Source organism: Pezoporus flaviventris, unplaced genomic scaffold, assembly GCF_033815535.1.
Source record: "Pezoporus flaviventris isolate CSIRO_AGI_PZ_B2104156 unplaced genomic scaffold, CSIRO_AGI_Pfla_v1 ptg000002l, whole genome shotgun sequence".
NCBI lineage: Eukaryota > Metazoa > Chordata > Aves > Psittaciformes > Psittacidae > Pezoporus > Pezoporus flaviventris.
In genome coordinates, this window is record NW_026892550.1 from 5,207,227 (window position 1) to 5,326,283 (window position 119,057).

The 119,057-nt window shown below is 45.9% G+C and overlaps 1 protein-coding gene across 7 annotated transcripts; it reads left to right on the plus strand.

The window, feature by feature from the left end:
* Positions 1-40,175: 40,175 nt before the first annotated feature.
* Positions 40,176-96,707, plus strand: FGFR3 (fibroblast growth factor receptor 3). Of its 7 annotated transcripts, none has more exons than XM_061467083.1 (17): positions 40,176-40,378; positions 61,837-62,100; positions 66,426-66,479; positions 72,325-72,494; positions 77,186-77,309; positions 77,731-77,921; positions 81,181-81,331; positions 85,138-85,331; positions 86,200-86,345; positions 86,438-86,559; positions 87,768-87,878; positions 88,029-88,219; positions 89,646-89,768; positions 91,187-91,257; positions 92,678-92,815; positions 93,272-93,377; positions 93,463-96,707. In XM_061467083.1, exons 1-17 carry the CDS (start codon positions 40,216-40,218, stop codon positions 93,625-93,627), a joined length of 2,484 nt encoding a protein of 827 aa, XP_061323067.1. In that variant the 5' UTR covers positions 40,176-40,215; the 3' UTR covers positions 93,628-96,707. The 7 variants fall into 7 exon arrangements, with proteins under 7 accessions (XP_061323067.1, XP_061323070.1, XP_061323097.1 ...); XM_061467086.1 differs by having other exon boundaries at positions 85,138-85,325; positions 86,197-86,345; XM_061467089.1 differs by having other exon boundaries at positions 40,177-40,378; positions 85,138-85,325.
* Positions 96,708-119,057: the final 22,350 nt, after the last annotated feature.

The window sequence follows — 119,057 nt, forward strand, 5'->3', positions numbered from 1 at the left end:
AGAGCCTCACCTGAACCCAAAACCAAAGCAAAACTGGGGTTCAAAGTGAGAGATCCTGCACTAGGTAAACCCCAATTTACAGTAAGGCAGCCCCCCATCCCCTTCAGCATGTTTCTCAAGGGCTGGGGACCATTGTTAGAGAACAATGCAGCATTTTTATAAAAGAGGAGAGCACAGTTAATAAGTTCACTAACTGAGAAAAACACAGCCTTTTAATATCTCTCTTTGTGACTCATAGTGTGAGAGGCAGCTGTTACTACTGGAGTGAAATTCCTTGTTGATTAGTCTTTTAAAGGGCTTCCCAGATAATTAAATAATGATTTCTCTCCCCATTCATTCTAAGTGACAGGAGAGCCTGGCAAACCCACTAAGCATGGAAGGGCAGCATGTTTTCCCAAGCCTTATAGGAGCTTAGCTATTCTGTGGCTAATCCGGTGCTCAAACCCAGCCGCAGATCCCTGCATCAAGGGACAGGCTGTCCCAGTCCACGATGCTCCAGGGGTGACTTGGGTTTTGCTGCCTGAAACATAGAAACAAGGCTTTAGGCCAGGGTTTTGAAATATGACAGGAAGGATGGCCTTACCTGAGTGAACAAATAAAGGTTTTTTCCTGAGCTTCCAAAGAAACTAAGTTTGTCCTGAGGTCTGCATGAGCTGAGCAACACCAATTAATGACTCTGTCTTTCCTGGGCTGTGTTCAGGGCCACAGCTAGAAAGGACAAGGGATATGGGGCCATTTGGGGGTATTTCTGGGATAATCTGGTCTTCAGCACATCTGATGTTTCCACCACATTTCCAAGTCATGGTATGATTCACAATGATTTGTTCAGGCAAGCGTTTCAACCATATTATTTTGTGGCCTCTCTAGGTACATCTCTGTGGTCTGATGGAGTTATTCTCTATTATTTCCACCAAAGCATAAAAGGTAAAGGACAACCTGTGTATTCACTAGGTGCAACACTGTGGTATAGCCAATGAATGCAGGATTCCGGAGCAGAGTAACCGCATCCCCACTTAGTTTCACTTGTTTGCCTTTTAGATAGGCTTCTTATCTCATACCTTACTAAATCAGCAGGAAATTTCAGGACTCAATAACCTGAAAAAAAAACATAAGGTCAGAAATTTGTTATTTTCACCACCAACATATAAAAGGATTCACACGTATCTTACCAAGGAACAAGACTGGTTTGTAGCTTCATTTATAGTGAAACATTTTTCCAGGGAGCAGATGCTTTTATTTAATTGAAAACCAATCAGAAATATCATCTGAGACAGAAAAACATTGACCAGCCACATAAATATGTGAAAATGAGCTTGCGAGGTTTGCCCATTCCTAATTGAGAATCTGTTTCCATGGTTAATTGCGAATCTGTTTAGGGGCAAGGCAGGGGTAGGGTAGATAGAAGGGAGAAAAATATTTAAGAAGCAAGTGCTTTATCAGCAACATACTGTAATGAGAGTCTAGCAAAGAAAACATGGATTCATATTATTTTTTAACTAAGAGCCATCTGGCCATCTTGGCAAGAAGAAAAGATGCACTATTAGCAAGAGAGTCTGAAGAAGTTATTCCAGCCTAAGTGTAACCCACAAGGCACGTTCGGGCACTTGGAAATGCTTGTGTTTGTAATGTCTCCCCAATAGCAGCACTGTTTAACCATTGCATTGACAGGTAAACTGGAGTAGAAGGTGGTTAGGTGGCACTGATGTAGGAGAAAATCAGTCAGTGGTAGAAGCAGAAGTGTTTCTCCTCCCTTTGCTCGGATGCTGAAGGAAGCATCCCCAACTATAGTGCAACCTGGAGATGGACTGAACTTTCTGAGGCAGATTTTGGATGAACTGTCCCCAAACCTGCAGCAATGAAAGCAATGGGCACTGCAAAACTTTCCATGAAAGCCCGGCCGGGGGGAGGATTTACTTATAGAAAACTTGCATTTAAATAGCATTGAGCACTTAGCCTGACAAAAGGCAGGAAATTCAAAGCAAAGGGTGACACTCTGTCTTCAACTTACATTTTTATGCCTTTTATTCCTTTCTTCCCCACAGTGCAAATCAAGGACAAGGGGTCAAATTGACCCCCCTGCATTCAGTGCTGTTCCACCAGAAATGTTTGGTGGCTCAAACCATCAGACTAAACGACTTTTCCTAGGAAAAGGAAGTCTAGGTACGATTCTCTGATTCACAGTGCAGAAGGCTTCCATAGCCACCCTTGTCACTGGGGGTGCAGCATTGCCCAGAAGCATGGGTCCCAAACCCTTGCCCCTGGAGAAAAGGTTAGTGAGACAGAAAGAAATGGGGATGCTTTGTAAACCGGTAACATTCCCTTTGATCTGAGAGGAGTGAAGTAAGGCAGAACCTTTTTCAGATAAACCATGGAAAGAGAGCAGTCCAGGGCATGAAGGCTGAGCTTCTGCAGAGGCTGGAAGAAAGAGGGATGGCTTGTTAAAAGATAAAAGCTTCAAAACCCCAAAGCTGGGCTTCTTGGGCAGGATATATCTTCTCTACTGTCATCTTTAATTCAGTAAGGTGTGTTTTTTACATATGTTCAAAACATTACAAGAAAATGCTAAAAAAAAAAGCAAACAGGAAAACTAACCCGAATTCAAGGAATCTCAAACATTGGGAAGAAGTTCAAACTTAAGGTCAAAATGCTACCACCCCCTAATTCCTTTTTATTAGCTGTGTCCTTGTAAAAAAAAAACAAAACCAAACCTTTTAAGCATCACTACATCATTTGCCACATGAAAGGTCCCTGTTGTGGTTTCTCAGACCTCTCAGAGTGGGGGCACAATGGAGGACTCTACTGCCCATCTCACCAGAGCAGTTTAGGATGCTCTTGCCCTCAGCTCCCTGTCCCTGCATCACAGCCCTGATTCCTGTGAGCTGAAGGGGAGGGAAAGTGTAAGCGCTCATTAGACTGCTCCTGTGCAAAGGCAGCCTCAGACCACCTTCCCTGATGGATCAGGAGGGAACCGAACCTTGCTGGCAGGTTTGTTGGGTGGGAGAACCAGCAGTAGATGCGGTAGCCAACATCTGGCAATAAGGCTGGCTTTTAAACTCTCTGCTGTCTGCAGATATCTCATGCCCTTAGAGTCCCCTGTGGGCAGGCTTAAAAACCAGGTGAGGTGAGCCATTGCTTTACTTGAAATAAAAGACTTGAAATGGGAAAACTGATTTCCCCCCACGGCCTTCAGCACACACAGGAGCCTCCTTCTTGAGGGAGCTGTGCCAGGAATCACAGGGCAGATGTTGTGGTGTAGAAGAGGGGTAAAAGAAGGTCATAAGATTAAATACATGCAGCACATTAGGGGCAAATTTAGGGACTTTGAGAGAGACAGAGAGGCTGGGGCTGCAGTGCCTCTTCATTCCCCACACTAATAAGGAAAACTGAGATAACTGCAAACTGCCCCAGCCTGTGATCAGCCAGCACCCTGAATAACACTACAGAAGGATGGATTTAGCAATAGTAGTTTTGCTGCCATAAGTGCTACACAAGCTGAGGGTGTAACACAGCCCTCTGGGCACAGGCTTGGCTCCTGCTCTGAAAGAACCACCATCAGTTAGCCAAGGGGCTTTCAACCCTCCAAAGGATGCATTGGTTTCTTGAAGAGACCCTCCGGGTGAATAATTATCCTGGGTTGAATCTCGGCCTTCCCCATCCTGATGGTCCCTTTTTAACTGCACCGGGCAGGCAGCAGCAGTGCCACAATGAAGCTGTTCATGGTTTCAGGGGGAGCTGCACGTCCAGATAACTCCTCTTCTGTTCACCCACCAAACACAGCCCTGGCGTTGTGGCTGACACTAAAAGGCTGATTTATGGTGCCTTATGACTGCTTGTAGCAATCTCAGCTGGTAACGTATTGATAAAGTAGTGAAATCCCAGATGCAAGGAACAGTTTCTTCTTCTGCCCAGGAATCTGGGGTAGGTTGAGCTTTGGTTTTGTCTTTTATTAACTACTAGGGGGGAGAAGATAACCAGATCTTTTCTGCCACTCTTAATTAGCAAAGGGAAAAGCAGTGCAAGGTATCATTAGCAGAGGCAAGTTTCTCTTAATATGAGACTGCAGTCAGCCACCCCAGGCGTTCCAAACACATCTGACGGTGCAGGGGCGTTCAAAGTCAGCTCCAAAAGCAGAGGAACTCCTCCACATCCAAACGTTACTGCTCTCCTTATATTGCACTATAAAACCGGGGTGTCAAAAAGGCTAGAGATTTTACACTTAGTGTCAGTGTTTTATAGTCATTAGACTAATTATGCTGGTGGTTTTACCACCTTTATTCTACTAATTGGCCTAAAAGCCAAACAGGGACATCATTACTTTACACAAACAAGCAATTATTGGGCTATAAACACACCCTGGTTTGTGTTCCCTGGGTGAGGAGGGAGCTCCTAATGCTCTCTCTGTGGTGTCTGCCACAATAACAGGCATTACAGATGCACTTGACTTTAGCTCTGCTTACAAAGAGGCCTCAAAGCTGCTGATACAAGAGAGAAACTGGATATTTGTTACCTCTCTACAAATAGATTAAGGAAAATGGCACAGCTCCAGGTTCAGCCCATGCATCGCTCTTTCAGTGCCAGGGTAGCTTGGCTTCAGTTTTGGTTGGGATTTGTCGTATATTTGCTTTCCTAGAAAGGGACTGCTCACTAAATGTGGCCAGAATAGTTTGTTTATGAGACACCCATGGGAAATGTTTTATTTCCAAGAAATTGGGTCTCCTTGCATGCTACTGGGTGAAACATTAGCTACAACTTTCCAAGACTTGTCATTGCCTAGAGACCTGCAAACTACATCTGCTTTGTCCAAAAGGGCAGCGTCTTCCCAGGTTACACTCCCTGGCGGCTCCTCACCAGCTATTGCTCTCCCAGCTGGGCTGTTTCAGCAAATGCTTCCAAAAAACAGTGACTGCTCTTCATTCCTCCTTGCATTCCTGGGAAGGCCATACCTGCTGGCTACAGCTTTTTGCTCTAGGGCTTGATGCACTACATGCATGCAAGCACTGCTTGTGTTTGAAATTAGACTTACTGGAGAGCAAATGTTTAGAAGAGCTGGATTGTGTGTCAACTGGTGACAGGACTGGGGTCTTCATCACTCACAGCAAAGCTTTCGGTACTGTAACTCCTCAGAAATCCTATCACACCTACCTCCAGCAGCAGCATGTGCAAGGGATGCTTTGGAAAGGTATGAAAAAAACAAATGTGAAATCTACCTCAGTATTACCACACTGGCAATATCAATGGTCTAATATCAATATCATAGTCTAATACCTCATTTTATTTTACCACCAGGGAGATAGCTCCCCTTCAAATGAGGTTATAAATTGAATTCCTCTTCGAGTAGACCGAATGTTGACCATTCATTGTTTTAAAGAGGCCACAGTGATTTTCTGTAAGCACCGGGATATCAGGGAAAGATTAGGGGAGTTTGGAAAGGGAACTTTTATCTCAGGCAAAGCAAGGAATGACCTTGCACCTCCCAAAATTCCCTCCCCGGTTTTCCCAGGGTGTGTTAGTCCTCAGCTGAATAGTAAATTGAAATGCAGGGTTGTTGTGAACCCTTAAATAATGGATGTGCCTCCTAGGAAGGAGATCTGTTTTTAAATGTTGGTTAAAACAATTTGTGTGATTAGTCTGAGTTCTGATGCTGAAACCATCTGTGTTTTGCCTAAATAAAGTGCTCGGGACTGAGGTCTTTTTACATTGCTGAAGGGCTTTGAAATCCTTGTGTCCTTACAAGTGTCACTGTTTTCTTAAATGCTTTCCCTGAAGACTTCATCAAGGACCCGCACTTCAAAACTGATGATACAACAAGGTCCATTAGAGGTAAATTACATATGAAGTAAAAGTCAAATGCTCAGTGTTTTGTGTTTTCTGCAGCCTGACTCTGTCTGCTGCATTTACCCAACACATCAGATCTTTGACTCTACAGTTTCTTAAACAAGCCAAGTTTTTGTTTTGTTTATGCTCCATAAATCCATTTAAACCGAGCTAGAATGGTTATTTTTAAGCTATCTCTCAAAGGTTCCTAAGGGACTTCTGCAATATCCAACAGAGCTGGCTCCTCTCCTTTGGAAATAAGAAACTGCAGCTTCAGTGAGAAATGCTATCTGAACAATGTCTTCCTTAAACAGCTCCCAGAAGCACTGCATTTCCAACTCTAAAGGGAATTTGCATGTGTTTCAGCATCAAAGGTTGATATGACCCTATCACCTAGGGACTGTCATGTTATCTAAGTGCCCGCATATCAGGAGCACGATAACATTGTGTGGTTCACAGCTGCTGCAGAAACGACATATTTTCTGAATTAACCTAGGCTCGGATTTATATAAACTGTCCCTGATAACATCTGCCCAGGGCTCTCCTTTGAAAATGTGCCGAGATCCTGCCCAAGCGGGTGCGCTCCTGCAGCTGGGAGCAGAACAAAAACCAAATCAAAGCACCTCACCCCCTGGAAAAGCCGCGCTTGGTTTCGTGGTGCTCACCCCAAGAAGGTAGAACAATGAAGATGTCAAGCGGCTCCTTGGGAGCGAGCCGCTGTGTCTTGTCATGCTTGGACATGAACGGGATGAAAAATGTCTTTATTACCCAGAATGGTAACCTTGAAGTGCACTGGCTGCTTGATCCTATAACTTTCCCATTAGAAGAGAGCGCCCGCAATCCTAATGAGGCACAATAAGTAGATTATGAGACTCCTTTTGTTTTGCTAAGCAGCAGCTTTTTCTGGAAGGAGTCTCACAAAGGTGTGCGGGGCCCTGGTGCGTGGGGCCCGGGGACTGATACGCTGATTTGTTCGGTAGGGCTGAGGAGAAGAATTGGAGAAGACAGCACTAATGTGCACTAGAGCCATGGGGGGCGGGTGCCAGGGCTGCCTAAATTAGACTCATCAGTATAGAGGCTCTGCCCATTGTATCTGGGCTATAAAGCTGTCAGAGAGGAGCCCGATTGAATGTTCCCTCATTCCTACCCTGGCGCTTCCTCGCTCTCAGCAGAGAGCTAAGCCCTGGGATCTTTTGTTTGCATGAGAAACCACTGGCATCTTACATTTATAAGGACTTTTAAGGCTTTGCTACGAAAAACGACTTTGTCTCAAAAATACAGGGAGGTTTGTTGTTGGGTATCTTTTAACTGCATGAAACCAGCCAGTGAGCTTGTGTGCTCCTCTGAGAAGTTATTTTTACAGAGAGATCAGTGGTCATTTAAGATGCAAAGGAGAGCACAGCTTTTTGCCAGGCTGCAATCTTTCCATCTTGCATATTCATTTCGATGTCTGGAGGAGGAGACAGCTCCAGGGGAAAAAAAGCAGGGATGGATTCGTACCTCTGTGAAGGGTCTGGATCTGATGGAAAGATAAGAGGGAATGACAAGTGGGGCAACCACCCCTGAAATGGGCTTCTCAGCAATGTACCTGAAACCATTCCTGTGCTGGATGGATGTGAAGAAGGCACTAGGAGTGGTCAAACCAACTTGCAGGCTGAGATGAAGTGTGCAAAATTGCATTCGTTTTCTGTTGGTTTTAATTAGGCTGCCCAACCTTGGAGGATTGAGGTTGTGGAGTTGCAGGTCAAATAAGGACCCTGTAGCATGGCTGTTGTAAAAGGAGAAAGACTGCATAGCCAAGCAGGAAGTTTCATCACAGCCCACTCAGATATTAGTTGGCTGCTTGTCATCACTCTGGTTGAACTGGAGATATATGGAGAAGATTCTCTCCTATTCTACTTTGGCCTCTCCATGTGAATCTGGCAGCAGACAAAGTATAAATCTTGGGAAAAAAAATAAAGTAAAAGTAGCTGGGGTTTTGGGTGCTTGGGAGCTCTGCTTTCTGTTAGAAATGAAATCCTGGTGCACCTTCAAGGGGACAAGGTTGCCCTGGCCTTTGCACCTACCTGCCCACAAGGACCTGATGTGCACATCTGTGCAAATCCTCATTTCACCAGTACTTGAGTGTCTGCACACAAGGCATATGCAAGGATTTTCACAAACTAGAAGGAAACTTTCACACATTAATTTCTTTTGATGGATCTGGAATTACTTGCTGGGGAGTTTCACTTCCAGTCCTTGGTCTGGGATTGCATCGGAAATGTTGCTTTTCTGTGGATTTGGTAGGTTTTGAGTTTTGTAATCTCCCAGAACCAGTGTAAACGTTTCCACTGAGCTGGGACAACAGGAGGGAGAGGACACTATTCAGTTTGTCACTGCGAGCTCCTTCTTGAGTATGTTTACTGCTTACTGCTTTAATACTGGTGTGTACAAGGGCATATGGACCTTGGACAACCAGCTCCTTTCCCAGAAAGGCTGACCCAAGGCACCAGTAGCCAAACATGAAGCCACATTTTCATACCTAGGCATTTCCCCCAACCCAGGAAAGAAGACTCAGTTACATGATCACAATAGTCTACACTTGAATCAATGGCTGGGATCATCTCAGTCAGCTGAAATAAAGTGCAGCATAAATGTGATGGAACGGGTTAAAGTTACACCAAAAATGATGCACACAGAGACGAATTTTAGATGACAGATATTTCAAAACTTCTCCGTATTTCAAAAATATCCACAAACCAATCCTCTCTTTCAGTTCTTTCAATTCTTTCTTTCAAACCAATCTGATACAAGCTGCTAGTGATGCTTTTTACCAACAATAAGACATGTTACAGGTGTGTTGTTGGGACTTACAGGTCCTACATTCATTTTCTGAATGTAGCGTTGGTTTGGGCCCAAGCTGTAATGATTGACTGAAAAAGCCTTTCTGGATTCATGTTTTCTGACTGTACCAATAAAGTCTGGAGAATTTTTCCCCAAGATTTTCTCTTTGATCTCCCAAATCCCCACCTGATTTTACTTCCCTGCCCCCCATCACTGTCCCCTACTTGCTCTGCCTCCTTCCAGTTCTTGGATGAGGACTCTGCTCACAGTCACTGCAAGCCTCTACAACTTGGCAAACATACCACAGAGCACCACAGTACATGCAACAGTACTTTAAAAGCCACTCTTTCCATGGGATCCAAAGACAAAAACCATTGCAGCCAGATTTCTGAGAAGCCAGAAGACCTCTGCAAAGCTGGGCTGTGAGGTGGATCAGAGTGGGGTACCCAAAATATCAGCATGAGTGAAGGCATCTTCACCACCCTGCTGTCAGGGGTGTACATCCTTTGCAAACCACTCCTGAGAGCCCACCCTGGATGGTGGGGACAGCAACAGTTGTTGGGAAGCAGCTGGGGATGTTGCAGCACCAGCATCTTCCAACTTACAAAACGCAGCCTCAGGCTGCCCGGTCGCACCCTGGATTTCTCCATGGAGCATCCAGGGATGCGCTTAGATAAAAGATATTATTGAAAATAAATCCTGCTTTGCAACCAGTTCTTGGCAGCGTGTGGGCCATTGGAAAAGGGACTGTTAGAAAACAAATCTGAATCTGTATTGCTGGCCAAAGCATTAAACGATTGTCCAAAATAAAGCATAAAACTTGTTAACAAGCAAAGCACACTATTGGATTCAATAGCAACAGGAGCAGGCAAAGAAATATGAAAACCTGCTCCAGGCACTCTGAATGCATCCCTTATGGACTAAACCCATTTCAAAGATGTCGTTTTATTTTTCTCCCTTTTTTTTTTTTTTTAAAGGGCCTTGTTTTATTTTTAGCAGCAATTCTGTTTTTTCCCCTTTTGCTGGTATTTTTCTGTAAATAATAATTGGCTTCTTTGTGGCAGCATTTCCACATTGGCAGTGGCGTGTAGTGCTTCCTTGGAGGTGGCAAGAAAAAAGGGAGTGATTTGTTTCAATGGGTTATTGTTGAGTGAATGCAAATATCTGCAGCCACTGGAGCAAATAGGAGCAGGGGATTAGGTGCAGGAAGCTGGCTGAGTGGCATAGGCCATCTGTCCTGGTCCTGAGAAAAGAGGAATCTCGTTTGCAGTGTATGTTAATTAGTTAGCTGATTGGCTCAGCTGTCACCTCTGCAGAGTGAAAGCGCACGGGCACAATTAAATTCATGTCTATATATGTTTATCAAAGCGCATGCTTTTAGACGGCCTTGTTTTTTAGGTGTAATTTTGTCTTCCCAGAGACCAAGAGGATTCTTTGCTCTTGTGCTCGCGAATGGAAGGGAAGAAAAAAAGGAAGAAAGGAAAAAGAAAGAAGAAGAAAGAAAATACCTTAATTAAAACATGATCTGGATTGTTTGCTGAAGCGTCTCTGCCCGCATTCTTTAATGCACTTGAAATTGCCCATTTGCATCAATAAGCGTTAGCTGAATTTATTTCCATTCAAATGTGTTCCCTTGATGTTTCTACAGAAGGTGGTAGGTTTGGAAATACATGTATGGCAAGTTTGGGCTCCTACGGTGCCCCCATTCAAACACAATGTCAATTTCCTACACTTAAAAGGGACCCGTTAGTTAAAGTAAAACACTCCCTGGTTTGGGGTGGGTTTTGTTTTGTTTTCGTTACACTGACATCTCCAAGGCAGCATCCCCACTAACTTTCTTTGGGAAGGAGCTGTCTACTTGCAGGCCCCAGGGAGTTATTTCCCATGGTGTCATTTCAATTATTTTTGATTTATTTGTTTACTGTCTTCCAGTCCTTGTCAATGCACAATGGGCCACGTCTCCCCCTCCGCAGGCACACAGGGCCCTGCCTGCAGGGATTTGGGATGCTGTGGAGCATTGCAGGAGCCATGAACATCTGCCTGGTCACTCATACAACTTTAGGAGCTTACAGAGAGAGGGCAGGAGAGAGGAGAGGCCAGGTCAGGGGCGAGGGACCCTCCCTGGTTGGGGACACCGATATTGACCTTCACACAGAGACATGAAAGAGCTGCAGAGGCCCCCTGTCCCAGGCTGGAGGAGCAGCCAGGGAGCCACTGTCCTGAGGTTACTTTGCAGCAATGGAAGATGTTTGTCCCTACTGCCCTCGGAGGAGAAACCCGTCACTCAGCCCACTTGGCTCAGGCAAGTCCTGGGGAGAGGAGCTGCCTCCAAAGGCTCCAGCCTGGTGCCACCCGCCTGCTTTCACAGCCACAGCTCCCTGGAGATAAACCTGTCCTGTCCTTCCCTTCCTCTGGCTGCAAAACCAGCCAAGGACCATGCCTTCATGCTCCTGGTGAGATGCTGTGCCTCTCGCCTGCCTGTGTCTTCCTGCAGGGACTCCCCAGAAACCAGCAAGTTGATTCACACGGCAGGGAGGGAAAATAAAATGCCAGGAACTCCCTTTATTGCAAAAACAAACCCAAGTGCAAATGCATTCCAAGCTCCGGTGACCAGAAGCAGAAGAGGAAATGTTTATATCCAATAATTGCAGCTCCTAGTTGTGAGCCATGTAAAAGAAATATGCATCTCTGTGCTAAAGGCTCGCATCCTGCTTCCAACTGATGGGCTGTTTTAAAACCTATCATGTTCAAATGCTCATCTCTGCAGATTGATAAAACATGTAGCAAGCCCTAGGAAAATGTAGGTAATACCTTCTTTTCCTGTTTCATAGGGCTCCTTCCTTTCTTTCTTCCTTCCCTTCCTTCCCTTCCTTCCATGCTTCTTTCCCTCCATCTTTTTCTTCTTTTCATCCTTTCTTTTTTCTATCCTTCCTTTCCTTTCATCCTTTCTTTCCTTCTTTCCACCTGCCATCCTTCCTTTTTCACCTTTCCTTCCTCTCTTTTTGCCTTTTCTCCTGGTATTTTTTGATGCAAAACTCCAGCTCTGTGGTACCTCTGTCCCACTGGAAAGATGAAAACTACATTGGGTGAAACCACTCTCAGAGGTGCTCAATCCCACCAGGAGAAAGACCTAAGCAATGTCACCAGTATGGCCTTTGATGGGTAACATGGGTTGTCTTGGAAGTATGTTCAGCCCCTGGCAGAGTAAATTAAACACACACACATATCTAGCCACATTACTCTTCTACGTGATTCATGGGTCCTGGCCAACTATGATATTTCCTAATACCTTTCATAGGCATCACACCCTTATGGGTTGTGTGTGTAAATGTGTGTTGTCTTCCTTTTCAAGACAAAGCACTATATCAGCTATATTTATAGAGGATCAGCAGATGGCCAGCAAGCTGTGAAAAAAAATTATATTTGTCAGGCTTCTACATCTGAAAGGGGAATTTAAGCACAGCTCCACAGCATGCGATGCAATTAATTCCTAGAATGGTGTTTTGATTCTGCAAAATCATCCCAGGCCTTCAGTGCACAGAGGGTGCAAAGGGTTACATGGTGCCGTCATGATAACATCTCAGTGCTCCTAGGGTGTCCTCGCAGCCCACAAGGCAGGCACAGCACTGCTGGCCTCATGAAATAGAGGGACAACTGGACTGCTCAAGCCTGTGCTGAGGATCCTGCAACAGAATGGAGCTGAAGAGAACCTGCAGGGTGCTGGAGAGGGACACTTCATCAGGGACTGTAATGATAGGACAAGTGGTAATGGGTTCAAACTGAAACAGGGGAAGTTCAGGTTAGATATAAGGAAGAAGTTCTTTACTGTGAGGGTGGTGAGGCACTGGCACAGGTCGCCCAAAGAAGCTGTGAATGCTCCATCCCTGGCAATGTTCAAGGCCAGGCTGGACAGAGCCTTGGGTGACATGGTTTGGTGGGAGGTGCCTCTGTCTACGGCAGGGGGTTGGAATTGGATGATCTTAAGGTCCTTTCCAACCCAAACCATTCTGTGAAATGAACATGGGTTCAGGGCGAGATGGGAGGCATGGGATGAATACAGCCCTTTACATGCACCCTACCCCAGGTGCTCACGTCTGGAGCAGTGTTTCCATGGTGGCTCTATGGTGTTTCATGCACTGACTCTTCTGGATATTAATGAATATCCCATGCCTTTACATGGGCTTCAGGGAATCCTGTGAGAAGCCCCAGCGTGAAAGCTGGTGAGGCTCAGGAGGGTAGAGACAACCTACGACTATGGTCCATCAGAAGGAAAAATGGTCTTAGAATGGCGCAGATAATGCAAGACCAGAGTTACCCTTTTTTCTTCAACTACATTGCAAAATATATCCAGAAATTCATGTCACAGCACTACAGCAGGTAGTTCTCTCATTTTCTAGCTAACCTATGACCAGTTTTATTCCCCTTCACTACTGGGGACATAGGGCCTGCCTAAACAGGGTTTAAAAATGCATATAATGTATTAGCAATGACTGCAAAACTCCTAATTAAGACAGGTAAAACCTATGCATTAACATCAGCTTACAACCCCTCGAGTTTCCCTTCAGTAACACAGCAGGTGTGAAAACGTAACTTGTCCCCTTTAAGGGAGGCTTTAGGATGCATTAGCTGAGATGTTTTAAAAATACACTTTTCCTTCTAATTTAAACCAGCTTTCTGCATCAAGTTGCTTTGGAGTCATCGTTTTTAGGGGCAGAGGGTCCAAGATGCTGTTTTCTAAAGGGAATTAATTCACAGCAGAACATGGGATGATGAATCTGATCAGCCATTGGAGGTGGGAGAGCACCGCTGTGCTGAGGAGATGCACTGTGTCAACACACACTGAGCACTCCTTCCTCACAACAATTACCTATCCACTGAGGAGGAACAGTAAGTGCATGTACAAAAAAGACAGTCCTCCATGGTCATTACTCCTAATTACACCATTACTTGACTCAGGACTACCACAAAATTATCCTGATTTGCCACTGCCTTATGTAGGCTTTTATACTGGCACAAATTGAGTGCTAAGTGGGTGCAAATCAATACCAACTCCTGAGCAGAGATTTCTGAGGAGCAGTGTTTTACATTCAGTTTCTGTGTAGCAGTAAAAGTTACCATACACAACAGTGGAAAATCAGCTCCTCCCTCCCTCTAAGACAGGGAGCAGCACCCACTTGCCAAACCATTCCCAGCAGTGAACCTTCTATTCCCACACACGATTTTCCTTTCAAATCCATTCTACTCCACTTTTATAATCCTCAGCCCTCACATTTCCAAGTGTGAGTGATAGCTCTGCATCTCCCAGGTCGTTTGTCTCCCTCAGGGACAGGCAATACTCCATGTTTCATTTAAAAGCTGTCTTGCAACAGCCAGAGTTTTCCTCTGAAAACCTCTCCCCACTCCTTGGAAAAATCCCTCCCCAAAACCCAGCAAGAATCAAAGCTAAACTGTCCAGGAAACCCTGCTCCCTAAAAAGGAGCAGACAAGTTATTTTGGAAGACAACTGTGGGGACATTGATATCCAAAGCTATCCTAATATTTGACTCTCAGAAAATAGGAATGTCCATTCCTTGGGTCAACTGGGATGACATTAAATGAGGAGAGGGAAAGAAAATGCTTGTTGTCTTTTGGAAGAGAGACATGGGGCTGCAGCAGCACTCCTCAGCCAAGCGCGCAGGCAACACAGGAATCAAAAGCTGAGCTTCAAGTGCTTCCAGTCAGCAGCCTTTCGTCTGCAGCTCTGAAAGCGTTTAGAGATGAAAGTCCTAGAGTTTCACTGGGAGTGACGAAAAACTTTCCTTAAGACCTCGTTTGATAGCATGGCTGTCTGCTGAATGGACTTCTGTTTGGGGTTTGTGCCCTTTCCCTTTCTTTTTCTCCCATCCCTAGGACTTAAATTATACATATTGGGCCAAATGCGGAGGCAGACCGATTGCATGAGTCTGCCCCATCAGCTGAAGGCTACAATCCCAGCCCCTTCAACTGGATATGTGCAGGTAGAGTGGTCTTGTCCCCCCCAAGAAGAGGGGCTTGGATGTAGTCTTCCCCCTCCACTGCACACCTACAGAGCCATGTGGCTGTCTCCAGGAAAGCAGACGGAGAAGGAGGCGACCAGATATGGCTGCTGTGGAAAGCATCGGGTATATGCAACTATTCAGCAAATTCTTGCTAGTGACGGCTCTGTTCTCAGAAATCAGGATCACTCAGCATATGCTTCACAAACAGAGGGGAAAAAAAGGCAGGAGGGGGATAAATTCATGGGATAATTTATTCACGATGAATAATTCAACCAGCAGAAGTGACTACTCCAAAGATCGGGTCAAAAGTTGAGCCCTTGAATAAATGAATTGCCCTTTCACAAATCTAAAAAGCAGAAATCTCAATATTTATCATTTGCCGACACACAAGTATTCCAGAACAACATTTTCTAATGAAGTGGGGAGGGGTGTTAATAATAAATTCTATTGATAACAGGAGTTAGAAAACCAAATAATAACTGACTGGAACATGTTTATATATGAAAAGCGACTTTTCAAACAAACTGTCAACAGTGGGCTGCATTATAAGACTATTAGGAAATAGGAACTCTGTAAATAACTTGCCTACCCCGGCAACTAGTGAACCTACTGCCAGTAAATAAGCGTTACCCTGGAGCACGAACCAAGCTGTCGCAAGCTCGGAGACATATGGCGAAAGCGCAAGCAAAGAGGCTGGAGATCCACAGCTGAGACCAGACAGGAGAGAAACGGGAACCATTGGAGACCTGGAGGAGTCACATCCCCTCCCTGGCTGGGTGCAAGATGGGTTTTGCCTAATGACCCTATTGTGCAGCCCAGGCAGTGTGCCTGCATAGCCCACTGCAGGGCAACCAAAGACACTGACCTCCAACCCATGCAGTGTGGCCACTGCATCCTTTTCACCAGGAGCAGCCACCTAGGTCTAGGCTGCTTCTAGTTGGGGCAAAGGCATGTGAAGTGCTCAGATATAATGTGCCTGTGGTAAAATACCCATGGAAGCTCACTGTGTTGCCTTGAAAATATGTTATAGAGTCATAGAACAGTTAGGGTTGGAAAGGACCTTAAGATCATCTAGTTCCAAACCCCCTGCCATGGGCAGGGACACCTCACACTAAACCATGTCACCCAAGGCTCTGTTCAACCTGGCCTTGAACACCACCAGGGATGGAGCATTCACAACTTCCTTGGGCAACCCATTCCAGTGTCTCACCACCCTTACAGTAAAGAACTTCTCCCTTATATCCAATCTAAACTTCCCCTGTTAAAGTTTTAACCCGTTACTCCTTGTCCTACACTACAGTCCCCAGTGAAGAGTTCCTCTCCAGCATCTTTATAGCCCCCCTTCAGATACTGGAAGGCTGCTATGAGGTCTCCATGCAGCCTTCTCCAGGCTGAACAGCCCCAACTTCCTCAGCCTGTCTTCATACAGGAGGTGCTCCAGCCCCCTGATCATCCTCGTGGCCTCCTCTGGACTTGTTCCAACAGTTCCATGTCCTTTTTGTGTTGAGGACACCAGAACTGCACACAATACTCCAGGTGAGGTCTCACGAGAGCAGAGTAGAGGGGCAGGATCCCCAGTGCCTTCAGGATTTAAGCCCATGGAGTCCAGACTGGCTTTGCTATACGCTGTCGTAACATGAGCAGATGCTGAGGACCCCCAGCATGCTCTGAGTCTGCCTTCATGGAGTTTCATTATTGGCCCATCTGCTATGTTACTGTGTCAAACCTATTCTTTTGCAGTAATTATAGGGGCAGATCAATATAGAGGTAGGAGCTCATTTGGGCTCATCAAGTCATTTCACACACGTTACTGCCAGTCATGCTTGCTCATGGTTGATTGAAGCAATGGATGGAGTTCATCAGACCTGGGGATTCCTCTGCCCCCTTGCTGATAGCAGTAACTGAACTTCAGCCAAAACAAGGGCAATGTGGGTCAGTGCAGTTTGGACTGATCAGAGTTCAGGTCCTGCAGGCTGGCTTAACCCAGTCTTGAAGCCATGCCTTGAGATCACATTTAGAAACACAGAGGCACTGTGTTTCCACTGGAGAGTGGAATTCTATTTCTCCTTATACTGTGCATAGCTGCAGTGAGCAGAGCTCCCAGCAGAGATCAGTCTGGCACATGGGGCACAGGAAAAATGACTTGAGGCACCAACAGCCTGAAAAGGTGGAAGGAGGTTGATGAGGTACAGCCACATGGCTAGCTGGGGTGCTGCTTTCCTTTTCCCATGGGGATTCAGGATAAAAACATCCCAAATACTGCCTTCCTATGACATCCTTCACCTGTGCTGAAAAGCAGACATCTCCAACTACCCCTGAAAAACAGCTTGGTGTTCCTGAACTACAAAGAACTGTGAAACACTGCCCAGATGGTTTGACAACCAGCCTTTATGGGCTGGAGCAGGGCAGAGAAGCAGCTTTGCTGGGATGGGGAGCCTAGGAAGGTCAGTGTGCCAAGCATCATTGCTCTGCAGCAATGAGCCACATAGCAACTTGGTGGCCAAGGTAGGAATCTCACCCCACTGCTTTTGGAGTCCCCATTTTCTCCCTGCAACCAGAGCACAACCTCTCTATCAGACTTCAGAAAGTTGTCTTGATTTAATTTTTTTAGATTTTATTTTATTTCTGGAGAAAAATAAAAAAAGAAAAAGAAAAGGAAAAAGGAAAAAGAAAAAGAAAAAGAAAAAGAAAAAGAAAAAGAAAAAGAAAAAGAAAAAGAAAAAGAAAAAGAAAAAGAAAAAGAAAAAGAAAAAGAAAAAGAAAAAGAAAAAGAAAGAAAAGGTCATTTTCAACTTGGCAACAGGAATAAAAAAAGCATAAATATGGGAGCCGACAGCCTTAATTTGTGGTTACATTTCTACATTTCATTTCAACAAGGATTCTGGATGCAGGGGAGGCAAAGAGTGCTCCTGCCCTATAAAAGAGGTACAGGGGGGAAGAATGTAGTGAAGTAAATTATAGAAATGGTCTGGAGTCAGAAGGACTGCACTACAAGCAATTAAAAGGAAAATTAACTGTAAGGAAAGTTTTCTTTCGGTTTTATAGCTAAACCCACAAATAGAAGAAATACTGTACAGCTGAACTCCAACAAACAACCATGCCTGATTTTAATGAGCAAAATGAAGGGCTTGTTTTATGGGATATGTAACATAATAGTCCCATGGTAATGGAGCCTATTTCTCCACTGCTCTGCCCTGCATGCAGTTATTCCAAGTGGTGAGAAGTGGGTGTAAAATGCTACCGAAACTGAGTTCCTTCCTCGTATCTTCCTTCAGTCACATCCTACACCCCTTGAATGCACTGTGCTGTGTGTGAATCAACAGATTAAAGAAAAGGGGCTAGTACCATGGTTAGAAAGGAAGAGAAGGTAAGGAGGGAGGTTCTGGGCTCACCCCCTTGCCACAGACTTCCTTCATTATCCTGGTTGAGTCACTTAATTTTGGCAGAAGGTGGGATGGCAGTGCTCTAGCACGAATCCAAACCACTGGTGAAGGCAGGATGCACTGAAGCATGATTCATGCAATGCAATGGAATGCATTGACCATGAAGCACCAATGCTGTGGCTTAGCCATGCATCTTCCACTTGCTGCCCCTTAAATAGCCCTTTGGAGCTGCAACTCTGCTCTCAGGGATGAAATACCATTCCCTGTCCTCATGGTCATATGTGCCTACAGCCATTACATACCCTGTACAGAACCCATACAGTCAAATACCCCTACAGTAGGGTGCACCAGAGTTTGCATGCAAACGTTGGTGTTATTGTGGGAAAAGATACCTGTGAATATTGAGACAAAAAGTAAAAATCTGGCAGCAACAAGAACACAGCTTCAGTGGTGCTGCAGATGGTCGGGGTGTTCCTGCACACCAGCAAGGATGATGGACATCTCATTTTCCATGGGAGAGGCATGCAGCACCATAACACAGAACCCAACCCCATCCCTCCCCTCACACATCCCCTGCATTCACTGAGCAGGGTGAAAAACCCCACAACTAATTACACTTATACCCCCCAACCACTGCCATCGCCCTTTGCCCCACAGACTAATCTGTTCTTACTTGCCCGAACTTACTGAAATGAAAAGGCAACTTGGTGTTTATAAATGCAAAAGAAAATATGAGTTGTTTGCCAGGGAAAAGGTCTTAAGGCTATATAGCAAAAATTATTTCCAGTTCACTCCTTCCACCCCATCAGTTTCAAAGAACCAATTTGTTGGCCACTTTGTTGCTTTATTCAAAGAAAAAAGAACCTTTTTTTAAAATTTTTTATTCTTGCTCTCATATTTCATGTCATTCTTCTTGTGGGCAAGAACAGAGCAGGGCATTACCAGCACAGAGGAGAAGAGAGAAAGGTCTTGCCAGCAGCTGGGTATGAGTGAAAGAAGTAATCTTCAAAGCTGGCTTTCGTCTCTCCTAGCCCATCTGGTGTAAGACAGTGATCTTACTGAGGGTCATGCTCCCTCTCCTTCTCCTCCTTCTTCTTTTCTCTCTATTTTGGGTGTTGCCAGGAGAGGCTGCCTTGTTTAGGGACATATAACCTAGGGCTGCACCCCTCAGGGCATAACACATAGCGAAGCTTGCTGTGATGCTCATGAGCATCCTGGACCGCGCTTCCCAAGCTGGTGACATCCCAGGGCCTTTTACCCAAAAGATGCATTTGGACACACAGCAAGGCCAAATGGCTGGGATCAGCTCCAAACAGATTGCACCGCAGGGTCTGAGGGCCACGAGGCTTGTGGAAATAGGTTACACATGATTATCATCTCACTCCTCTTACAGCTGCCACCAGCGGCACGCTTCTTGTGATTAATATTGAACCACAAATACCTCCCACCTGTGTCTGGGGCCATGGCTGGTGTTGGTGAAGCACATGTGTGGGGTTGCAAACCACATGCCACCTTCTGCCAACCAGCAGCTGGCTCTGCTGGAATGATCCCGTCTTCTGCACACAGCCAACAAATCTCACAGAGTAAATGCATCACACCAACAAACCTGCTGGAGTTGCTGCTCCTCTAGAGTTTCTCAGTGATATCAAGCAACAATCCCACCAACTCCATCACCCGTTCCTCGCTTTGAGCTAGTCGCCTTCCACACCTGCCTTGCTGGAGGCTTGGTCTCTGAGCAGGGGGCAAGAGGCAACATCAGTTTGGAGCTCACCTCTCAAAACAGAGAAAAAACTATTTTGATGTAATGGTTGTAACAGAGGTTTTAAAGGCAGAGCTATTTACTGCCCATATCCTAGGCTGACAGAGTCCATCTCAGAGGTACCCGCTGCTCTTCCCTCCCTCATCCATATCATGACAGCATCCACAACTGGTTCTTACAGGTACCACAGAGCATTTGTTTCTATTTGTTGGGGGGGTGTGTGACTAACAGCAAGTACTCCAGAAATCAAACTTTTTGGAAGATTAAATTCCTTGCAAATTCCTTGCAAATTCAGGGTGAGCAGAGCTAATAGTTTCAGCCAGAGGGGGACTGGAAAAAAAAGGAAAGAAAAAGAAAAGAGTGGGAGGGAAATTGTGAAAAAATTTCGAAAGACATTGTTTCAACATCTTCTAAACAAAATGGGTTGGGTTTTTTCTGAAATACCAAAATGTTTCATTTCAAAATTTTCACATTTGTGTCTCCAAACAGTCTTTTTGTTTTACAAACCAATGCAAGTTGAAAGAAAACAAAGTTAAGTGAAAAGGTTAATAAATAAAACAAAACATGTTGGGGTTGGATTAAGAAACTATTTGGGGTTGACCCTACAGGAATCTTCGTTTTTTTTTCCAGTTTACCAAGAAAATGCAAATAATTTGTTTTGGTTTGACCTGAAGCAATGTATTTATCATTCTTGGAACCTGCAATGCCATTGTTTACCTAGATCAACTCACCAGCTCCCTAGCACTCTTTTCTTGGGGGAATTAGGGATATCAAAGGGATTAAGAGAGACCACATTGAGTTGGCTAGGAGGAGGGTTGCTGTGGGGTCTGGGCTTTTTGATCCCAGTCAGGGTAGTTAGGTGCTGTGGTACCCACAGTGCCCTCAGGACGTGAATCAGATGTGGGGAGATGTGAGATCTTTCATTAGGCCAAAATAAAAGTACTATAGAAGGTATTATCTGCACCCACAGGATTCACCTTGCCTGGAGGATGAGGCACAGTCACTGCTAAGGCACAGTTCTGTCCTGAAGGGTGCAGTGGCATCCTGACTGATAGATTTATGGGTTTTGGAAAGAAATCAGGAGAGCCAGGGTTTTTTTATTTAGGAGAAAAGGCAGAAATAAACATCCCTATCCACACATATGAAATATGCAGGCAGGCAGAGGGACAATGTTGAGGCCTCAGAAATGGGACTGGCCCCAGGTTGCACTCCTCGCTGAGCTATGCCAGGGGCTCCTGCATATAAGCTATTGATTTTGGTTGCGTAATGCTGAGCTGTAAGACCTCATCAGCTGCTACTCATTACACAGGCAGAGCCCTTCTTGAATAGAAACCATAGCAGAAAATAGATCTCGGGATGCAAAACCTGACATCTTGAATTCATAAACGGAGCGACAGCATTCTTGTTTAGAGTCTGAGGGTGGCCTGTTCTGAACTCGCCTTTCTTTTATACCAGATGAGTCTAACCTCAGAGCCAGGATGACTCCAGTGAGTATCATTACCCTAAAGCAAAGAACATGACTCAAGTCTAGCAGTGCTAGAGTCACTACAAAGAGCCCAAGCAGGGGACACCAAGTCTGATGCTACCATCTGTCCAGACCTATTGACTCTCTGATGATGCCCTCAGTCCCAATAGCAGCAACAACAAAGGGTGTGACAGTCAGACCTTCTTCTCACATGTGATATCCTAACTGGAAGTGCCTCAGAAAGCCCCAGCCACTGGAAAAAGACAGAAAATGAACCAAGAAACCACCCTCCTCCACTTACCCCCCTGCCAAATCAGATTCACTTCTGAAAGCAGGATGGACTTATCCCACAGCACGCTCCCCTCTCTGTTAACGTGAGGGTAAAGGAAGGCATGGGCTAAAGTGGATTTGACCCAAAAGAACACAAGACCCTTTGAAGCACCCGCATCTCACTGTGAGGCTGTGCCAAAACACCAGCTCCACCTCAGAAGTTGCATCTTTGGGTGCTGCTTTGACTCAGTTAAAGAAGAGAAATACTTTGTCCACAGCTAGGTAGATGCCCAGCCACAGCTTTCAGAGCATACCTGGCACACTGAAAGACTGTGGGAGTTAACAACCATCATCTCCCTGACCCAGAGCCACATAAAGCAGAGTGGCAATGGAGGGGCTGGGGGAAGGATTCACTGACCCCTCAAAGGTCTTTTGCAACCCAATTTTTTTACAGTTTCACATACCTAATTCATTAAGGTGTGGGTTTGAGGATATTGAAGCTTTATGCCAGATCTCCCGCATGAGCCAGGCAGGACATCTGACCTTTTCCCATCTTTCAAAAACCATTTTCCAAACTCATTGTGCTGGTTTTGGCTGTGAGAGTTCATTTTCTTCATAGAAGCTAATACAGGGCTATGTTTTGCATTTGTGCTGGAAACAGTGCTGATAACACAGGGATGGTTTCATTACTGCTGAGCAGTTCTTACACAGAGCCAAGGCCTGTTCTGCTCCTCACTGCAATCCACCAGCAAGTAGACTGGGGATGCACAAGGAGCTGGAAGGGGACACAGCCGGGACAGCTGACCCCAACTGACCCCAGGGGTATCCCATGCCGTATGACATCATGTTCAGCATACAAAGCTAGGGGAGGAAGAAGGAAAGGGAGGATGTTTGGAGTGATAGGATTTGCTTTCCCAAGTCACTGTTACACATGGTGAAGCCCTGCTGTCCTGGAAGTGGCTGAACACCTGCTTGACCATGGGAAGCAGTGAGTCAATGCTTTGTTTTGCTTTGTTGGATGCACATCTTTGCTTTACCTATTAAACTGTCTTTGTCTTAACCCACAAGTTTTCTGACTTTTACTCTTCTCATTCTCTCCCCCATCCCACCAGGGTGGAGTGAGAGAATGCTTGTGTGGGGCTTAGTTGCTGTCTGGGATTAAACCACAACAGTCCTTTTTGGCACCCAACATGGTTCTCAAAGAGTTGAGATAACGACAGATTTGATTGGAATGTGCTAGATAGAAATTATAGCTGTTGCGGTTTAGCTATTAATTGGCAGGCTTCTGTGCTTGCCATGGGGTTCCTTGCATTAATGTCGATTAGTGTCTAGTGCTTGTTAGTGGCTGCTCTTTGCTTTCACTGCTTGCTGTAGTGCTGTGCTGCTTATCACCTTACTGTGGTGTGCCTGGGAACGTTCTGATAACAGCAACAGTGATGTGCCTGGGTTGGCAGATGGCCATGGCATCACTAATGTTTCTGCACTGGGCAAGCTGGAACACCAGTGTGAACTCGAATTGAAGGGACTATGACCTGAGGATGGTCCATGTGGGAGCAGGGCACCCCGACTGTCTGTGGCTGTGAATAAGTACACACCAAAGCAGGTACATCTCAGAGCGCCTGTGGCCTTGGTTATGTCTGTGCTGCAGCAGATATACCTCTGAAGGGTTTGTGGCTCAAGGATAAATTCAAGCTGGAAAAGGTACACCTCAAAGCATCTGTGGCTGTGGATAAGCCCGTGCTGCAGCGTATACATCTTGAAGCATCAGTAGCTGTGTATGACTCATGCTAGAGCACCTCAAAGTGTGCGGCAGTGGATAAGCCAGCAACAAAGCATGTACACCCCTGAAAGGACTGCAGCCATGGGTTGCAGCCATAAAAGCTGGTTGTCAAACCACCTGCAGCAGGCTGTGTTGGAGCAGGTTCACTTCTGAAGGGCTGTGAGTAAGGCCATCCTGGAACAGGTATATCTCTGAAGGGCCATGGGCAAGACCACTTTGGAACAGGTTCATCTCAAAGCAATTGGCTCTGGGTAAGTCTATGCTGCAGCAGGTATACCCTTGAAGAGACTGTGGCTCATAGATAAGGCTCAGCCCTAAGGGGCTGCAGCTTGTGAATAAATCCAAGCCCAAGCAAGGGGAAGGGAGTTCATTGTAATGCTAAGCCCTATGGCCTGGACCCTACTGTAATGGAAATACCTTTAAACTGTTGTAACCCATGATCTGAGTTGTCTGCAAGGCCAGGTTGGACAGGGCCTTGGGCGACATAGTCGAGGGTGAGACATCCCTGCCCATGGCTGGGGGCTGGAACTAGATGATCTTAAGGTCCTTTCCAACCCAAACCATTCTGTGATTTTATGATTAAATGCTATAGGAATTCCTATAGCAGGAACCACCTGAACCAACGGAGAACAAACTTTACAAGAAGCAGCAATGACCCAGCCCAAGCTGGCTTTGGTGTCCACTAACTCCACACAACACACCACCTCTCCTGCCTGAGTAATGACCATAACAGATGTGGTCATTTGAGCCCAAAGTCACGGACTAAATGAACTTACGGGACATTGTAGACATTTATGGACATTCAGAGACATTTTGTAAGGGTGGTCCATAGACTAGGGGAATGATATCTGTGTATTGTATTAAACAATGGGAAGGGGGGGGGGGGAGTGAGAACGTATTGGATGATGTGGGATCTGGGCATGATGTAAATGGTATGGAATAAGGGGTGGAGAATGTTTATCCACAGCTTTTGCTTTTCTTATTAAACTGTCTTTATCTCAACCTTTTTCTTTTTTGACTCTCTCCGCCATCCCACTGAGGAGTGGGGGGAAGTGAGCAAATGGCTTAGTGTGGAGCTTAGCTGCTGGCTGGGGTTAAAACACAACATCCATTCACGTTAGTGAGATGCTTAAGATAATGGTGCTGGAGACACTGAAGCATCTGTCTGACCTGCAAGTATGGACGACTTGCAGGTGTAACCTCAGAAGGCATACACCTCCACTGCCCACCAGGGCATCCACTAATAACAACAAGGTCTTCTCCTGCAGCTCCTTTTGCAGCTCTCCATGCTCTGCATCATGCCAGCAACAGCCTTTCACAGACTATTTCTGAGGTGGATGCAGTGCAAATCCCTTTCTTACCTGCTCAGTAGGAGGCAAGAAATCAAATACACAAGATAAAAACATCCCATATGCAGCAGCCTGGCTTAAGCATGCTGTCACCAGGTTCTGCCAATTTATCCTTTGTCAGCTCTTTCTACTTGCTCCATCTTTCCGCACATATTTCAAATCTGCATCTAATTCAAGTACTACAGCCATTTATTTTCTTAATACTTTTATTCCCCTGAACTGTGTTTTCATGGTGGGCAGCCGTTGTTGCAAGCACAGTGCTGAAATAAGGCACTTACTGGCTGCAGCTCCAGGGATTTTAACCGGATATCTGCCTTTGTTTAAAGTAAGTAAATCAGGATGTTTCCTAAACACCATAAGGACAGAAGTTTAGACTTCTACTGATGCAGTTTTTTGACCTGAAGCCAGCAATGTTTCAGTCAAGGACATTCCCTGGATATATCCAAGGAGTCTGAAAATCCCTTTCATCAGGTCCAGGAGCTCTGTGACTCACCCTTTCAGGGATGCTCCCTTTGGAGGGGATGCCTACTATAAAGCAATCACTTGAAGACAATCTTGTAGTCACTTAAAATTGAGTCAGATACATCCCACTCTTCAAATGAGTTTTTTGATACAAGTCTATGTTTATATCTTTAGAGACATACTCACCCATACTCCCTGATGAAAACAAACCTATAGCCATGATGGGATATGGCTTTAGTCTTGGCTCTAGACAGAGCTTTGACACAGGGCTTGACACAGGAAGGGCTCATGGCTGTTGTGTTCCTGAGTATCTATTCTTATAGAAATGGTTTACCTTCAGTTTTTATTAGGTGAGGAGTTTCCAAAGTGCTCAGAACGGGACACGACAGTGAACTCGAAATAAAAGAGAGACTTCAGTTCCATTTCTTACACTGATGTCTTTCTGGAAACCCACAAGTTAAGGATACAGCTTCCATAAGCAAGAACAAATGGCCAAATCTTCCAAGCAGATCCATGGCTTCTGAAGACTGCAGAATCCCAAAAGCCTTCAAAGGATCTGTGCACCCTGGGACTTGCATTTTTATTTTCTTCTGAAGAAGCAAACCATGGTTTCCAAGATGTAGCCCATGGGCTCCCAAATGAACTTGGAAAGTACCAGAATACACAAAGGAAACAGGCTGCTGCAAATATCGATTGCTGGGAAGAGGGAGGGTGAGTAATTCCTGCCATAAATTGGTCCAATTATTGGAAATGCTGACAAAAGCTAAAGGCACAAAAAACTACAGTGGTTCCCAGCACTGAGATGCTCTGAGACAAAGGGAGCTTTGCTATCCTTCAGCCACAGGACACCAACAAAGAAAACAGAAACTGCTGATGAAATTAATCATTAATTGTCTTAATTAAACAACTGAGAAAAAGCTTCCTAGTCAAATATCCACCTTCCTTTTGTTAAGTAAGCGTAACATGTTTGCAGCACAGGGTTTGGAGAACAATCTCTCAAGGTCAGATTTATATTGCTTAAACTGATTCCCATTTGAGGCTTTGAGGTGCTTGGCTTGGTTGTTCCCATGTGAAAGAGCTTCACCCTCAAACTGTTTACCTGTGCTTCATGCTTCCAGCCTCTTTCCCTGAAGTCAGCTGTTCTATTTAAGGAAAGAGATGCTTCTCTATGAACAATGCTAGTAAAAAATGACCAGGTCCTGACTGTGGTGTGCCTACAGAGGTCACTGGCTTTGAAGGCCTTGTTAAATAACACTTTATTTGTCTCAGCTAATGTCATTACGGTGATTCACTCTGTTTCTCTATGCCAGCAAAATGAATGAGCACCATTAACACGATGCAGAGTGCACAGTTAAATGCCTTCTCATGGGCACTGACATCACAGAAGGGTGTTTTCCCTCACCTCTCCTCCCTGGCATTGCCCAGGATTTCAGCAGGAGAAAAAGCATATATAGATGCAACGTAGGCTTTATACGGTACAGCAGCAATACCCTGCACTACTTAGATTTTCCTGGCAGTGCAGTTTTTTAGATGAAAGCTGTACTGATATATAAGCAGAGCTCAAGATGTTGTCCAGATCAGCAAAAAAAAAAAAGGTTAAATAATTAGCTATAAAAAAAGCAGACTTAATGAGAAGCCAGGTAATGCCTAACCCAATGTGATATTAGAAAGCAAAGGAATCTGAGGCAATTTACATATCTTGGCAGCAATGTGCAGCTCAGTAAGAATGTCTGGAAGGAAATCACATCTGCAGTCAGCACAGCAGTGTTAACCGAGATTTGAGCCTCAAAAGTCTACAGCTTAAAGTCCCATCACCCAGGCTTCAATTCCTACGTCATTTCCATGTTAACAAATGGGAAGCAAACCAAAAAAAAAGCCCTCTGAAGTTCCAAAGAGCCAACAAAATTACTTTGGATGCAAACTCCTTGGGAAGAATGAGGTATCTAAATAAATTAAGTTATTGCAGACAGTGCAAAACTTGATCAAAGGCTCCTCTATAGTGGAGATAACCTGTAGACATAACTTGAAGCAGCTTTAAGCATTGTAATCAACAGCATCTAACCCAACAGCACAGTGGAATAACTACTCACATACTTACCTGTTGTTTGGGTGTGTTTTGCTGGTATTTGAACCTGCACCTGCTGGTAAAGACATGGTTTGGATCAATCTGCTCTGCATTACGGCCACAATAGTGATGGCGGAGTGGACTCAGAGTTCACCAGATCTGAATCTCCAGCAGCACCCAGTAAGGGAGAGGCACACAACAGATACGTGCTAAAAATGAAAGCAGAGCATCTGCAGGGGCCATCCTGCCATCAGGCAACTGGAAGAAAACACAGGTGGGGATGGATGCAAGCTACTCATCAAAGAAAGCCTGGAGTGAACATTTGAGGGGGTTTAAGCAACTCCAAGGACATGCAAAGAGCAGCTCAAGCTAGACAGGGATGACCAAGAAATTGCCTTAAGCCGCTGATGGTGAGGGAAACATCCAAATTCAGACTCTTCAAAGTCTTGTGAGTGAGTAAGCAGAAGTGCTGAAGACAAAAGGAAATTATTCATTTTTCAGCTTGTTTCCACTGCTGGCCTTCAGTGTCTTCAGAGCTAAAACTGACTGCAGTTCAGCTGGGTAAACACAAGCCAAACCAGAAACCATCTTGCTTGTGAAAATATCACTATTAGCTGCCCACCTGCAACCAGTTTGATGCTGGAGCCTATGCTGTGTGAGTTTAAAACCTGCTGGACCCCCAAGGACATGTCTGCATGGATGCAGCCGTACTCCCTGCTGCTCGAGCAACCTGTCTGGTCCTGCTCACCATACACTTTGACATGGACACAGCTACCCAGGTGCAGATACAAGAGCTTCCCCAGCACTGATGGCCCTTGAGCAAACAGGCTTTCAAGGGCAAATGTGGTATCTTTTCTTTCACCTCTTTAATCTTATCAGTGCTGCCTAAACCTGGTCTAACAGGCCATCCAAGGGACAGCGATTGCCTCAGGGATGGACATGCAACTGGAGAGAGACTGCCAAGTATGCAGATGGTTGTTATCTGCAACAGCATTGCTGTGCAACAGGCTGAGCCAGGACTCTCCAGCCATCTCCTAAAGAAGAGCATGCCCCAAGAGCATGGGGTTTCTGTCCTTCAGCCTTTTGAATTTGTTCTGTGCAGAGGCTGCCTTTGATCAGAGCACCACCAGTGCCTTGCCAGATTAAATTCCACCGAGCGGATCCTCAGCTGTGGTAAATCAGCACGGCTCCCTCAGGGTGGATGGAGTTATGGCGCAACCCCCCTGCAGAGGATCCAGCCGTCTTTCATCCAGCTCGAGCATTAGTGATAAATGCAGCTAGTTTCAAATGCCTTTGTCCATCTTGCTGGAAGAATGCTGATTGTGAAACAGGAATTTGCAATGCTAACAAAATCCTGAGGACTGGCTGCAGAGAAAAATAGCTGCAAACACACAAGACCAAAACCTCTCTCCTCATGTAGAAGATTCACAACGTCCCAAGGAGTCATAGCTGAGAGGCAAAGACCAACAGTGTTTGAACCCTTCTCTGTGCTTCATGGGGAAGATCTGTGGGCAAAGGGCTGATGCTACAGAAGCAGCTGCTTTGCGAGACCCCAGTGCATCAAACACTGATGCTGGCTCCATCATGCTGCACAGTAGGGGTTTGCTGCTTGCTCGGTTTTCTCTTCACTTTTGACTCTGGACACAATCATTATGTTTCTGCTAAGCTCTGATACCCCCTTGTCACGTTGCACTGCCAGGGTACAGAGCTGGTGGGTGGAAATGAACCCTGGTAAGGAATATGTAAACAGAGACCCTGACTCCATCTGCCCACTCAGTGTCTCCCTGTTTGCTTGCACCTTCTCTCATTTCTGAGAAGCTCACCCTTGGCTCAGTTCCTCTGCCTGCAATGTCTTTCATCTGGAATTAGAAATAGAGTTGGTGCAGGAGATTTCTAAACTCACTGTGAGCGTGAAGAGATGAGAAGTGAAAACTGACTTGCCACCAATTCTGGCCCAGATTGCCTGGAACCCACTTATATTTTCTGCCCAAGTTGGCTTTCATCACCATTTCACAGAGCTGCAGCCCTCAGGCTTTCTCTTTAAGGTTTTAGCATCCTCAGGAAGTAAAAATTACAATATAGACCAAGCTGGGAAACACAGAAAACAGCAAGTACCAAAGCAAGTACCCAAAAAGTGATACCAGGTGATTTTGGCAAGGCAAAACCTCTCTTCTGCAGACCTCAGGATGGATCTCCCATCCTTTTATTCCAGATCCTCTCTCATACCAGTCCTTAAGATGCCCCTGTACTCCACACTGTCATGAGGCAAGTAATGCCCACCAGCAAACAACCTCATGTCTTCTAACTTGGATTTGCCAGTGGTGACCTGTGGTGTCAGAGCACAGCCAACTCCCAACATACAGAAGCTTTATATCAATAAAGTTAAGTCTGCAGGTGTGACAATGACACAACCTTTTTATTCCCTTTCATATAAGTCATTGCAAACACGTAGGTGAGTTTGAGGCTTTCAAATACAGCCTAGGAAAAAGACTGAGTGCAACAGAAAAAAAGATGCCAGAATATGGACAAGTGGTTATTGCATACATCGGCCAAAGGAAAAATCACATATTTCAGTCTTCCTCCATCAAGTACCTTTGACAAGGAAACAGTTAAGTCCAAACCTTTCTCTTCTTTTTCCTGCATAAGTGTCACAGTCTCTTGGCAGAATTAATTTTGCCCTGAAAAATCTCACTGACCCCATCCAGTGAAATTCACAGATCTTTTAAGGTTTTCCAACATCATCAAGCAGAAAAAATAAACACTTGTGATGTTAAAAGCGCTGCAAGAGCCTGTTTGATTTGGAGAATTTTCCTTATTCACTCTCAGGCCCAAGCATATGGTTAGTATTTTGGGAACCGACTGGAGGTGGGATCTCCCCAGCTCTGCCCAGTGGGCACCATTGGCTATGGCCAAGGGTCCCGAGATACAAAAACCAAGCAGCCATTTCTCAAGTCGAAAAGCCTTCAACTGCATGTGAAACACACAGCGTGACACCAGCATAAGACTTCTAAAGGAAACAGCCTTGGGAAAGGAAGTCAGAGAATTGGAAGAAAAGGAGGAGAAAGACCAAGTAATCCAGATGGCAAATTATTAGTCTCCTTCTAGATCAGTGTTGGACTGAATAATGGCCCTGCACTGCTGTTTCCGACTAGATGAGCCATTGGCAATGTGGCCATGCTGTTTGCTTGGTGTAATTCATGTATTTAGGGTAGTTCCCCCCACAGGGTGCTCCCAGGACAGCATCCAGACAGCTTTCCTCCCCGGCACAGCAGAGCAGGTGCACCCAGCTGCAGAGACAGCTGTTTGTGGAGAGAAATGATGCTCCAGAGTTGAAGCATCCCCAGATGAGACACCATTTCCTTTAGGTATATCCTGTATTTTCAGTTGTAGGTAGGCTACCCTTTTGCTTTCAGCTGGGTGGTTCATGATGATAAGCCACAACACCTTATTTCTAGTTGCGTTTATTACCAGTTTGACACATTACGCTAATGTTTATTTCTCAAGTCATTCCATGAAATATTTTTCTGACACAATCAAAATTACTATTAACTTCATGTTTGGCCTTATCAGGACCAATACTCACCAGGTTTCTTAGATCTGTCCAAGCCTGCTCACAAAAGGAATATTTTTCAAAGCAAATACAAAATACTTCATGCAATTTAAAGTTAGTACATGAGCGCATCTCCTAACATCAAACTCACCAATGCTCTTCTGGTTTCTCTGAGCACGATATTCCTCCTGCAAAATGATCCATAGCCCGCCATTTGTCAGACTTCAGACCTTCCAGTAATGCTTACAATTTCCTGAACAGTCAACATTCATTTTCAAGTGGCTGAGTCAAGCCAATTTATTGGCTGCAATCAAAATATGAAGTGAGGCATTTTGAAAGCTAGTGGGTAACTCTGGAGGAAATCCATGGTGCCATGATGGGTTTTAGATAGCAGTCATATTTATGACCGATGATTGTCAACGTTATTTGTGTTTATGCCTCGATTGCTGTGCTATGTCATACAGTCCTGCATAGCCAAAATCAGTCTCTTAACTTTAGAATCATCTCACAGCATACTGTGAAAAATGGTATGAAACATAAGTAGCATACTTTAGTCATCGAGCATGTCTCTCCATCAACCTTATCTTTCTTATCTTTAAAGAAAACTATAATTGGATAATCTTTACTTAATGTAAACTTCTAAAAGCTGGAAGCCATTTCAAGATTACACAGATTAACTGTGGCTACCTGTGAGAACATGCTTCAACATTTCTATGAATTCAGGGTGGATAAAAATCAAATGTCTCCAGTATTTATGAAACTATTTTGGCAAAGAAATGACTGGAAATTTGTCACACATCCTTCAAGCAAAAATGCTAACTTTTCTGTGGTGTCCTTGTCTCTCTTATTACCCTATGAGCCAGGCGGTTGGCTGGGAGCAAGTAGTGGTTTTAGCTTTCTGTCGGTTTGCTGCCTGGCTCCCAGGTTAACTTGAGCAGTCAGCTGCAGAGAGGAATGTATTTTTAAAGCCCAAGTTGTTTGATTTTGCTGCACTTTTTACATGTACAGATATTCCTTGTTACACAGCTGCACAGCTCTCTGCAGAGAAATCAGCCTGACACTGTATTACCCACCCCCACACACACACTGTGTAGTAAGATACAAACTATTGCAAATATTTTGATACTTCTATGGTTTGAGGCATCAACAGCCACAGAGAAAATATGCCCTTTTCAACCAAGTTCCTACTTGTGTTCCCAATTGAAAAAGGAGATAATATATTCCTGGCAATCTGCACCCCTTTTGTCTTACCATGACATATGATTAATACTATGCCTGAGTTTTGGAGAGGGACACAAATTTTGCTGCCACAATCAAGTGACTTGTACGAACCAGAGCGGGTACTGCAGCCGCCTGCTTGTTGCTGGTTCTGAAGTGCCCAGCTTTGTACACTTTTCCACCCAGGAAATGAGGCTTGCTCTCCAGAAGTAGGACAGAGAGATGTGCAAGATCTGCACTGTTTGCACGATGCCTCCCATGAGCCCACCATGAGCAATTAAGAAGCAATTTCTAAGTAAACTCCATTAAGCCTTTTGGCAATTATTGCTGGTTTTCTGATTCACTTAAACTCTTTTCTTCCTTTGTTGCATCAAGTTCAGAGACTAATGAGTAAGAGGAGTGACTTGATTTTGTCCCTTAATGTTAGTTTCCAGTTACTGTCATAGTTACACTCCCATAATGATACTAGTATGTGTAGTTACACATACTAGTATCACTAAATGATTGAAAATACCTACCTAATATTTAGATTCAGCCCTGAAGCAAACCTCTGTCCCCCCTAACTAGCAGGTCCACAGATTCCAGACACTGTAGAGACTGAAGTAGACAGTCTGCATAAATACATGGGGGGAAAAAAAGATATTTAGTTACAGAAAAATAAGTATATAGTAGTTTTCAATTGGTTTCACTGTAGTCTGTGGGTCTCCAGGGTCCACTGACTTCTTCTGAATGGTCTACAAAACTTAACAAGAAAAATAAGCCTATTGTCAGTAGGCTTCAATTTAACTATACAAGGGGCTGAAGCTGTGCTGGGAAAAAAATGTGGATGTCTGAAAATGAAGAAGATTGGAAACCACTGACTGAAAGCCACTGGCTATTCTGGCTGTGGGTTTTTTTGATGAAGACTGGAGTTACGCTCTAAAAAATGCCTTTAGAAGTATCTATTTACCTTTCACTAGTATTGAAGGCATATTTGAGTGGGATTTGTAAAGAAATTGCAATCTTTTGGATTTAATGGTGATGCACAAATGGGAAATGGTGTCGTATGAAACGGAGGGCACAGACCCTAACCTTGGGCAAGATGGTGGTTCAGAGAATTGAAGCCATCAGACTCCATGGTTCTCCCACATTGGACAACCTCTGTCACTTCCAGCCAGTTCCTGCAGGCTTTGGGAGATCCTCTTTCTCTTTAGATCCCTACAGTGAAGCCTTAAAGCCCCCCCTTCACCCACTGAGGCCGCTAAAATGGGGTGAAAATTACCCCTATTCAGCCACTGAGCATCCAGGATCCCTCCATTATCAGCAGATACTGGCACCATTAGAAGCAAGCCAAGTTCAAAAAGTCGTATTTTGGAGACATCCAGTCCTCTCCCTTGAGCACAGGGATAACCCATATCCACCAGGTTCCTAACCCCGGTGCTAACTTCACTTAAAGCTATGTGGGTTTTAAAACCAAAGCAGACGTGGGTGACAAGGTGTTGCAGAGTCAGGAGATGCTCAGAGGGTGGAGAGTTTCCAGAGTCACACAGTTAATGGCAAATCTGGGGGTAAACCATGGGTCTTCTCCATAAATAAAAACCTTTGACCCATGGGTGAATCTTTTACAAGGTGCTCAAGATCAGGGGTACCTGGCATCCAGTGTTTCCAAATGCTTATTAATGATTCATCTGATCCATTGACCTACAGCAAAATTAGCTGTGAACAGCATGGCAGGGCTGATTCTCAACAATACAGCTGTCCCCCAGCACTTTTCTGGTCACATTTTAAATGACTCAGGGTTTCCTTTCAGAACAGACAGAGCTGACCTGTGCTAAAAGTATACACAAACTCCCCCCAAAACTTGGGGCAAAATGCAAGAGGGGAGGGGGCCATCGCCAAAATGTATCTTGAGCAATTTCTTCATATAAAAGGGTAATACAAAAGGGAATTTCTATCCCAGGAAGTGCCCAGCGTTGAGCTCACTTCACAGAAGCCTGCAGGATGTTTGTCCAGTTTAGGAAGAAAGTGTTTTCCTTTAGGCAAAGTATTGACTTGCACATGTCCCCCGGTGCCACCAGGACCACTATCCATCCCCTGCCCACCGCAACACCACAGGCGCTGGCAAGGCTGTTTGTGCACTATAACCTGAGCAATCAATTCCTCCCCCTAGGAAAGAGGCTGCCCGAGCATCGCAGTGTTCCTGGAATGTTTGGAAATACTTGTCAAAACACGACTCCGGTTTCATTGTTAGTTCTATTAACATTCAAACATTTCCCTTGTTGATTAAAGGCACTGGCTCTATGCAATGCCTTAAAGTCAATACCTACCTGCCTCCTATCCAATTTCTTATGTAACTGCTGTTTCCCACACCACAAACGTCCTTCTCTTAATGACGAATGAAATGATTTATGCCACAATTACTACGCAGAGGCCTTTCAGGGCAGACGGAGGCCAAACCTCCCTGACCACAGGTTGCATTCTTCATGGTGTTTGATCTGGACATCCAGCATGCTGCGTGAGGGGAATCACATTTCTGCAACAGCACAACGTCCCTGAGGTAGTTATCACTTTATTACAACAGAGCTGGACAAGGTCCCGCGAGCCAAGCTGCACATCAGGAGTTGGTATTTGGGAAGGCAGTTCACCTTCCTCAGCTTTTTGGAGTGGCCAATTGTACCATGGGGATAATAACACTTAACTATCCCCTGTAGAGCTATCTGTTTATAAAGTATCCTGAGATCCTCAATTGCTTTTCCACTGCAAAGCTGCTGGATGTGCACAGAGGATCTGGAATGCATGTGTACATTGCTTCTTATTTCAAAGGCCAGTAAAAGCTATAAAGCCACCCAATTCTGTAACACGTCCTGTGTATTTAATACACTGATACATGCACCCACCCTATCTCTGCAGCAGTATACCCAGAGCAGAGCTTGCAGCATGCTCTTTAGAAAAATAACACTACCACAGGAATGGCAAGGAGATAGCCATACAGATCTGGCTCTAGGTTTGTGGCTGGGCTGCTGTCAGACTCAGGACTGTGTCAGCCCTGGCTTGCAGGAGCACACAGGCTGTATTAAAGCAGAATGAAGAATGGCTGATTTGTCCCCATATTTGAGCCTTCCCCTGAAGCAAGACAACATGCCACTGAGAAAGAGCTTGCCCAAATTCGTAGCATGGGTGCCCTGATGTTGACTAAAATTCTGCCATCCCCAATACCTGAAAGATCTTAGCTCACATTTATTTTAGGATGTGGCTGCTTATTCTGAAAGCTCTCATGCTGCTCAATACACAACCCTTCCCCTGCCTTAGAGTGGGGCAGAGCAAGGAAAAAGCCCCTGGAGAATATGGCTACTAGGCTATACAGCAGAGGCAGGACTTGGGGAAGAGCCCAGTGTGTGATATTTCCAAAGGTTTGGATACAAGGGGTGTTTCCATACCCCTGCTGCAGGTGGGCAGCCAGGGTGGGCAGGCAGTGATAGGCAGCCAGTGTCCTGTGGTGGCCTGCGCTTGTATCCAGGAGAGAGGACTTCAAGTACCGTCATTGGGCTCCCAGAAGCTCATTTTGGCAGTGCGTGGTTTCTCCTCCCAGGCACCAGTCTGCACAGGCTGCTGGGGGATTAAACATGTTGTGGCTTCGTTTCAAACAGCCCCCCAAAGTAAAGTGTCCTTCTACACCCACAAGTGCAATGCTCCAGCTCGCTTGAAACGTCCTAGTGGTGATGGCATGGGTAGTTCTGGCAGGCAGAAGCGATTTCTTGCCTTTTCCTCTCCATGCCCTGGAGCATTGTCTTGTTTCACTCCAGAGACAGGGCACACCCAGCCTGCACTGGTGGTCAATGGCACCTTGGGGAGTCACTGTGACCCCAGTGCAGTCCCCACATGCAGCAGCTGTGCTGAGTCAGCATTAGTTCGAGCTCTGATTTTAAATCTTTGCTTCTCACACCCTCCACAGGCTTGTTGTTTTGCTTTGGGTTTGTTTTTTTTCTCTGCACTTTCTCCCACCATTTGCTTTGCTCTTCAAGTTGATGACTTATTTTACCTCTACCAGCACCTCCCCATGCACAGCTCCTGCAGAACAGGCTCGCTGTATGTCTCTCCAGCGCACTCATTCCCTCTCTTTTCCCTGCAAATCAAACAACTTACCCTTCCAGAGCCCTCTATTCCTCATATGTCCGTGCTGTTCGGTGGGAAACAAATCCCATAGGATGAGGTTGTGTTGCAATCAGCTCACAGAGGGTGCAGGCATAGAGAGAGCCTTCACAGGGTGGCTTAACCTCTCACAGTGTTTCCCCTGACAATCATTTGGATCCTTAATCTTAGCAACAACGACTTTTCAGCTTGAAATTCAATAAACCTGCCTGGAATCACAGTCCTTTGGGCTGGCTAGCTAATAAAAAACGGTTTAGCCATTCCCATGCACCTTATTGATATAAATGGATGGTGACATGAGCTCTGGAAAACATACCCCAGCGTCTGCATCTACTGATGCTATTTAACCCTTGGATGCGAAGGGTGGGCAGCTTGGGCTCCTACTCCTGCACACTGACATTGGTCTCTGAGCCAGTGTTTCAGTTCAGTCTCATGTAATGGTCTGTTGGGTTGGAGGGACAGCTCAATACAGCACTGTGGGGCTGCAGCACTTGCTCTGGCATGCAGGTCAGTTAACAAGCCTTAGTGCTGATACGGAATATTTGGCCATATTTATTGTGTGTACCTAATCTGATACGATTCACACATGTGACCACATCTCTGATCAAACTTGACAGCATATTAAAACTTAAATGAAAGTTTTAAGTACTTCATTGCTTTGCTTCAACTCAGTATTGATTTAGGAATAGATTTCTGCCTGCTAAGGAAGAAAGTTTTGGGAGTGTGGGGGTACCAGTCCCCAGTATCACTTTTGCAAGGTCCTTCTTGAGTCCATCACAGGGTTAGCTCAGGGTGGTCCCTCTGCTCTGCTGTCTGCCTTGCTAAATATGACAGCACAAACTGCAGGGGAGCACCTTGCAACAGTGCACTGGAGATTTGGCAGGGGAAGGGAAGTGGCTTGTGCCACTGCATCCTGTCTCACGTCTCATCACACTCTCTCCTCCAGCAATATCATCAAAGGTGACTCACAAGAAGCCTCATCCCAGAGGGCATTTGGACAGGCATCTCACAGCCTGTTCCATCCCCATCTTCTGGATGGAAAGGTAAAGGGACTGCTCAAACCATTCAGATCTGGAGCTGATTTTGCTGAGCATCCTGTTTAACTTATTTCGAGACTATCAGAAGGTTGCACTTCCACAGAGAGAGATCAGGAGCTTCTCCTAGGCAGGGCTTTGAAGAAGCATGAAAGGAAAGAGAGGGTTTAGCCATGCCAATGCCAACAGGGCCTACAAGGACCCCCCCCCCCAAACCTCCCCAGGACAGCTGCCCTTGGTGGCCAACCCCTCAGTGCGGTCCGGGCTTATGGAGGAGCTGTGGGAACATGACAGGGACAGGCTTGGACATCAAGTACACTGCTGGCCACATCGTATTTCAGCCCGTAGCTCAGAAAAAGGCAGCAAGTCACCATCCGTGAGTTGCCGAAAGGGGTTTGATTTTCATCACTGACAGCTCTGGATATTAAAGGGATAAACAAATACAAAGTTCTGGGAAGAGAATGTTTATAAAGGGTAGAAAAGAAGAACAAACACGTTGGCAGAGTATCCCTGTGTGAAGGCGAGGGCATGTTCCTAGCTTGAGGGGGGAAGGAAAACTTAAGGGGCTAACATGCGGCTTATGGCATAACAGTCCTAAAATATATGCAATTGTGTTGTGCAGGCTTTACTAGGCTTCAAACATGGATTTTTTCTTTTTTTTTATGGCAAGAAAGTGGCTGAGACACAGTCCAGAGCCGTAGTTTTTGCTGCACAGCCTACATCCCAGGCTCTGCCTCGGTGGCCACTGCAATGACGAAGCAGCTTCAGCAAACGTGTGCTTAATCGGGTCTGTGCTCCCCAGCCTCAAGTGAGTGTGCTGCACTAGAGGTTAATAAATGGGAAACCTAAAAATATCCCACTCTAGGGAAAACTGCGAACCTTGAAGTCCTTCACACAGGACTATCTCAATACCCCTTTGATTTCCTGTTGCAAAGGGCTTCCAAATGTTATAAGCTTTTAGTTTTCCTCCAAATGAAAACCAGTTCTAAACCATTAAAGGGCTGAGCTGACTTGATCTGAGATGCAGACTTTTACATCTCCCAGCAACCTTAAAGCTCCCTGGGTTGGGATCAGCTGTTTCCATCCTATTACCCCACTCCAGGAGCACCATGAAGGCATTTGCCTTCACTTGACATGGAGGAACAGTCATTGCAGCGCTTCTGAAATGCAGTCACAATGTGAGAAACCACCCTGAATTCTCACTTTGGTTTGTATTTTTAGGGCTTAGGGAAGCTCCTGATCCTCCTTTGGTGCTCTCCTTTTGGAGAATGGGGCTCAGAATAGTAACAATAATGGGTGTTGCTCTTACCCTGCTGACTTTACATGAGATCAGAATTTGGCCCTGCTTTTGCCAAAAGTCAACGACGGCAGCGGCTCCTCACACAGTGTTCTAATGATGCTGCTGTTGTTTTTATTTGTATCGATTTGCTGGCACCTCCAGCGCAGCAGTTGTGAGAGCAAACATCTCGCAGCCTGACACGCTGCCAAGCCGTCTCTGCGACGGTGAAATAACCACATTTTATTTCTCCGTCTGCTTCTCCCCCCATTGTTTTCATTTAAACCGATGGTGTCACTGGCGAGGGTCTCTGCTGACATGTAGGATTTCCTCGCCGCAGCCCCGTCTCAATGCTAACCCACACAATGCGACAGTATTGAGATGTCAGAGCCTCTGTGCCTGATAAAGGTATCAAGACAGATCCCGGTCCCAGCGACAACAGCACAAACTGAGCCCTCCCCAGCGGCCACCAGCGGTCCCCGCTGTATCCCTCACTTATGCCAAACCTCCGCAGTGCCCTGGCTTTTCCTCTGACCCGAACAACCTCAGCTTGGCTCTTACGCAGGTTGGGGTTTTGGGGCCCCCTGTGCAGAGCATTTTCAGCTCTGCTAATATTTGCATCTATTTTCGGCGAAAGAGCTGTTGCGTCAAGGGGGATTAAAGCGGAGCTGTGACTTCTTGCGAAGCCGCTCGGATCGCCTGTCAGCAGGAACTGAGTCATGTCACTTAGGCAGCTCGGCTGTGTCAGGGGGTCTCTGAGATGACCACACTATCCCAAAGCATAGCTGTGATCCCAAACCATAACTAGATCATTGTAATCCTAACTAAATGCAAGTGACATATAATTAGGTTTTATTAAAGCAAGAAACATGCAGAGTCTGCAGAGGCTGTGATTATTCCCATCAATAAAACACAGCGATTCTGGGGTTTGTTGCTTGAACCCGGGGGGGGGGGGGGGGGGGGGGGGCTTTTATCAGGTTGCAGGTGGCTTCGTGTCGGGGTACAGGATGGCAACCATGCAGGGGGGAGGATGCGTTGCCTGTTGGCTCTGCAAGTCCTCAGACTGAGCCGAAGCGCTGCTCATCGTTTTTGGTCCACGGACCCCTTCCAGCCCCTTCCCACCGCCTCTTCTCAGAAAGCGCGCACTTCTAGGGCCGGAGGAAGGACTCGCACGGGTGCCACCACGGGAGCGCTGCCGGGAGGCTGAGCCAACTTCAACTCACGTCTATGGGAAAAGGGCGCCTGCCTCCCCCCGAGCGCTTGGCGGGAGAACCCAGGGGCCCGGCTGCCTCCTTCCCCCTCCCATCGGAGCCCCGTTCATCCCCCCCCGCAGCCCCGGGGGCCGGGCGCGGAGCGGAGCGGGCGGCGGGCGCGGCCCCCCGCGGCGGCGGCTGCGGCGGGGCGGGGCGGGACAGGGCGGTGGGGCGGGCGGCCCGGCCCGGCGGGCGGAGACATCGCGGCCGCCCCGCTCCGCGCCCGCGCCGCTCTGAGCAGACGCAGGAGAGCCGCGGCTGCGGGTGGACGGGCGGGCGGCGGACGGGGCTCCTACGGCCGGGCGCGCTCGCTCCGTCCATGCGCGGTGCCTGCGCAGGTAGGCGCCCGCACTCAGCGCGTCCCCCCCGCGCGTTTTTACTCCATCCACCACTTTTTTCCCCTCCCTTTTTACTACTATTTTTACTTTTTACTCTTATTTTTCCTCCTTCTCCGTGTCGGCACCGGGGGCGGGGCGGTTCGTCCTCCCCTCCCCTAAGCGCCTCTTTCCCTCTCCTGGCAGCGCGGCGGCGGAGCGGAGCGGTGAGCGGCGGCAGCATGCGGCCGCGGGATGTCTGAGGCGGGCGGTGCGCTGCCCCGGCGCCGCGCCGGAGGCATGCGGGCGGGCTGGGGCTCCGTCTGGTGCCTGTGCCTGGCGGCGGCAGTCGCAGGGATGCCGGCGGGGCGGCGGGCCGGCGGAGCGGCGGCGGAGAGGAGCGGCGGGCAGCCGGCAGGTAAGGCAGCCTGCGCGGCCGCGCACACGTGCTCCGCGCTGCGGATCGGGTCGGGAAGGGGGGATCGGTCCCTGTGGGGATCGGTTTAACTCTACGAACCTCCTTATCGGAGTGCGGAGCGGGGCGGATGCGGACCGCCAGAGCCGTCTTGAGAGCGGGAGTTCGGAGCGCGGGAGGCGGCAGCCGGGCGGGCCGGGTTCTCCTCCTCTCCCCGCGGCTCGGGCAAGCCGCAGAGGTGCCCAGGAGGGAAGAACTGCTTTTAAGCCGCTGCTTGTCTCCCTTGAGCCCTCTCCCCGCCGTGGCAGCGCATGCAGCACCCCCGGTGGGATCCGTGGCTGTGGTTGGGGAAGGAAGGATGCCTCCCTAGCGCGCATCTTCAGCGCACATCCGAAGTGCTCCGGGAGTGTGTGTGCTTGTGTGGGAAAAGTGAGGAAGGGTCGTTTATAGCTAAGTTTTAGGAGCAACACGATTTGCGCCGGCTCCAGGTAGGCACACGCTGGATCGCAGCTTAGTAACTGCGGCTGTGCTGAGGAGGGAACAGCATTTCAGGGGAGCCAGCGAAGGTCCCCCCTCGAGTGGCAGTGCTGAGGTTGCAAGTGAAAGAAAGTTGACACGTCGGACAAAAGCTGTTTAGTTTGCTGTTGGGGCTTTCTTAATGATACACGGCGGGTTTGAAACGTGTCTCTGATACGCCTCAGCTGCTACCTGAGTCCCTGTTTATTTTTCAAAGCTCTTTAATGGAAGGGAGCCCCTCCGCAGTCCCCCGTTTCGGGGTTGCATGTACCCGGCAGAAAGTTTCCATTGTTCAGGAAAGGGTTTGAAGCCTGTTTGCCAAAAAAGTGACAGGGGAATAAATGGGCTTCGTGGAGGCTGGGGGGTGGGGGCATTACTTTCATACCCCTTTTGGTTAAAGCTATAAATCACACCGGGGGTTGGTTTTGTTTTCAAGAAAGTCCTAATAAAACACCAGATTCTTAGTGTAACTCGTTTGGCTCATTTTTCACAGCCAAAGGAATTGATTTATGGGGCAACATCTCGGCGACTTGGTCAGAGCAGTTAAGGTCGGTGTGCGGGAGGAAGGGCGCAGCCTGGGCTGGTTGTAGGGGTGGGAAGTGCCAGAAACGAAGTGTCCCCACTTCTCCCTGGGTTAGGCTTAAGTACGTATTGGCACTGGCACTTTAGGCAGGGTTGAAGCAATCGGGTAGGGAGCAACCTCGGTGGTCCCCTGGGTTTCCCCCCACACCTTCAGCCTGTAGCTGGGGGTTGATAATGTGTTCAAGTGGTGCTCAACCCTCCTCGTGCTCTTAAGACACCTTTGCAAGTCAAGGCTTTAGGATGCTGTTGGAAATGTAACAAGTGGCACACTCATAGTTCACACTGAGGGAAACATCATCGGATGTCTGTGAGCTGAGCGACGGGTTGGGATTTCTAGGGGCTCCGGTAGAAATCCTCAGGACAGGCTCTCTTACCGCTGTCAGCTTTCCCTAAGGCAGAGTTGTCACTGTCAACCCCTTCTGTGCTCTCTAGGAGCAGGGTTCAGCTCTGTGCAGAGGGCTTCCATTAACTCCAGCACCCAGCGGTGTCTCCAAGGGTCACCCCATCACTATGAACAGGCTGGGGGCTGCATAGGGATGCTGGTAGCTCTCCCACCGCCACCAACCACGTGTGCTGCGGGAAGCGTGAAGCTGGTGCTGCTCGCCCAGCTCCATGCTGAAGCCAGCAGCCCCGCAAGCACAGGGGCACCCGCTGCCCGTCCGATTTGGGGGGGGGAAGGTTGTGCAAAAGAAACTGTAAAGAATATAAACCTTCAGAGCCAAGTAAAAACACATCTTACTTTTTCAGTCTTTTTGAATTGAATGGTAAAAAGCAAATTCTTTCTCCTAGTCAAATGGGCCATGGGGTATTGGCTCATTACTGAGGGTTGTTGTTCGCTGGGCTTTGCATTTACAGTCTAAGGCCTTATTTTCCATAAAGGGGCTTGGAAGGATTTTTCCCCAGTGATCTAATTCTCCACACGGGGCTGTGAAGGCTATAACAGCTACTGCTTTGTGCCTATACTCAGCTACATAAAACACACATTGAAGGGAGGCATTCTGAAGGTATGTGTATGTTTGCTAATATGAATACTCGCTATTAGCGGAGGTGGAGGGGGTGCAGGTTTTAACATCTCCGCAGGGAGGTGTTCGGCTGTTGGCAGGAAGGAGGCAGATGGCGGGGCTGTTGCTGAATAGAAGCTAAACTAAAAACACCAGGGGCCTCATCTGGGCTGAGTTTCTCTTCTCTCCCTTTCTCGGGGCTGCTGCAGGAAGAACAATGTCAAATTTCCCCCCCACCCCCCTTTTTTCTCTTTTTTATGAATGAAAGTAGAGAGGCGAGGCAGGATTGAATGTGTATGTCATTCAGGGGCTATGACAGAGATGATTAGGGAGGTCAGTGAACTCCTTTGCAGCCTTGAGCATGCGGTCACTCTATTCAGCAGCCACAGAATAGACATCAATATAAAAAAGCCCGTCCAATTTGCATTAGTATTCAGATAAAGATATTACTTGGTACGATTTGTGCATGTCAAGTAACGCTGGCTGTTTTCTTAGAGAGCAGACCAACTGAAACAGGAGAGTTTTGCTTTTAAAAACTTCAGATAACCGGCGTGTCTCCTGTGGCTGGTTTGTGTGTGTCTGTCTGCATACAGTGTACGTGGAAAAGGGGAATTTCTGGGCTTCTTAGGATTCGTAGCGCACTAGTTAGCTGCTAAAGCTGTCTGCGTGCATTGAAAGAGTTGTATAGAGAGCCCCTAAGGTTTGTGAGGAAAGGGGAGAGCTCTCCCAGTCTGTCAGGAGCAGGAACTGACGTTCCCTTGTGCAGCACTGGAGTCAAATTGTCACTCAAGAGTTACTGCTCAGGCAGATTTCAAGCCAAAAGAACGGAAGAGGGTTTCTTTCGGGATTTTGCTTAAGTTGAATGGGAGGGCATGTACCGATTCCTATGACCTTTGTGCTTAGGAAGAACTGGTGATGTGCTGGTTGAGGTGTTACTCTTCATGAAGCTGGTGGCAGCCAGGATCTCATAGCCTTTTGGCACACACCCAGCAATGGGTCCAAGGTGTAGGGTATGATGATCTGCGTCGCTTTGCTTTGTGTGTTTCAGATTTCACCTTGAAATTAAAGGGGTATTGCAATGAGTCCCAAATGGCACCAACCATTCCTGGAGCTGTCCTTGGCATTTATGTGTTAAAACCCTCTGAAAAGAGTCTCTGATATATTGATCGTGCTTCTTACTTTTGCTTGAGACCGGAAACGTTTTAGATTCAGTGGGCAGGTATGAGTGATGCAGTTCTGAGGTTAAAAGTTGATCTATTTGTTCTCATTAGCAGCTAAAAATTAAGTCTTTAATGTTCAGACTAATATATTTTACTGAGCGATAAGAGGACATAAGTAAAGGATGATAAAATATGGCTTCTATAAAAATCTATTTCTTAACTAGCAAATAGTGAACTACAAAGTCCATTCCAGTGCAGAGACAGATTCATTAATATATTAGATACTGGCTGTATAGCATCAGGTCTTCTGCATGTATAGACAAGGGTGGCTCCAATTAAATCTGAGGGTTTCTTTTTCCTTTTAATTAAGACTTTATTAACAATCACTGAGTAGGGAACGTGATGAAAGTAAATCTGAAAATGGTATAGTGAAGTGTTGATCTGCTAATTAAATCACACAATTAAGGCAAGCCATTCTGACCAGCACAGTGACTGTTATGACTCCCTCCAACAAATCTTCAGTGCTGTTTGGGAAAGTGTACCTATCCCAAAGCCGCCTGAGCGTGGGTTTGGAAGTTTGGCAAACACTAAAGAAGTCTTGATGGCTGCATCACCACTGCATCTGGACCATTTCCATCCAGTGGGACCCGGTCTGCTGCCTGGACAAAGCTGAAATTTTGTGTGAAGCTGGAGGAGGACTTTCCCCCCTTTATAAGGCTGGGAAACAAAATATTTCTTCTTAAAATATAGTCAATAAAAGTGAACTTTGACACCCAGCTCTGTGCTTAGAAAGCTGTCCTCCCTGAAAATTTACTGTGTACATCTGCTGTTTCACCTGGAGACCCTAAAAGACAGGGAATCAGCCCAGTTTCTGAGCAGTTATTAAAGCTCCAGTTTACAAAAGCATTTGACCAAGCTGTTTCTGACAGTGATCTGTAGCTGGCACACAGAGCTGTGGCTGAAGGCATTAGCTGAACTGTAATTTCAGCTAAGGTTTTAGGGCATGGCCTGCTGGTGGGTTATTCTGGCTGGTCTTTCAAGTGTGTAGGGTCCAGTGCAGGAGCCTGGGCATGGGCCCTTGGACTTCAGAATAGGTGGACAAGTGGCTGTGTGGTTCTCATAGAATCAACTAGATTGGAAAAGACCTTTAAGATCATCCAACCGTTACCCCAGGAATGCCATAGTTTAGCTTTTGGCAATTTTTGGTCCATGTGGGGTAGACCCAGCAGGAATATTGCAAATTCAGATATTTCTACTAAAAATAGCAGGGAAATTTGCTCCCCAGTTTGGTGACTTTCTCCCAGCTAGGCTGAACCTGATACACAATCAATTAAACAGACTTTAATCTGTTCCCCGTTTGAGTAGCTTTTTCTCCTTTTTCCTAGTGTGCTACATACTTGTAACTTCTCCTGTGTCTTGGGAGCTTGTTTGGCTCTCCATACCTGTTTGTTTTTTCTGATCCTTCAGAACCCAACTAAAACCCAAACGCAAACCCTAGCTTGAAATTGCCTGCTGACTCAGCACCCTCCAAGCCATTTGATAGCATGATTTGATGTTTCGGTGTTTGCCATTTCATCTCTTTTTAATACTGGTTAGTTAATAAACTTTATTCTCTTTCATGTACTAGGCTGGATGCCAGAGAGAGGATGGTGGCTTGGTAAAAATTAGCCTCACATCCTTTTCTTTGCAGCAGATGGGACTGTAGTTCAGCAAAGCCAGTCACCGTACGTGGAAGCGGGCAGTCCCTGCTCTTAGGGGGGTGTAAATCTGGTAGCACCCCCACTGCAAACACTGGGCTAAACCCATGTCTGAAGACACGTACAATACCAAAGGCACCTTAAATACCTTGTTACACCCTGACTTCTTTTTCTTGGCCTCCTACAGAGCTTATCAGCTTACTGTTTGCTGCTCTTTTGGCTGTTTATCTGGGGATCTTGTTAAGAAATATGTACTTTTTCTCTGACTGTCCCGGTGCCCCCTTTCTGATACGCTCACAGCTCAGGTTGCCAAGTGCCACAGATATGGTTTAAAGCCCTGAATGTGTGAGGAAGGGCTTTTATTCCCGCGGTGAATGTGGTCTTGCTGGTGTGCTTACCCCTGAAGTATCTGCTCCTTGGCTTGAATGACCAGGAAGTTTCTGTAATATCAAAAGCAAACAAGAACTGTGAGATACGAGCTGAGTAAAACCTTTGGTAAACTTAGTAGTTAAAATGTGAAAGGTAATCAGATGTAAACCTGCCCTGTTATTCTGATAGGGGGGTTTTGTTGCATTCAGGTGGATAGGGACTAGCCAGGAAGTTAACTTCTTGTTTATTCGTGTAACACTCAGCTTATGCAATGTAGGAAAGCTTTTTATTTGATGAAGAATATAGCAGCACAGTTGAGCAAGAAAACCTTTCTCCAGTAACTGCTTCAGTTTCAGATGTGCTCATCTAAAAAAGGTGTGGTATTCATTGCAGAGGAGGAGGTAGGTCTCGTGTGCTGACCTTGCTTTGTCAAATCTAGAAAGCAGAGGAAGATAAAGAGTTGGTTAAATAAGGAGGTGATATTAAAACTTGGAAGGAGATTTCTTTATCACACAGAACTGTATGCAAAACAATTACCATGTGCTTACACGCTTAGCATCTGTGAGATATTGGGGCTGTGCCATTTCTGCAGGTTGCGAGGGGTTAAAGGTGCTAATGACTCAGAAGTCAGAAGGGTTCCAAGTTTTCGTGTGAGGAGAGGATGAAGTCTGGGATCACTCTCTGCAAGCAAGGGAAGTTCTGCAGGATGTGGTGTGTGCTGAAAGCACTCTTTCCTAGGAAAGCCACAGCATGAGGACCCCAGCATCTGTATTTGCACACAGGGATTGTACTGTGCACTATTGAACTACCTGAAAATGTCAAGCTGACACATGGCAGTGTGTTGGTTGGGTTTTCTTTCCCTCTTTTCCTTTTACCTAAGGAGCCAAGCGTCCTTTATTTGTTCGTTTAAGTACAAGGCATTTAGGGAAAGGAAATAACAGGCGACCATGGTGCACTATGGCATGCCAGAGACCCACAAGGCTGGCTTCCCAACTCCTGCTGTTTGATAACTGATGAAAGTATTTATCAGCTTGTTTTCATTTAATGTAGAAAATGGAGTGTTTTATAGTTGTGTCTTTATTGCACCGAACTACCTTGTGCTGTTCACAAGGAATCTCGCTAAACTATTTCAGCTGATGTAGTTAAATCAGTGAAGCTTTGGAGAGCAGATCACTGCTAGGTGATCTCTTGGCCTTTGTGGAGGTGGGGTGCAGACACGGTCCCCGTAGCAGGACCCATATCCTGGAGCTGTCTGGTCACCTTGTGTTGCTGATGGTGGCTCTACAGAGGGACTGGTGGGGTTTCATCATGGCCGTGGGGCAGAAATGATGTGAAGTCTTGAGGCTGTTTCTGTTCAGGGTTCCATGGAGTGTGCAGGGTAACTGCGACGCCCTGGACTGACTACTTCTCTCCTCTTACTCCCCTCTGGGGAAGGCAAAATAAGCATCTGTGAAGGCTTTTCTTTTGAGGAAGGGTGAGCTATGGGAGAAGTTCCTAGATCCAAATGATGAGACCAGCTTTTATCGACCTTATGCATTCCCTGTCAAAAAAACCCTGAGAAGCTCCCAAGAATTGGATTTTTAATTTTACTTTGATGCTTGGCAGAGCTTGTAAAGATCCTTCATGGCAAGCTTGGCCATGGGTTGTTGCTTTGTTTAGGGGTTTTGCCATTCTCTGCTGCTTGTAGTCCCGTAAAAATAATAATGAGGTCGTGATCTTGCGCCTATTGAATCCAAAGCAAAAAGCCCCCATTGATTTCCAAGGGAGCAGGCTGAAGCCCTTCACAGATCGTGGTGGGAGCAGCTATTTAGCATAAGCAGGGATTGTTTGGGAAGTTTTCTAATGACCCAAACATTTTAACAAGCAGAAGAAACTCAGCGAGTAAAAGGGCTCCCCGCTTTGGGGGTGGGGAGATGCCTGGTGCTGCTTCATGGGGGCAATCCCTGGAGCCGGCTCTCTGACCTCCCGTTCCTCTCACCCTGCTACAAAGCAGACCTTCGCTTCCAATCTTGGCTTTTATAACTGCGGCTTTGGCGCAAACCGATGGCAGCATCACAGCCCAAACGCGACGGTGACGACCTGAGGCAACGGTGATGGTCACTGCCCGGCCCCCCCATCACTCTGGCTCAAGTCCTGCGTGGAGCCGAGCTGCAGTGCCGGCCGCCGTGCGCTCATGCCCCATCCTTATTGCCATTGTATCAGTGTCGGCCGGCGTTAGCCCCATGTGCTGTGATCTGTGGGCCGCACAATGCGCCGGGGAAAGTGTTAATAATCCCCTGCGGGGGTCCGCAGCGAGCCGGGGCCGAGCCGGCTTTCCCTGCACCGAGACCCTTGCACCGGCGTAGGCGCCGGTGAGGAGCTTTCCCGGCACTTTATGGGCTGTCAAAGCAGGGGAGAAAAGAGTTTTCTCAGAGGATTGGGGGTTTGGTTTTTTCATACCCTCCTCTTTCATGTGCAAGACTCAAGCAGAAGAAATTCCCTCCCAGCAAAATACTTGAGCAGCTTGTTTGGAGGCTGTAGGTCTTGAGCTAACTGATGATTTGATCTTCGTTTAGGTTTTTATAACTTGTCTATATAGATTCCCCCAGGCAAGAGTTTTGTTCCTAGCCAGTAGCAGGATCTGTGCAAGATGAGCCTGTTGATTCCCCAAGGTGTGCTTTGGGAGATGGGGGGTATCGGAGCTAAAAGTGAAGGGGAAAAACCAGTTGCAATGAGAAGATTATGAGTGTGCCCTGACAACCAGCATGTGCAACCAAAGATAAATCCTCTGTGAGCCTGTCTTTAATTAAAAGAATGACTGGAATTAGGCAGAGAACCATCTCTCCTGATCTGTATCATGTGTATCTGCACGAATTAAGCATTTTTGGGGAGGGAAAAGAGAAAAACACCAGATTTTAATCTTCCTCTGGTAGCCGATACATCTGCCTTTTGAAAGGGCATATTTCTCCCTGTCTTAGAGTACCCAGGCTTGTTGACAGTAAACAACTGTCACTTGGCAGTTTATGAAAGAAGATTGTTTGAGAAAACATGTCCAGTTTAAATCGTTATGTTAATAGGCTGGGGATTCAAGTAGGGGGGCTGGTAAATGGAGGTGCATAAATTAGTTGGTATTTACAGCGTTAGAGATGAGCTATGAGTTAATGCTGGGGAGGGAGAAAGAAAAACCACATGGATTTTTTACAGCCGGTGTGTTATGCATGCTTTCTGTGAAAGCATTATTATTTATTCCAGGGAAAACTCAAAAAGCCTCTTTTTTTTTTGCTGTATGTGGTGGGAGGCCCCTGGGTGGGATGCGCCACGGGGCTGGGAGCCGAGCACTCCCACTGACCGGCCCTAATGCTGCTTCACGCTCCACAGGCAGCATTTAGACCTTGCAGCAACCCTGATGCGTCCTTAGCCTTTGCTTCGCAGGGGTGATGGGAAGAGGAGGCTGCAGGAAAAGTCTGCCCTCCCAATTTGTGCTTTGATTAATTACAGAAAGGAAGGAAAAAAGCAGCAGTAAGGAACAGCAGATGGTGTCCTCTCTGCATCCCTGCCTCAAGTTGCTACAAATCCATCACCCACCTTCTTCAGAGTTACAACACTCGTGAACGTAGTGAGTGATGAGCGAGTGCAAAGCGTTGGTTCCAGCTCAGCATCGGTGTCAAAAGCATAATGAGTGAGAGCCTGATGTCAGGCACTTGAGATCTGTAATTAAGCATAAAAAACAAGTTTCAGGCTTTCCATTCTCCTGATCTCCCTCTCTTGGGAACAAGGGTATATGCGGCTATTGGGGAATGCTGGCATTAGTCCTGAGGATACTGGGTAAAGCCACCCTCCTGCGCTCTCAGCTCACATTCTAGCTGGGTTACAGTATAAATGCAATAGATACTGTGGCGTTTAAGTAAATACAGTGTTACAGATGCTCAACTTTACTTTCGGCCTTGGGTATCTTAAGAGGGGGCACCTTGAAAGCAGCACGTTCTCTTCCCTTCATTCCAGGTAGAGCGCAGAGAAAGCTGCAGGAGCAAATGGGCACATTGTCCATACTCTGGGAGCATGGATGAACGGGTCACAGTTTTCTTTTGGCCAGTGGCTCAACTAGTATTGCAGTTATTTGGACAAGGAGGCAAAAGAAACCCAAACCTGAAGCCTCCACCACAGAAATGCTTTGCAATATGCTCAGACAAAAAGGAAAATAACTCCTAGAAAGTGTTTATGAGTTGTACTGGGACTCCAACCTGTGTTATTATTTAGTGAAGGAATGAGATTTCTGCTTCATTTTTATCTGTAGGCTGTTGGCGTCAGGGGGTTTGGGGGGAAAAGTTTTCATGGAGGGATGAGAACAACACAGAGGCAGACAGCAGGGGGTTCTCCTACGCCCCATCTCCCTTGGTGCAGGGACAAAAAGGGGCAGGTTTGTACCTTCCACTGGTTCCTACAATGGGTCGAGAAACTGAGCTGTCTGCCTGGGTCTGGTGACCGCACAATGTTAAATCCTTCCTGTGAGGAGCTCTCAACAACCCGAACAACGTCATCTTGTGGGTGGAATGTGTTAGTCCTGGCAAAAAAAAGGGCCTGAAACCTCCTCAGGTGCTTTGAAAATAAGTGTAAATGTTTGAAGTGGAGATTTTCTTCCCCTCTGTCCCCCTCCTTCCAGTGCATAGGAAATGAAGTGGGGACAAACAGGGCAGTCTTTGCAGGAATAACATCACCCACTGCTTGAGCCCAGCCGTTTTAGGGATGAAAAAGAACAGTTGGAGGAACAGCACATGGTGTCTTGGGGCAGCTGGCCCTGCATTAGTCACCCACCCTCAGAAAGGGAGTGGAGGGGCTGGAATGCTGTGGGCAGCTCTTGTTCCATTTGTGGGTATATACATCAATGTGAATAGGTACAAATACATGAGGAGGTTGACCAACCTCCTTTGGCGCCTGACTTTCAGACAAACCCAGCCCTTGAGTGGCTGCTGGGCTCATTTTTTGTCGTACATATATTCTATCTGCCATAGAGAAGTGGCTGTTTTATTCCCCTTGGCTTGCCTGTTGCAATGACCATCCCTGCTGTCACAACAGCATCCATCTCGGACACTTGGATGCTTGTTCTCAGAGAGAAGAAAGTGTTCCGGGGCAGGGGGGGGGAAGGAAAGAAAAAGCAGAGAAAGTCAGATTGTAGAGGACAGAGCAGGTACAAAAGTGGAAGGTCTCTGGTGCAGGTAGGACCAGCCATGTCCTGCTGCAGGACACTGGAGAGGGTCCTCTGCAGAGGGTCTACGTTTCCTTACGGCAGCATTAAGATAACTGTGTGTAGGGGCATCTAACCTGCTTCTGGTAATACAGGAGCCTAACGTAGTAGTTTGTAGATGATTATTTGGGGGGCATTAAAACCGCTTGAAGGCAGCGGGAACCAAGACACGCATGACTTCCTTGAACTCTCTCTGAATTTATTACGTGCAGTCCAAACCCCACCGTAATAGATATGGTTGCAGGAGACCATTAAAAGGTCCGTTCTGGTGAACCTGATGCCCTGCTGTTGCTGCTGGAAATGATAAACCGCTGTGTTTGGGTCGGATGGTATGTGATGCCCTGTGTGTGTGCGCGCGTATGCATGGAAGCTGGTAAGTCCTGCTAATTTAGGGATTGTTTTCCAAGTCTGTTTTCCATAACTCCAAGTAGACTTAATACAAATAAAGAACTGACCAAGTTTCCTGTGAGAAGCACAGAACAAATGCTAAGTGTGGGATTTGAATGAAGAAAGGTGAAAACACAAATGTGTACAGGAACAGCAAGTCAAACAAGCTGAAAAAATATTGTAAGGTTGATTTAACAGAGCAGTGAACTCAAAGCTGTCTAATCCCTTTAGCAGCCTTCTTTAAAGAGGAGAAATAAAGGAATTCTCCACATCTACTTTTCTTTCCCTATCTCTCCCAACTCCTAATAATAATAAGGATAAGACTTGGGTTTAGCACAAGGACAAAGTGTTGCAGCTTCAGTTAGATGTGCTTTCTAAATAACAAAACCCATTTGTCATTCGCGACTTTAGATTAAAGTGGATCAGGCTTCCCGAAAGGAGATTACTGTTAAACGTCTCCCAGCTTGGGTACCTGGCACCTAAATCTTGCTTGAGGCACTGAAATAACAGGCTTGGTTTTGAAAGATGCTGAGCCAGGTCAGGCTCTGCATTTAAATCGCTTCAGCACTCTCAAAATCTGGCTATTCATTTTGATGCCTAGATATGGATTTCTGGGCTTAATCACCGACCTTTGCATTTCAAATGTTTGACCTTTGTTTTCTTTACTAAGTACGCAGACAGAGCGGCCCCCAAATTGTTTTGTTTTTCCTTTGACACAGCTGGAAAGGGCCGGCAGAGAAGACTTGGAAGTTCTGTGTCTTATTACTGAGAAACGGGGATCTTTGAAAAATACCATTTTACGTTACTCAAGGGAAACTTGCAAAAGGGGCAATATTTACTCCTTTTCATTCACGTGAACATGATCCACCATATATCCAAACCCCACAATCAGTTGGAAATAAAGCCACCCAAACTACCCTAAACCTTTGCCCTCTCTTAATCCTTGTACAAGAGGGTGGGTTTTTACTTTTTGAGATGTGCTTCCCCCTCCTGAAATAGAGGCAATTGATAGGCTCATAAACAAATACCAAACATTAAGTCCTAATCTCCATATAGAGGAGCCTGACCCTTTTTATGGCGAGAGAGGGTAGAGGGAGGAAACGGGGCCAGGAGTTTGAGGTTTAATGCTTATTAAAGTTTTAGTGGGTGGGAAAATGCAATCAATAAATTCTGTTTAATGCCTCGACACTGGTGTTAGTTTTCACGAGCTGCATTGGAGGGCAGTTTTCATTTTGAAACTAGGACACTCGTAGTTGGAATGACAATTAATGGGGAGTGAATATGGTCCCGGTTGGAAGCCGGTTTTGTGAATAGCAAGAAAACTCCCCCCATCTCCCGCCTTGGCTCTGGAGTGGGGTAGCTTCCGTTTTTAATTAGCAAACCAGGCAAAATTTAGCTCATTGTGTCTTTCTGCTCCTTTGGCCCAGTGGATAACTTGGATTTCTCCATCTTGCTGTCATGAGGCTGTTCTTTTCATTTTTCCCCTTCAGTTTTGGTGCAGGGAGGAAGGGGGGACTTCAGGATACTTAGGATTAAAGTCATTGTTCGAGGGTATTTGCAGCCAGCTGCCTGCATTAAATGAAGATTAGAGGAGCTCGCATTAAAAGTGCAAGGGAAATGCAGAGGAGCTGGGATTTGGGAGCTGCATAGCTGTGAACCGAAGGGGAAAGGTTGGGGCTTTATGGTGGATTTCTTCTGATGCCATGTGATCTCAAAGCCCACTTCAGAAAAGCATCACAAGTACCAGAAAAGCATCACAAGTAACTACCACGGCCAGGCCTGCCTGGGAATTGTGAAGGGACCTTTGTAAATGTCTTGACATCCCTTTAAAGTTCATATGATGTAAAGGTAAATTTACGGCCTTATGTATTGCTTAAAAAATCACCTACAAGAGCACTGAAGAGGTGGTGAACGTTCTGCCAGAATTCACTGAATAGCCGAAAACCCACCCTGGAGGTCAAACCCCCCAAAACAATGAATTTTTGAAGGATTTTAGGAAAGAAATGTGGGTGTAGAGGAAGAGCCCAGAAGAAGTAACTCAAAGGAATTACTCAGCAATGCATGCTGATTCTTTTAAGGATTTATTAGGAAATTTTAAAGTATTTCCAAAATTTCAGTTTCTTTTTGCTTTGTGGAACACTCACTGATGTAATCCATCATTCTTGGTGCTAACTGCTTGGTACGCATTACCTACAAAGACCTGCTGGGTAACCTGGTCCAGCAAAGCAGGAGGGGGTGGCATGGTGTGCTGAAGCTGAAGAGCATAGGCTTGGTCATAGGACTCAGTCCGGCTCCAGTGGAGGCTGGGAGCAAGCTTTGCCCAGTTCACTGGGGTGCTGGAAAGCCCTCAGTTTCCATAGCTGTTTCCACTGGCTTTGGAAAGGGGTTGTGGCAGCTGCTTGCTTGCTGCAATGCTGAGGTTTCTTGGACACCCTCAGGCATGAGGAGCAGGAATATAAAACATCAGCCACTTTGTGGTGGGATCCATGTGTTGAGATCAAGCTGAGATGCCCTTCTGAGCTGTGCAAAAGCTGGGGCCAAGTTGGCCACTGTTCTTCAGAGGCAGACACTAAAAGGATGGTAACCAAGCTGCACAGTGTCTTGTGCTCCACCTAGGTTCAGCCCAACGAGTGTGCTGTCACTCTGCCTTGAGTAGGGAGCTGTCTGGGTTGACCACTGTGATTGGGTGAGGAGGGCTGTGTGACATGTGGCTGCAAGGATGTGTTTGCCCGTGTGCCAGGCTGGGACTGGTGTCATCCCCACTGCAAGCCTGGGCTGCCGAGATGTGATAACAGCTCATCGGTGGCCCCCTCTGGAGTAAAGCACAAAGGCTTCAGCGCGGGGACAGCAGGAACCATCTGCATGGTGGGAATCCTTGAGGTGATTCAGCATGAACCGGGAGCTCTTGCAGGACGCATGGAGCAGCACAGCATGGGGACCTCAGCATCCCCGCACTGCCTGGCGTCTCCTCCACTGCTCCCTGTCCTTGGGGACCATTGATGAAGTAGAGGATATTTCGTATCAGTTCTTCTGTTTCTGTGGAGGGAATGCAGAGCTGTGAGATAGGTAGATAGATACAGGTGGTGGTTGCCTTCCCTCTGGTGTTTTGAGTGGGGAACTAAGGAAAATACTTGATTGCAGTCTTGCCAGATTTTAAGGAGACCTCCTCATCACTGCCTGTTCCCTTAAGCCAACAAAGCCCCAGCCAAAGGCTGTCCTTGGGACAAGCCCTGGGCTCTCAGCAGCAACCAAGGCTTTGTGTCTCCTGGGTTTTTACATTCCCATTTTTGTTGGGTGTAGCCAGGAGACCCTTTTGATTTGCTCCCTGTTGTGTTTCCTTTCTCTCCTCAGGGCTTTCCAAGTGCCACAGGGAAATCCTCCTGGCCAAAGTGTTTCTGTAACTGTTTTAGCTTTGTGATGATTTATTTCTTCTTCTAACTCCCAGCATCTGAATTGGGTGATCTGAGAAAACAGTCCATTAAAAGGAGGATACTGTAGAGTCCTCATGAATCCTGTTTTCTACTTGGCTGGTGGAACAGAAAGCTAATTGCCAGTAGTAAATCCATTCAGAGGGCTGGAGGGAGGGAGAAAAGCTAATATTCCTCCTTGAATGCCATTTAATCTCTGAAACCTTTCATGCAGATGTAAATTAGGATTTGCACAACAGAGTCAACAGTTGCTCCCTAGATAAGGCAGATTTGCAACATCTGCTTTTTCCATTCTAGAGGCTCTTCCAAAGTCGCAGTTGGGGATAGCCAAGCTAAACACTAGAGATTTCTTTTCCTCTCCTTTCCATAATCTCTTGTTTATGGAGCAAACTGCATATGATAGAACTAAACCTGGTTATTGTTCTGCTAATTCGCTAGGAAAGAAGTTTGCTTTCCTCCTAATACAGACCTAAAGTAAAAACCCTGCTGGGTGGTAATAGAGTGCAGCACATTTGTTACATCTTTGGAAGCAGCGTTGTCTGGTAACAATTACATAGGCCACTGCTGTGGTAATAAGCAGTTTACCTTGCATTATTATTAGAAAAGCTACTTTTAAGTTTTTCCAGAACCAGCCCTCCTCTGCCAAGGGAGCATGCATCCAGTGAAAGATAAAGTGGCATCTTCAAACGATGGAGGCAAACCCTTTTCAGGGGTGGTTTCCTGAAGACACATTGCCTGATCATGCTTTAGGGTTTTACAGAGGCAACCGGATAGTTTTATTCTTGCTGTGGTACGAGCCCCATTGAGGAGGACGGTTTAGTGGTGGAATTGGCAGCCCTGGGGTAGCGGTTGGATGTGATGATCTTAAAAGTCTTTTCCAACCTAGCTGATTCTATGATTCAGGGGAGATAACCCAGCTGAACACCATTTCAGGGAATGATACTGCTTTGGCAAAGCATCCCATGCTGCTGTGATTGCCAGAGAGAGCCCCTTTGTCCCAGGATGGCTGCAGCCTGATGCTGGGAAATGTTCTCCGAGAGGGGGCTTGACCTTGGAGGGGGAGAAAAGAGTAGGAAAAGCGAAGACAGGATATAGCTATTTCATATAATAGTTATATATCTAAAATATAGACATTATCATAAGCATAAAATACTATATATAACATTATGTATGTATTATGTATTACATTTTGCTGTGCCAGGCTGGTGATGTGCTTTGGGGGCAGCAGAACCATAGCCAGGCAGGGATGCTGCAGAAAGGAGAGGAGGCTTTGCATAAAGCACCACCAAATATCCACATATCAAAACTACCCCGTCAGCTCCCACAGTGCAGTGAGGGTATGTGGTGACTGTAGGTGAGCTCGCTTTGCTGTGGGGGCCGCTCCCTTGATCTTATCTGCCCTGAGAAGGCAGGTACTTGGATAAACAGGCAATCCCATGATTTTATCATGCCCACCTCTCACCGGGCTGTTGCTCAGTGCAGAGCCTGGGGCTGGTTTGGTGGTTTCCAATATGCCCCCGGGGTCTGTCTGCCTGTAGGGAGATAGAAGGAACAGAGGCATGGCAGGGTGCTTGCAGGGAGGTGGCACCGGGGCTGCTTGTCATCCCTCCTGGCTGCTTTTAAAGTAAGGCATGTCCCAGTGAATAGCGTTCAGCAAGAGAAGTGTTTTATTTGCCTTCTGGGCAATGGGGTTTGCTCTTCCCGGTGCAGAAATCCTGAGGCAAGTTGGGAGAGCAGCCCCATTCCATAAGGAGCCACACAGGTGTTGGGAAGAACAGTGTTGTAGGGGGTGAATAATACTGTAGGCTCCTATTAATGCAGGTGGGATACTTACTTAGACTAAACCAGGATTATGCATGCATAGAGGACATGGTGCTGGTCTATGTGCTGTTTGCCATCATGGCCTTGTTCACTGATGCTGGAGGTTTCTGTATCCCTCCAGCAATTAGCCACCAACTCAGTGGCTGTGACTATGGTCCCCTTGGGACCGGGATACCAGACACAACAGGAGAAAGCTCTGGCATGGTTGTTTCCCTGTGATCCTGTAATATATCCTGTCACACTGGATTTGGTGCAATAAAATGCATAGAACAAGAAACAGTTTTGAATTAACCTGAAGAGAGAAATACATGGAGTGCTGCTATCTTGCTGCTTGTTAACATGCCAACTGCAGCTTGTCCAGCTTGAAAAGGGGGAAAATATGATCCTCTTAGGAATGAGACTCTTATTCCATTCCAGCACTGGGCTCTGAAGCAATCCTGAAAAGCCTCTCTGGGATTGCCAGAGTTCAGGGTGGGGTGAGGAATATCTTGCTGATAGTTGACTGAGGGTTGTGTGCCTTGAGCCCTTTGTAATGGGATGTGTTTGGTTGTGTGGTGGACGTGCCGCAGCTGCGGGATGCTCACTGAAGGAGGAGGATGATGATGATGCTCCCACCTGAGCAGACCCTCGGGAGCCTCTCAAGTACTTTGATGTCTGGAAAAGTGGAATCGTGGAAAGCTATTCCAGGAAGAAAAACACAGATGAAGGGAAACAACTGGATAGAATGTCATGGATCCAGGACTCAGCACCCTCCAACATGGTGTGGGGCCTTGGGGTCCTCCATCTCATAGAGCCTCTCATAGGCAGGATGGGCCTTCGCTGCCCAGTAACAGCCCCCATGGTTTTTGACACAGGACCTGGAAATAGTCTCTGACACCAAGGAGGGCACCAGCCAGGCTCTAGGTTGGCTTGGAGTTTTGGGGGGGGGGGAGGCCCTAAGCAGCCCAAGAATATCCATCACCCTCCACCACTCTGTCCTTTTGTGCCTAAAATGTATATAACTGCGTATATCCCCCCCCAGTTCTTGAGAGCTGCTGCGTTACAACCAAAGTAAAACATTTCTAGGCTCAGCCAGAAACAAGTATTGATGTCTGAGAGGAGCAGACATCTGATGGAAATACTGACACACTTAAGCACTTGGAGCTGTGAACCACACAGAAAGTGAATTTTCACTGGGATGAGCCAAGCAGCTAGAGAGATGAAGTATCTTATCCTTATAAGTGAATACATACAAAAGCATTTTAACATTGCTGGGCCAGCTGCTTCTCATTGTAGAAGGTGCTTCCTGACTAGTTGCTGCCTTTTTGCTCTTCTGAACAGCTTAAAATGTGTCTCTCTCTGTAGCATGTTTGCTGTGAGCAGCAGTTGATAATGCTGCAAGTGCTGATCTCCATTAGAAGCGCCTCTTGGTGATTTTCAGCTCATGCTGCTTGGATTGAACTAATAAATGGTTGAATTTTAGTCATATTTTGGGAGTCCACAACCTTAATTGTCTACTCCTTTCTAAGAACCTGCTAAAGCAGCAAATGCATTAATCCCTGCCTTGCTGTCAAGTGATGGAGTGGGTTCCTGTAATCCCTATGTGAGTTTACTCCCAGTAATTTATCCCCATGTGTTGTGGTTTAACCCCAGCCAGCAGCTCAGCCCCACACAGCCGCTTGCTCACTCCCCCTGCAGTGGGACTGGGGAGAGGAGCAGAGGAATTAAAGTGAGAAAACTCGTGGGTTGAGATAAAGACAGTTTAATAGGTAAAGCAAAAGCTGCGCACACAAGCAAAGCAGAACAAGGAATTGACTCGTCACTTCCTATGTTCAGCCATCTCCAGGACAGCAGGGCTCCACCATGCATAACAGTGACTTGGGAAGGCAAACACCGTGACTCCAAATGTCCCCCTTCTCGACCCAGCTTTGCATGCTGAGCATGACACCATACCCTATGGGATATCCCTTTGGTCAGCTGGGGTCATCTATCTTGGCTGTGTCCCCTGCCAGCATCTTGCACACCCCCAGCCTGCTCACTGGTGGGGTAAGGAGCAGAAAAGGCCTTGATGCTGTGTAATCACTGTTCATCAGTAACTAAAACACCCATGACTTCTGCAAGGCAGTCTGATGGCTGGATGCTTGGCCTCAGAGGGGGCAACTTCATGTCTTGGTGCCTCTTGTTGAGAAGTTGTTGGAAACACCAGCCATGTGCAGCTGGAAGGCAGGAAGGAGGTGGTGGGCTCTGGGCACCCAGTAGGAGATGTGAGTTCTGGTTCACTGCTTTAAACTCCAGCTGTTCTCACAGTATCACAGTATCACAGTATGCTAGAGATTGGAAGGGACCTTGAAAGATCATCTAGTCCAATCCCCCTGCCGGAGCAGGAACACCTAGATAAGGTTACACAGGAATGTGTCCAGGCGGGTTTTGAATGTCTCCAGGGAAGGAGACTCCACAACCTCCCTGGGCAGCCTGTTCCAGTGTTCCATCACCCTCACTGAGAAGAAGCCAGCAAGGAGATGAGACTGTGCCCACTTTTGGATTTATCACCATATTTAAAAGCTATGTGAGGAATAAGAGTAAAATTTCTTTCTCCAAGTCACAGTTGGGCAAAGTACTCAAGCACCTCGATGTACATTTAAGTGCTTTGTGGAGGTCTCAGGTTTGGATCCCGTTTAATTTTTAAGCCGTAAGCATATAAACTTAAATTTGAACAGCTGTTTAAAGAAGTGACATTAAAATCACTAGTAACATTCTCATTTTAATTCACCACTCTGTCTTTCTAGATACTACTCCCAGTGAGTAGGAGTAAAGTCACTAGGACTGGACTTTACATTTAAGTATCTTGAGGGCTGAACTTTGTATCACGCTATCTGCTGGAAGGACTGAGAGCAGAGATGCTGAAATAAAGTTGTCAGAAACAAGAGACGATGCTCCTTCCCACAGAAGAAGCTTCAGACCCCAGTCATTCTGCTCTGAGCCTAAATTGAATTTCCTCTTTATTTCAGCATGCCCTAATAATGTTTTATAAAATAAGTCTGTCACTTTGTCATTAACCCGCGTTCAATATGGCTTTCAGAAAAGAGTGATTTCCTTTTAAATGGCTGAACAGTGCACTTGGGTTTGTACTTAGTCTGGGCTTGTTCCTGTTTGGTAGGTTTGTGATAGAAAAGCCAAAATACACAAGTCTTGATCATTTGGCAAACATCTTGAGCAGACCTGTGTATTTTGTATGGAGGGGTTGTGCAGCTGCATGGGGTTTGTTTTCCAGTAGATGAAAGTAGCAAGAGCTTCCATCAGAGTCAACAAGCAAAGCAAGATCAGTACCCATCGTGCTAACACAGAGGTGTATACAGGGCTTTTTAACTGGTAGCCAAAGTTGGTACCATTGAAAGAAATCCTTATAGTCTAGAAGAAGAAAGGAAAAAACCTGAAAGGAACAGTTAAACCACAATGTTTCTCAGCCATATTTTCCCCAAGGATATAGTCTGGTTGGGAAGAGACCATGGGTAAACACTCAGTGTCTCAACAAGTGCTGGTCTGATAAGGAGATGCTGGGGCTTCATCTTCTTTTTCTTTTTACTAAAAGTGTATGCTTTCAGGGAAAATCTGTTCATTACAAGGAAAAAAAACCAACACCCTCAACCTTTGACTGCAGGAATACCACAACATTCTGGCCAAACCCGAAAATATTTCAGTTGGAAATGCTGCCAGGGTATCAGAGCAAAAGTTCTTTGAAACCCCAATGAGTGTGGGCTTTGCCTCCTGTGAGACGATACCTCCCATGAAATACCACATTTTGGGGCCCCTGGGATTCTTCATTTCTACCCTGCAAGGCTACTGACTGAAACAGTTTGATATTTATAACTTTTACATTTCCACAAGAATGAAAACCTGCTCGACAAGAAAAGCAATGCATTTTTCTCTTAAAAATGCTCCAACTCTTCCAGTTAATGGCAGAAGAGCAGCTTGAAGCCAACACCACATCCTCAGGTATTCAGAGCTGCTGTAATTACATCGGTTTCACAGTCAAATTGTAGTTTATGAATATGCTTAAGCTGCAAAATTAGGATCTCTATCTATATTGCATTACTATCAGAGTATCAGAGATCAACTCAGGCCACCTGGATTGTAGGATTAGCTTCAGACTTACCTGTCTTGAATTACTTTTTACTTGCTAATCATGTAATCATAGCATCAAAGTGCCTTCATTGTGGAGTAGGATTCCACATGATACATATTGTACAAAACCAAGACTCCTCTGCCTAGTGGAGCATAGAGCCTCAGAGCTGGTGTAAGCCAGAAGATAGAGATGGGGCAATGCCAAGTGAAAATGTTGGTTAGCAAATACAAGGTGGGGAGAACAGCAGTCTTGCTGTTGATCTAGTTGGGTTGAGGGTAGCTGTAGAGAGCTAATTCTTCCTTATTAAACTGGTAGAAAGGATAAATAAACCATTCAATGTCAAGAATGAGTTTACATGTCACTAAAATGAGCCTGAGGACCATTGGACACAAAAACCAGACTTTCAGCATGCCCCACATTCCTCCATGAGGAAACTTTTGAGCCTGAACCTTTCCTTGTGTCTTTATCCTATGGTAAAACAGACTTCACCATGTGGCAGGGTTCACTGTCATCACTCTGGAACATCAGGAACAAACTGCTGCAGCTGGTAGATAGACCAAAGAAATGGGGATTTAACCTTTCATGCTCAAGTCTTTGGGTTTGCACTTCTTTGTTGTACAGGGGGTGCAGCAGGGAGCTAGTGGTGGGTTCATTTATTTCAGCCATTCCAGCCTGCATCTTCTGTCCAGCCTTCCTTGATTCCTTCATCCCATAGAGTTTGCCTTTAGGCCACCCAGAGCCACTTGAGAAATGGGTTTATCCCCGTTTCTCCTCCTTGTATCCCCTCCGTCGTGGGTCTTGCAGGGGTTGTGCACAGACTCAATAGGAATAAAGAGATCCAGAGACTGAACTGTGAACTTTGCAGCACACACTTAACATCTACCAGATCACCCCCCCATGCAACATTGGGTGTTGCAATGACCTTGCATAGAGGTCTGTTCTGTTTGTTGTGATGCACCTGGTGGGGTGATGGCCGTGTTTTGGTTACTACAGGGTTGAAGCCATCCTTGTAGGTCAGCTACTTGATTATGGTGTGCACATCTGTCTTTGGAAGAGCTCTGGGCACGTGGAAGCATCAGTAGGACAAACATAAGATATACATTTCTTTTTTAACAGCTTTTCTGTTTTCTGACATCTGCTCTTATTGACTCATTCCCATTTCTTTCTCCTTTTGCAGAATACTTGAGGAGCGAGACCGCCTTTCTAGAAGAGTTGGTGTTTGGAAGTGGAGATACCATTGAACTTTCCTGTAACACCCAAGGCTCTTCCGTGTCCGTTTTCTGGTTTAAAGATGGTATCGGGATTGCACCTACCAACAGAACTCATATTGGACAAAAACTGTTGAAGATAATCAATGTGTCATATGATGACTCGGGGCTGTACAGTTGCAAGCCAAGGCATTCCAACGAGGTCCTGGGAAACTTTACAGTCAGAGTTACAGGTACGAGCAGAAATACAGCTCTCTCGGTGACTTATCCTTACTTTTGTGCCTCCACATGTTCAACAGAGCTGGTGCCTCGTGGTGTTTGTCCATACTCGGTAGGTCTCTACCTCCCTGGTAACTCCTGGCACTGATTAGGCTCACAAAACAAACCAATGAAAGAATGCTTGTGTGTCCATACCAAATGTTAAAGCTTGATGTACTGAGAGAGACTTAGAAACGGTGCTAGTCAGATTAAATCCCAAATCCCCCTTTAACACTCAAATAGATGCAATGCTACATGTGCCTTTGAAGTCTTTTGTGGGTGAGCGAACTGTGGCTCAGGGAGGTTAAGTGACTTTTCCCACTTTATGTGACAAATCAGTGGCAAAATTGCATGTAAAAGCTGGAGGTTCCTGAAAACTGTTTCTCTACCATAGCTGCTAAATCTCTTCCCTTCATTCCAGTTATCACAAATTACTAGTCTGTTTCTGAATTAGTTCATCTGTAAGCTGTATATGTCTCAAGTATGTGGTTCATCAAAGGTACTTGCTGGAATTCGTATATTGCAAACAAGTGCTGTGTTAGGAAAGCACATGCTGTCATTTGCTGGGTTGTGTTTTCCGTGATTAGGAGAGGACAGCTACAAGCTGTGCAAGCCTGGATCACTTAACAGAATGTGCCAGAAAAATCTGTTGTTCTCAGATAGCTAATGGCTAGCACTAAGATTGTCTCTGTGATTCCAGGCTGCTGCATTGGTAAATGGGTTCTCATCACTGAGCAGATAGAAAACCTCCTGATCACACCGATTAAAAGCCTGAATTTTCAGAAGAACTAACCCCTTAGATCTAAGGTTTTGAAAACTTTCTTTTGCCCTTGAACTGCTGGAGCTTCTTCAAGCATCCCAGAACAGTAGGTCCTTGCCTTCAAAAGTTTAGTTCCCTCAGAAAGTGAGGGGCTCTGTCTGAAAACCAAACACAGAGATATTTGTGATTGTAAATCACATCCACTCCATAAAGGGTTTTCTCGTGCCAGAAATAGGATTTTGTGTGTGAGAATCAAACCATCATGAGAATAAAAGCTCGTTTCAGTGAGCCTCCACCAACATCTGCTTTTCATTGCATGTTACTGGAGATTGCTGTGAATGCTTCAAGGTCATATCAATTAAATGGTTAAAGGAGTATTTGGCCCTTGAAAGGCTTCCTTTAACTAGGTATGATTATTGGAACTATCCAAGGAACTACAGGTTGTTAGAAACGTTACTCTCTCTTCTTTTTTTAAGTGACATTTAAATGCTTTTGAGTTCAAGGGGCAGCACGGAGGCAGAAGAGGGCAGCTGGTTACACACTCAAATGAAACAGCTGCCAGCCCCAAAAGTTTGTAAAGTGAGAAATTGTTTTTAATAGTGGAAGGGCTGATAATCCTCTGCTTTTAAGCCCCTGTGTTTTTTCTCTTCGCTAATAATAGCTAATAACAGCTTAAGAACAAGCGAGTAACCTGAACCTGCTTTCTGACAGCATTATGAGTCTTTGATTCTATTAGCCCACTGTCATTACCACCAAAGTGCTGGTAATGTGGGAATCTCCGTTTTAGCTGTCAGCAGCACTTGTTTTAAACTTTGAAGCCCTGCTTTATGTGGCAATAGTGGCGCCTCTTGTATGTGCAGATATTTCTTCATAATTAGTATTGATTGCACTGAGGAGATGAGATTGTTATCAGAGGTTTGTGGTTTGTTCCCAATTCTTAAAGGTAATGCCAGCGATTAGCTCAGGTATCTGGTTGGGTGTTTATGTGAGTATCTGATGTTTGGGGCTGGCGTTGTTCTCTGCATTAAACTGGTTTAAATCTGCACTAACAATCTGGAATTGCTCTGATGTGTATTCTTATGTGAGCAAAACTAGGCTGGGTGTATTCAGAATTAGCTGGTACACACATAAGTCCCATTTTGAGATGTGCTTCCAGATTCTAGGAGCGGATCAGGATTTTCCTATGTGGAGCTCTGAGATTTGAGTCTGCAACAAATTGCCTCTTCCACAGCGACACTCAGTGTGTACAGTGATATGCTTGATGCTGAAGGTAGAGCAACGAGATGTCGAAGCTCACATTTTAGGGTTGAAAACCAGTCTGATTAATAGCAGGGCTTAATCTCTTTAAAATGCCTCCCTTGACAGACAGGGGCTTGCGTGTTTTGCTAACTTACAGAAAGAAACATACTGTCCTCTTAATACCTGAGCGCTTGAAGAGGATCAGAAATAGAGGCTGCATGGACAAACTGATCTCCAGCCCTGTTGGCAGAAGCTCCATTTCTGCAACCATTTCATGTACAGAACAGCCTTTGGATTTAGTGGCTGAGCAGCACGCCTGTGATGAGCATGACCCGCAGGCTGGTACCAGCAGAAAAGGCCTTCAAAATATCCAAGATTGAGCTATTCAAAACAGCTGACTAAGAAAATGAAGCCTTTTTCCATTCATAATTAAAGGGCTTTTGAGAATAGCATCTAGCAGCACTTGTTGATGCCAATACTTGTCGATGTCTGACAATAGGTTTACTATTTTAGTAAATGGTTCATGAATAGCTTAGAAATTTTCAGTCACCTTCTGCAAAACGTGATGTTTTAGTAACCTGAACAGGACAGTAGCTCTAAACATGGGATATTTGGTCTTAAATCCTAAGCTGCACCTCTCACCTGAAACATGAACAGGGTCAAAGTCTCTTCCCTCAGCCTTGTGGAAATGTATTTGAATTGGCATAAAAATTGATTCAGCTCTTCTGGTCATGATTGGTTCATTGAAAAGCAGAAGTAAATGATAATCACATGTTAATATATGGATAACCAAATCTGAGAGTGCAGGGCTGAGAATGTGCTGGTTTCTCCGTTGATGCTGGTGGGGATTTGGCTGGGTTTCTGCCTTCGCCAGGACTTGAGTAAACCTGCTGGTTCAGCTAAAACTCCTAAACATCCACTTCACTTTCAGCAAGCCCCGTGGCATTTCCCTCGTTCTGCTGCCAGCAGGACCTCAGCTGGGGTTTGCAGTTAGATACGTGCTGCAAGTCTTCCTTGAGACTTTGCCAAGGAGAAGGTGCAAAGCCCAATGCACCGCTACAGCCTACAGAGATGGTTCCTGTGTTACTTCCTCCTGTAGATGGTGGGTATGTCTGGAAAGTCCTTTCAGATTCTGCAGAGAAATAGCATTTGTTGTTACCTTTCCCTTACCTTTTGGTTTTTCTCTATGCCTTCCCCCTTTCCACCTTCCTCTCATTTTTACCTCCACTGAGCTGGTCAGAGACCAGCAGAAAACTCAAGTGCAACTTGAAATGAAGGAGGTTCTGCCTGGCATGGTCTGAAGTAGTGCATTTCTGGCCACATGTTGAAGACTCAGAGTTTCCTGTTTTCTGGTGTTTAAGGCCAAGTTCTTTCACCCCTGTCTCAGCATATAAAGGCTGCTGGATTGCTAGCATTTTACTTTTATTTTAAAAAGACATTCCTGGAGATTATATGAAGTCAGTGGTGCTAAATCTTCCAGACACTGAATTGTACTAAATCGTGTAAACTAAATCAAACACTAAGCTGCTATTTGATAATGGGATTTACATTTACAGTAGTCATTTGTTTGGGGGGGGGGAGAGGAACTGAGACTTCATTGTAGACAGCGTGGAGAAGGTGAGATGTTAGACCACATTAAGAGAAACAGATCAGGATGTTAGATGTTAACCTGTAATCAGTTACTGCCTTGAGGTGTTTGTGGAGGAGGAATATAACGGGATGGAACTGCTCATGGAGCAGCCATCAAAACATCGATTGAGGGAGGTTTGGTTGCAAGGGGAGGTTTTAAAAGCTTTAGTCTGAATGGTTGAGCAAGGAGTTAATAAAGGGAGACGTGGCAGGGGTGTATTGAGGTAAAAAAAAAATGCAGGGAAAGTGAATTAGAAATGCTGACCTGTCATTTTGAGACTTGGTGGAATAAAATGTTTTCAGAGTGAATGCTCGAGGGGAAAAAAAGTGGGGGAGAGCTTGTTCTGCAAAAAGAAACTTCCCCTCTTGGAATTGTTGTGTTTATGAGAAGAGTGCTTGACACAGGGAGAAGTGTTTGGCATTGGACCCTGGTCTCTGGTGGCAGAACACTGATAAACTCATGACACCTCTCTCCCAGTTCAGAAAGCTCCTGGCCAATTGACCTCCCAGCAGCATGGGAGGGACGGGCTGGTGGAGCTGCAAAAAAGGCTGACCCATCACTGGAATGTCCTCCCTCGCTGGAGCCCACCATGGCACCAACAGCCTTGTCGAGCATGGTGTCCCTGCATGCCATCCTCTTTCTGCTTCACTTCTTTCTCCTTCTCTTCCTAGATTCCCCGTCATCAGGTGATGATGAAGATGATGATGACGAGTCAGAAGATACAGGTAATTTGATTTTCTGGCATACAGAGGCCTTTTCTTTCAAGGCAGAGTGGCTCCCAAGTGGAGAGGCTCATCCAGATGTTCACCTGGTCAGACAGACACTCTTTCTGTGTTGATATCAGTGACCGTAGGATGGTACCATGATGATGCTTACCTAAAAAGTTAGAAATAGCAGCCAGAGTGGTACTGCTGCTATAACATCCAACAGCAACAGTAGTGTGATTTGTTTTGAGGCCTGATTCTGCTAATCTGCCTCGATGAGCAGATGACTTTATGAATTCTCCTTGAATGTAAATCCAGACAAACCTGCTTACCTTTCTTATCTTCACTGACTTTACACCAGTTTTACACCATTGCAAACCTTCACCTGCTTCATTTTTAGCTGGTTTGATTCTGGTCCTTACCAGCATCTTGGCTGGAGTCAGAGCATAAAATTTACACTACCCAAGAGCCAGATTAACTGATTATGTAGGCGGGAACAACCCCTTTGACTTTACTGCCTTTTTCTTTCGCTCACATAGGAAAGGGAGCCCCAGGACGGAGCCTCTCAGTGCTTTTACTCTGAATCTCTTTCAGTCCCAGTGCTTGTTTCTTTAAGCGCAATAGCATTAATCAGGATCATTACATGCTTCAGAGGCGTTAGTGTGGTATTTTATTATGCTCTTTATATTTCTGCAAAGTGAGCTGCCTGTGTGTATGTGTTTTCAATAAATAAATGTCTTGCATTTGAACTCCCAATCAGCTATGTACATTGGCAGAAGTTCAACATGACTGGAAAATTTCTGCTGCCCATAGCATTGGACATGCAGAACTCTTTAAAACAGGTCTCCTACTGTAATAAATTCATAGCACATAGCTGTGTTGTCCAGTATGTGAACAGCAGTGGTGAGTTACGGTGCCAGGCGACCCATCAGCAGCAGTTAGTGGTTTTCTGATAGCTTCTAATTAAGGGCTGGATTCTGTAAGGTGATGGGCACCTTTGCAGAGGCTCTCAGTGCTCCTGATGCTGCTGAAGCCTGGTAGAGGTGTAGGGAAGGTCAGGTTTGGTCCTGCAGGATTTGTTCCTCCTGCAGAACAGGTTTTGATGAGCACAATTAATTGTTCTGTACTTTTTATTATGTGGTTTGTAGTAAACTCTATCTCTTAGCAACAGATATCAAAAGCCATCAGCTGGTTTACGGTACAGAGAGACATGGTTTTCTCCACTGAAAAGGAAAACACAGGTTTCACCACATGTATTTATAGCCTGTATTCTGGGTCTTCTTGACTTTGAGGCTGTCTCTTTTTTTAGACCTGAAGGTAACAGCTTGTCTTTGCTTAAAGGTCTTGTTATAAAAAGTTGGATTCTCTTCTGCTTTAAAAATGGTTCATCATCTTAACGTGCCAGCATGGTGAGGCCTCATGGCATGTCATGACATGGACGTGCTTTATGTTGGTTTGTTTGACATCAGACCCTCCACTTAAACTTCTTCTCTTGAGTCTGGGGAGCTGTGTTATTAACCCTGGCACCACCACTGTGGGACAGTCCACAGGGGCTGCAGGACCATCCTGGGTACATGGGTATAGCCAGTGCCATGTCATATGGACAGCCCAAAGATCTGTGTCCTCCATCTCTTGTGGCAAAAAGATACCCTAATAATGGGGTGTATGGGCCTCTGCTTGGCCATCAGACATAGCCATGGTCAGTAGTTAGAGGAGTGAAGGCAATAAACATGCTTTTATGCAAAAGAAAAATGTAACCAAGAGTTGTTCGTATTTAGGGGGGGACTAATCCATCCGGGACTGGCTCACTGCCTTTTGCCATATTGCATGTCACTGAATAAAAACTTTGTCTCCTGGCCTCTTGTGATGATAAGTTAATTTTCTGCTTTAATTGTGTTGTTCAAGAATGTTTCTTATCCTCATATCTATAGAGAAGAGCTTGCAGAGCTGACTCCAATAGCACCATGAGTTTAAAGCTAATCTTGTTAATCTGGGGGGGCTTGACCCAAAAGTGTTTATTAACTTGAGCTGGAAATAACGAAGCAAGAGAATTAGAGGAAATCTGTCTTAAAAGAAATCAATATTTGGTGCAAAACCTCTTGGAGAGCACATAGGCCCTCCACGTGGAGTGCCCTGCTCTGCTCAGCCCCCTTCAAGCATCTTCCCTGAAGGGCCGCATAGAAACGGGGCATCCCTTAGGGGTGGGCAGCAGAAAAGAAGAAAGAGGAACTTGAGCAGCTTCAAATCATTGGTCCGTTTGTTGCAGCCTTGTCACAAACTGCGTTCTGCCTTTGCAGAAAGAGGCTTTCCAGTACCTCTGTTCTCTACAGCTGTATTTCCTGGCCCTGAAACAAAAACAAAACACCCTTTTCACACACTGCTCTTCTGCCCCAGTGCTCCCTACCCGCCTGTATCTGTTTGTTTGGAGCCCCCGCTGCGTAGCCCCAGCACCTTCAAAGAGTCCCTATAATCTCCAATTAAATCTGGCTGTGTACTTGGAGGCGTCAGCTGGGGAAATTACACAATTAGGGTTGATTCTGTCTGCCACAGAATTTTGTGGCAGCTCCTAATTGCTAAATGAGTGCTCGGCTGTATTAATTATTCCAAGTATCCCTCTCATTTTTTTTAATTGGTCATTCCAGTGGGATGGGTGGCCGCTGTCTTTACCAAACAAAACGGACTGTGTCGGGTTTGGTGTTTGATGATGGGAAAGAGCCGGTGATAATGTTTTTCAGGTCCCTTTTCTTTTCACACCTGCACATGCAAAATCGCTGCTTGTAATTAATTTAGAGAGAGCGGGTCTGGAAATCTTTCCTGTCTTTCATCCTTCCTCCTTTCTCGCTGCCGAAACTCTCTGGAGCTTTGCAAGCATTCCTTGAAAAGAAGTTAGCAACATTTTCACCCCCTTAAAAAGTGGTAATGAAAGGACTCTGGGGGCACAGCAAACCGAAAGCAGTGATGTTTTGTTCACTGCTCCTGCAAGTGAGAACAAAGGCACTGTTTTCAATGAACAGACACTTTCTTCCAGTTCCAGTTTGACTTGAGTGATGCTCTGATTGTTTGAAGCTTGGCACATCAATGCAGGGGTGCCCAGCTCTGGCAAGCCCTGAGTTGCATGGAAGAGCACCCAAACGAAGGGAAAGCACTTGGGGAAGAAGCAGTGTCTAATTGGAGGAGGGAGGAGTGGATCCTGCCTTTGCTCCATATGGAGAATATCCCCAGCTGGAAACTTTCCTGCTCCTCTCTGATGCCTGATGGCAAAATCCCTCTTGGCTTCAATGACAACGTTTGCAGCCAGTGGGTTGATGGGACTCCTGTGAGATTCAAGCTCATCTTTTGAGTGAGAAAACGTAGTGAAACCTCACCCTGCAGCACACGCAGCCAGTGTGGAAAGGGGAAGACTCCCCAAAAGCACAGCACAAGGAGGAGAACAGTCCTGGTGGGGTGGCTGCGTGATCTAGTTAGATCCCTGTGCCCGGGTGAGTGTCACTGACACCATAAAATGGGATTTATTATAGGCAGATACGTTAATCAAACAACAAACAGCAGGTTATTTGGCTGCCCTTAGCAGCAGAGAAGAGGGACTTCTCCATCCATGCCTGGCCTTTCCCTGAACTCTACCCTGTTTAGCCCTGTTAACCTCCTGTAAAGTCTCTGGGAAATCGGGGTGCGTTGCCAAAAGGAACCATTGGGCTAGGCAATAGCCCATGCTTCAGAAACCTAGGACCAGATGTCTCCCAACATGGTTTCTGCAGCTCCCTCCTTTTCAGGCTTCCCAACACCACCCCACCTCCTCCAGATTCACCCCCCCGCTGCTGCCTGGGCTTTCACCCAACCTTTGCTTGGTTTCTTTTCTTTTTCTTGGTTTCTTGCTCCTTTTCCCAATGTGTGTGATAGCAGCACCTTCCTTTGCCATCAAGACCTGCTCTTCCTTTATGGTTTGCACGCACTCTTCTAGCATTTTTTGGAATGTTCCCCATTCTTGTGCAGTTCTACCGACATTTTAAGCTCAGACGTTGGAAGGTAGATAGCAACATGATGTCCAGCTTTATTTAGCCCACATTACTGTGTAGCATTTGAGGGCCCTCCCGGATGTGCTGTGTGTTCACAGCAAAGTTTGTAGAGGGATTTTGCAGGAGCATGGGAATTGCAGGGATTCCTCATTCTGACTGTTTGTGCCAGCCGTACTCCTGTTTCAGTGCCACCCTGGCAAGAAGACTTGTGAAAGAGATGAGACATGAGAACCGTGTTCCCAGCAGGGCCATCTCCAGCAAATGGAGGGCCTCCTGAATGTAGCTGTTGACATTCCTCATGAATAGGTGGGCTTTACAAGGAGCCATGGGAAGACAGGGCCATGTAGAGGTGCTAAAAATCAGTGGGTGCATGGATTGCTTTGACTGAGCTTTGTGACCTTGCCTGCAAAATCCTTGGAGCTGAAATGCAGCAGGAGCCTGCATGGGGGACACAGAGTACTTAGACCAAAGTGGGGTCATCACTGACTTACCTGAATGGCAAAGGGATGGGGCTTGTGGAGCCAGACACATTGGGGCTAAGTTAATCAGGGAGCGTTGGAGAAAGAGAACAGCTCCGGTGCATCTCAGAAGGATGTAGAAAGAAGGAAAGCTTTGTACACCCCTGTCATCAGGGGGGAGGGGGTTGCAGAGGCTTCAGAGCAGCACTGAGGCGGGTCTGTGATGCTGGGTGGTGAGCATCTCCTGAGCATCGTCACCGCTGCAGGAGAAGCCAGCACCGATGCTTTCCCAGCAGCTTTGGTGGCCATTATTATGGCCATAGCAGCTACTGAAGGACCAGCACCTTTAGTTTGTCTTGGCCAGAAGCACACAGGTGTCTCTGACTGGTAGGTTTGGGTACTCTTATGTCTGTGTGTGCTCCCTTCCCACCCGGAGGAGATAGCCAGTTACGATCCTTGGCTTCCTCTTTGCTGTTTTGCAGCCCAAATGCTGTTTGCCCCCATCTCCCTTTCGCCTTGGTGTGGAGCACAGAGCTGGGGGGGCTGGATGTGACCTTCTGTATGAGAGGGGAAGCACCCCACATGCAGCTCTGCAGTGTTTCCTTAAGCAGAAATGAAAGCTTGGGAGGCTGTTAAAAAAACTTTCTTCCTTCCCAGTATAATGAGTTTGCTGCTGCCTTAATTTGGAGTGAATATGTAATGTTTGTAAGGTAGCCAAGAAACATCACTGTTCTTGAGGCAGATTATAAAAAGTATCTCATGCTAACACTGGTGTTTTAGAACAACTTATCCCTGTTCAAGGGTAACATGAATCTTTAAAACTAAAATCACTTGTACTTATAGAACATAAACATGATAAACCAGTTTGGCACTGGCTGGTTTTCTTCTTTCCTTCCCTTAAGGAGGCTACGTCTGTGCTCACTGAGAGGCAGAGTTTTCCAGTGCACTCAACTGCACGCAACCCCTGCTCCCTTGCTGGCCCATCAATGTGTTTTTGCAGTTCCAACATCTTTCTGCTGTTTGTGCTTCTTGGCTACCATTATCCCTGAAGGTACATCTGTATCTTTTTAAACGCTGAGGCTAAAATCTCATCCTGATCTGGGATAATTCTACCTGTTGATTTAAAAGCAGCTACTCTAGATTTACACTGGCATTACCAAGACAAAAACCTGGTCATGAACCTTTCATCACAAACCTTAAATGCAAACACCCCTGTCTACGTCTATGAGAGTCATTTAGCTGGAAAGCATTTCTGTGTCATTTATCTTAACTGCAGCAGGTAGCAATTTAACTGTCACTCTGCACATGCCAAAGCCTCCTCAAATGCATCTGCTCACCAGCTGATATCCTCTGTGGCAGAAACGGGTCTGTTCAACTTGGTTTTTCCTTCCTCAGGTGTCCCCTTCTGGACCAGGCCAGATAAGATGGAGAAGAAGCTGCTGGCAGTTCCTGCCGCCAACACCGTTCGCTTCCGATGTCCGGCGGGTGGAAACCCAACCCCTTCCATCTACTGGCTGAAAAATGGCAAGGAGTTCAAAGGAGAGCATAGGATTGGGGGCATCAAGGTAAGGCCTTGGCTTGGATCTCTTTCATCAGCAGTTTCCTACCAGTAGAAAATTGTATTTCACAGGAGTTAACGTTGGTACATATGAGAACACGTGTGTGGGGATGGAGCGGGGGTGTTTCTTGCAGCCTTAGCAATTGCTCGACACAAAGGGTTAAAAAGGGCTGCTGTCTCTTGGGATTGAAGACTAATTCCCTCTGGGTTTGTGACTGTTCAATGAATAGGTAAAAAAGAGGCTGGGTTTATGATTGCATTGTGAGCAATGATGAGAAAGCAGGAGCACAAACTCCTGTCCTAACTTCTGGAGATCAGCCCAGTGTGTTGAGACATAGCTGCTCCCGGCTTCCCAGGCTTTCGACGAAAACTGACACAGCATCCTTTGAAGGTGTAGGAGGACCTCACCAAAGAGCTGGGCCATCGTGCTGGTGGTCATTAACATTCTTGTGGTATAAATCACTGACCCTTGGTCAAGTGTTGGAATCCCTTGTAGCCAGAGTAATAGCATCTGCTCCTTGGCTGCTTTTTTTCTCCCTCCTTGCTTTCTACCAGGAGATGTTCTGGAAAATGCTCTGGCTCATGTTTATAGATAGAGCTAAGGGATACAAAACCCCACAGCACTCAAATGATTTGGTTAGCCAGAAGTTTCTGTGCTACTGGATATGACAAATTGTGGCAGGATTCTAACAGGAAAATCAATTCTTTGATTTTGTTATTGTTGTTAATACTTTGTCCCTTGAGGTCACAGTCAGGCTCCTTTATGGATTTATTTGGGAAGAATAACACTGGCAGCAGCTGATTGTAACAAAGATCAGTACAGAAAGAAGGACTCCTGAGCAGTGATTTTTGCCTGCACTCGGCCAGCCCTGGCATATCCCTGGGCTACTAATAAGGAAGGAAGGTGATTTTTAGCAAGACACCTTCATCAGTACTCTGAATAGCTGTGTGCTGATGCCTACCACATCTGTAGCATTTTGGAAGGCAGCTAGGCATGCAAAGTGTGCTGGGCTCCAGAAACCAGAGCAGGATTCAGAAAGTCTTCCTTCCCCACAGTTGTGGGCTGTTTCTTTCCTGTTAGCTCAGACCCGTTCCTGAAAGAGCCTTTTGTGATTTCTTCAGTGAAGCCTTTGAAGCTCCCTCTTCAGTCCTTTCCCTGTCCCAGCCTGGATGAGGCTGAGGACACGCTCAGGTTTGGATCTTCTGGAAAGTTAAGGATGGAAAAGAAGTGGGGAAGCAACTCCTGTGGGTAAACAGCCTTTCAGCAGATAGCATTCACAAAGCACAGGCATCTTTTACTAATTGCAGGCAGTAAGGATCATCATGAAGTGTTTTCAGGCTTGCGTGCACCAATCAAATGGCTTTTTACAAAACTATGTAACATCAGCTGCACTAAATTATGCTTGCAGAATCAAATCTAAAGCTGAAAGCAATTCCCCATCCCACTTCCCAGTGGTTTTAATCTATCGTTGCGTTTAAGTTGACACATTTCATCCTCTGCAACACGGTAGTGAGTCTTTGGCATCGCTGTGCTTTGTTTCTCTAGGGGCACCTTCAGCAACAAGCCAATGCTTAAAAGAGCTATTGAAGGCAATGTCAGGCCAATTACAGCAAGATTGGTTTAAGCTCTCTATCTGCCTAGGTGTAGTTCTTTGTCCTTTTCTTAATATAAAGACATCTTTCTCTCTCTGTAAATTTCCTTCCCTTACTTGCTTGTTTTTACTCTTGAGCCGGGGTTAGATGTAAGTAGTCTGATGTAAATCTCATCCAGTATAAATATACTGATAGATATCAGCTGAGATTTGAATCAGAAAAAGAAATTGAAAACCTGCTCAGTATCTCATGCATTTAAGGTTTAAATTCCCCATTACACCTTATCTTCATAACAGGATTAGGCAGCTTGAAAAGAATGGGCAATATCCAGATTTGGCAGAGTTTGGTTGGCTTACTTCATCTCGAGGTCTGGTCTTAACCCAGAAATCCTTGAGCTGAGATTGTTCTCATTTGTTTTCAGTGTGTGGAAGAGTTTCAGTGTTGATTGTGAAAGGTCTGTGGTCACCAGATGAAAGCTGACCACTCTTCCACTTCTGCCTCTTTCAAACTGGATTTAGATCTGTGTGACTGCCCGATGTAAAGCCGGCAAGAGGGAAGGGCGAGTGTTGAAAACAGAAAGTGCAGGCTAACCCAGTTCTGTTACAGTGCATCCTTAACTGATAAAGACAAGAAATTCATATGACTTATCATATGAAATTTCCCAAAGAGCATTAATGGTTAAATCCTTGTTGGAATCTCTAATATCGTAAGCCTGTGTGTGTTAAATGACCCTAGAAGGGAAGACTGAGGGGGAGGGGAGATGGAGGATTATCCCTTCCCCAGACCATTGCACTGACTTGCATACCAGTCTGGCAAACACAGGCTGAGGTTCCAAGTGTGTCTGCAAGCGTTAGTTTCACAGGAGCCAAGAATGACACCACCAAATAAACCAGAGGGATTTCCAGTGTCTCACCCAATTGATTAATGCCTGCACAAAGTCACTTCGTGTTTCTAATGTTCTGTCGAGTGTGTTGACTGTCCTAACTTGTGAATGCCCCTTTTTATTATCCTTTAACTCTAGATGCCAGTCTCAAACTTAAACCAACAAATAAAATAATCTTCTTGCTTCTGTAAGAGTTTCAAACAGGTTCTGCCCCATAGGCCTGTGCCCCCCAGGGTCTCTTCTCTGTTCAAAGTCCAAAGTCCTCATCACAAACTTGGCAATGAGAAAGGCTTTGAATGTGTTATAGAAGCATCTTTGAAAATGCATCCTAAGTAAAACAGCGAATTTGGACCTGATTTTGTAATACTGGTCAGACTAGGGAGTCATCCATGTACCTGGAGCCCCAGCTCTTTGGAGTAGCTCCTGGGGCTTCCAGACGCAAGTGCTTTGCAATGCTGAAAAGTGGGTTAGAAAAAGGCTTTTAGGCACAACTATGAGACAAGCCAGTATGGAAATAAGCCACGGAGCAGCCACAAATTTGCATTGAAACTTCCTTGACAGTCTGGTATGTTCAGTTGTGAACTCAGGGTCCAGGTTCTCTGTTCTCAGAGCTCCTTTTACCCTGTAATTGCCATGCTGTTACAGAGGGATGTTGCATTATGAAAAGTGGAATGTTGGTTCTGCATTGAGCTCCATCTGTGCTGTCCTGGGTGGGCAAAGGGTGCAGTCAGACCTGACCAGACATCTGCAATAACCAAGATTTCTGTACAGACTTTGCCACAGCCTCCTATTTCCTATAACCTGAAATTAAATGCTGTATTCAGCGGTCTCTGAAAAGTGGGGTGCTGAGCAGTGCTGTTCTCAGGAAAGCAGAGATTTACAAAACTTTGTTAAAATGACTTCTGCTTGCCTATCTTGCAACTAAGCTGCCTACTCATAGACTCACAGAATGGTTTGGGTTCAAAAAGACCTTAAGATCATCTAGTTCCAACCCCCCTGCCATGGGCAGGGACGCCTCACCTAGTTCTGTGACTTTTAAACATTCTCTTTGTAAAATCCTGGCTTTAACTGTGACTTGGCCCCTTAAGGGAAAGCATGTGGATGCAATTTATGTGTAGCTAAAGAGGTTAAATGACTTCATATTAGAGTTCACCTGCTGCAGCAAGAAAACTCCAGGAGCAATTACGCCCTTGTTTTTCCATCAGCCCTTGACATTCTGTAGCACAGCACTATTGTAATCTCCTGCTTCTGTGTCCTTGGAGTCATCTTCAAAATGTTTAGTGAAGTTAGGTGTTCTGCTCTGGGCAGCCAAAGGCGTTAAATTAATATCCAGAGATTTGGAGAGCTTTTGTATGCTATGCATCCTAAAATCATCTTTGTCACTGTTGGTTGCTTTCTGTATTAATTCAAGATTTGCTTTCCATATCTGTTATATCCTATATATTCATTAGAAACAAATGTTCTAGCTGGCATCACAGGGCACCCGGTCAGAGTGGAGGCATGGGCTGTGCTTTCCTTCCTGCTACTGAGCAGCTAACATCTCTGGACCTGAGCCACACAGAAAACCAAGCAGTATAAAACTTGGTGCCGAAATAGAAGGGCCGACCAAGCATCCTAGGGACCATACTTGAGGCTGGGCATGTTTTCTCCTGTTCTTTACAGGGATTTTAGGGGACTAACTCAGTTGTAGACATTCATTTCTGCTCAGACAGATGCCATGACCTGTTGCTTCCATAGCACACATCTTTAAAATATATTATAGGTGCAGTAGTATGATTTTTGTTTGTAGTCATCTTATGGGTTATATGTAGCGGTTGGTAAAGATCTGCAGATGAGAGTACAATATTTTGAGCTGACAAAGTCTCTGGACCAGAGTGGTCTGGCAGAGGGGACCAGCAGATGAGTTAGCTGATGCTTTCTACATTCTAATGAGAGGTGCCACATTCAGCTGGTTTCAGTATTGTTATTGTGGAAGCATCAACAAGTCACCTTGCAATCTCAGTGTGTTTTGCTGTGTTGCCCTGTTCCTGCCTTGTTCTTAATTCCTTTTCACATTAAGCCTTTAATGACCCTTGAGATGGGTCCTTGTGATGTTCGGGCCTATTCTGGGGTCCATTCATGCTGGCCAAGTATGTAGAAGCTCACTGATTGTTCCCTGATTTGAATAGTCCGGTGGTGATGGTACTTGACCGCAAGCTTGATGGTTTAATTTCTTCTTCTAGTTGCGACACCAGCAGTGGAGCTTGGTGATGGAGAGTGTTGTGCCATCAGATCGAGGAAATTACACCTGTGTTGTGGAGAACAAATACGGCAACATTAGGCACACGTACCAGCTTGATGTGTTAGGTGAGATTTCACTGTTCTCCTTCAACAGCTGATCTGTGGTGTGTGACTGGATATGGGAAACAGGAGCTTGGTTTCTTTCCCAAAATGCTGGATCATGTGTCTTCTAAAACCAACAACAAGCTTCCTTTGGGCCAACAATTCAGCCTCAGATATGTGATCAATAAATTACTTAGCTGGTCTACAAAGGAACCAGAGAAGGAATGGCAGGGCTGAGATGCCTCCTCCATTCCTGGATGGTTCTTCCCTGTTTGGCTTGAGAAGCACTGAGTAAAGTGGTGGCCAGAACACCTTTGGGGGTCAGTCCCAGTCTTCACCCTCTCTGCTGAAAGGGCAGGAGATGAAGGGTTCAGAGAATAATCCATGCTGCAAAAAAGGACAAGTGAATTCATTAGGATTTCCCTCTATTTTCTGTTTTTTTCAGAGAGGTCACCCCACCGACCAATCCTGCAAGCAGGGCTCCCTGCCAACCAGACCGTGGTGGTAGGGAGCAATGTGGAGTTTCACTGCAAGGTTTACAGCGATGCCCAGCCTCACATCCAATGGCTGAAGCATGTGGAAGTCAATGGCAGCAAATACGGCCCTGATGGGACGCCCTATGTCACGGTGCTGAAGGTTGGTACACGCTCTTCTCACCCTCAGGGCAGTCCTTCTTTAAGCCCACACAGTGGAATATTCTGCTTTTTGGAGGGGGTACAGCAAAAATGTCCTAAAGTCAGTGTTCCAGACTCTTCTATTTGCCAGAGATAACACAACTACTGTAGTGGCATAGATAAGCAAAGTAGTTGTAACAGCTGAGACAACCGGGAGAAATGAAGCATAATGAAAGAGCCGTCAGATTGAGTTTGACCTGAAATTGTAAAAATAACCTTTTTTTACAGCTTCAATATTTTCAGCACTTACTAAAATAAAAGGCTCCCAACTAAAACACATTCTTTCGTTTTCATGTAAACACACTGTAGCGTGCACATACTAAATAATGCTGAGCTACCAGCACCTGAGAGCCAAGATAGCCTTGTTCCAGCCACTAACATTTGTGAACATTGCTATTATCCGTGCTCAGGAAAACCTTTATTGAGCAAAAACTCTCTTAGTAAGACTTGACTTTGCTAAAATGCTGTCAGGAAAAGGAATTTCCAGGTTACAGCCAGAACAAAGCCAGTGGGTCTGGTTTCCCCTCAACCTAGGTAAATATAAAAAGTAGAGAATGGAGAGTGAAAAGCACAGTTGATGTCTAAAATTTCTTTTTTTTCTTTAAGCATTTCAAGGCATTCTGTGTTGGTGTTTATTAAAATGTATAGGGCCAAATGGAGTTTTTCTGGCTCTGTAGTTATAGTTGAAAGGAGACTTTGTCCCTACAGCTGAGGTTGTCCTGCGCATGGACATACCCCACACACATCCTGCTGCACACACCCTCTGTCTCTTTGAATGAAGCTTAAAAAGCACCCCACTTATCAGACATCATCTACAAAACTGTAACTCAGCCAGATACATGATAATAAAAGCCAGAGACCCTGGAAATAATTACACAGATTGAAATAACAGATTGGTTGGAAGAAATGGTTGGAGACCGTTCTTCAGGATTGGCAACACGTGCTTCTCGCGAGTCGATAGAACTTTTTCTTTCCTCGCTGTCTCTCCAAATGTGTTTGAATTATGCATATTTGAATTTCCCCCCTGGTTTCACAGCCCAGTACCAAGCTCTGAATAGCTGCCTGTGTCACATGCCATCTAGTATAGTCTCCGGGCTCCGTGTGTGGTCCCCGTGGGATAAAGTGCTACCTTTTGGAAGTTTGCAGAGCCGCTGTGAACAGTGCCTTGTGTCACAAGCACAAGCTCCCATTTTGCTGTGGCAAAGAACATATAAATAGTCCGCATAAATAGTGTTTTAAAATGTTGGAGCGGCACCGGGGTGGCTAGGTAATTAGAATTGCCAAATACCTTCTCTTCTGTGAACGGCAAAGGCTCTGCATTCCTCGAAGGGGAGCACAGGCAGGCGTTTGAATGCACAAGTTTTGTTTGGTTTTATTTTTTTGCTGAATAGGACCAGCACACGTCTATTTACTACTTCTGGTTAATCAGGAATGCTTTGAATTGTATTAATGCCGGCATCAGCGCTGGGGCATGGAGCATTTCCATTTTGGGATGCATCTATTGTGTGCTAGTACTGGGCCTCCGTGGAGCTGTGTCAGGCCCAGCTTTGCAGGGATTTTGTTTTTATGTGTGTGTGCTTGTATTTTAAAACTAAAGATCTGATAAAGTGATCTCACTGTCCTCTTGAGGCCAGCCTGTGGGCTTTATGGATTCGTTCCCCTTGTGCCACACACTGCTGTTGCTTTGACCCAGCATCCTGGCCATGCTGCTGGAGGCAGGTGCTGTTAACAGCCCTTCCGTGCCTACAGCTGCTTTAGAAAAGGCTCCCTCCTGCCCACTACTGTGGTGCCTGCAGGGAGATAAGGCTTTTTTACCAGCCTGCCCTTCCCTCCTGCTTTCAGGAGATTTTGTGGAGTGTAGGAGCCGCTATGGGGCAGTTTATATACAGGGAGTATCCTGGTCTCCATTGCAGCAAGAGTGACAGAGGGGTGCCCAGCACATGCAGTTCCCACCCTTACTTCTAAACAGGGGGGGAGCAAAAACCAACCCAGTCCAGCTGGATAAACTGAATGCTGTACTTTCAAGCTATTTCTTAACAGCCTGACAAAACCAAGCCATCACCTGCATCAGTTCTTGAAAGCTTGGGCTAATTTGTGATCAAAGGAAACCCCTTTTTCTTTGCAGAAGAGCACTAAATGCATTCCAGTTACAGAGAGTGGGCTGGCAGCACTGTGCCCAAGCTTTGTTAAGGCTAAATTGTATGTTCTGCATTGAAACATGCCCAGTTTAATTATAAACAAGGCAGCAACAGCAGGCAGGCACGTTTCCCTGCTAGAACACACAGACTTGCCAGCACATAAGCCTTAGAGATGAGATCAGGTCAAAACTGGTGGTGTTTGTCATCAACCGTGGACACTGGGGCTTCCTTTTGATGCCACCTGTGGGTTCAGTTCTTAATAACCTATCAGATCTGGCAGCCCGGTTGATTTTAGAGGGCTGCAAGTCATATTGGCAGGATCAGACCTTGAAGGCACCGAGACTGGGCTGGAGAGACCAAAAATAAGAAGAGCAATTGGCTTATTTTCATTTCCAGAGCTGCAGTTGGTAGTTTTCCTAGACTTTCCCTAGGCTCCTTCTGAGGCCACCCAAAATGGTTGTGCATTTTCAACCAAAATAAAAGCAACTGTTTGGTGTTTAGGGAAAAAACCTGATGTGCTGTTGTGGCAGTGTGGAAGAAGAGAAATGAAATCCTTGCTTAAGAGTCTGAAGTTTGTTTGATTTATGTGCACCACTTTATTTAGTAAAGAAGAGGCTCCTATAAGCAGTGGAAAAAATTACAGCTAATTTCTGAAAGGCAAAGTCAGCAGCGAGTTTTCAGACCGCCACTGCTTATATTTTGTTTCCAAATTCTATTTTGGAATCTGATAATTGAAACAGTATTTGCTGAGCCGGGTTGCAAACACAATTCTCTGCTTAAGCCCTTTCTCTGGTGCTCCTGTCTGCTGAGTTACAGAGAAACGGTAGGGCCTCTGCTGTCTGATGGAGAAGTGGGGAATTGGTCTGTCTGAAGGGAAGGGAGTTCACCCGCACATGGTTTGGGGGCCAAATGCAACTCCTCTTCCTCACCCAGGTCCTGGGTTAGGTCTCTCACCATAGGGTGAGCAGGGGATGTTGCCGCAGCCGAAAAGAAAATAGCTGTGCATAGTCAATCCTAGCTGATATAGGTGTGATGAGGTATTGCTTGGTTTACTGAAGTTCAGGTTTCTGTCTATTCCTGCAGTCTTGGATCAGTAAAAACGCTGAAGCCGATGCTAACCTAAATCTGTTCAATGTGACAGAACAAGATGAAGGAGAATATCTGTGTAGAGCCAACAATTTCGTAGGCATAGCCGAAAAACCATTTTGGCTCCACATTCGCAAACCAAAACCAGGTAAACCACAGACTCTGTCCCAAGGCCCTGGCAACTGCGAGAATGAGCTATAACAATTTTAAGAAGCTAGTGATTAAAATTCCTATTCATTTTGTATTATACCCTGTCAACTGATGCTGAATGGCTTGATCTTATTTTCTTGCTAATTTTTTTTTAAACAAGAATGTGACGCCTATACAGCAATTGCCATGGAAAAATTCCCACAATAAAATGACTGTCAGATTTTGCTATCAACTCTTCACGCTTTTATTCCTTTCCCTTCTTTCCAATTGAGTGCTGATAACAGAATTGCATGTTAATGACCTGTGACGTTCAAAGCTCTGGAAACCCAAGCTGTTTGGAGATTTTCACCTGTAAAACTGATACAAACACTTCTGTCCCTTGGAGAAGTAATGGAGAAATAAATGTCAACATTGGCTCGTGCGAGCAAACATCATGTTAAATAGAGCGAGCAGCAGCAGTCTCGTGGGCTCTGGGGTTTGACTCCCGCCTGGAGTGTTGGGCTGCTGTGTTGCTCAGTGCCACTGCAGGAAAGTTCCTCTACAGGCACCTTCTTGCTCTTGGCCAGAGTTACGGTGCAGTATCAAGGGCTGTATACTCAATGTATGCTTTGAGATGCCCACTCTGAAAAATTTGTAAAAAACCCCCAAATTTCACTGGTTTTTTTTGGATGAAATGAACCAAAATGTTTGTATATTCCTCTGATCAGCACTTGAGTCTTTCCCCACTACATCTCCCCTCTATCCTCCTTTCTTTCTGTCTTTCCTTTTCTCTTTTACCACCCTCCTTTCCCCACCCTTGTACTCACCCTACTAACCTGAAGTCAGTCATATTGTGGGGGCAATTTTTCATTTGGATGCCTTTGCTTGCATGCTTCTTTAGTGGGACAGAGTAAGAACCTGGTGAAGGGAACCTTTTTTGCTTTTGACTACAGGTTGCAGAGGGGAATGAATAAATGAATGTGGAAGATGGGCCATTGGAAAATAATACAAACCAAACCACCTTAATCTGCTTTTGAGATTTGCCTGTGGTGTCCTCACACTTGCTGGGAATGTGGCTTATTCTCTGTTTTCCCTCTTTTCTATACGTGTGTGTTTTTTTTCCCCTGTAGACGGCAGGTGTTAACACAACGGATAAGGAGCTAGAGATCCTGTACTTGCGAAATGTTACTTTTGAGGATGCTGGGGAATATACTTGTCTCGCAGGGAATTCTATTGGGTTCTCACATCACTCTGCTTGGCTGACGGTGCTACCAGGTATTTTCTTCTCTGCTGGCCTCTCCTTTTCTTTCCAGGGTGCCTTGATGTTTTGCTTTAGAAATGCCAAGTTCCTTCACACCGCCCCTTGCTTGGAAAGAGGGGGTGTTCTTTGGGAGCAAATCCCTTGGGATTTGCTGCAGGCTCCTGTTGCATACTCACAGCTGACACTTTTTGCATTGCAGCTCAACAGTTGCATTATTATTGCAGTAATGACATAGAATGCCCAGTGTCTTTTTTGATCTAGATAACAGGGAAGTGTTCACAGTCTCCCTGTTAGAAGACTGTTAAGCCAAATTTAGGAGCTTTATCTTTCTACACTGACAGTGGGAGAAGGAAACCTCCCCATCAGGTGATCTGGGGCACCTAAATTGGACATGGGCTGTGGATCATCTTAGGGAGGAACCTTTCTGTCTAATCTCATATCTTAACCTGAAATGAGATGCATAAGTGCTTGGTGTGAGTACACCCTTCCCTGCATGTAGCATTATTTCCACTTCACGGATGAGCAGGTCAAGACAGCGATCTCAAACAGAAGGTCGAGGAGGCTCATCTGTAGGCAGAACCCAGGAGTCCCGGCTCCCAGGGGCATTGCATGCTGCCTGCTCCAGCTGGGATCAATGAAAGCTGCAGCAGGCTTAAAACCCAAGGCCAGGGTGACCTTTTGTGGTCCTTTCATGTGCAAAAGCTCTCATTGATGATAAAGCCGGCGCAGAATATGCAACAGACAGGTCTGCTCTTCAAAAGAGGGGAATGAGACTGTGCTGTCCCTTCACCTGCAGAAGCTGCCTCCACCTATGGGGCAGGCTTGAGCACACTCCAGGAAAGCACCAGCAGTATTCATAGAGAATCTCATGGGTGTTGTACCTTGCAGAGAGTGCAGGAACAGACCTGGAGTATGTTCAGTAGACCTTTACTGAAAGGGCACAGAAAATCCTGTACACCCCACTTTGGCTCACGCAGCCATAGACCACATTTGGTCCAACTCGCAACATATCCATCTCAGGATGTGTTTAGGAACTGGAAACTTCGGCATTTCTAATCTTGACTTTATCTGTGCGGGTGGCTCGGATGTAATCGCCTTGGGGCTCAAGGTGTCTTTCATGCTCGAACCTGCTGCTGGTCTTTCCTTTGTGTATTTGCCAGCTCTATAATAGCTGATCTGATCCTGTTTCTGCTTCTGCTATCCACTGGATGAGAAATCATTTCCTTTGGTTATAAGACTGATGTCTCTGTTATTTTGAAAATCTCCTGGTGTTGTCTCATCCAACTGTTTTTACCATGTGAAATCACACCTCTCATTTAAGCAAAGAATAAGCAGGAGAAAACCCACCAAAAACCCTGAAGTGGAACTTTATACTGGAGTCAGATGCAGTGATTGACAGCTGCCTGTGCAGCAGCAGGCCCCGAAGCGCTGCCCACAGAGAGGGCACAGGATACAGCCCGACTGCTTGTAAACCCCTGTCCACACTGTGGGAGATGTGGAGCAGAGGCAGCAGAGCTGCAGCACCAACATCTGATCCCAGGATGTCTGGTAACCCTTCCTCGCAGGAGGAGATGGCTCCATGCAGAATCAGGCCCTGCACCGCTGGCACAGCCCCTAGTGTCACCAACAGGCCTTTCCCTATGTCCCCCTGGACACAGCCACTGAAGAGCAGACGTGGAGCCTGCTGCTGCCAGGGGAAAGCTCCTGCTGCTTGCCGAAGATGCTGCTTTGGGGCAGCAGTGATGTACATGAGCCGTTAGCGAGCTAACCACACTGGCATGACTTCATTATAAAGTTTCCCACTGCTGACTGTTCCTCTGATGCCAGCACGCCTTTTGGGAACAGAAAACCAGTCCCACCAGTCCTTCCTCCTCCGGTGTCTGTGCCTGTCCTGAAAGGAACAAGGGGAGAAACATAGCTGAGCTTTGCTGGTCCCAAAAAAGCCTTGCTAGCAGGTAGCCATGGCTGATTGGTTCATGCCATCACCCTCTGGCTCAGCCACCTCTCTGGGTCAGACCTTCCAGCCTCTTCTCGACAGAACTAAGTTTTTATTAAATAGTTGTGCAGATTGTGAGGCTTTTGCCTTGTCCGATGCCTTACCCCTGGGTGCCCTTTGGGCTCCTTGGTCCCTCAGGGCAGGCACCGGTCCAGTGGAAATCTTTGCTGGTGAAGTCAAATGCATCAAACCCTCGTCCTGCAGCTTTTGCACATCCAAGACATCCAGCTATGTGTGGATGGGCGGGGAAAGCAAGATCCGGGTCAGAGGAACAGCACAAACGTGATGCCTTCAGCCTAGAGCACTGGTTTTCAACCTGTGGGCTGAAGGCTCTTAGAAACCCCAGGGTTGCATCAAAGTGCAGTAAAATTACCCCCCAAAAGGTAGACTGTTTTAGCTACAGCCGCAGGTTGAAAACCACTGGCCTGGGAGAGCCCCCTTACTGAAGTCACTCAGCAGATTGGCATAGATGAGCAAGTCCTCCCCAGATTCTTTGCACTGCTTTTGTATAGTTGCATGTAGGCAGCTGCCTACCCCATCCTGACTGGTGTCTCTTGTCACCCTGCAGCGGAGGAGCTCATGGAAATGGATGATTCGGGCTCAGTGTATGCTGGCATTTTCAGTTACGGCATTGGCTTTATTCTCTTCGTCCTGGTGGTGGCTGCTGTGGTTGTGTGCAGGATGAAAATGCCAAACAAAAAAGCCATGAACACCCCCACTGTACAGAAAGTCTCCAAATTCCCACTCAAGAGACAGGTAACAGAAAGTAGATACAAGATTCCTATTCCCCCCTATGGTCATCCCTCTCTTTTTTCCCCTCCCTGAAATGTTCTCTCTAGGTCCAGCACTCTGCCAGGAAAACACTGCCCAAGAGGGACATAAGTTGGCTGCATCTAGGAGTTTAACCCCCTCTTATTGATTTGTTTCTGTTCCAGTGGAGCAGTAGCTGTTGGCAGCTGGCTCTGGTTCATGAGCAGCTATGTTTCAGTTGCCCTTGTCCAAGAGGGGCTGGCAGTGCAGCCATGGATGCCGCAGAAGGCGCATCTTGCAGGGGAACACTTTAGTGCAGGCTCCCTGGTGAAGCTCCTTGGGAAGCATAGAGCACATTTAATTGTGCTTGTCCCTGCTTTCACAGAGGTCACTGATGAACCGAAGCCAATTCTTATGGAGGTGGGAGAGGGTCCTCTTTCTCCATGCAATTTGGGATGCTCTGCCACGTGTCAGTGGACAGGGGCAGGAGGAAAAGGCACAATGTAAAACCACAGAGTGAGGAATACAGATTTCACGGCTTTGACTGCAAGCTTGTGATAGGCATTTACAGTGCCAGAACAGAAGTCACTCCGTAGCTTGTACGTGCTGTGGAGACACACATGGAACAAATGAACAGATTAAACCCGCCTGCTAGAGGGCACAGCTGACCTATCCCTCCTTTCCACCAGCTAACAACCTGACCGCAGTGCAGTTCTGCAAGGAAGTGGGGAGAAGTAGAGGGTTTCCCATTTAGAAATTGCCAGAATGCAACTGAGTCACTGAGCAAAGTTAGCTCAAACCCTCTCCATGATCCATCTCAGGCAGTGCCCAGCCCGGGAGTACAGTTGGCAATAATACTTCATTTGCTCTACCCAAGCAGGTGTCGTTGGAGTCCAACTCTTCCATGAATTCCAACACACCCCTGGTCCGGATCACACGTCTCTCCTCCAGCGATGGGCCAATGCTGGCCAATGTCTCCGAGCTGGAACTGCCTCCAGATCCCAAGTGGGAATTGGCACGCTCTCGGTCAGTCAGACCCACGGGTCGCAATCCCAGTGCCTGCTGGTAATGCCACCGTCCTGGTACCCACTAATGTGGCTGCTTGTTCCTCCCTTCAGCCTGACCTTGGGGAAGCCGCTCGGTGAAGGGTGTTTTGGCCAAGTGGTGATGGCGGAAGCGATTGGGATCGATAAGGACAAGCCAAACAAGGCCATCACAGTTGCTGTCAAGATGTTAAAAGGTACGGGAATTTGACAGAGAGCAGAACAGCATCTTGCACTGGGGTTTCCTCTCTTCTCTTCTAAGTCTTTTATACAAACAGATACAATAGAGTAAAGTAAGAACAGCTTTTCATCCCTTTCACCCACATAGCCTGAGGGTGATGGCTGTCTCCTTGGAGAGCACCTAAAAGTGCAAATCCCATCAGGAAGAGGGACTGGGAATTAACCCGGTTCTTTGCCAAGGGGTAATAGCATCCCTGAGAAAAAGGGGAACCCCCTTCCCGTCTAGCCAGCTCTGTGAATCAGCCCACTCCTTACTCCTCCTGTAACCAGCACTGCCTGTTCTCACAAAGCCTTGTGCAACGAGCTCAGGTGAAGACTGTAGATGTTTGGTTGACAGACTCCTTTGTGAGGAGTTTCTTCACTAAAGACACTTGATCCCAAATTCCCAAGAGGTTAAAGGGAAGCCAGAAGTGGAGGAGTCACTGGGCACCTTCACACGAGTCTGTTCCCATCCTTACCCTCTACACAGTAAACACAGACAACACGCAGGCAAAATCACCCTGGGGAGTTCAGCTGGAGGAAGCAGGGCAGATGCTCCAGCAGTGAGCAGCCCGGGGTTGAGGTTACATGGGGTGACAGCTTTACAAAAATAACAGTTCTTATCAGAAAAGGATTTGTTTAGTTTACATTTCTGTCATTCTGAAGTTGCTTTTGGAAGCAGGAACATTTCCATCTTGTTAACCCAAAGCATTCATTTGGGGATGTTTCTCCCCATTTTTCTACTGTAGTTGCAGAAAACTTTCCATGCAAAAAAATGCATTCCTTCCTGTAGCCCCCCTCCCAGCTCTGACCTTCCACAGTCCTTAACTCTTTGCCCCTGGAGGTGAGGGGGGAAAGCAATCAGAAAGGCAAAATTATCCTAGGTACCAAAAGTGACTTTATTTCTTTAATACTTCACAGGATGAAGCAGAAGATGAAAGGCTTTGTTAATTCCCATATGAACTTTTATCTCAGTTTATTTGGGTTTTTATCTTTCCTTGCGGTAGTTAACTTTGGGTTTGATTCTTCTTCCCAAAGTAGGATAAAAACAAACAAACACTGCCATATTTTGAGTTCTGTTTTCCCCACCAAGACCCCACGTGCCTATGCAGCAGTTGTATTGATTGCTTCACAAAACACTTACTTTTCTCCTCATGTTTTTGCGTTCCACTCTTGCTTTCCCCAGATGATGCCACAGACAAGGACCTTTCTGACCTGGTCTCTGAGATGGAAATGATGAAAATGATTGGGAAGCATAAAAACATCATTAACCTCCTTGGTGCCTGCACACAGGACGGTACGTAGCAAAGCAGCTCGCAGGGCTGTGGGAGGCTTGGGTTTGACTGGCCCTTCTGTGTAACTACTCTCTGGTTGCCCAGAACATCCCAGATGAGCTCTTGGTGGTGAGCTGTTCCTCCGCTGGATCCTGATGTGCTCTTGCTTGCAGGACCGCTCTATGTGTTGGTGGAATACGCGTCAAAGGGGAACTTGCGGGAATACCTCAGGGCACGTCGCCCACCTGGCATGGACTATTCCTTCGACACCTGCAAGCTGCCCGAGGAGCAGTTGACATTTAAAGACCTGGTTTCCTGCGCCTACCAGGTGGCCCGGGGCATGGAGTACTTGGCATCTCAGAAAGTGAGTTGAGAAACCTCATTTGGTAGAAGCATCAGTCAGACCCGTGTGTTCAAAGGCATGCAATGCTCTGTGTGTGTGTAGGACAACCTCAGGCAAAATGTTGGCAGGCTTCTCCCTTCAGAGACCACATTTTTCTGTATGAAGTGTCTTGAGTGTTTTGCTGGAGGCTTCATCCATATGCAGGAGTTGCCATATGCTGGCTGCATTCATGAATCATGCAGCTGTACAGCCCTCGCTGTGACCTGCAGGCCTGTTTAGCATCCCCAACATGCATATGAAAGCACAAGAAATGCAGACCTTGCTGCCTGTCCTCACCTATTCAACCTCTGTCACTTCTAGAGGTAGCTGTCTTTCGGATGTGTGATTCTGAGGCTCAGGCAGCAGCGGTCAGTGTGAGCATCATGCCAAGTTGAAGCTTCCACCATGTCACTGATACATTAGACAACAGTCAGGATCTGCATCCCCTGTCCTTCCTTCTGATTCTTCTCTGATCTTCCTTCTGAGAGCACTGAAGATGCAGAGCAGTCATGAGGAAGCTGAGATCTTGGGTGTAGCTCACGTGTTTGTGGCTGTCTGCAGCACATATAGGCTCAGTTGGAGTAGAACTGGCAGTGGATTTGGCTCAATATGTGGATATGGCTACGATGCTCCCTGGGGAGCACTTCGCTGGCACTGAGCTGGCTGCTGTGTTTGCTTACATCATACCCTGGGATTAAGTCTTGATTTGCCCTGACATCAGCAAGTGGAGAATCAGGCTTTGGGTTCACAAAGCTGTGCACCAGCCGGTGTGTCCTCTTTTGTGGGCAGGGAGCACCATGGCAAAAGCAACTTCAGCTTCAGATGTCAGATGTGTTTGTCTTGTGGCTGCAGTTCAGGGTGGATGGCTCTTGGTGGCTTTAAACTCTCTGCACAGTGCAGGCTAATCTAGCTTCTTCCTCAGCTAACAGTTGTGATGTTGGGGATTGGACTAGATGACATCTAAAGGTCCCTTCCAACCCACATTGTTCTATGATTCTATGTACTGTGTATGTATTTGGGACATTTTAATTTTAGGACATTATTTCCTTCAAGCATCAGCCTGCACTCCTCTTCCTGGAGGAAGCAGGGCAGAAAAGCAGCTTCACATCCCCTTAAGTGCCCACACAAGAGGAGGGTTAGCTTTCTCCTCTGTGCATCATCCCCTTTGGAGAGAAAAGGCGCGTGGCTGCGTCACCGCAGAGGCTGCAGATTAGGTGTTGCTAAGAGGTGGCTCCCACCGAGTATGCACGATGGGGCAGTGACACAGAAAGTGAGGAGTGAAGCGGTGCCCACAGCTTTATGAGCTTGGGAGTCAATGAAACGGCAGCTCATAAACCACACGGTGCTGTTGGTTCCAGGCGCGAGCAGCTAACAAGCCCTTATTTATTGACTTGCTCACCTTTCACAGTGCATTCATCGCGACTTGGCAGCCAGGAACGTGTTAGTCACTGAAGACAATGTGATGAAAATAGCTGATTTTGGCCTCGCTAGAGACGTCCACAACATCGACTATTACAAGAAAACCACCAATGTAAGTATAGAGCTGCCAAGGACAGGCGGTTCTCCTGACAGGCAGTTCAGTCATCCCTGCAGCAAGTGACCTTGTCCCATGCCTCACTTTCTAGGGAGGCTTAGGAGGAAGAAATCTGCTGGTGGCATCATCTAGTGAGGAACTGTAGATAGGCTGGTCCCAGCAATACACCCACCATTCATTTTCTTCCTGACAGATACTGCTGCTAGCAGCTGATTGTGAGGCTTCGGCTCTGGCCACAAGGCTTTAGGCTAAGAGAAATTGAGTTTTTAACCAAAGGGGAATGGAGCCCTTTCCAGTCTGCTCCATTTCTCTGAGTAAAGGTCCTAAGGAGCCAACTTCTGTCCCACCAGAGTCCTTGACATAGAAATATCACTTCTTGTATATGTGGTGCTATACCTGAAGCTGCAACTACAGCAATTCAGACATGGCAATAGAAGGCATTGAAGGCGTTGCAGAACCTGAGGGCCTTGTGACTACAAGAGGTCTAAATATCCAGGCAGTCCTACAAAGCTCACCATGTAAATACTGGTCCTTTCCAATATCACATCAGAAATCTGTCTTAATTACAAGGATTTCTTGATCATAAATTAATTACAATTGTTGGGAATTTAAATCATACGTCAGATGGACTTTCCCTGTTAGAGCTGTGTTGGACAGCTGAGAACATAATCCTATTTATGCATCCTGCCTATGTCCCATCTCTAGTTGCCTCCCACAGTGAGACAGTGGGTCAGAAGAGGACAGAGTCCCCCTGCAGCCGAATTATGCCTCAAACACAAAACAGTCCTTTCTGACTCCCTCCAGGGGCCAAGCAAAGCCCCAAAGAATTATGATTAATCTGATCTTTGTCATCTCATATATCTCACATGTGACAACCCATGTTTATGACCCTGATGTAGGATGTTCCCCTGGAAACCTGGGGTCAGGCCTCCTCCTTCAGCCCTCAGCAGGATCAGGATTTGTTTCTTAGAGGATATGGCCCTTGCCTTCAATGTTGGAAATTTCCCTTCAAGTTCAGCCCAAGCCAGGTTCAGACTCGGAGTCAACTGCTTCTTCCAACCAAAGAGATGGAAAGTGTTGTCTCAAGCTCTGCTGCGGAGCTCGCTGCATTTATGAGCAATGGATGCTGTTCCCATGCAAAGATTTAGATGAGCTGATACGTTAAACCTGCCTTGGCAGTGAAATACAGTCCTCCACAGAGAGCATTTACTGCATAGATTGTCAATGAAGATCCAGGGATCAAATGCTCTAATCTGTTTATATGTGGCCACTCCTGCTTTGCCCAGTGACCGGGAAGGCAGATGTGGCTGTTAATGAAAATGTTTCAAACTGGATTAGAAAAGAAGATTCAGATGGTGCCGTTGTGGCTGGGGGAATATGCTGATGGGATGTTCCCATTGTCTTCCTAATTACAGGGTCGGCTGCCTGTGAAATGGATGGCTCCAGAAGCTTTGTTTGACCGGGTCTATACTCACCAGAGCGATGTGTAAGCATACCCTCACTTTAAAAGGAAAATAATGAAATGACCAGGAAATCAACACCTATAGTATCTTAAAGACAAAGTACTGCTAAGCATGAGCAGGGCTCCTTCACTGCTGGGGTGCCTGGGGATGCAAAAACAAATTACTCGATTGCAAGCTGCAGCTTTGCACACGTGGTTTTGTTTTACTGTTATCTAGTTGTTTTCATCCAAGGATCTCTAGTGAGCTGCTGAAAAATTGTTGGAAGGCAAGCAGGTATTTCTTAGTCATTTATAGATGAGGTGATTCCTCCTCAGTCAAAAACTGTGCAGAAAGAAAATTCCATGCAGAAGAATTGCCCTTGGCTTCCTGCACACTTTGCCCCAGACAGTTGCATTTCAGCTGAGTATGTGGGATGAGCTTGAAACGTTCTGTCTGCTGTTAGTAGAGTTGATCAGAGACTATTCAACAAATACATTCTTGGATTAATTTTGCTGCTTCATTTATTTCCTTTATTTTTCCTAATCCTATCTTGTCCGTTTTAGTGCCTCTGCACGGTAAGCAAACAGCAGAGCCTGCCTCATGTGTAAATCTGTGTCACGTCTGAACTTCACAAGGGCTGAACTAGCTCAGCATGCACGCTGGCTTTTTTATTTCAACATGTGGTTGATAATGGCATTTCTGCAGTAATTCAGTGCCTGCTCCCCAAAGCTCACCGCTTGCAATTGGACAAATGAATCTATTTCTCTATTTTTTCACATACTTTGGCTTTCATTGATCTTAAATCATAGTTTCCATGCTTAGGTAATGCTGCAGCGGGCATGACACATAAATCAAAGCTAGAGAACGGGAGAGCGAGCGTGTGTGAAAGCGAAACAGGGACAGATAATCCCTGTTTTTAAAAAGAAAATGAAGAAGGCAAAAGATATGTTTGAAAAGGAGGACTTTTACCCAGGGCGCAGCTGCAGGACTGGAGTGTGTAACGTTAGTGCTCCACTGATGCTTGTTGGGGTATTTTTCTCCCGGCTTGGCCAGTGAAATGAGTGTTGTAACAAGCAAGTTTTGGTATCAGCTTGCACAATTAGTGGCCTGTGGTTCCAAGCCTGCAATTCAGTGAAGCCGTGCATGAATAATTTGATTTGTTCCATTCAGTGGAGCTGGTGGAAGACCTAACAAAGAGCTGTGGGTGATAGATGGGCTGTCACCTATCTGATTAAATGCTCATTTCAATTTCAGACTTGGTGCCTGGGATTTCTTTGCTATTGAGTTGGATCAGCAGAGATCTCCAAGTAACTAGTAAAAATGGCCTAGGCAATTAGTCATGCTATTGATGACTCTGTTAGCTATGCATGGCTGCACAGAAATAAAGCCAAGAGGGGGGGAGGGGATATGGGGGGGCTTGGAAAAAAACTCATTGAATTTTAAAGATCTTTCTTTGGTTTCCAGCTGGTCTTTTGGAGTGCTACTATGGGAGATCTTCACTCTGGGAGGGTCTCCATACCCGGGAATTCCCGTTGAAGAACTCTTCAAACTCTTGAAGGAAGGCCATCGGATGGATAAACCCGCAAACTGCACCCATGATTTGTGAGTGTGTGATGGGGCTGATGTCCTTACCCCTTCCCTCTGTGGCCAAATACCACCCGAGGCTGTGGTTGGGTCTGTAGGGGCATCCGCACTGTGAGATTATTCAGCCATCTCCAGATAGTCTTACCCATCCCTACTCATTGCAGCTCAGCCCATGGCTGCTGAGCTGCATAACATGCTCCCCCTGGTTTGGTAGGTGGTGGTTGGGGTTGCAGCTCTGGCATGTCACTTTAGGACAGGTCCTTCTGCTTTGAGAGTATGGGCACACACGAGTTAGTCAGTGATGAGGATCATGGCTCCACAAAACCTTCCTCGTCTTCTACTCAACTGGCCATGCACCAAGGTCTCCATGGCTGAAGATGCATTGGCCATAGCTGTTCTTTCAAGCGATTTGGGGGTGATTGGGTGCCACTTAGCCGCACCATGTTTGATGGTCCCCTTTGCCTTCTCATACAGGTATATGATCATGCGGGAGTGCTGGCACGCTGTCCCCTCGCAGCGGCCAACCTTCAAGCAGTTGGTGGAAGACCTGGACAGGGTCCTCACCGTGACATCCACCGATGTGAGTGTGATGGGGTGGGCACAGGGAGGGGTTGCTCTGTCCCCGCTGTGGGCACCCAGCACTGATGGGTCTGTTGCCCTGGCAGGAGTACCTGGACCTCTCGGTGCCCTTCGAGCAGTACTCACCAGCTGGCCAGGACACCCACAGCACGTGCTCCTCGGGGGATGATTCAGTCTTTGCACATGACCTGCTGCCCGATGAGCCCTGCCTGCCCAAGCACCCTCCTTGCAACGGCGTCATCCGGACGTGAGGAGCCCCTCCTGGGCAGAGAGATGGATGGACGGACGGGAGGGCAGTGTGCCCATGGAGACAGGAATGTGGGGTGCCGAGGATGAAGGATCTTCCGGTGGAACTGCACGATGGTGCCCAGAGATGTGTGTTGTTGTCGAGCTGTTCAGGGTAGAAAAAGAAATATAATTAACTTTTTTTTTTGGTTCTTTTGGTTTTTTTCCCATTTGCTGTATAAAGAGTCAAGAAGCACTGTTTGGCCTGAAGGAACTAATCTCTTGCCAAGATGATTTATCATATCTGAGATTTTTTGGGGGGGTTGTTTTTCATTTTTGGGTTGTTTTGTTTTTTTTTTTTGGACTAAGGAGAATGTTGAAGCTGGGGGGGCACTGACCTCCCAGCCTCTGCGCTTGCATTTCCAGTGCCAGAATAGCCGTACTGTGCCTGCAATACGAAGAAGAGGAAATAAAATCTTCCTTTTTTTTTTTTTTTAAATAAGAAAGAAAAAACACAAATGAAAAAAAAAGAAGTGTAAAGAATGTAGAAATTCTTCGCTTATGCAATCTGTACATGAACCTTTTTGGTGGAGCTGAAAAGCCACGTTGCCTGCAGGGATTCATATATTTATAAAAATATCTATATTTTTGTTGTCGTCGTTTTTATAGCTTCGTGATCGTTCTGCCCAGCTACATAGAAGGAATCCTTTTTGGAAGAAGAAGAAGAGGAAAAAATGATAATTAAATAAAATGCAAACCATCATGGAGAAAGGAAAAAAAGAACATAAAAAGAGACAGTCAAGTCATCTGAATGGCAGTGCTTTGGCCATGCCACTGGCCCTTGCACTGGGCTGGGAGCAATGGGGCCATGCTGAGGTTGGAGCAGACCCCAGGGGTGGGCATCTCAAGCCATATCTTGATCTTTGAGAACAACCTCTTTGGGGAGAAAAATCTTGCTTTTGGGGTTTGTGCATCTTTGCTTGCCAAGGGTGAGTGGGCACTTCTCCATCCACCCCTCGACACCTGCAGTTTGGCTCCATCTACGTGCAGTGACTCGGAGAAAGAAGTTACGGGTACCTGTAGGCAAGAGCCTTTAACTTATATCAAAAAGGTTTATTCCAGAGAATCTGTGTATATATCTATAAATATATCCTGTATATATATAAATAAATATATTAAAAAAAAGAATGTATAATACTAATGCAACATAAAGCAGTACTGAGAGAGAGAGTCTCAAAATAGGAGCATTGCAATCTAGGATATACTGATCTGGGCAAAAAGAAAAGATTTTTGTGTTTGTTTTATACCTTCACAGTTTTGTTTTAAAAATTGTACCTTAACATGTATATTTGTAAAGAAGTTATTTATAGACATTAACATTATCTGTTCATGGGTTTAAATAGCGTAGTGTGACTGTAAACTTTAAAGTTCACCGAGCTTAAGGGTGGGGTTTTCTTTAACTTATTAAAAAATGGAGAAAAAATATATTAATCAAGTTTTTCTTTTTGTGTTTATGGGAAATATTGAAAGAGTGTATAGGTGTACAGTCCTTTAACAAAGTACATTTAATGTTATAAATATATATATATGTATTCATTAAAAAGCAAAATATTAGTTTATCCTGGATTGCAGTGAGCAAAGGTGAGTTTATTTTTCAATTCATCACCAGTGGTTAAAACCAAACAAATAGCAGCAGAGAGATGATTTTTTACATATTGCAGAAAAACAGGGCTAAGAATTCTTCCATCAGTTTAACCACTGTGCATTAAGGGGGCAGGAGGGTGTTTATTTTTCTATTTTCAAATGAAGGTATTCTTTGTGGTCGATTTAATAACCGGTGTGCAGCAAAACACGCTGTTGATTTTGGATGATGCGGGGTAATGTTTTCCCCCCCTTTTGCCAGTACCGTTGTATTTTGGGCTTCAGAAATGCCATGCGAGCAAAATAGCAAGAAGAATGACAGTGTTTGCAGGAGAGGTGCAGTGACTGCATGTTTCTGTTGTATGTAACGCACTGGAAAATGCCAGTGGTGCCCCATTTTCTGTGTTTAAAATGCTGTGCTGGTTTTGTTCCTCGACATCAGATAGCTGTTTAAAAGCACAGATGGGAACTAGGGAATTTTAGCACGGATCAAGCTGACAAGGGGGAAGATTTGGGCTGCGGTTACTTTTATGAGTGGGCTTTTTTTGTCTGGAAGACTTCACTACCACAAAGAGGCAAGGAAAATTGCATCCTGAATTCATCCTTTCCATTCTCCTCTGGTGCATATTACATATCAATGTTTCAGAATAACAGGATGACAGCATCTCATTTTAAGATTATTTTGTTTTCTTAGAGCCACAAAATCCTTATCCTAAAGAAATAATTTATAGTTTTGAGGTTACTTCAATGGAAGGTTGAGAAGGTAGATTTCTATAGAGTTTTGTTCTGTTCTGTTGGAATAAAAGAATTTGTTGGTATTTTCTTACAAATGTCTGCTAATTGTGTACATTCCAAGTACTGGAAGCATTGAGTTTTCCTGTACTGAGAAAAGAAAATGTACAAAACTGTGCATGATTTCAAATGTTACTAGATATTATAAATATATATATAATTTATTGAGTTTTTACAAGATGTATCTGTTGTAGACTTGTTGACTTTAACATTTCTTATTCAATGCTTATATAGTTTTATAGCCTGGACTATTATCTTTAAAAGCTTAAAAATTAAAATTTCCAATTTTGTTACATTTTATACTGTCAATGTTCCAATCCACAAGTTTGCATTAGTGTGATCTTTTCGATGAGCAATTCTTATTCAGTTTATTTTAATACTGTATTTCTGTGCCTGACAGCTGCAGCTGTCCAAGGTGTGAGATGAACACTAAATAAAACTATTCTGCTTTTGTTAACATGGCAAACTTACTTTTACAAAGAAACAAAAAGAAATAAACAAGTTGTTCAATTGGGGGCTTTATTCCCTGTCGTGAGGGTCCTTTGCAAAGCCGAGTCTCCTCGGCTCTGGGATTTGTAGTGCCAGGAGGGTTTATTTTTGACACTGCTGCTTTGTGAGTCCTGGCCAGCACAGGTTTTATATTCATAATAAATTTATAACAATTTTGGTTTAAGGGCCGTATTCTTTATTTGGGAATGTGTGTATTTATAGCCACACGAGCCATTGTGTGCGTATGAGCATAGGGGAGTCTCGCACAGGATTGAGCATGTAGCAGTAGCACAAGGGTAGGAATTGCTCAGTAAACCTCTTGCAGATTTCTCCCAGTGTGATGGTGGTGGTGCTCATGCTGTGTTCAGCCCTGCAGATGCTGGTGGAGATGGAAGGGGCACAAGAGGAGTTCACCACTAGGGAAGAGAGAAGTTGGGTGCATTGGAGCAGGCACCCGGTGCTTGGTGGGATGGGCACAAGGGACTTCATCCTTTCTTGCTCCCAGAGGAGCCCATGTTTGGCTTTGGTTTTGGAGTGGTTGAGCAAGGGAGTTCACTAAATCCTTGCTTCGCTTGTAGTAGACGATGCAAGGGGAAGGTTGGGAAATATTAGGCCAATCCTACCAGCACTTCCATATAGTGTTAACAGATTCCTACAAGTAACCCTGTTGAACTGCATCCCAGATACCCCAATTTTGCATACAAGTTTATCTACCTACATATAGCCTACCTATAGTAGCAGTCATCCATAGTTTTAAGCAGCTAGACATTGGAATGCATGCATCTGAGCAGGTTACATCTGCAGCCCTGGGACTGGTGCCACCACTATTGCATCCTAGCAGAAAATAGAATTATATAGGGTTTTAGGTAATTTATTTGCCACTGTAAGAAAAAATCAGTCTGTTTTTTCTTTATTACATACTATTAGGGTGCACTTCATTGTGCAAGAAGTCTTGCTGCCTGGAATGAGTTGTTTCCATGCTTTCAGGACACACGTTGGTGGCCAGCCCTAAGCCCTGTCCAGCAGGAGTGGCATGGGCCAGGGACCAATCCCTTGCCATCCAGGGCTGCAGTCAGAGCACAGCTAAATGGCCTTCTGATGGTTCATGTGGAAACAGCTCCATCATGGCAGGGTGGTGAGGAGGTTGTGCAACATTTGCCACCAGGACATGAAAAACAAGAGAAGGATGGATCGCTCTGCACTAAGCTTTCATGTGTAGCATACCCGTGCTTCATAGCTACCCAAAAAAAGTCCTCTGAGCACACAGGGAGCGCAGAAGTCACAAAAAGGCATGTCTCTGTCCTGGCTCAGTAGCTGACCAGCACATGGAGCTGGTGTGATGTTTGCTTTCCCTCTTGGGTTTCATGATGTCACTCTTCCTCCACTGGCCTTCACCCACAGCACTGTTTGCTTGTGGGCTAGGGAGGAGAGGGTGGTGCTTTACTTTTAATTGCTCTACAATAGAGCCAGTTCTTAGCTGAGGATGAATATTTGGCTGCGGCGTGTGATGTGCATTGAGCAACGTGCAAACACATCTCAAGGAACATCTGCAGAGCTGCTCGGTTGGGATGTGTCAAGGAGTGTACATCCCGCTGCAGCTCATCCTGCGGTGGCCACAGCCTTCCACCCGAACTGTCTGCCCTTTCCACATGAAAGAGGTCTTTCTCAAAGCAGAACAAATGTTTTCTTTCCTCTGCTGGTGACTACACAAATAGGGCCTCGCACTGGACGCCATGACCTGTTCCATAGCAACATTCAAACAAATTACTAAAACCCTGATTTATTCCCATTGGTTATGGCTCCATGGTGAGACAGGGAGGATTTGGCAAAAGGAAGAGAAGTCTGAGGCTCTGCAGGTGTCAGTGATAGATGGCAACTACAACTAAAATAGCAAAGTTTCCTGGCGGTGGTGCCGTTCAAAACTCTTGAAGGAGGTGTCTCCTGCTGGTGGACTCCTCTGAGCAAGTGCATCCCTCCCAGAGGCTGCATAACCTGCAGATAGGGAGTCTGGAGTCATCACTTGTGTTGACATGAAAATGGAATATAAAAGGAGACCAATGGATCTGCTTAAAACCACAGAGCTACTAACAACAGGAGGACACAAGGGAATGCTCAGAGGAGATGCTGGGAGCTGAATAGCTTTCTAGGGCTTCTTGACCCAGGACCATGGGCTCACCAAGAAACATTCATTGTACCCTCTTCTTCCTCCACCTTGTCAGCCATGTTAGCTCTGATTTAGTTTCTCTGTTTCATCACCATCGTTTTGTTTTTCACAAGCAGCATCTCAGGTGTAGGCAACATGTCAAGCAGGAGTGTCGTGCCCTGCCCCCAAGATTATTATCTAAAACGAGAAAGAAATCCATGTCCTACCATGTGGTGCTGCAATCAGCTCCTAGCCCTGCAGGGTCATATGTGCCCACATGCACCACTGTGTGATCAGATCCCCTGCTTGGTCCCCACCAAACACCTACCCATAACCATTGTACCTGTCCTAGGCCCTTTTGGGGGGCAGCATGCAAAAGCAGGGGATGGGACAAGAAAGTATAAAAGCAGAAGAAAGATACCTTAACAAATATGCAAGTGGGATTGGCCCAGAAATGATTTTGTTAAAGGCCAAAATCTGTGTGCATCACCTACCAAGCATGACTTGCTCTAGGTTCCTCACCAGTGCAAGCAAAAGTGGCTTTGCCATCAAGGAGGATGCACCCCAGTGGGAGAGGAGAAGAGGGAGAACGGACAGAGTCAGGTGCATCTTCTAGCCAAGTTCTACATCCAAAGAAGCATTGGGCACCAAACCCAAGCAGCAAAAGCAAGGGGGAGTTTAGCACCAATAGAGCATTAGGTACCTCCACAGATCCATGGCACTGGGGTGCACTCCCTATGCATTTGGCCAGAAAATCAGGCAGCACAAACTAAAACCAACACTGGGCAGAACAAGGTAACACCATGGATAATCACACATGGCCTCTCCGGTGATAACACACCCTGTCTAGCCCCTGTTACTGGCAATCAACTAAACACCACACAGACTCACCTCTGGTGCTGCCTCACCTTCCTCTGCATGCTCTCGAGGCATGTTAGAGTGGCAGGGGTGGAAGGTGGTACCACTGCCTTACATCAAAGGTAGGTGCCTTACATCTCAGGTAGGCACTGCATTTGGATTCAGCCTACCCTGAGCCAAAGTCAACATGGATGTTAGAGTAATCAGAGACTTCCAGATGTTAGAGATTTATTAAAGAGCAGGTTGCAAGCAGGGGTGGTGAAACTTGTTCCCTTTTGATTCATACTGACAAAAGGTCTTAATAGAAGATCATAACCTGAAGTATTAATGGCAGAAAATCAAGGCTGGGAAAGGCAATACAAAACATAGCACATCCCCTGAAGACTCTGCCAGACTGGTAGAACTGGGCAAAATAACCCCAAACAAATTCCTACAAGCCCTCACTGAGCTGCCTCAAGGAACTATCTGCTTTGGAGAGTAACTTAGCAAACACAAAGCGATCACAGCCTGCACAGATGTGCTCTTTGGAGAAGTGCTGTTGTGCACTCCTGACGTGCTCATGCACATTGGAAACAGCCTGGATGACCAGGATCCAGGCAGCAGCTTGCTACTTCCCCAGGAGCCAACACACTGCCTTTTGAGATAGCTCTGGCCCTACAAAAAAAGCCCAAGAGAAATAATTCCATGTCTCTCCTGGGTAGCACCATGGGTGTCTTTCTTTCCCAGTATAACCCGTAACTTGGCCAGGAAATGATTCTTTGCGCTGACCTTCCATCAGACACTTCCCTCACATGGCAGAAAACGCATCTAGCAGTCAAAGCTGATTTTTCCGCTTCCACCAGTAATATGGGGTAGGCACCAAATACAATTTTCTGCCACAGTAAGAATTTGCTAGACTTTGCAGAAGTTGCTTTTAGCAGACCCTGGAATTAAACCTGCTTTAACAGTACTGACAGGTAACCTGGTAATCTTATTACAGGAGACAGAGATCTGCTTTCATAGTCTTGTGCTTCCCTGCAATATTCAACTCCCTCAGCCACTTCTGTCCTGCAGATGATGACACACTCACTGGTGATGGTGCTTGAGGCTGTTATGGAGGAACAAACTCAATGAGCACTGCTAGGGGCTCATTGCACACCTGTGTTACAGGGTCCTAACACAATCATCTGTGTGAAGTGACACAGGAATATGCACTCAAGTGCTGACATTACATGGATGATGCCCTCCGCACCTTCACTGTGCACCAGTGTGAAGGCTCAAGAGCTGGAATGTGTGTAATTGATTCAGCTTGGCCAGTGCCTTCAGAGGACTCCCAGTTCTCTGCCAATCTTGAGTTTTCGCCTAAAGCAGTCTCCTAGGGATGTCTTCTCTTCTTTGATGTCAGTGAGGAGTTTGCCTTGTCTTAGCAGACAGCACTGCCTCGTCCAGCCAAGGCAACTGCAGCAGAACATTAACTACGTGACCATGGACCTTGAGCCCTTAGGAAACCGCTGAGTAGGCACTGCTGAACACGTCAGCAGAAAGTCATTGAGATGCTTGGCTGGTGAGGGCAGTATGGAAACCAAAGAGAAGAGCAGAGACAGGCACATGGATGGCAGTAGCTGAGTCATCTTTGTAAGAGGAGGGAAAGGACCAAGCTGCCAGATGGTTTCCTAAGAAAGATGCAATATCTTTCCAGGTACTCATGAGTTCACACACTGGGAATGTGGTGCTGTCAGAAAAAGGCTCTCATTTACAACCTGCACGTGAGATTTCAAAGTCATGGCAGTCTGAATGTCATCTCGGAGCTCTTGCTATACAAGTTACTCAGACTTCTGGTGGTTATCCTTGGACAGAAACCATGCAGTCAACTCCAACCTACACAAGAGATGCAGGAGGCAAATGTTAGGACTGATTGATCTGGGCATTATAAAATATGTTTGTGGAAACGCCCTCGTCAGTATGCACATTCCTACCTAATGCTTCTGTTGGAGGTTTATGGCTTGCACATGAAAAACTTCTGCAAATACCTCCCAAAGTCATTTATGGTCAGGCTTTTGGGAAACACCAGGAAAATCCAGAATCGGACCATCTTAATGAAACCCTGCAGGGTGTCCCTCTTCAAAAAAGCCATTTCACACAGAATAACCTTCACCTCCTCAGCCTGGGGTGTATAAACACCAACTGATAATAAAACTACTGAAAATCATCTGCAAAGCAGCCCTTCACGAAGTACCCGAGGAGATACTCATACCCCAACAGAATGACAGACATGCCTGAAAATCAGGTCATGCCTTTACAAGTATTACCACCTTCCAAATAGCCCAGGAGAGAGAAGGAGACCCTGTGCAGTATACCCCTAATGGCCAGGGGCTTTCATCTGGCAAGGCAACCATCAAGGTCTGAACCACCATACTTGGCTCCTGACCAGCACGGTGACTACTAGATGAAAAATGCAGATAAAAGCAGCACACATTGTGTGGCTGATGCTAAACAAACACCAAGATCCAGACAGGGGTGCAGGTCCCAGGCTGCAGGTGAGGAAGGCAAAGGGGCTTCCAGCTCTTCTTGTGCTGGCTGAGCAAAGATGTTTATGGTGGGTGAGAGGACCTCCTCCAACCCAATAATAGCAAAAACCTGGTGTTTCTGTTAATATCAGTGTCTGTGGAGAGGGCAGGCCAATGTACCTGGAGTGTGCCAGGTGGGCATCACTCCCCTTTGCTGCAATGCTTTTTTCTGCTAACTAACAAATACGTAGTTATTAATACATAGTTGTATCTACATACTTACTAGTTACAATTTCAGCATACAAAGAGTTCTGCTGGTAAATAAATATTCTGGGTAAATGGATGCTTTTCACATTGCTTACCAGTTTTATTGATGTTTAGTTCTAAGGTCATAGTTCGGCCTTAACCTGGAGGAAGTCTTAGATGGGCTGAAACAGCTTGGAGACACCTCATCCACCCCCAATCTATGCCCCTTTAACTAGCTCATGATGCAATTTTTCACCTAAAGATTGTCAGAGCCCAGATGGTACGTGCACACTGGCACCACATTTTGGTTTAGTTTTAGTCAAAATTAACATTTATTTATGAGGATCACATTTTTTCCTCTTTAAAGAATAAATAGGAGTTAAGAAACCAGAGCCAGTGGGAGCCTTTGGATACCAAGTCCATTCCATGCAAAGCTCCACTCTCTGAGAGTGATTTTAATGACATTTTCAGGAACTGGGTTTGCAAAAGCAAACCTGTTATCGGACATTCAGAACACAGAAAGGTAAGTGCTGTATTCATTACAACATTACAGCGCTATGCTGGCACAGAAATTGTCCTGACTTTTCCATCAGACTTGTACTTAAATATAGAAGTCAAGAAATTTTTACAAGGTAAGGAAAGGGCAAGAAATTATTGGCAAAAGGGGAGGTTCTGAGGTTACAGAATCCAAAATAATCTTGGTTGGCTGACCAAAAGCTAGTTAGTTTTTCTGAATGCGCCACAACCCCCATGTAGGTGATGCTACCTCGTGTTTGCCTTTCCCAGAGTCAGTGTATCACAGGGGTTTTATGAACAGGGAAGAACATAAGAGCAGTATGGGCCCAGGGAGAGCGGGCAGCTCTCCAAAAGGGAGACGCTCATCCTCATCATTAAAGTCAATCTTAAGAAACTGTATAAAAGGCCATTATTTCAGTTGTTAGGTAAAATCTCCAGCAAAGCCAAGGGAGGGTAGCCTGTGTGGGAGGGAAGTAAGGCCTCTGTGCATGTGTGAGCATGTAGGACAAGGAAGAAAAACTGTTGTTTATGCAACATTAAAGTTGGGAAATGAAGCAGTCAAGCAATGCAGCGTTAAGGTTGAGTGCTCAGCTGTAATGCTGCATCCCAGTACTTAAGTGTCAGCAGTGGTGGTTTTGCACATCACTATGGCTTCATGCAATAGGAAAGATCTGTGGAATATGTTGTAGTTGGGGCTGTTCAGTGACAAGTCAACCTGTGATTACCCTGCAAAGAGAGGTCAAAGGCAATGCTTTGAGTCCTCACTACCCCTATGGCCCCACTCTTTGTCCTTGAACTCCAGGTCTGCATGAGCTGTGCCTTGGTACAGGGGTCACTTCGCACTCTCAGCAGCAGAGAATTATACCTAAAATTAGACTGTCACTTCAGCTGACCGCAAAGCGTTTCAGTCTGGATGCCAGCATTCAAATAAGAGGCTAAAACTGTCATCACTGATTTTAACTCCTGCCTGCTCTGCAGAGGGGCACTGGGGAGCGGTGTGTCCCTCCCTGTGCAGCCCTGCACGCAGCACATGGCAGGACCAGCCTGTGCTATTCAGCATCTCCTAGGGAAGCTGCATCAGTGCCACAGCACCTGCTTTTTTCTTTATTCACTCAGTAACTAGCTTTCTTCTGGTTCTTGTTCTGGAATGCTCCTCATAGCTCTCGCATATCAGCCAATTTCCCCTTCCTTCAACTGCAGGAGCACCTGAAATAGTGCTACAGATATTCCTTTACAAAGTCCACATCATCTCTCATGATTCAGCTATGCAAGACAGGCAGGGCAAACACAGTCCCATGGATTATGATGAGAGCTTTTGTCTCCCTTTGAGAAATAAGAATCTGTGGCCACAAAGGGACAGATCTTCCACGCCCCTGTGCCGCTGTGCCATTCAAACCTTCCAGCTTATTTTGCATATAATTCCAAATGATCAAATCTAAAGCTGATCTGACCTTTGTTTAGTTTTCTTCCTCAATGTCTGAATAATTTGTTTGGCTCAGAAAGCGGATTTAACGATCATTTCACACAACTGCTAATTACGGCGACTGTAACCTAATACTTCATTCCAGCCTCAAAGGAGCCAATGGTTCACATTAAATATCAGATGAGGCGAAACATCTCAGTTTAGTCTGGTGATTCGTTTGTCAGATTTCTGTGCAGAATGCATGCATGAGCAAGATACAACCAAGACAGAGGAAATCAGATATCACCAAGCTCTCAGTAACACTCAAGGAGCGTAACCCACGCCATTCGTCTTAGCTGCTTTTGAAGCACAGGCACCGATGAAGCAGATTTTGGGTTGACATAATGTTCAGAGAGTGGGAATCAGAAGAGAAATGCATTATTAACCATCAATCTATTTTCACTTCTTGAAGGTGCTGAAGCAAGAAAGACTTGTACATTGAGTACAGCAAGAGCAATGCAAGCTCAAGAAACAGGGTGAGTTGGTGGCAAGTCTTCCATGAACACAGAGGTAGACAGGGTTCGGTGACAAGTGGGGGCACAAGAGGGGTTCTCCAGATCCCTGCGGAATCTTTTAGGATGATGCCAAAGCTGCCGAACTTGACAGGTGAGGTTCTACAGTTAATCACCACAGTTCACACACACTGAAGCTAAGGTGCATGTTTCGATAAGGGCTGAGAGCGCAAGCTCCCAGTCTGGTGCAAATTAAAGCAATAACTTCTTTAACTAGCTGATCGTACATGCAACATATTGTAGCAGTAGCCCTAGGAACCCGGGCATGAGGACACACTGGCATGCAGCAGAGGATTGACTTGTCTTGGCCTGGGTGAGGTGGCAGAGGTATTTCATACATATTGACCACTCCCTTACAAAACACAAGACTTACAAGCCAAAATCGTGGCATTTCACTGTTGCCAACTAAGACATGGATTTAGCTGGCTCATCTTCAAATGCCCAGGTTTGAAATTCCCCACCTTTACTTTTTACAGGCATTTTTCTACCTGACATTAAACGTCATCACTCTCTGCTTGAGGGAGACTGCAAACTAGACACAGATTATCCCATGTACAGCTATCGCAGTCAGCTCCCTCAGTGGGAAACCCGCACAGGCAGCATTTCAAGGGTTCAGGCACATCCCAGCAGTTATTTTTCCTGCAGTCCTGCTGCATCTGTGACTCTTACTCTGGAGTACACCTAACGCATCCAGCTGCCCCGGAGCCAGGGCTTTACCTCTGCGCATTCACCATAAAACCCTGTTGTTCTGTGGGAACATCTGCTCCTTTGTGCTCCACCCAAACACCCCACACATTCCTCAGCAATCTCTCCTTCTACAGGTCTGGCTGCTTTTTGCCAGCAGCAATGAACACGCTTGACATGTAAGAAGTATTTAACAGGAGGGAAAGCGCACTCCTCTGCAATTCTTCTCTCTTAGGGACGAAGAGGAGCAAACGAACACTGATGTACTTTAGGAGCCCCATTTGCAAAAGGGGGTTCACTGAGTCAGATAAGGTGAAATACTTTCCATTTCCTCCCATAATGTGTTTCAAAAAGCATCTATGGTCACTACTGGGCTAACAGTTGGACCAGGTCACTAATGCAGTAAGTGACCGAGCGGCTGCACAGCACCATGTGAATCCATGCTCAGTGAGAGGCCAGGGAATGGATTTCCAACCTGTGTTTCCACCTTGGCTTCTGTGAGAAGTTGCCCCTAGGATAACTCTCCTCAACTCCCCCATGGTGATCCATTCCTGACACCAAAAAATTTGCATGGAAAAGGAATCATCCTGCTCTGGTAGGCATGGAAGACAACACTGTGCTGTGCCAGACAAAGGCAGGGCATGGGGTTTGTAGCAGTTTTCTATACTAACAGACCCCCAGATTTCTAATTCCAGCCCAAAGAAGCAGGTTAATTACTACTTTTCAGTCTAAGTCACCAGTCATAGCTCATTTTATTTGACCTCTCACTGTTTAATTTGGAGGGGACTTTCCAATGGGCTTTTACAGCTTTTCTTTGCAACTACAAAATCTAAAACATCATTTAGTGTCACAACCCCAGCCTCTGAGGTTCCAAAGAAAGGAAGTGAAGGTGACAGTTACCAGCTCTGATTTTCACTTGTATTTAAGGTAGAATAGATACATTTTTTTCTCAAAAAAAAAAGCAATCTTCAGACATGAAAAAGATCCGTAAGTTTTGCAAAACTAGTTACTGGTTCAGTTCTGACTGCACTTCCCCCCTTGCCTTCACTCTGACACTGGTGCTGCTTGGAGCAGAACAGCCTTTTATAAGTGTGGTGGTGATTGGCCACTAAGACCCCTGTGACAGGCAGTATTTCAGTCACGCCTGTGTTTCACTTGATCTTCAGCCATATAAAAGCAAGTGAGTAATATTTTAACACTTTATGGTAGCTGGACTGGATTTGTTGCTAAAACTTCTCTCGAATGACCCAGCACTCTCCTTTGGAGTTTCATTTTGAGTTTGCAGTTCCTGTGTGTTTTTCTCATAGAGATGCAGTCTCTGAGCAGATATGGGCAGAAAGCCTTCCCTGGGCTTCTTGGGTTAATCTTACTATTAATTATATTTAAGTATCAGTGAGACTTAAGACTGAGATCTCATGGCATTGGGCAGGGCACAATGGCTGCTCTGGCACGGGCTGAGGTGGAAAGCCAGGTTACAGACAGCACCAAAGAAAGTCAAGCAATGAGCATAATCCCTCCAGGACCCAAAAGCTCTGACCTCCATCCTCTCTGGATGCACCTCTGCAAACCTCTTTACTTAATCCTTAGCAGAGTTATCCAACTGGTCCAAGGGTTAAGCAAAAAGGGTTGTTTAAGGAGCTGGTTTTCATTGCAAGCCAGCTGGTTACTCAAGAGTTGCCTCTGGTTGGATGCTCAGTGCCAGGGAGGTTTGGTGGACATAGTTTCTGTAAAACCAGTTCAAGCTGCAGCAGTGCGCTCCTTCCCCTCGCTCCTGCAATTTCAATTAATCCAACTTGATTTAATCTCTCATAATTGTGCAGTGTGTTTTTATTCAGATTTGCCTCCAGTCTCCTACCAATTAGTACATCCATGCATAAGCGATGGCGGTGCCTCAGATCTTGCAGGACTGCCTCACTCGCTGTTTCATCATCTTCAGCTCCTAAAGTGCTCCAGAAGCTGAGCTAGGGCATTTCTCCCTCAAATTCCAGTCCATCCCATGAAAAGCTTTTTGTGACCATGAGGACCGCTGTGGCACAGCTCCATGTGGGAGGGAAGCCCTGTTAAATCACCCCTCCGAGCCATGCATCTTATCAGCCTTTTCACCTGTGAATCTCAGAAGCGGCTACCATAGGAAGCACTGTAATGATTTGAGCTTGCAGGAGAAAGCTAAGACTGACCAACTGTTTGAACCCAGCTCCAGCTCCATCTCTGCTTGTTTAATAACCTCCATAAATGGCCTAACTCCTCTATAAGATGAAATGGGTGGTTATGCACGGCTCACTCTGGCTTCTCTGCAAGCAGAGTGATAATGCTGGAATTTCAGCCATGAACTGGGATGACCAGCTAATAACTGCCACACAGGTACAAGCTGCAGATGCATGTAGGGGCCCTTGTGCATGTGTTGGCCCTGGTTAGAGTTTGGTGAAATGATTTTTAAAACCCACTTTCCTGACTCAAAATAGAAGGTTTACGACGTTCCTTGGAAGTGTATGCATGGCACAAGGTCAGGTCAGAAAAACAAGGAATGAGACGCCAAAAGCACACTTCTCAGCTCCTTTCTTTGTTCCTAGAATGGCTTTCACCACCTTCTTAATGCCTGCATCCCACCTGCCCTGATGTTGGAAGAGAAACAGGGAGCAATAAGTTTTTCTGTAAGTTCCCCACTGTTCCCACTAACAATGTTGTTGAGATGAATGGGTGAATGTTCTCCTCTCTAACAAAACCCTCTGTAAAAGCTGCTGGTAATTACAAGCATAAGGAGCAGACACCAAGTAGAGATGAATCAGTTATGTACTCTTTACTTGTCTAAAACTTCAGATTATGTCTACAGTGGAAAAGTTTGCCTTAGCAAATATATTCGTTAGCATGATTAGATCAGCAGCACCACAATATTCAATATTACTTTGCCTTTGGCAGCAGCAAGGACAGCTGGGCAAAGCAGCATTTAACGTGATGCTAGTTAAGGCATGTCAGATAATATAGTTTCCAACACAAGGCAGTCTCCCACAACAGACAAGCCATAGCAAAGGAACTAGTTTCTGTGGTCACTGAATAAATGAAAACCTTTCAGAGTCTGTATATATGAGATGGGTCAACACCCACACCAGCAGGAGTCTCTCATAAAAGGGCATTCCTACGCAATGGCAGCTTATAGAAATAAGCCCTAGAGCACCAGGCATCAACTGGTACCACCGAGAGCTCTGCACGCTCCAGCAAAGCTTGAAATACAGAACTGGGCATTGCTGTGAGCTCCAGCCTGTCTTGGGAGCTGGTGGAAATTGGTTTCCAGCTGCACTAGCAATGCACACCCACTACAAAAGGCTTGTTGGAAGACAGTTCAGTCTGTGCCCACTTGCCACAACCATGCTCACAGGCACAATTCTCCTCCCCATGCACTTCCCCTCACCTGGGAGCACTGTCCATACCCCAGCCTCCATCCAACTGGGCTCCTTCCACTGTGGTCATGCTTTCTCAAAGCTGATGTTGTGAAGGTTTCAGTTGCAAAAGCTGTCTCATCTTATTCCCTTAAGAGCGCATTTACTCTCCAGTGGTTACAGGCACTCTACCTATGCAAGCAGGTAGTAGATGAGGTGCAAATGCTCTGGTTGAATACCCTATGTACCCAGGAATGATTTCTTGGTCTGCAAGAGATAACAAACTTCGCTGTGCTTTGCTTTGCTGTGCTGTTTCCTCAAGCTGCTCCTTACACCCTGTACACACACAGTGAAAAGTGTCTGCTAAGTCAAAAATACACACACATTCTAACCCATTTGGGAGATGTAAAAGCTCTCAACGGTGCGTTATACAGCAAAGAAACTCTTCAGCCATGGCAGAGATCAGCATAGGTCAGTCAGCACCCCAGCATTAGAGCAGCACTGGAGAACCAACCAGTGAGCATCAAAAGTTTTGGGTTTCACTTGATAAGCTATAGGCTATGCAAAGTCAATTCAACCAATGCATAGGTCACTACCAAATGTCTTTGAAGGCTGCTGTCATCATCTGAACGACATCTATACAAGCTTACTTATCATGCATCAGAATACAGGCACCATTGGCACTGTCCCTGGCTGTAATCCAGTCCATGTGCTGGCAGTGGGAATTGTCCTGCACTGACTCTGCCCTACTAGAGGATTCCCCAGTCCATGGGAACTCTTTCCCTTGGCAGCTTAGCCAGCTTTTCTGGTTTGCTTTGCATTGCCATAGTGGAAGAGAGCAGCTGGTACGGCTACCCTAGGTGCATAGGAAAACTCTACCTCAGGAGCAGATATGAAAGTCAATGCTTCAGAAAGATTTGTCCTGGCTTGAGAAAAGATAGAAAAGACAGAACGTTGCCTTATCTGCCAGCCCAGGTGCTTTTATGGACACACTCAGCAGAATATCCACACAGTATAGATATGCCTGGATTAGTGTTTTCTCTTGCCATCATTGTAAAAATAGCTAACTGAAATGCAGGCTAGACTAGATAAAGGACCAAATACTCTAAAAGAGCCTCTAGCAGAGTGGAGATGGGCACTCAGCTGAGCACCGTTTCAGAATCCCCATCCAAAATCTATCTATCCTTACCAGTGGAGTGCCTGATCACACTGCCTAAATACCTCCGCATGCAGGATGTGCTTCTACAGACCAGCATCCCATCTGTAGATCCCAAAGGAAAGAAAGTCCTCTACAGATCTTTGTGAACATTCTCTGCCTAAAAAATTAAATAAACCCTGCATTCCTTGCTATTAAAAAACAAGACTTAGTTGGTTATCTGCATGGATACAGGCCCTGCAGGCAATCATCTCCCTTTGCTCTGTAAGATTAACTTTTGTTTACAGCTCTAAGTCTTCCTCCCCATGACACTTCTCAAACGTTACCAAGAGGTCTACAGAGTTCTCAAGAAACCCAAGTTCCCAGGTTGCAATGCCAGAAGATGAACTCGGTCTTTGAAACCCTGGGGCATCATATCAACCCACACCCCATCTTCCCACCTGCTAGCCACCTTGCTTGCTCCCTTGTTTTATCCATAACATGCTCTTCCATGAGCTGATATAAAGCACTTGACCAACAGAAGACTCACCTGCCTCTTAAAGAAAGGGGCAGCTCACTGGGGATAGGAGTGAACATCTCAGAGAGGGAGCTGGCAAGCCCCAGAGCTCAGGAGGGACTTTGAGACCACATAGCCTGGGGCAGAGGTGGGAGGAAGGAGAGGAGTGAGCCAGGGGTTTGTCCTTTTATGGGCTCTTGGGTTCTCTTAGGAGAGAATCCTGGGTTGTGCTGGGAGGAGCTGTCCTCTTCCTTGAGCTTTCTGCATACTCATAGACCAGGTTTACAACCTTGTGCCACTATCACCATTCCAGGGGCAATGGTTTTCCCTCTCTATCTAGGGACAGAATGGGAGGCAAGTAGTCCCATGCTCCAGGAGGAGCCTGTAGCCTGATCCTGATACACAAAGTGTCCCCACTGGAATCATGAGCTATACAAAAACAGCTCCCCACAGCATCTGAAGCAGCAGTCCTGCAAGAGAAATGTCTTTCTAGTCACACGTTTCAAAATCATTCTATTTGCATTGCAATGAATTTGCCGCTGGCAGGGATTAAAACTCAGGAGTTAATGTACTGCAGGTTTATGGTAAACGAATGCTTCTGGAGCCATAATTCACATTAATTGACAGAAGCTGTCTACAAGGCTATGAAATATGTGCAACATAGCTGCAAAACAGGAATCCCTGTGTGCATCGCAAAACAAACAGTGCCTTTTGCTTCCAAGCACTGTGATTACTTCTGTTCTTCACATCAAATAAAAACTGCTACTTACGTCCACATCTGAAATGAGGTGAATAGTCAAAGATGCATCAGTGACAAACCAGCCAAACACAAGAACTGGAAGAGGAATGTACCTGAGGAACAGCAGACCATTCCCATCCATGCCACGCTTGGATCATAAACCACACTGCGCCAGTGAGATCAGGGCAATGAAAGTCATCAAGCAGTTATCATTTGTGTGACCTGTTTTCATCCCTTCATTTTAGAAAGGGGGCCAGCTGGGGCAATCTGGCTTAGCTCCATGGACCAGAGCACAATCAGTCCCCTAAGATTTGGAAAATGCATATATTCTGCAAGTAGATCCACTTTTTATGACTGAACTGGATTTACAGCCTTACAGATAGGTTTAAGAGAAGAGGTTCAGTGTGGGAATTAGTGAAACCAGTGAAAGAATGTACCCAAGGACCTGCACTGGGAACTCTGAGCCATGGGTAAGTTTGTTAGAAATAGAGGTTTGTGAAGTGAGGTTTCAAAGGTTGTGTACAGAGGGACTTTAAGGGAAACACTCTGAAAATCTCCATTTTGTCAAAATGTCACCATGTGGAAGCACAGGCAAAGACATTTGGGGTTGATCATGTATTTGGAGGAGATTTTCTGGAATTTTGGGGAATCTGTAATGGGAGAGATGTAAGGATTTGGTGTGGATATTTTTTAATGGGCTTTTTGACCCAAACACATGAATGTGATGGAAATCCATTTTAGGAGAGCATTCTGAAACAATCCTGTCCTGTTCCTATGAAAAGTGAAAAGCAGCTTAGAAGCTATGCAAGCTGTCACAAACAGAATTGCCCATTGCATCAGTAGCTCCAGGGGACAATGTCTGGACTATAGAAAATCCAACCTAGACCAACAAACCCAGCTAATGCAAGAGCTGGCTGTCACTGCAGTTGTAAACAGAGGTTTTTCCCTTACTCCTTTCACTATTAATATTATTGAACACTACTAACTTAAGGAAATGTATTGGGAAACAAAGTCCTCTTTCTAGGTTATACGGTGAAGGGGTTTTGCCACCACTGAGCACATGGGTATAAGAACCTAGGGGTGACCTTAAAGGAAGATCTGTATGTTCACCAGGTTTATTGTCTTCTGGCTGTGATAAGCGACATGCCAGCTAACCCCACTTGGCCCCACTAGCCAAAGCATCTTTCCATCACCTTTCCCATGTGAATTCCCCATGGAATTCCTCTTGGCAGGGATCCCCTCCAAGCACAGCCCATCATCTTCGGCAGAGCTCCCCCCAAAGTGAGGTGCTACACAGATCCAGGCTGGCAAAGCGAGTCATGGGCAGACTCAGGTTGGGGCACAGCATGAAAGGGGAGAAGGTAAAAGGTGGTGTTGCTCAACCTGGAAGACTGCATAGGGCTTGGGAGGTGCTGTCACACAAAGGGCGGTTCAACTGAGTTCTACCAGATTTTGCCTTGAAATAAATCTTGCTGTAGCTCTGCCTAAATTTTCGGACACAGGTTCCAGCTTTATGTCTTACACTCCTTATGCACTGGGAGGAGCAATAAGTATCTCATTACTCATTCACTGACTAACGGCAGGACTCCCCCAGTCTCCTTCACTTTGGGTTATTCCTTATTCCCAAGAGGGAACCTGGTACATTCAACACAAGCACCCGAGGACTGAGGTGCTGAGACTGAGCTCACTGCAAGCAGAATTGAGCCCAGACAGGACATCCTTATTGAGCCTTAACTTGTCCCTTTCATTAACAGAGCTGTTCTGCTGGTTTGGTCCTGTATAACTAACAAAGGAAACAGGGAACAACGATTTCTTCCCCAAAAGGCCTGAAACTCATAAGCCCAGCCCTGCAATCTCCACTCCCACAGCTCTTCCTAGTATTACACAAACAGCTTCATGTGTGGATGAGGTTGGAGGATTTTTGGGATGAGACCTCAGGTAATCCTGACCTGACCTGACTTATGTAGGGGGAGGAAGGAGCTCAATCCAACTGGCTTTGGAAGCAGTTCTTGTTGCCAGAGGTACCTGATGCCAGTTCTTTTGAAAATGAAGAATTAATCATCTTTCTGATTAAGTTTAGGTACTCTTAGATGGGCAAGGAGAAACGAGTCAAAACCGAAGACATTGTCAGAAAGGAGTGGAAGAGGAATAGTAAATGTCAGGACAAATTGTTCTCATTTGGAACAAGCTGAAAAGAGAAGTTGAATTGCAGGAGGTCAGTGCCTGCAGCCTGGCCTGTGAAGCTTTCCTCTCCCACCCCAGCCTGGATGCCGAGTGAAAGCAAACAGGGCTTGTCACTCATTTTAAACCTGATCCTGCACTATCCAAAGCCAGGCTTTGTCATTAGCTCCAGGTTCACACGTGGGGAGGGAACACAGCCCCCTGTGTCCTGACTACCCTGGCCATGGGGAAAAGAGCATTCCTGAAACACGGCAGCTAAAGTATTTGAGCAAACAGGTTTTCAAATCCCTGTGTGGACAGAAGGAGCTGCTTTTAGCAGGTGTTAGCAGGAAAAGATAAAGCTGCTCAGTTGAAAATATGTCATCTTTCATTAGGAAATGTTTCAGTGCGAGTGTGTTAGCACCTTTGTGCCAAGTCTGGACAAGCCCTGGAGGAGGAGTACGGCTGAGCTAGTGAGGAGAGGGAGCTGGAACTTGCTCCAGGGGCAGCCCAGTGCTGCAATACTTTGGGAAGGGGAGAGAAAACAACTATCTCTAATGGGAATATTCTAAAGCCAAGGGGTTTAGGAGAAGAATTTGCAACTGCCAACATTTTACACCTGCTCCAAGCAAAGGCTGAGGATCATGTTTGAGGCAGCTGTGGCCACATGGAGTCTTTTCTGTATTAGATTCCTGAAGTTGATGCTATTGTGGGAGCTCAACTGGGTTCGACAGCAGTGGGACCACTACAGGAGCCAGACCCAGATGGACAGAGCCAGAGAGGAAAGGGTCACCTTCCCAGAGCTCAAGCTCTTCTTGTGCTAGCCCCTGCTGCCATAGCTCCTTTGGCATCCAGGCTGGCATTTTGGATCCTGCATGCTCAAAGCAAAACCCAGCCTAGGCACCTCCATGTCCCTCCATCGATATCCATAGCAGAGCTTCAAGCACAGGGTTCACTTGGCTTCTTTTTCTCCATGCAAAGTGGCTGCAGAGTCCCATTCACTTGGCATTTGCCCAAGCAGCTGCTGATACAATCCCGAAGAGACACAATAAAAAGGCTACAGGAATGTGCAAATTTCATTTAATGTGGAACAAGGGACCTGTTAATTTGATCTCCAAGGAACACAAAGATATTTATTTTCATGACAGCGTTGTGAGGGCTCCTAATCCAACACCAGAACAGCTCTTGTACCTTGGATCCACACTCTCTCTGTGTAGACATGCCTGAATAGCAGATTTTGAAGACAGCTCCCAACCTCCTTGCAACCAGACTTTCTATATTTTGAGCCATCTCTCTCTTTGTCACAAACAAATGGGTATAAACCCAAGCTGCAGGGACATCTAACAGCAGCAAAGACAATGTGAATTGAGGTGCTCAGGTTTCTATTCGGGCTCACAGACACACCATATCAACAAACCCAGTAGGACACATTGAATATCCTCTTCAATGGCTCTAGAGGATTATCAAACATATTAATGAGGTCTGAATGGAGTTACAAATAAGAAATGCCTCAGTATCCAGCTAAAGCTATATCCCAATCCACAGTTTGGAGGAAGGAAGATTAAACCTGATTCCGGGCTGAGCAGAACTATGAGAAAATGAATCCTGATGGTCCTCTGAGTATCGAGATCAGCACAAATTATCACCACCACAGCTTTCACTCCTGCCTGCTCCTCCAGGTCCGTACATTAGCTTACAGTGTCCCCAGTGAAAGCATCACAGCCTTCCGTGCCTTGCTGCACAGCCCTGTCAGGTCCCCTAACCCTCCTCTCCATGCTGTGTGCCACTGGTATCCAGATCCTGCTGTGCTCACCCCACTCTGGGGTAGCTGTAATTATGTTGCCACAATATTGGATTAAGAACATGGTGGCTCTGAAGGTAGATCAAATTTCCTGTTTGATGAAAAAATAGTTGCTGAAATCACCTACATTTCCATCATGTGTAAGTGGGTGATCAAAGTTCTGCTTCAGAGGTGTTTCCTCCTTGGATAAAACAAGAAAAAAACACTCTGTTTTCTGCCCAAACCACTTGGGATACACCAGGGACTTCCACCATCATGTAATGTCCGGGCCTATTGAACATGATGTGTCAGCATGATGCACAGCAGCCACTGGCACCTTCACCAAAAACATGTCCTGAGGGGGAAGTGGAAGCTCTCAGCACCAGGGTAGCTACGGCACAGGGCCAAGAAACAGCAAACTTGGATTCAGTTCCTTCCTCATGGTGAGAGGACTCAATGACATTGCTCCTATGAGCCTGTCTTGACAACCAGCCTGAGGAAAAGCCTAAAGGAGAAACCTCCAGCGATGGAGTCAAGACCTCGCTGAGCGCCAAGTGACAGTCAGAAATGAGAGCAGAAAAGGAAGAGATGCCTTTAGGCTCCTGGTGCAATGCTCAGCCCTGAAAAAAAAAGGGGGGGATTAAAACATGGCAAAAAATCAGCCCTTTTGGAAACACAAGAGAGACTCACTTCTTTGCCTCCAGTGATTTGAATGGAATGACTCAGATGCTTCAAGTGCCTCAGACATCAAAATCCTATGTTAGTCAGGCCAAACACCAAATCCCATCCAGGAGGTCACATTGGTCCTCCAGAAGTTCCGTGACTCAAGCAGCTAAAAGGAGCTTCCTCCCTTAAGACAAACAGGGGCCATCTAGGGACAGGTTTTGCTATGTGGAGGAAGGGAAGACAAAGGCAGTGTATCATCTCTGTGGCTATGTGGCAAGGCAAACTAGCTTGTCCACCACTTTGGGACATGAGAAGGGGCAAACCCTGCTATTACACCCAGCTATGCCAGGTACAGGATGAGCCTCATAAGGTATAACTGAACAAGTTATACTTCCTAGGGTATAACCAAACAAGCCCTTCAGATGCTGTGGGTTGTGTGTGGTTTGGTCCATCTCTACATGATGGAGCCAAAGCAGGTACATTGAGGATCTAGTCAGCAACAAAGCAAAGGAAACTTAGGGGTGTTGAATGAAAAAAACAATTGGAGCATGAGTTGTTTAAAGCAAGGATCATTTTTTTCCTTTGAATTGTACAGTACATGGGACAACAGTTCCTGACGGGCAAATATAAGCACTTGTGCAATAGAATGAGATAAATAACAACAGGTATGGCCATTTTAAGGAGATGGAATGAAACATAATATACGTAGGTTGAATATCAGTTGCTGTTTCCAGAGTTCCTTTAATAACGGAGTGATTTGTCAAAGGAAATCAGTCACATCTCAGAAGTTTTTATGGACATTGGATTAAAGAAGACAAAATGTATTTTAAATAAAATCCTACTTTAATAGAAGCAAATGGAGGGGTTATGTTTTTGTAGGGTTTTTATCTCTAATTTCTGTGCATGCTCAGCCTCTTACCCAGGGGGATTACCTCTCTTCTAACCTGTTAACATTAAGACTGCATACTTCTCTGAAAGATACAGTTCAGTGAAACACAACATACTGAGCCTAATACAGAAATAAATGGGTGAAGTTCTGTGACCTCTGTATTTTATAGGGGTAAGACCAGATGATCTAACAGGACTTTCTGGTCCTACTGGCTGTAACTCCATCAAGGAGTGACTTTTTAGAAGTGATTTTTCTTGTTGGCTCCTATGCAATTCTTTTTGCACCTTTTCCAGGATATAAGAGGTTCAGGGAAACCAAGTCGAATTCAAGATCCATATAATAACAAATAAATAAATATGCAGTGTTTTCTGCTGACAAATTGAGGGTATCATGGATCAGCAGTTTTATTATAGTCTCAGAGAGAAAAGATCAAAAGACAGATCAATGCATCAGCTTTTAGTTGGTTTTAGATGGCACGCTAAGGGATTAAGAACTCAAAGGATTTCCCTTCAATCTCAGAGAGTTTCCAGAACATGTAACAGTTTTAGGTCAAATTATAATAATTAACTAGAGATAGCATGTTGACTGGAGAGGAGCTCTGCCAAAAACAATTTTGCACATCACTAAAGACTGACGTTTGGATTCAGAAGGGAAACTTGCTTTAACTCACCCGCAAGTTTACACAGGCTCAACCATTAAAAGGGAGGCTGGGCTCTGCAGCAAACAAGAGCTGAAAAGTTGTAACGCTTCCCAAGTCAGATGGGGAGTAGTCCCAAGAGGATGATGTATAATGCAGCAGAAGGAATGTTTAAACATACATGGAATTGTGCTGCCGTGCAGATAGACATGGCCTCTTAAAACTCTGATAATTAATCAGTGACAGGATCGTTAATCAGCACTTCTTTGTTCTTAAGAAATCCTCAGGAAATGGGCAAATGTAAATGCCAGGGCTTATTTTTAGTAGGCAGCTCGTCTTTGATAATGAATAGAGGGACACGTGGCAGGAAAAGAAAATACAACCTGAGTCCAAAGCTGAAATGTTACGTTCTTATCAAAGAGCTGCTGTATCTCAGCCAGGTGGGATGGCCCTGCTGTAGGATCACCGGGTGATACCACACAGCCTCCATTGGATAAAGAGCAAGGCTGTATTAAGAGGAGAAATAGTCAGTTTTAAGGTCATGAATAGCTGTTTTTTAAACAGAAAATCCCCATTCCCTGTTGCTCCACATCCAAGTTAAGCAAGCAGAGGGGAGCTCTGCGTTCAGTTTTATTTCAACCCACATTCCTCAAGCTTCAAACTGTCACTACTGCCTGTCGCCCCTGCAGACTGCTTCTCCCCTTTATTGGAGACAAGGCAGCTGGAGAAAGTCATTTCATTAAAATAAAAACACAAAACCACCCCAACCAAAAGCAGGCATCTCGGCTCCGGCTTGAAGAATTAGACAGTCCAACAATCACCGGGTCAATCCACATTAAGCCGAACAAAGAGCAGACGGCAACAAGGAGATGAGCTAAATGGCTCGGTGGCTGCTGCCTGTCCCTAATTCTCTGTTGACTTTCACCAGCGCCTTGTCAGAGGGGGGCTGCAGCATTTGACCCCCAGTTTCCAGGCACAGGCAGGGAGCTGGGGACACATGCGGCAGCATTAAATAGGCGACTCCATCCCTGCGTGCCCCGGCCCTGCCATGGGTGACTGCTCTCCCAAGTCAGTCTATCAGGAATTTATTGCCTCTTCTCCATCACCCGGCAAAGAAACTGTCACACAGATGTTGGCATTGTAACTCATTCAGTGTCACCGTGGGGTTCTCCGCCATTGTGTCCCCACACAATGAATGTCCCATTCAGGGAAGGGCATGGTGGGGCTGCAAAGGTAGCCCTGGGGCCGGGGACGTGCTGATGCGCTCTTTGTTGCGGCTCCTTCGACGAGGGTATCGCCTGCCCTTGCACTCCCCTGCACTGGAGGCAAGGCCTGGAGAGGAGGTGGCAGGAAGGAAGGATTTTCTGCCTTTTGTGGGCTCTTTCTGTGCTATTTTTGTTCTCCTGGACGGCTTTTGTTGCCCAAGGTAATGATCCTTGGCCCTTATTCATATCTCTGCTTTTGTCTGGGGGTCTTTTTTGGCAATGCACTGGGGGTGAAGCCCACCAGACACAGTGCCAAGGCCAGCCCCTGCTACGTATATGGCTATAAATAACTAGTCGTGAGATGTATAGTATGAAATCATCCTTGTCAGAGTATTGGCAGCAGGTTGTGCAAAAGGTTCCACAAAGACACAGCAGATGCATCCCCAAAAGCACACCCCAGTGACCAAAGAGGTGACAGGGTGACAAACAGCATCCCAGCGAGTCAGAACAAGCATCTTCACAGGC

Bases quoted from the DNA above. Each gene is read 5' to 3' on its own strand.
- FGFR3 (XM_061467083.1), top strand. From the start codon at position 40,216: ATGTCTGAGGCGGGCGGTGCGCTGCCCCGGCGCCGCGCCGGAGGCATG. The intron at 81,332-85,137 runs GTAAACCACAGA...GTCACCCTGCAG, and splicing joins CATTCGCAAACCAAAACCAG to CGGAGGAGCTCATGGAAATG. The intron at 86,560-87,767 runs GTACGGGAATTT...TGCTTTCCCCAG, and splicing joins TGCTGTCAAGATGTTAAAAG to ATGATGCCACAGACAAGGAC.